The 144,179-nt window shown below is 37.6% G+C and overlaps 2 protein-coding genes across 2 annotated transcripts; both read left to right on the plus strand.

The window, feature by feature from the left end:
* Positions 1–609: 609 nt before the first annotated feature.
* NPVF (neuropeptide VF precursor) lies at positions 610–3,935 on the plus strand. The gene is made up of 4 exons (XM_077162960.1): positions 610–747; positions 1,995–2,401; position 2,761; positions 3,885–3,935. Exons 1-4 carry the CDS (start codon positions 610–612, stop codon positions 3,933–3,935), a joined length of 597 nt encoding a protein of 198 aa, XP_077019075.1.
* A 19,940-nt stretch (positions 3,936–23,875) lies between these two features.
* SPMIP4 (sperm microtubule inner protein 4) lies at positions 23,876–117,692 on the plus strand. Its single transcript, XM_077121413.1, has 10 exons — positions 23,876–24,067; positions 24,746–24,903; positions 49,584–49,760; positions 92,026–92,097; positions 94,170–94,199; positions 98,058–98,239; positions 106,950–107,038; positions 113,158–113,332; positions 113,615–113,706; positions 116,640–117,692. The coding sequence occupies exons 2-10, from the start codon at positions 24,770–24,772 to the stop codon at positions 117,456–117,458; spliced, it is 1,770 nt and encodes a 589-aa protein (XP_076977528.1). The 5' UTR covers positions 23,876–24,067; positions 24,746–24,769; the 3' UTR covers positions 117,459–117,692.
* The last annotated feature ends 26,487 nt before the right edge of the window (positions 117,693–144,179 follow it).

Genomic DNA, 144,179 nt, shown 5'->3' on the forward strand with positions numbered 1-144,179 from the left:
GAATGGTCTTACCTTCACATTAGAGCTGACATTTACTCCTGAAGCTTTTTAATAACCAAACAGCATTTTACAAAAAGTTAATTAATGGCATTTTGTTTTGGCATTATGTGATTTAGAATTCTTTTCACATTCTCAATTTTGTGACATTTTGAAAATACTATGCCTAACTCTTCTGTGCTGATTAAAAAACAAAACATTATACTGAATACCTTTTTGTTTCCTTCTCCCAAGAATTGACACAGACACCAAAAACAAAATACTTTTTGGTTAGGCTCAGAGAAATGATGCATTCTATTTCTTTGGAATCTTAATTACCAGCACCCCAAACTTACCTAATTAGAAACTCATTCATTAAAAGGAAAATTATTTTCAAAGTTAATGAATCGGCAAACAGAAACATTATAGTCATCCCAGAATAAATTATACAACATTCCATACATGCATATTTTAGTTACACACTCTAATTAATATTAGTACTTAAAACACATGGGCTTGATTTCCTTGTTAAAGGATACTTTCCTTTGTTTTTAGACAGTATAAAACGACCATGATTTCCCTTACTGTAGACACTGAGTAGCACATATAAACTTAATTTCAGATTTTCAGAAAATGGAAATTTTTTCATCAAAGAGATACATTTTATTGATTTTAGCCACTTCAAGCTTTTTAACATCAAACGTCCTTTGTGCAGATGAATTAATGATGTCCAATTTTCACAGTAAAGAAACTTCTGATAAGTATTATGAGGTAAGTTTTTAAAAGCTATCTAACATGAACAGCATTAACTACATAATATTTGTGTTGAGTCTAATGAATTTGTAAAGTTCATTAGTTATTTTGAATAAGTTATTTTTTGTTTTGCTTTTTGTCAAAATTCAGCCTTGCTATAGCAGTGTATTATTGTGACTTTTCTATTTAGCACAACAACAAGCAGCCTGACCATTCTGATAAGAATTTAAGTGGATAGGACATACTATGATACCTAGCAAGCATAAGGTGCACTAATAGTTTTCAATTGACTCAGAAGTAATAAACGTAATAAACAGTTGATGAAATAAGATCTTCTGGATATATTTCAGCTGGACATGATTTGAATTGTCTTAAACTAAAAACAAAAATACAGAACAGTTATGTTTTCTACTTAGCAATTATAAGCTAGTAAGTTTGTGATAAATCTTTAAGTAAAATGTTTATCCCTAGATGGAGGCATTACAAGTTACTTTTATTTCTTCTTCGTGCTTTTCTATATTTTCCATATTTGCTGAAAGGAGTATATATTACCTTTGCAATCAGAAAACAATCACTTAAAAATCTTTATATGGACAAACTTTCATGGTAAAATCAAATCTAATTAAATATTCACTATATTTTAAATAGCTTTTATGGAGTTGGTGTAGTAACCCATAAACCAGTGGGTTATTCACTGAAGATTTAATTTATATTCTAATAACAATACAATTAGTTTCTTGAGGAATGCTTTTATAGTAGAACTCAGAGTATGAGGGGGTAAAAGAAAATTGAGTGGAGCTGCCCACAACTTGTAGCCCAAAACCTGACTAGCATCTGTTTCCATACATACACCACTTTGTCTGATCTAGATAAGAAACGTGGAGCGGGAATATATAAAGAGATACAAAATATTTCAAAACAACATGAATCAAAAAACTGAAAGAGAATAACTTCAGTAAAATAAAAAGTTTCCTCATTTCAATAATTCATTATATTCCTGCTGCCTTAACACATTGCTGTATTCACTATATATATTTTATTAATATTTTATCATTGTCTTACAGTAGCCTGGGGACAGAGAAACTAGATTGCTTTGAGAAGCTTAATACAAATTATTTATTTAAAAATTCTGCATATGAGAACACAAACTTTGTTTATTGCCTTAACAATTTTGCATATAATAGTATGAATTTAAGTTAATTTGGGACTGAAAGCAGTTGCTTTTAATAATAAAGAAGTATTTTAATGGTCATTTCTAATTACAGCCTAGAGGAGAGTCCAAAGAGGAAAAGGAAGGAAGCCTCAATTTTGAAGAATTGAAGGATTGGGGGCCAAAAAATGTCATTAAGATAAGCACATCTGCCATCAACAAAATGCCACACTCGACAGCCAATTTGCCACTGAGATTTGGAAGGGCCACGGAAGAAAAAAGGTGCACCGGGACCATAGCTAACATACCTCTGAGATTTGGAAGAAATTCAGAGGGGAGCTTCTCCAGATGGGTTCCTTATCTGCCCCAAAGGTTTAGAAGAATGACATCAGCCAAAAGTGTCTCTAAGACACTGAGTGATTTCCTCCAAGAATCCACAAATTCACCATCTGCCAATGAGTTACTTTACTGCATGACCTGCCAGCCCCACGAAATTCAGAATCCTGATCAAAATCACCCAAGGTAAATCCCTGAAAACATGCCAAATTGCACGGGCAGTTACATAAAGATGATCCTGAGACTTAAAATGTTACATCTTTTCAAAGTGAATTTCTAAGAAAATAAATTTCTTAGAAGTGGAAAGGCAAGGACACGGGGAATATATACCTGTAAATTGGGGAATGTTGAAGGCCAGGTACAAGCATGGTTATAGATAGAAAGTAATGAGATGGCTTCCCCCAAACCACACATGGACAGTCATCTCATGGCTCTAGAGCCACACATGAAGAGCCCATGTGGTGTTTGAATTTAAACCCCTGACATATTACCTGGCGTTTGACCTCCCAACATTGAAGTTCCCACATGAGAGAGAAATCCACAAGGGTCAAGGCAGCAGTCACACTCAACTAGGTTTTCCCCAAAATCTAACCAAGTTATCTTCTTTCTCCTGCCTCTCATTTTACAAATCTATCTGGATACAATCATTCTTTGCATTGATTCATTATGTAAAATAATGAATTTTATAACCACTATGTAAAAATCAGAATGCAAGGTACTATAAGAGATTCCAAAGAATTAATAAGCTACCTACGTATTATTTTCTAGTAGAGACTAAATTTAAAAAGACATTTTGATACAAAATAGAAAGTGACAGTTTAAGACCTAGATGAAGTAAGATGGCAGGCTGTGTCATCTTATCAACAAGACCTTCTGGGACCGCCCCAGCTCTCCTTTTACTGCTTTATTTCTCTCCATGGTACTTATCCCTATCTGACATACTATGCATCCTCTCTACTAGAATTTCAGCTCTATTAATCCCATAACCTTTGTTCATTGCCATATCATTGTTGCCTAGAGCTGTGCCAGACACATAGCAGGCACTCAATATTTGGTAGAATGAATGAAATGATACTAAGAGAAAGAGTGATAAAGTTCCACTGAGGTCCAGAAAGGAAAAAAAAAAAAAAAAGCTTGTATCTGCATGTGGGAAACTGGGGAGGTTTTGTGAGCTGAGCTTTGAAGGGTGGCTCTATTTTGAACAGAGACCAGAGGGAAAAGAGAGAAAAGGAAAGAGTATGAGCAAAAGCACAAAGCAAAGTGAGCCAAGAACACTGGGGTTCAGTTTGGGTAACAGGAAAGGAGAGACTGGTAGAAGAGAAAGTGAGGGCAGGGAGGGCAGAAAGGGCCAGGACAAGGACTTGGAACATTATTCACCAGGGAAAGGAGAAACACTGAAGTTTCTGCTGAGGTCCTGAAATAGAGGTAAAGTTGGCAACAAGTCAGATGTTGGGAGTGGAGTAGTGGTGAGGGGAGAGATAAGTAAGCAGCAAATTTTTTAGTTGGAGTGGCCATTAGAATTTCAGGAATCCATCAATATCTCAGGTGTGTCAAGTGCAACACAATTCAACTCAAGTATAATTAGGCAATTAAAACCCTGTTATCTCTATATGCTCTCACATGCTATCATTCTGATGGATGAAAACGTTTTGTCCTGCTTACATCTTAGAGACTGGGATTCAAGCAAATAGATGATGCAGAATTGGAACAAGAAAAATAAGAAACCTGGAGCCTACTTCGGAAGAGGATGTAAAGTTAAAGTCCTGCAAGCTGCAAACAGCTCTGTGGTTAAGACAGCAATGAATGAAGAGTCATTGCCCTCATTTGGTGTATCACTCATAGGAATAATTGTAACGTAATCTTGAAATAATTTTTGTCTAAATAAAAAAGAGCATTGCAAATACTTAAAAAGCCTCTGGTGATGGAGAGGGAGAGAAAGACTGAAACCATGTAAAAATCATGGACACATTGAAAAAATTAAATAGAAGTAAAAGAGAAGTCTGACAAATATGATAAAAAATAAACAATCTAATAGCATGATATGGTTGGCAGATAAGTGACATAGATCATAAAATCACTTATAAACATGTTGTTATGCACCCATTTTTTCCATTACATCAACTGTTAGTAAATCTATGACAAAATGAAGCTTAAAGCCTGATATCGTTCTGTCTAAAATTACAAAATAAAGAAAACTCTTAGATTTAGAGTGAGAAAAAGAAAATGGCAACTATTAGTTTCCTCTTTGATTGTCTTCTCTATATCTGGAAATTTGCCTTTTGGTGTGTCTCTTTTCTCCTCATTTAAAGTTGAAATTTTTGATTCATAGAAAATAATCTGGTCACTCTTTAACAGTTTATAAGTACAGCACACCATAATACAAATGCACAATGATTCATTTTAGCCATAAGAATATGAAGCCCTTAATCAGATATAACTGGTTTATTGAACAGTCTCAACTCCCACAGAGTACAAACAGGAAATGGTTTTATTTTTTCTCCCATCCTGCCCCCAGCTGTGCTGTACTGAATCTCCTTCCCCTGCTGGGTAGAGGTTCCTTAATAATACCCTGCGCAGATTCTGTAAAATTCCTCGGTCACTTTTTGATATTGAAAAACTCAGTTAAGTCCAGTCAAACAGGCCAACCTCATATCCAGTGCAGTTTCCCCTCCCTATCACTGGCTAGGCTGGTGGCTGGAGAGACCTGAAATGGGCAGGGCCAAGGTCTGCTCTTTCCCCTCCTCCTGTTCTCACCTCAGAGGTGGGGAGGTGGGCCTCTGGGAAACAGTCTCCCCTCCTATCTTTACCAGGGCGTTCAGGAGGGCTAGAGAGGGATGAAGATGGCGGATGAGGAGTTGCTATCTAATCCTCTCTAGATAATGTTGCTGCTTCCACAGGTGAGTTATTTGCAAAACCCTGTGGGCACCTCCACAATGCCCCAGTTAGTGACCTGGGAGACCAGGATGAGGTCTATCTCTTCCAACCATCCTCATCTCTACTCCCCAGAGTCTCTTCCTGCCAGGAAGACAGGCAAAACTACCTTCCTGGTGTCCGCTTGATCCACAGAAAATGCAGCTATCCTTGCCATACCAAGGGGACCCCTTGGCTGACCCACTCCTGCCCTCCATCCGTTTGCAACCCCTCTTTGTCCCTGTTAGGAAGGGAAAAGACAGCTTGCTAAGTCCACTGCCTAAGCAAACAGCCAGCATGGATATGACATGCCAGTCTCCCTTTCTGACAGGTACCCCACTCTCGGAGTGATTTTCTAGGAAGTTTGCTTACCTTTCAGCAGGCCCCCTCCAGGCCAAACTCCCACAGTGACACAGCTAGGAGGGACTCAAACTGAGACAGGGGATGGTGTGGTTCTGCCACCTTTTAATATACCCAAAAGGGGTGTCTGTCCTCCCCACAATTCCCAATTGTAGTTTTCATTGTCAGGTATTTAGCTTCTCTGTATCTCCAGACTTGGTGCCCAGTCCCCAATTCGGGGCAACAGAGACACTGTCATGTAGCATCCTACTACCCTAATAAACAAATAAAAGGCCATTGGTGGGTGGGCCATGATGGCTCACTGGCAGAGTTCTCACCTGTCATTACCTGGAGCCTGCTCATATATATATAAAGGCCAATGGTCCCTTGATATTATGTGATGGGAGAAATTTCTAGTCATAGAACATGGGTTCTTTCCCTAAATCCACTCCCCCACCAAAAAAAAAAAATTTAGTGAATAGCAAGGTATCAATTGACCCTTATCTGTTTGGGCCTACTCTGTTTTAGCCCCTCTCCAGCTCCTTCACCAGCCTCCACAAGAAATCCATTCACAAAGCATCTGCAGAGTTTGTAATTTGCTGAAGTTTTGTGGGGTTGAGAGAAGGATCACATTGCACAGAATTTCACTGATAAAGTCTCAGTGAGCCTCTTCTCCCAAGTCTCTCTAAGTGGAGCACTAGCAGGGTCCCTACTGTCTGGCTGCCTTTTTGGACTCCACCAGGATGGAAGTTGGGGAAGAGAGGGAAGGGGATAGGACAGAGCTTACTTCACTCCCAGGACCCAGTGGATGATAATGTTCACTATTGCTGGTGCCTCTCCCTGCAAACACTCTGTCTCCTGTGATGCCCTCCACCCCCGGAACTGGTCTTGGTGCTTGACCACAGGACACAGGCTCCCACTCCATTCATGCCCAGTTCTATCCTCAGGGTCCTCTTGAGTAGAGATTAGCTCCAGCAAATCTCTGCTTCCTGCAGCTGATACCTGGTCATGCATGGCTTGATCATGAGAGCAGATCCAAGGAAACCGCGCTCGCTGTCTTACTGCCCAGTCTTCTTTCGCTTTTTTAACCTGGAGTTGGCACCAGTTCTCTGTTTCAAGCAAACACATGGAATGTATTTTCTCATCATATAGACGTCCCTTCCTGATGAAAGAATAAGGAACACAGTAACCCTAACCTGGATATAGGTAGAACCTGAGTATTTACAGCAAAAGAACAACTCTCTCCAAAGTTCTTTCTCCATGTGGTAGTTAGGTTCAGGTGTCAACTTGGCTAGGTGAAGGTGCCTAGTTCTATTGCTGTGGGCATGAGCCAATGGCATGTGACCCTCATCTGTTGCTGATTACATCTGCAGTTGGCTAGGAGGCGTGCCTCCTGCAATGAATGATATTTGGTTTAATTGGCTGGTGCTTAAATGAGAGAACTCAATGTAGCACAGCCTGAGCAGCTCAGCATGCCTTATCTCAGCACTCACAGCTCAGCCCAGGCCTTTGCAGATGCAAAAAGGAATCATCCCTAGGAAAGTTGTTGAAACCCAGAGGCCTGGAGAGAAGGCCAGTAGAGATCACCCTGTGCCTTTCCACATAAGAAAGAACCTCAGTTGAGTTAGCTGCCTTTCCTCTGAAGAGGTAACAAAATAAATTCCCTTTTATTGAAAGCCAATCTGTCTCTGGTGTGTTGCATTCCAGCAGCTAGCAAACTAGAACACTCCACAAGCCCAAATCCTACCCTTTTATGGTCTCTTCATGGGTGAGGGAATTGAGGAACAATGTAACTAGTTTCCAACCACTTCCTTCAAAAAGTCTGCAAATGGTTATCTGGATTTGGAATTTCATAACTATCAGACTTTGGTGTTTTAATTAAATCTTCACTTTTGAGAGTCTTTGCAAAAGGATGGCTCTCACCTTATCAGGAATTCTTGCAGCATCGAAAAATGATACTTTCTATGAATCATCACTTATATATGCATTTTTCTAGAGAGAAAGTTGATAGTGCTTGGGCAGATTCTCAAAGAGATTGTAATCCCATAAAATTGAACAATCATTGCAATAGAAGCATTTTGTTTCCATAATTATTTTAAATCATATCTGATTCTATTTATAAATGAATATTGTTTCTGATTAGCCATGTTAGAGTTGAGAGCATAATGCCAAAACACTAAAAATCAAAATCACTCAAGTGATTTCACCCTACCTTCCTGGAAATAGTGACTTTCAGTGGCATAAAAAGAAAGTGAGATGGTAATTAAGCTTTTCTGTTCAACGTGCTTTCTCAGGCATGTCACCAAAAAAGAGTCCATTCTCTCTACCCCTCCTCCTCTCTTCCAACACATCCCTTCCCCAAGGATATTCAGTTTGGGTTAGTCTTAACCTCAACCTCACTTTTCACTTACTTGTGAGAAAGTAAGTGGAGGGCTGGGGCCTCCAGGGAAGCTGGTGATCTGACACACCTTTTATGGCAGCAATTGTCATGAAAGGTGACTTCCATGTGATCCTAGGGCCATGTTTCATACGTCATACTATGACAGTGACCTTGAGAAGTACCAGAAGGAAAACAAAATGCACTGACTCTGGGACAAATTTCCCCATGAAATAATGAAAGGTGGGTGTTCACCTAACTATGACTGACTAAATGAAACAGGCAAGAAAGGTGAGGGCACTGGTGTCCAACTAGATGCGGTCTTTCTTTCTTTGTCTCTTTCCTTCTTTTTCTTTCTTTTTTCTTCCTTCCTTTTTTTGGTTTTTCTCTCCTTCTTTCCTTCCTTCCCTTTATTTCTTTCTTTCACATTATATGACTTTCTTTGGAAGGCCTATTATTTCATGAATGTATAAAATCACATTATCCCCTGGAAAAATGGACTTGCACATTTGTATTAGCTCAGGCTATTTTCTTCACCTAACAGGCACATTTTCTACCTATCAATATCCTTTGAGGCCCAGGGTAAATATGGAGGCAACTGCACATAACAGAAAACCGCAACGATATTGTTTTAACCAAGAGAGAAGTTTACTGTTTTTCTCATGTAAGAATGTCTGGAAGCAGTAAAACAGGCTTGAGGGGGAGGGAGGAGTGATGAATAGGTGGAGCCCAGGGCACTTTTAGGGCAGTGAAATATTGTGGATTGTACTGTAATGGCGGATGTGTGACATTCTACATTTGTCAAAACCCATAGAGCTAAATAAACCAAAGAATGAACCCTAATGTAAACTATGGGACTTCAGTTCATAACAATATATCAATATTGATTCATCAATTGTAGCAAATGCAAGATGTTTATAAGGAAAACAGAAAAAGGACCAAAACATACGTTTCTAGCCAGCTCTAACCTAGTAGTTTTTTAAGTATCTTAATGAAGAGTAGGCAAGTGGACCACTTAATTTAACACTTGAAAAGAGGAACTAATATAGTTGTTGTTGCTGTTTTTCCCCATAGCAGACAAATGCTGTTGGTGACAAAATTCACCTATCAGTTTCTGCTTCAGTGGGAGAAGCTGAACTGGTCAAGACAGCAACTGAAAAATGCAATCACTGGCAAGTGCAGCAGGGAAATTCAGTAGGTAAACTTCTGCCTGTACGTGCCTTTCACTCCCTAGGCTCTTTGCAATCTGTTAAAGATATTGTTCATGAATTGTAGCCTCTTCTTGCCTCTCCCCCAGATTTGTGTTTGGTACTAAATTGCTTCTTGGAATCAGCCTTGAATTAGAAAAATAATATCTGATGAATATTTGCTCCCCATTATATTCAGTGTTTATTTGAGCTTACTATTTATTAAGTGGCCCTGAGTTCCTGAAATGTTTGTTAGATGTTGCATATTTTATTCACTTTTTAAGACGTAGTAAAAACTTGGGGATATTTCACTTGTCTTTTTACATAGTCTGGCACTATTCACAAACTGTCAATACCTACATAACCACACCCAAAGTATGGTATTATTCCTATGAAATAAATTTCAAAAACATTCCTATGAAAACAACAACAGTGATGCTTTTTAGAGATGCCTCTGACTCTTATAAACTCATATTATTCAGGAATGTTTCTTTTATCCCAAGACATTTAAAATGTCCCATATCTCCTTTAAGCTTATTTTGAAAGAGGGTAATTGTTGCTAATCTTTTTTTTCCCTTGAGCTATTTTATCATCTTGCCAACTCACAACATATTGGATTCACCTGGGGTCAGAGTTAGTGTTTCTTTGGAAACACCTGGGATAATAAAGTTTTTCAGTAGCAGTCAGATATGGGGAGACATTTATATCAGACAGTAATGAAGTTACTTTAAGTAATGAAGAGGAGTTTGATTAGTTTAACTATATTGAGAATTGAAGAATGGTCAATCATCATTCATATGCTACTTTCCTTTTGAACTTCAGTGTTCCATCAACATTCTTCCTAATAGCCTATTCCTGCTTTGCTTCTTGTCTGTTTCTCTGGTCTTTTTATGTTGCAGTTAATAAAATGTAGATGACTTACACATAAGTTCTTAGAATATGTAATAACAATAATTAGTCAAAATGGATGCCCCAAAATAACTAAGAAACAATAATTTCTCTTAAAACAAATCATGAGGCGGGCCGCGGTGGCTCAGCGGGCAAAGTGCTTGCCTGCTATGCCGGAGGACCTCGGTTCGATTCCCGGCCCCAGCCCATGTAACAAAAACGGAGAAACAGAATACAATAAAACAAGAAAATGTTTAAAAATGTTTCCCTTTCTTCCTTCCTTCCTTCCTTCTATCCTTCCTTCCTTCTCTCTGTCTTTCCTTTAAAAAAAAAAAAACAAATCATGACATTTCCCCTTCATTATAAAACATCTAATAAATACATCTATTCCTATGTGCAAATTAGGAAATGGGAAGTGTTATTATCATCTTTCTCTTTCTAAATACAGGAAATAAATATACGAAAAGAGTCAAGCAAGAAAATCAATAGTAGAATCAGGAATAGAATTAAATTATAGCTAGATAACTGTCTGAATTAATACTTTCTTTGTAGAAGTAGAGAAATGTTATTTTAATCCTAAAGAAAAATTATCTCAAAATTTATTTTACTTCCAACAGATTGGCAGGCTTTGGTATATTATGGTTAATAAAACTCAGAACTATTGCTTTTCTTTCTTAAAATATGCAACTATACTAATTAACTACAACAACGCAACAACATAATTTTCAAAGAGCTTTTAAAATATCATGTAGCTTCTCCCTGTAATTTGAAGCACTGAAATGTAGCCAATATTGCAAGATTACTCTTAACCACTAGAGGGCATAATATGCTCCACACTTGTACATAGCTAATTTTTAATTCTTGTATCAAAAAATCACCACCACCACAACACAAACAACAAAATATTTTAAGATATTCTTGTTTTATTCTGTACAATATACTGTACATTTAACATGGCTAAGTTAACAACATTCAATTTTTAAACTAAAATACAGTCCCCTCATTTCAACAGTTTATAGGAGACAAAACTATATTTTTAGCAGCCTGAGTATAGCTATGAGCTAAAGAACACATCAGTATCAGGGAGTCAGTACATAACCAAGGAAAAGCAAAGTACCTATATGCAAAATATGCAAAGAAATGAACCTTTAATTTCTGCATGTACCTTCTTTTATTACAAACCAAGGGTAAATCCAATTGTGGCAGAAATGTTTTAGTTTCCTCTTAATTTATCTTTTTTACCTAATTAACTTTTCTTCCCCCCCCCATTAAATGATTTGCATCTCAATAGCTATAGCATTACTTTGATTAGAAAACAAAACCTCTTCACTTTTTCACTCTCAATAATTAAAATGCATCATAGTAAATGAAACCATTTGGATTTCGGGCTGGGAGGGTGACATTTTCTTTACTGCCCCTTCAACCTTCTCCCTCTGTCAATCTTGGCCATGTCCTACATCACTGGACAGCAGGAGGGCAATGGCAGCAGGCTGATGAAGGGATGGAAGCAGGCATGAAGCCAGGGGATATCTATCATCAGTGAGTCTGTGACTTCTCCGACGCAGGACTTGTTCACTTGCCAATCAAACCTGACAAGGCTTTTACCTTGAGGGTTGTGCATGACTTTCCCCAAAACACTAAATCATTTCTGAAGTCTTAACCTAAGCAAACCTGTTCCTCCCACTTTTCAGGTCTGTGAGCTGTGTTTATTCTGATACTAATAAACACAGTGCAGTGACACAGAAAAGTGGGGGTGTGGGACTCAGCAGGGGGTGCCACTTCTTTTGGACAAATGAAAGCAATGCAGTTCTAAAATGAGGGCTAGTCACAGAAGAGAAAGGCCTCGATTATTACCTATTGGTAGAAGTTACAAATGGGCAAATTTGAAAGGAGCTTCTAACAATAGTAGCTGCCCCAAAATAAATATGACCAATAGGAGCCATAGACTTTTCTGTATGAGCAAAGACTGCATGTTTATACATCAGGAATATCACAGATGGCGTTTCTGCATTGAGCGTGACATTGTACTAATTGACTTCTAAAACTTTGTAACTTTTCTTTTATGAATGATTTCACTTTTAACAAAAAAATACATGCTTAGTTTAAAATGCTCTGTTTAAAAATGCATAGTTTAACATGTCAAAAGAATTCTACAAGGCCTATAATTAGGGTAACTATATATCCCAGTTTTCTAGGGACAGTTACAATTTATGCCTATTATCCTAGTGTAATTATTATGAGTGCCCCCATTTTCATTCTCAAAAGGGTCCCAGCTGGATGAAAAATTACAGATTCAAGCCCCAATCTCATCCATCCCCAATTTCTATTCCCCAAAATAATTTAACCTGTTTAGGATTTCTTCTCTTTGGCTCCAAATACCAAAAACAAAAACAAAACAAAACAAAAAACCCCACAAACCATGATTATACTACTTGCATCAGCTAAAACTAGCTTATGAATACTAGTTTCGAGAGGAGGGGGGTATATCATTAACTTAAATAGAAAGAGATACTTTGTAGGTCCATTTTTTTGAATACTTATTCATTTGAAAATGACTTTTTCTATATCTACACCTGGTTGGAATTTTATAGCTATCCAATTTCTCAACAAAGTGTAGGGGGTAGGAAAAGTAACATCATTGTTGGGACATGCTACCTAGATCTCCTTTCACAGTAGGACTTGTGGTCCATGCTGTCACCTATTTTAGGGGATGCCTCACTGAGAGAACTACCTGGCCTACAGTAACACCTTTCTGGTCCACACCATCCATAGCTGATGGAGCCAGAGGCATAAAGGCCATTTCCACCGCCCCGGGACTGCTCTGACAGGCCCTATGTACTCCAGAACTCCTTAGAGCATTGACCAAGTTTCTGCCAGGCCTGAAGCACAAACGGACTTCTCCCCCTGCCTGATCCTGCTTCTTCCTCTCCTTTCCGCAGGTGTTGAATCTGAATCAAGTCCTGTACCCTCAAACTCCATCTTAGAACCGACTTCCAAAAATCCCAATCTGTGAAAATTGGTAATGTGGTTCAAAACTCAAAAAGTGCAAAATGGAATATCAAGAAACATCTCCCCTCCTCCACTGAGCTCCAATTACCGGTTCCCCTTCCCACAGGCAATGAATGTGGCCAGGACTTCGTGCACATTTCCAGAAATATTCTATGCATATATGAGAAATTATGTATATACTTTTTTTTTTACTTTCTAAACAAATGGTAGCATACCTTACAACTGTTCTGTACCTTGATTGTTTTCCCCTTAAGATATCTCTTGGAAATTGCTTCAAGTTAATACATTAAAAGTATCATAATGCTTTTTAATGGCTGCACAGTATTCCATTGCATAGATGTAATAATTTATTTGGTGGGCGTTTAGGTAATACCAAATCTTTTCCTATTACATGCAATGCTGTAATGAATACTCTTGTGTCTGAGTGTTGTGTGTATGCATAGGAAAAATTCCTAGAAATTACTGGGACAAAATATAATACATTTATAATTTTGATAGAGATTGATAAATTGTCCTCCATTGATATTACGTCAATTTATACACCCTTGAAAAAATGTATGCGAGTCTCTTTGCTCATCCCCTTTGTTTAAGTGGCTTCAATTCCCAGCTGTGAAAGCAAATACCAAACAACAAATGGCCTAAATAATGGGAATCAATTGGCTCATGGTTTTGAGCTAGGAGAAGGCCAAAATCAAGGTGTCAGGAAGGTAATGCTTTTCCTAAAAAAATTGTGGCATTCTGGGAATGGCTACCTAGGATCCTCGGATCCTAGGCTTTTCTGGCACATGGCAATGTCCTTTCCCTTGTCTTCCAGGTTCTGTTGACTTCCAGCTTTTCCTTCTCCCTGGTGGCCTTCTCCCTGTGGGCTTCTCTGCAAGGAATCTTGTAATAAGAGCAAGGCCTTCGTAATAAGGTGTGATTCAGTTGGGCCACACCGTAACTAAAAATAACATCTTCAAAAGTTTCTATTTACTATGGATTCACACCCACAGGAGTTAAGAACATATTTTTCTTGGGTACAAAATTCGACCTACAACAATGTGTATCACGGAATTAATATAGTACAATATAAAAATATAAACAAAATGGAATTTAAAATGTTGGGATAAAAGATATATGTTATAATACCTTCTTTCTATGTTCTCTTGGATCATCTGGTGCCGCCATGGTGAGGCACCCCCACTGGAAGTCAATAATTTACTCAATTGGGGAGTTTTCTGAGAGCAAGGTTCGGATCTTCTCTACTTTGAGTAGCCTCTGTCAGACATACAGTAGTAGTTCAATTAACATTTGTGAAATGAATGATTTAATGGGGAGAAAGGGAATAAAGTGGTAAGCAGTAAATATAAATATATAAAACTGCTTATTTTATCACCAATATGTGTAAGAATTTTTCCCTCTCAAACTAAACTAATATTATGTATGTAAAGACGTGTGTGTGAATAAAGCACATATGCAGAAAGTTAATGCTCAAATTATTTTATTAATGGAGTATGTAATCAAAGCATTTTAGATATCTCTTTAATGAATACTTAACAATTTTCCTTGTTAGGAGTCAAAATCTATGTTATGCCTCTTTAAATTAATACATTTTTATAAAACCCTTCACTATTCTGCCCACAGATGCTCATCTTTGGCATATTCCACTAGAAGAGATAACACCTTGGCATCTACAGTTCACATATGTCCATTCCATTTCTATTTAACAAAGATTTATTGAACCCCTACTCAACAAATAAAAGATGTATTGACCTTGCATAGTTTGAATGCTGTTGAACTGATCACATTCAGTACTTCTGTATTGATTGCTATCTTGATATTAGATTATGTGATAATGTAAAGTGATGACACTCAAATTTTCATAAGTTATAAAATACACTGTTTGGGTTTGCTAAAGCTGCCAAAATGCAGTATACTGAAAATGGGTTGACTTTTGCAATGGGGATTTATTAACTTAAACTTTACAGTACATAGGCTGTGAAAATGTCTAACTCAAAGCATCAAGAGGATGATACCTGTCAGATAGGCTGCTGGCATCAGGACACCACTGTCAGACAGTTTTCTAGTTTGCAAGCTGTTGGAATGGGATATACAAGAAACAGAATGGCTTTTAAAAAGGGGAATTTATTAAGTTCCAAGTTTATAGTTCTAAAGCCATGAAAACATTCAATATTAAAGCAAGGCTATAGAAAGTCCAATCTAAGGCATCCAGGGAAAGATACCTTGGTTCAAAAAGGCCGATGATGACATTCAGGGTTTCTCTCTCAACTGGAAAGGCACATGGCGAACATAGTGACAACTGCTAGCTTTTTCTCCAGGCTTCTAGTTTCATGAAGCTCCCTTGGGGGCATTTTCATTCTTTATCTCCAAAGGTCTCTGGCTGTGTGGGCTTTCGAGGTTCTCATGGCTGTAATAGCTGTAAAGCTTTTTCCAAAATGATCCTTTTAAAGGATTCCAGTAAACTAATCAAGATCAACCTGGAATGGGTAGAGTAACATCTCCCTCTAATCAAAGGTCAATACCCACAATTGGCATGCCACATTTCTGTGCAGATAATCTAATCAAGTTGCCAATCTACAGTGCTGAATAGAGATTAAAAGAAAGGGCTGCCTCCATGAGATGGAACAGGATCACAACATGGCTTTTCTTGGGCACATAATCCTTTCAAACCAGCACAGACAGCAAGCCACATGGCTGGCTTCTGTTGATCTTTCACTCCTGGGTTTCATTGCTTTCAGCTTCTGGATCCAGTGGCTTCTTCTCTGATCTTCTCTGGGTCCTCTTTTTGCTTCTCCAGGGCTTTTCTCTAAGAGTTTCTCTTAATTTCATCTCTTATAAAGGATTCCAGCAAGAGGATCAAGACCCACCCTGAATGAGGCAGGTAGAAATAAACTAATCAAAGGGTCCCACTCATGATAGGTCTATACCCAAAAGAATGGAGTAAAAGACCATGGCCTTTTCTGGGGTACATAATAGCTTCAAACTACTACATATATTGCCCAATCTCACCAATCTTCCTCCTTGCCTTCTCCCTTCTTTATTCACTTTGTGGCATCAATGGATTGGTCCTGCAAAACTGTGTAAAGGACTAATACTTAAAGATAGTAATTTACATATTTCTCTCTCAGCATTTTTTCTTTTCTCTGTGCTTTACACCTTAAGGAACATTTCTTCCATCCTCTGCAGGATGGGAAGCAGAGGAGCAGTTTTCTGGCTTTTTTTTCCAAAGGCATGCACACTCAGTAAACACTATTTGTGAGAAGCAGCAGAGAGGCCTGCAAAAGAAAGCAGGGAGACCAGGGGCCTCTCCAAGACTAATGTTAAGATTCCTTCAGGTTGGAAGGAGGAGAGAGAAGTCTGAGTCCTGAAGAAGACCCAGGATACTGAGATGAGTTCCCAGCCAGAAGGGTTCCCAGTGTGACCCAGATGCTGCAGAGGGCTGCTGGTAGTGATAGAGAATACATATAGAAATCTGACAGGACAGTGGCAATTGTATGTGGGCAGCCAACTTGAAGAACAGAATGCTCCTCTGGTCACTGCGAAATACCCTCCACAATCTTCACAAGATCCATATAGGGAGAAAATACCTGAGAATTACTGATGTAAAATTTCCCTAATAGCTTGCATGATGATAGCTGAGAAACAAAGTTAAATTTATTTATAGAAAATGGATTTTTTTTTTCAAACTCATGATTCTCTGGCCTAAAAGTCATACTCACTACAGTGCGAAAACCGAATTGCTCTAAAAACATAGAAGGTGATGATTGTTCATCATAGAGATATTGACATTATGCTCTAAGGCATGGGACACAGTGCAAATCATCCTGTACTGGAACTAAGCAATGGGTAATTAGATTTGTATTTCCCATATCAGAGAATCCCTAAATATTTCCTTTCCAGTTAATCCGTGACTGTGTGTTATATAAGATGCATTTGTTATGGTTTTTCATATTAGTCAGATTTGCTGGTGATGCTGATAAATTGCCTATTTACTTTTAAACTTGCCAGTTTTCTTACTAGAACACCTAGTCATGAAAGGTAGTTAGCATAATAGTTAATGACCTGTTCTTAACCCTGATATGGACTCTCATTTATCTTTTAGAGTACTTTAAATGTTTTGAGATAAGAGTTTTCTTTTAGTTTTCTGACACCTAATCTTTCTCCTTCTTATAGGGAATTGCCTTTCCAAAAAGACAAATCACCCTAACATCTGTCAGAACAATCGTACATTTTGTTGTTATTATTTTGTTGTTTTCTTTCTGCTACCTTGTGCTTGCACAAAGTTAAATTAAGAGTTCTCCTGAATTCAGGAATGCTATTATATATCTCTTTTTGTAAGGCCCCCTCTCATGTTACTTTTTCCACTTGACCACTAATCTCCACTCCCATTTCCTCTTTCCCCAATAAGCATCAAATATAAATATATTTAATACATTTTGACCTGTGCAGAAAACAGATGGATCTTGGAAGGTGACAGGGGGTGACTCCAACTGCAGCTGCTGTTCAGATGTGGTGTCGTTGCTTGAGCAAATCAACACATCCCCTGGTACCTAGCATGCAGCTATTGCTCTGACAATGATGTTTTCTCAATAACTTTTAGTAAAAACCATGAGAGACAGTTTGTTTTCAGCTGGCAAGGCCACAAATACACTTCTACTGTCCTACCTCAGAAGTATATCAGTTCTTCAGGGAACTTGATCACCTTCCCTTCCACAAGACATCACACTGGTCCCTTAACTTGATGTCATTATGCTAAGCATGAATCACAGTGAGCAAGAAGAAGCAACTACTCTATACTTATTGGTAAGGCATTTGTGTGTCAGAGGGTAGGAGATAAATCCAACAAAAATGCAGGGACCTTCCATTTCAGGAAAATTTCTAGGTGTCCAGCGGTATGAGGCATGTCAAGATATCCCTTTTAAGGTGAAGGATAAGCTGTTGTATCTGGCCCCTCCTATAACCAAAAAGACCCAAATGGCTACCTGGCCTCTTTGGATTTTGGAGATAACATTTTCCTCATTTGGGTATGCTACCTCAGCCCATTTTCTGAGTGACCCAAAAAGTTACTACTTTTGTGCAGAGACTAGAACAAGAGGAGGTTCTGCAACAGGTTCAGGCTGTTGTACAACCTGCTCTGCCACTTGGGCCATATGATCCAGCAGATCCAATGCTGCTGGAAGTTTCAGTGGCAAATAGATGCTGTTTGGAGTCGTTGGTAAGCCCATATGGAGAATCACAGCACAGATTCTTAGAATTTTGCAGAAAAGCCTTGCCATCCTCTGCAGATAACTACTGTCGAGAAACAGCTTTTGCCTTACTATTGGGCCTTAATAGAAAACAAACACTTGACCATTAGACCTGAGTTACCCATTGTGAATTAGGTGTTGTCTGACCCACAAGCCATAAAGTTGGGAATGTACAGCAGCACCTCATCATCAAATAGAAGTGGTATATACAATATTGGGATTGAGCTGGCTTTGACCACACAATTTACAAGGAAGTGGTCCAAATGCCTATGGCCACCACTCCTGCCACATTATGTTCTCTTTCCCAGCCCGCAGCCAAGGCCTCTTGGGGAGTTCCTGACAATCCAGTTGACTGAGGAAGAGAAAACTTAGGCCTCGTTTATATGTAGTTCTGCCCTATACACAGAAACTACCAGAAAACGGACAGCTACAGCACTATAGCCTCTTTCTGAGACATCCCTGAAGGACAGTGGTAAAGAGAAATCCTTCTAGTGTGTGGAACTTTGAGCAGTGCGCCTGCTGCTCATCTTGCTTAGGAGAGAGCTGGAGGTGTCTTTGTATACTGATTCAGGTCTGTCTCCAATGGTTTCTCTGGATGGTCAGGGACTTGGAAGGAAGATGATTGGAAAATTGGTGATAAAAAGGTCTGGAGTAAGGTATGTGGATAGACCTTTATGAATGGGTGAAAAATATGCAGATGTTTGTGTCCTATGTGAATGCTTACCAGAGGATGATTTCAGCAGAGGAGGATTTTAATAGTCAAGTGGATAGGATGAACTATTCTATAGATACCAGTTGGCCAGTTTCCCCAGTCATTCCTGTCATTGCCTAATGGACTCATGAATAAAGTGGCTATAGTTGAAGGGAAGTAGGTTATACATGGGCTCTGCAACATGGACTTCCACTCACTAAGGTCAACCTGATTACACCCACTACTGAGTGCCCAATCTGCCAGCATTAGAGACCCATACTCAGTCCCTGATATGACACCATTGCCCCAAGGTGATCAGCCTGGTACCTGGTAGCAGGTTGACTACACTGGACCAATTCCATCATGGAAGGAGAAGAATTTTGTTCTTATTAAAATAGACATGTACTCAGAATATGGATTTGCTTTCTTTGCATGTAATATTTCTGCCAAAACCACCATCTGTGGACTTATGGAATGCCTTATCCACCATCATGGTATTTCACACAGCTTTGCTTCTGATCAAGGAACTCATTTCATAGCAAATGAAGTATAGGAATGGGCACCTACGTATGGAATTTACTGGTGCTTCCATGTTCCCTATTACCCTGAAGCATCTGGATTTATAGAATGACAGAATGGCCAATTATGGTGCCAACTGAAGGGCAAGACCTTTCAAGCTGGGGCAGTATCCCCCAGGAGGCTGTATATGCTCTAAATCAGTGCCCACTCTATGGTGCTTTTTTCTCCCATAGCCAGGATTCACAGGTCCAGGAATCAAAGGGTAGAAATGGGAGTGGCATCAATGACTATTAGCCCTCATGACCCATTAGAAAAATGTTGGCTTCCTGTTTCAAAAGGAGTGCTTTCACCAGGAGACACAACAATGATTCCATTGAACTGGAAGTTAAGACTCCTACCTGACCACTTTGTGCTCCTCATACCTCTAAATCTACAGGCAAAGAAAGGAATTACTGAACCGGCTGTGGTGACTGATCCTGATTATCAAGGAGAAATAGGACTGCCACCACACAATGGAGGCAAAGAAGAGTTTGTCTGGAATAAAGGAGATACCTTAGGGTGTGTCTTCATACTACTATGGCCTGTGATTAAAGTCAATGGAAAACTGCAACAACCCAATCTGGGCAGGACTACTAATGGCCCAGAAACTTTAGGAATGAAGGTTTGGGTCACCCCAACAGGCAAGAACAAAGACCAGCAGAGGTGATTGCTGGGGATAAAGGGAGTATGAATATAGATTGAAGCTACATCCACATGACCAGTCATAAAAACAAAGATTGTAATGGCTATATTTCTTTTCCTTATTTTGTAATGACTATACTATATATATATATAATGTAATGACTATGTTATATATATATTTATATACATATATATATAAAGCAGATATCTTTTGTTTTCATCCCTATTTTATTCCCTTAACATATAAAATAATTTGTATTAACTTTATGTCACAGTATTTAAGTTGAAGGATATCAAATTTAAGAGTGACTATTATCCAATTCTCTTCTGAGGAAAGGGTGAGTGTGTTTCTGTTTCTATCCAGGACAGTTGAATTATGTTAAGTGAAAGTTTGTTATTGATTTTATTTAGAGATTAAATATGGTTTAAGGAGATTGTGATGGTTAAGTTTATGTGTCAACTTGGCTAGGTTATGGTGTCTAGTTGTTTGGTCAAGCAAGCATTAGCCTGATTGTTATTGTGAGGGTATTATTTGGATTTAAATCATTAGTCAATCAATTGCATCTATGGTTGACTAAATCTACAATCAAAAAAGGAGACTGCCTTCAAGCAATGAGAGAAGTCTCATCCGATCAGTTGAAGGCCTTCAAGGGAGAACTGATGATTTTAGCAGGGTTAGAAAGAAGAATTTCTATCTCTACTTCAGCCAGCCAGCTTCTCCTGGGGAAGTTATCAAACCATTTCCCCAACTTGTGGCCTTCCCTATGGAATTCAGATTTGCCAATCCCCACAGCCACCTGAGCCAATTCCTATAATAAATCTGGCAGTTCTCTTTCTCTGGAGAACCCTGACTAATGAAAGAATTGAAAACAGTACTTGAACAGATACCTACACACTGATGTTCATAGAGGCATTAGTAATAATTGCCAAAAGAGAGACTCAACCCAGGTGTCCATCAACAGATGAAAGAAATAAACAAAATGTGCTATAATACATACAATGGAATATTATTCAGCCATATAAAAAGAATGATGTTCTGATACATGCTACAACAGGATTAACCTTGAAGACATCATATTGAGTGAAATAAACCAGACACAAAAGGACAGATATTGTATGGTCTCATTGATGAAATAATTAGAATAATCAAGTTCAAAGAGTTATAAACTAGAAAACAGGTTACCAAGGGCAGTGGATAGGAAAAATATGGAGCTATGGCTTAATGGATACAGAATTTCTGTTTGAGAGGTGAAAAGCTTAGATAATAATGTTGGTGAATGTAACACAATACTGTGAATGTAATTAATGCCACTTAATTATACACCTCAAAGTGGTTAATATAAGACATTTACAGTTGTATAGATGTTACAATAAAAATTCAATAAAAAATACTAGTATCTGTCAAGAAGCCTTGAATCCTGCAAAGATTTACTTCATTTTCAAACACCACTTGCTTAAAGGTCTCTATTACACAGACTTGAAAGGTTACAGATTATAATTCATGCTTTACAATCTAATATCTTCCTGCATATTCTTTACTAAAAGGTTAAAAGCCTAGCTGTGGTTTAAATTTTGGTCATCCTAGATGGTATTCTATGCATACATTTTTTCTCATTCCCAAATTTCATCTTTCCTACTCGAAGGATTAGTAGTGATACAGAAAGTAAATAAGGGATGCATTAAGTTAAAAGAGACCACAGTGCCAGGAGAGGTAGAAAGGTTATCTGAGGCTATGGACCTCATGATATACTGAAGTCATTGTCTGGGTTTTCCCAAGCTGCTATCATAAATACCACAAACCAGATTTGGTTTAACCAATAGGAAAGTATTATCTCCATGGTTTTGGAGGCTATAAGGCTCACTTTCTCCTGGGGTATATAGTGTTCTGGTGCCAGCTGCCAGCAATCCTTGGGGTTCCTTGGCTTGACTCCCTGTATCACACCACGTGTCTATGTCTGCTCCTTTCTCCTAGCCTCTGTGACTTCAAGGTCCTCTTTATAAATTCTCCAGTGATCAAATTAAGACAACCCCCTCATTCAGTTTGGCCACACTTTTATAATAACACCTTCAAGAGGTCTATTTATAATGGGCTCACACTCACAGGAATGCAGATTAAGATTGAGACCATGTCTAAATTGGGAATACATAACTCAATCTACCACAGTAATTTTGAGCATCGCTGAGTAGGAGGCTACTCTGAATTGTTGAAATGAGTTAAATCACAGGAGTTAAGGATAAAGAATGTTGGTCAAATAAATTCACTCAATTCTAACATACCTGAGAGCCTTTCAGAAATTTTCCAAGGAGAAAAAATGGTTTACAAATATCTGACACATTTTTCTCTTATCTATAAATTTTACTTGAAAAATGACAAAGGTAAAAATATTTATATTTTCCTGCCCCATACATTCATTTGACCTGAAATAAAATTTCAAAGATACTAAGAGCTGGAAGATATCACCACACATCTGGTAAATTAACCCTGAGTTGCTACATCTTCCCCTGGTGTCATCACCATCCACAAACATCCTAACACGTGACTATAGATGTATCTTCATCAGATGCCTTGGATTAAATCAATTTTGCTCATTTGTAACCTCCCAGAAAGAATGAAGCCATGAGAAAATGGCAGTCAAGTTGTTCATGGGGGATAAGTAGAGTATGAAAAGTAGTGAAAGGCTGGGGTCATTAAGTGGGCTAGGCTGGCAGGGAATTTAATGGGAGATCCTAAACCCCAGAAGTAGAAAAAGGACAAAAAGGTTAGGGTGGACTTCTAAGGGAAATTGATTTGTAAAATGCATGAAGGTATCAAAGATAAAGATAAACTTCATATTAATTTACAAGTCTGTCTCCAGCAGGATCTACTCTGCTCAGGCTTAGTGGGGTGATAACCGCCAGAGAATGGAGAGGGGTGAGGCCTCGGAAATAGACCCTAAAGTACAAAATTACCACCTTACCTACTCCCATGCACCTTTCTTCCCTCCAGGCTGGCTAGCATTCAACTAGAAAGTACAGAACACAACAAATACCCATTGATTGGTTGGCCAAAGGTAAACCAGACAGAGACTGTCCAGCACATGGTTGCATCTCCCTTCCCAGGGGTGGTCACTCTACCCCCATCTTCCTGTGTTCCTGGGCCTCAGTTCTAGCCTTTCACTCAGAAAACCTGACCTTCCCACTTGTCCTTCCTTCTCAGGGGCCCTGTTCTCAGACATGAGAGAAATTTCTGACCCTTAACGTGGTTCCCAGTTGTGTCTTTGGGGGGGACGGATCTGAAGTAATCAAGGTAGGCTTTTGTCCCTGGGGACTGGGAAGAGAAAGGACTGCACCCGCAGGTCTGCCTGTGGGTTTGCATCGTCCGCGCCTGCCCAAGGCTTGGGGAGCGGGTGCGCTTGCCGAGTCCCTCAGGCCCCAGATCTCCTCTTTGTGGCCGCCATTCCCACGAGGCGATCCCGCCTCACTAAGGACTCCCCTCTCCCTCCCCTAAGCCTTCCCCCTGCTCGGTCCACCGGAGGCTAACAACCCCGCCTCGGCCGGGTCCTAACGCCGCCCCTGGTTGCCTAGAGGTGGGGCGGGTGAGGCGAGGCCGCCCAGGGTGGCGGAAGACCTCGTTTCGCCCCGCTCTCCTCACTTCCGGTCGCGCGTCTGATTCTTGCCAGGCCTGAAGCTTTAGGGCTTCCTCGGAGTCCTCGAGGGACGGCCCGCCGCTCGCCTGCCCGTCACTGCGGAGCTCGCCGCCGCACCAGGATGCATTACCTAGTGCCGCGGTCACCGTCGCCGTCACAAGCACCTTCAACCCGCGCCGCGGCCCCCCGCGCGCCCTCTCTCTCTCTCTCTCTCTCACTCTCTCTCTCTCCTCTCTCACCCTCACCCGCACCTGCCCGCCAGCTCCCCGGGGCCGCAGGTGCGAAGGCCGGCCGAATTCCACGCCCCGCGGAGGCCCGCCAGCCCTAGGGAGGAGCAGTGGAGGCGCGGTCGCCTGCCGCTCCCAGGTTGATGTCCCAGGTGTGTCCAAACTCCCGCGGCACGGCTGAGAGGGCGACGAGGGGTCGGAAGCCTCGGCCTGGGCTCATCATGGAGCCTCCTGGGGTTTCCCACGAAGTCGGAGGGAGGAGTGGGATCCTGACCGCACGGCCAGGAAACAGCAATCCGGCTTTGGAGTCCCCCTGGATCTTTGCTGATTCACTCGGCACTGGGATTCTTGTCCAGAAACCCCAAAGCCGTAGCTACTGCCCTTGATTCTGTTGGATGGCGAGATTCCCTGATTTTTAGAGAGACCATGAAATGGGGAGTGGGGGGTGGGGAGGCGGAGGAGGATCCGCTGTCTTCTCCTGAATCATTTACGGTTAAATTTGAGGCGGGCATTGAATTTCCATCGATGTCTGTGAAATGGCGCCCTTGTATGGACCAAGTGCCTAGTTAGAAACATCGTGCACTTTTTGGATTGTTTCCATTGAAATTCATTTCCATAGAATTTATTTAAATTGCTGTTTATTACTGAAGTTACCTGGGCGTCCGTCCCACAGATGGGCTGTCCGTCAGAAAGCAAGCCCCTTATTTCTATGCAGCATTGGGTTGAAGAATTAGTACAAAGTATGTTTCCCGCCTGCCCTGAGAGCCTGTGTGGTAGTAACCAAGTTAGTTTACTCCCGAACCAAGTGTGCCCTCCGATTTCTCTTCCAGATTGTGCCTTTTTAGCCAAGAAGCATGGAGATAATTCACGGCAGGCCCTACTGTTGCAGGGAGCTTGAAGGAGCTGACATACTGTCAAACACCTTTTGCTCTAATGAATTGCACACTCCACTGCAAACAACTGTTCGCCCAACTGCCTCAGATGACAGGTACAACAAATACTAGAGAAAGCAAACAAGAAAAAAGTATTTGAATGCATCAGTGTATTTTTTGATATAAGAAAAACGATTTATCTTTTGGGGGCTCCTCTGTTTTTCACATCATAAAGACAAAACATGACAATTAACTAAACTTTAAAGGGCCCACATCTGTTGGGAACTTGATGAGAAGTAGGTTGATGCAGACTATCAAAAGACATAAAATTCATCCACTACATTCTATAACTGTAGAATACTTGGTTCCTTCATTTGGAAATAAATCTGTTTTAATCAGATATGTATTTTTTAATGTTATAAAGGGGAAAACAATGTACATGGTTCCCTAATACCATCTGCTCAAAAATACTCCCAGAATTTATTGCTTACAGCTGCTGTCTAAATTTGTGCGATTCCAGATTTCCTATAGTACACTGATTATTGGTTATTGATTATGGTTACAACTGCATCTAACCTATACTGAGTGATGGCACTGCACCAAGCCTTTGAATGTAGTAATTATTTTAATCATTAATAACAATCCTATTAAATACTATTATCCTCAATTTACATGTGAAGTAACAGGTTCAGACTTGTAATTGGTTCTTGGTGCTAGCTTTTTTGTATTGTGTTTACATGAATCATTAAAAAAAAACCAACAACTCTAAACACCTGAACAGTGAAAAATAACCTCTGTGGTTGTTTCTTGTTTTGTTTTTTTTTAAATTATTTCACTTAGTCAACTCTCTCACTCAAGAATTCTTTTTTTTAAGAAATCAGACAGGAAGTCACCTAGCCTCAGTTTAAATACCTCCGAAGTGGGGCATCACTTACCACACAGGCAGTCCATTCCATTTTTGAATGCCTCTGATTGTTGGTTTTCTAATGAGAGCATTTCTCCTCCTTATAATTTCTACCTACTGGTCCTGCCTGTTCCTCTGAAGTCTCGCAAAGTAAGAATAATTCACCATTCCATGATAGTAGTTCTTAAAGATTCTTTTGGCCTCTCTAAGACTTCTTCTCCCTGTCAGATAGCACTGATTCTCACAACCTTTGTGATGGGTTTTTTGTTTGTTTAATATCTGAAAAGAATGCATATACAGAGACTTGAGACACGGAAAAGTATTGGTTCAACACTAATGAATCTACCAGAATTAGGATTTGGGGAAGGTGGGAAAGATTACCTAAACATTTAAAACATTTGGAATCTGTAATCATCCATGCTAAGCATATTAGACAATGACAGGGAAAAGAAGTTTTTAGTTACAAACTCCATCTATTTGATGTATTTCTGAAGGTGCAGTACTTTTCATTTACTAGAAAAAGAAGTTAGCAATTAACTTAAAAAAAAAAAAAAAAAAGAACAAATGGCAAATAAATTTCCTTGAAAGTCATTCACATATGTAGTGCATCCTAGAAAAGATGAAGGGCTAGGCAGGGTTTACTCACTCATGAGTTTCATTAAGTAGTGGACCTTACTCCTTCCTCAGAGTACCATGTGAGGAACATGTTTTCTAAACTAAGATCTAGGAAGTAGAATGTAGAATCAATTCATCCCCCTCCTCTCAATGGCCATCCACTTGGATACTGAATTTAAAAATAAGACTAAATTAAAATAATATTCCGCCTACCCCCACTCACACACAACACAGTTGCCAAAAAAAGAAAAGTAAAACACTAAGATGTTCTGAATTACTCTCCAGAATAGAAACAGGGAGCAGCTTCAACAATTCAAATTAGTCTGTTACAGAGTTATCACAAGCATGCCTAGCCTTTAAATTAAAAAATTAACAAAAAGTGGAAACAGACTTCCTGGAAGATGGCGGCTTAGTAAGACGCGCGGATCTTAGTTTCTTCTCCAGGACACCTACTAGGGGAGTAGAAACGATACAGAAAGCGCCCAAAGCCACAACAGAGATAAAAAAGACAGCGTACCCCATCCTGGAACGGCTGGCTGGCTGAGAGAAGCAGCTCGGGTGAGATCGCCGAGGCGCGCGGGCCTTACCGGGCGGGGTGGCAAGCGGCCGGAGTTACTCCCTTCCCCCTTCCCGGGCCGGCTGGGAGAATTGGAGAGGCGGTCCCCTGAAACCAAGGCGACTGGCGCCCACACCACGCGCAGCCCCCGGACCAACTGAGAGAATTGGATCGGAAATCCCCAGCCCGCGGAGAACGGTGACGGGTGGGGGAGGCCCCTTCCAAACCCGTGACTCCCGGGGAACGTGCACTCTCCCGGGCGGGCTGCTGCCGCTGGCGCCCTCCCGCCACGCTTGTTGCCCAGGGCCGACTAGGAAATTCGGACGGGCTCTTTCCCTGGCTGCGGCGACCAGCAACCCTCCCTGCGTTCGGACCGAGGGCCGGCTCAAGCCGCTTCGGCTAGCGAACCCCCAGGACGGCGAGAGTTTTCCAAAGTTTAAGGTCCCACAGCACCTTTTACTGGTGGGACCCGCAGGCAAACGTGTGCCACGAGCGCCACCTACTGGGCAGGATAAGAAAAACAGAACCCAGAGATTTCACAGAAAAATATCACAACCTTGCTGGGTCCAACACCAAGAGAAATCTGAATAAATGCCCAGACGCCAGCAGCAGAAGATAACTGTCCACGCTCAAAAGATTGAGAATATGGCCCAGTCAAAGGAACAAACCAATAGCTCAAATGAGACACAAGAGCTGAGACAACTAATGCTGAATATACGAACAGAAATGGAAAACCTCTTCAAAAATGAAATCGATAAATTGAGGGAGGACATGAAGAGGACATGGGCTGAACATAAAGAAGAAATAGAAAAACTGAAAAAACAAATCGCAGAACTTATGGAAGTGAAGGATAAAGTAGCAAACATAGAAAAAATAATGGATAGCTACAATGATAGATTTAAAGAGACAGAAGATAGAATTAGTGATTTGGAGGATGGAACATCTGAATTCCAAAAAGAAACAGAAACTATAGGGAAAAGAATGGAAAAATTTGAACAGGGTATCAGGGAACTCAAGGACAATATGAACCGCACAAATATACGTGTTGTGGGTGTCCCAGAAGGAGAAGAGAAGGGAAAAGGAGGAGAAAAACTAATGGAAGAAATTATCACTGAAAATTTCCCAACTCTTATGAAAGACCTAAAATTACAGATCCAAGAAGTGCAGCGCACCCCAAAGAGATTAGACCCAAATAGGCATTCTCCAAGACACTTACTAGTTAGAATGTCAGAGGTCAAAGAGAAAGAGAAGATCTTGAAAGCAGCAAGAGAAAAACAATCCATTACATACAAGGGAAACCCAATAAGACTTTGTGTAGATTTCTCAGCAGAAACCATGGAAGCTAGAAGACAGTGGGATGATATATTTAAAATACTAAAAGAGAAAAACTGCCAACCAAGACTCCTATATCCAGCAAAATTATCCTTCAAAAATGAGGGAGAAATTAAAACATTCTCAGACAAAAAGTCACTGAAAGAATTTGTGACCAAGAGACCAGCTCTGCAAGAAATACTAAAGGGAGCACTAGAGTCAGATACAAAAAGACAGAAGAGAGAGATATGGAAAAGAGTGTAGAAAGAAGGAAAATCAGATATGATATATATAATACAAAAGGCAAAATGTTAGAGGAAAATATTATCCAAACAGTAATAACACTAAATGTCAATGGACTGAATTCCCCAATCAAAAGACATATATTGGCAGAATGGATTAAAAAACAGGATCCTTCTATATGCTGTCTACAGGAAACACATCTTAGACCCAAAGATAAACATAGGTTGAAAGTGAAAGGTTGGGAAAAGATATTTCATGCAAATAACAACCAGAAAAGAGCAGGAGTAGCTATACTAATATCCAACAAATTAGACTTCAAATGTAAAACAGTTAAAAGAGACAAAGAAGGACACTATATACTAATAAAAGGAACAATTAAACAAGAAGACATAACAATCATAAATATTTACGCACCGAATCAGAATGCCCCAAAATACGTGAGGAATATACTGCAAACACTGAAAAGGGAAATAGACTCATATACCATAATAGTTGGAGACTTCAACTCACCACTCTCATCAAGGGACAGAACATCTAGACAGAGGATCAACAAAGAAATAGAGAATCTGAATATTACTATAAATGAACTAGACTTAATAGACATTTATAGGACATTACATCCCACAACAGCAGGATACACCTTTTTCTCAAGTGCTCATGGATCATTCTCAAAGATAGACCATATGCTGGGTCACAAAGCAAGTCTTAACAAATTTAAAAAGATTGAAATCTTACACAACACTTTCTCGGACCATAAAGGAATGATGTTGGAAATCAATAATAGGCAGAGTGCCAGAAAATTCACAAATATGTGGAGGCTCAACAACACACTCCTAAACAACGACTGGGTCAAAGAAGAAATTGCAAGGGAAATTAGCAAATACCTCGAGGCGAATGAAAATGAAAACACAACATATCAAAACTTATGGGACGCAGCAAAGGCAGTGCTAAGAGGGAAATTTATTGCTCTAAATGCCTATATCAGAAAAGAAGAAAAGGCAAAAATTCAGGAATTAACTATCCATTTGGAAGAACTGGAGAAAGAACAGCAAGCTAACCCCAAAGCAAGCAAAAGGAAAGAAATAACAAAGATTAGAGCACAAATAAATGAAATTGAAAACATGAAAACAATAGAGAAAATCAATAAGGCCAGAAGTTGGTTCTATGAGAAAATCAATAAGATTGATGGGCCCTTAGCAAGATTGACAAAAAGAAGAAGAGAGAGGATGCAAATAAATAAGATCAGAAATGGAAGAGGAGACATAACTACTGACCTCACAGAAATAAAGGAGGTAATAACAGGATACTATGAACAACTTTACGCTAATAAATACAACAATTTAGAGGAAATGGACGGGTTCCTGGAAAGACATGAACAACCAACTTTGACTCAAGAAGACATAGATGACCTCAACAAACCAATCACAAGTAAAGAAATTGAATTAGTCATTCAAAAGCTTCCTAAAAAGAAAAGTCCAGGACCAGATGGCTTCACATGTGAATTCTACCAAACATTCCAGAAAGAATTAGTACCAATTCTCTTCAAACTCTTCAAAAAAATCGAAGTGGAGGGAAAACTACCTAATTCATTCTATGAAGCCAACATCACCCTCATACCAAAACCAGGCAAAGATATCACAAAAAAAGAAAACTACAGACCAATCTCTCTAATGAATACAGATGGAAAAATCCTCAATAAAATTCTAGCAAATCGTATCCAACAACACATTAAAAGAATTATACATCATGACCAAGTAGGATTCATCCCAGGTATGCAAGGATGGTTCAACATAAGAAAATCAATTAATGTAATACACCATATCAACAAATCAAAGCAGAAAAATCACATGATCATCTCAATTGATGCAGAGAAGGCATTCGACAAGATTCAACATCCTTTCCTGTTGAAAACACTTCAAAAGATAGGAATACAAGGGAACTTCCTTAAAATGATAGAGGGAATATATGAAAAACCCACAGCTAATATCATCCTCAATGGGGAAAAATTGAAAACTTTCCCCCTAAGATCAGGAACAAGACAAGGATGTCCACTATCACCACTATTATTCAACATTGTGTTGGAGGTTCTAGCCAGAGCAATTAGACAAGAAAAAAGAAATACAAGGCATCAAAATTGGAAAGGAAGAAGTAAAACTATCACTGCTTGCAGACGATATGATACTATACGTCGAAAACCCGGAAAAATCCACAACAAAACTACTAGAGCTAATAAATGAGTACAGCAAAGTAGCAGGTTACAAGATCAACATTCAAAAATCTGTAGCATTTCTATACACTAGTAATGAACAAGCTGAGGGGGAAATCAAGAAACGAATCCCATTTACAATTGCAACTAAAAGAATAAAACACCTAGGAATAAATTTAACTAAAGAGACAAAAAACCTATATAAAGAAAACTACAAAAAACTGCTAAAAGAAATCACAGAAGACCTAAACAGATGGAAGGGCATACCGTGTTCATGGATTGGAAGACTAAATATAGTTAAGATGTCAATCCTACCTAAATTGATTTACAGATTCAATGCAATACCAATCAAAATCCCAACAACGTATTTTTCAGAAATAGAAAAACCAATAAGCAAATTTATCTGGAAGGGCAGGGTGCCCCGAATTGCTAAAAACATCTTGAGGAAAAAAAACGAAGCTGGAGGTCTCGCGCTGCCTGACTTTAAGGCATATTATGAAGCCACAGTGGTCAAAACAGCATGGTATTGGCATAAAGATAGATATATCGACCAATGGAATTGAATAGAGTGCTCAGATATAGACCCTCTCATCTATGGACATTTGATCTTTGATAAGGCAGTCAAGCCAACTCACCTGGGACAGAGCAGTCTCTTCAATAAATGGTGCCTAGAGAACTGGATATCCATATGCAAAAGAATGAAAGAAGACCCATCTCTCACACCCTATACAAAAGTTAACTCAAAATGGATCAAAGATCTAAACATTAGGTCTAAGACCATAAAACAGTTAGAGGAAAATGTTGGGAGATATCTTATGGATCTTACAACTGGAGGCAGTTTTATGGACCTTAAACCTAAAGCAAGAGCACTGAAGAAGGAAATAAATAAATGGGAACTCCTCAAAATTAAACACTTTTGTGCATCAAAGAACTTCATCAAGAAAGTAGAAAGACAGCCTTCACAATGGGAGACAATATTTGGAAATGATATATCAGATAAAGGTCTAGTATCCAGAATTTATAAAGAGATTGTTCATCTCAACAACAAAAAGACAGCCAACCCAATTACAAAATGGGAAAAAGACTTGAACAGACACCTCTCAGAAGAGGAAATACGGATGGCCAAGAGGCACATGAAGAGATGCTCAATGTCCCTGGCCATTAGAGAAATGCAAATCAAAACCACAATGAGATATCATCTCACACCCACCAGAATGGCCATTATCAACAAAACAGAAAATGACAAGTGCTGGAGAGGATGTGGAGAAAGAGGCACACTTATCCACTGTTGGTGGGAATGTCAAAGGGTGCAACCACTGTGGAAGGCAGTTTGGCGGTTCCTCAAAAAGCTGAATATAGAATTGCCATACGACCCAGCAATACCATTGCTAGGTATCTACTCAAAGGACTTAAGGGCAAAGACACAAACGGACATTTGCACACCAATGTTTATAGCAGCATTATTTACAATTGCAAAGAGATGGAAACAGCCAAAATCTCCATCAACAGAAGAGTGGCTAAACAAACTGTGGTATATACATACGATGGAATATTATGCAGCTTTAAGACAAGATAAACTTATGAACCATGTAATAACATGGATGGACCTAGAGAATATTATGCTGAGTGAATCCAGCCAAAAACTAAAGGACAAATACTGTATGGTCCCACTGATGTGAACGGACATTCGAGAATAAACTTGAAATATGTCATTGGTAACAGAGTTCAGCAGGAGTTAGAAACAGGGTAAGACAATGGGTAATTGAAGCTGAAGGGATACAGACTGTGCAACAGGACTAGATACAAAAACTCAAAAATGGACAGCACAATAATACCTAATTGTAAAGTAATCATGTTAAAACACTGAATGAAGCGCATCTGAGCTATAGGTTTTTGTTTTGTTTTGTTTTGTTTTGTTTTGATTTTACTATTATTACTTTTATTTTTTTCTCTATATTAACATTCTATATCTTTTTCGGTTATGTTGCTAGTTCTTCTAAACCAATGCAAATGTACTAAGAAATGATGATCATGCATCTATGTGATGATGTTAAGAATTAATGATTGCATGTGTAGAATGGTATGATCTCTAAATGTTGGGTTAATTTCTTTTTTCCCGTTAATTAAAAAAAAAAAAAAAAAAGAGAAGGGATAATTGGAGATGAAGGGATACAGACTGTACAACGGGACTGGATATAAAAACTCAGAAATGGACAGCACAATACTACCCAATTGTAATGCAATTATGTTAAAACACTGAATGAAGCTGCATGTGAGGTATAGGTTTTTTGTTTTTGTTTTTTTTGTTTTTTTTTCTTTCTATTATTGTTTTAATTCTTATTCTGTTGTCTTTTTATTTCTTTTTCTAAATTGATGCAAATGTACTAAGAAATGATGAATATGCAACTATGTGATGTTATTAAGAATTACTGATTGTACATGTAGATTGGAATGATTTCTAATTGTTTTGTTAATTCTTTTTTTAATTAATAAAAAAAAAAGTGGAAACATCAAAACAAAAACTTGTACTAATCACTTTTCTGACAAAAACACAAATACTCAAAATTAACTAGACAGCAAAGGAGCAAGAGACCTTGTCTCATAAGTGCATGTGGGTAGGTGCAGGGCATTTGTCATTATTGGAGGCATGACTTTAATTTTTAATCTTTGGTTTAAATTGCTTCAAGTTTGATGTTGACATCTACTGTGCAGAAAGGGTTCTGGAGAGATGCGCATTGCTGCAGACACCTATAGCTCTTATTTGGTTCTGGAGGCTACAAGGCAGCCAATATTGCTTCATCAAATACATTCTTTAGCCTTTCTGTGTGAGTACAGAACATTCCACATATTTGACAGCCTTCAGGTCACTGGCCAGCTCTTCAGCAGTCTCTGAAGTAGTAGGCCTCTGTTGTTGGGACATTCCTCAGTAGTAGAGGAGTTATCTCTGAGATCAATATGGATCCAAAAAAAAAAAAGGAGTCTTAGGACAGAATTAAGTTAACTCAGTTACCCATTTTTCTAGTACATTCTCAAATGAGGATGGACAAGGTTCTGAAAAACTAACTAGAAAATACATGTTGATGGATAACTCAGTGGTGGTAATCTGTCATAAGCCTTTTGCTTTAACAGATCCAGATACAGTTCTTCACCAGTCGTAACTGTGACTGCCTAGTTGTGAAGAACAGTCAATACATATTCAGATGGAAGTTTGTTCATTGTGCAGGCCATGAGGAGACATGTTTTACCAAGGACACCAGTACCCACACCAATGCACTTAATTGTCAGCATTGCTGGAATTATTTTCTCACCACTTTCAGTACTTCAAATTCAGATTGACCTTAGCTTCTCCACCCAGGCACTGGAAACACTGGGCAGTCTCCTTGGCTGCAGAACAGAGGCACACATCTCTCACAAACTTTACTCTTCTTTCCTGTTGCATCCATGCTTTCACCATCGTGATCAAATTTCATAGTTTTATTCCACTTTTTAAGTGTGTTGTTTGTATTTTAAAAGTTTTATTTCCTAATTATAAATTTATAATTATAATTATATTAAATTTAATATATTTAATATATATATTAAATTATATAATTATAAATTAGGAAATAATTATAAAACTAACACATGTTCCTTATAGTTTAGAAACCATAGACATCCATAAAGAAAACAAATTCTGCATTTTTTCAACAGAAAGAAGAAAAAAAAAACTAAACCACAAGGTTTAAAAAATCTCTGTTCTTTTTATCCTGAAATAATAGCCACTATGTTGATATTTCAATATGTATCTTCTATGTTTTTTTATTTAATTTGAAGATCATAGTATACATATTTTTTGTGAACTATTTTCACTTCATGAAATGGAATATTTTTATATCGATAGAAAAGAGGACTCTGCTCACTTCTACTTCTGAATCAGTCCTTGCTGTACCTGATTTCTCAAAAGTGGCTGTCAGCCCTGAATTCCTGCTCAGATCCAAGAGCCATCATATTAGGCAGGGCTTCCCCTGAGTCAAAGGAAACCCTACTAAGTGTGATCAGGGCAATTGTCCCTGGCTCAAAAGCAGTGATGTGTAATACATATTTTAGATTTGGCCAAAAGGCTGGGTTTAACTGCTAGTTAGAGCCGCTACCCACCTTTTTTTCACCTGCAGGGTCAGAGCACACTGCTAATCATCTGGCCTAGTTTGAAAGTAGCCCTGTCTACCTGAAGATGGTTCTAGCCTTTCTGTCCCCTGCCTGCAGGATCTGGGCTCTGTCATTTGAACCTAATGTTTCACATTATTAGGGCAGCTCCTGTCTGTGAAATGGCACACTGCACCCAAACCTGAAACACCCAGACATGAAACAGTATTCTTCCTTTATTCTGCACCGTGATAACAATCTGACCACAGTTGACTTTAAATGTTTTTCAGCAGTGTTATACTGAGTTCACAGTAAGCTTAGGGTCTACTGAAATCTAAAGGCCTTTTTCTTAAAGAGCAGCTAAGCTATTTCTCTAATACTTTAGTCTACCATTAACATTTATTAACATTACATTTAGGACCTTGATTTGAGACTTCTAGTTAACAGCTAATCTTATAGTTGAATATCTTAAGATTTTGGTCTCTAATGTTAATAATGATGAAATTTTAAAAAAATCATATACACAGCATTTCAGCTTCTTTTTGGATATAAACTCCATGAAAAAATAGAGGAGAAAGTATTTTTACATCTTTATATAATAAAGTAAATACATGATTCCCAATTATAATTTAAAGTTATCTCTAAAAAATTAATCTGATTGTTCCCTCATGGAAGATCATTAGCAAATATTTTGCTTTTTTATTTTATTTGTTTAACATTTATACAAAAACTTGCACAGATCATAAGTGTACAGCTTAAAGAGTTTTCACAAACTGAACACATCTGCCTCACAAGCACCCAGAATAAACTAAAAATTCAGCGTCTCAGATGTAACCCTTGTGCCCCATTCCAGGTACTATCTCACCAACATAACCAGTGGCTCTGACATATATAGAGCACAAATTAATTTAGCTTGGTTTTAGAATTCCATATGAATAGAAGCATGCAGTTTATAGTCATTGGCCCATATTCTTTAGCACAGCATAATGTTTTTAGGATCCATCCCTAATATTGTATGTATCAGTGGTTTGTTCCTTTTTTTTGCCAAATAGATTTCTGTTGTCTGAATAATCCATAATTCATTTATCCCTTTTCCTATTGAGTTGTTTCCATTTTTTGGCTTTTTTCCTCCCAGTTTTTTTTTTTGCTTATACATACAAAGTTTCTCTGAGTATTTTTGTACAAGAATTACTGTGGATATATATTTTTGTTTTTCTTGAGTAAACACTAGAGGTGGAATTACAAAATCATGGGGTTGGTGTATGTCAAATTTTGTAGGAATAAAGTTGTTCATAATATTCCCTTATCATCCTGTGAATGTTTGTAAGATCTATATTGAAGTTTGTAGTGGATTGAAAGGTATCCCAAAAATGATATATCCACGTCCTAATCTCAGAACCTGTGAGTGTCACCTTATTTGGATTAAGGGTCTTTGAAGATATAGATTATTTAAAGATATTGCAATGAGGAGATCATCCAGAATTACCTGGGTGGGCCCTAAATCCAATGACAAGTGTCCTTATAAGAGATGTACAGAGGAGAAAACATACACAGAAGAAAAGACAATGTGAAGCCTGAGACAGAGATTGGAGTGATGCAATCACAAGCCCAGGAATACCTGAACAACCACCAGAACTTGCAAGAGTTGAGGAGCAGATTCTCCCCCCAAGAACCTCTGAAGAAAGTGCAGACCTGCTGGCAGCTTAATTTTAGACTTCTGGCATCCAAAACTAGAGAAAAAAATTCTGTTATTTTAGCCACCACATTGATTGTAACTTGTTACAATGGCCCTAGAAAACTAATATATATTTTAGTACTGAGAATGGATGCTGCTCTAACAAATACCCAAAAATGTCATCATTGCTTTGGAATTGAGTGATGTGTAGAGACTAGAAATTTTTTGAGGAGCTTGAAAGAAAAAGCCCAAATTGCCATGAAGAGATTGTTGGGAGAGATATGAATGTTAAAGTCAGTTGCAGTGATGGCATAAAGGCATGTGAGGACAGCACAGAAGAGAAAGCTTCATTTGTCTTAGAAAATACATATATTGTCACAAACAGAATGTTCATGATGGGTTGATTGCTTTTTATTTCATTTAATCTTCTGTATTGGCTTTTTACCCATACCTCATTGTATTGTTATTTTTAGTGGTTTCTCTAAAGATTATAATATGCAACTTTGACTCATCATTTCTGCCTTGAATTAATTCTTACTACTTCATGTATAGTATAAGAACCATACAACAATTTAATTCCATTTTCTGCCTACTGTCATTTGTCTAACATTATCAAGTATTTGACTTCTGCACATTATAAATCATGGATTGTATTTTTTGTTGCTATAGGCATTCAATTGTCTGTTAAAGAAATTAATAAATAAAAATTAATCTTTCATATTTACCATTTCTGGTGCTTGTTCTGTTCCTTCCTGTAGATGTGAATTTTCATCATGCCATTTTCCTAGACTAGAGCTTCCTTCAGCATTTCTTTTAGCATCAGTCTGCTGCCAACCAATTCTCTCAGCTTTAGTATTTCTGAAAATGTCTTTATCTCACTTTTATTTTAGACTATTTTACCTTGTTATAGAAGTCCATGCTGACAATTTTTTCTTTTGTCAAACTTAAAGATATGGTTCCATTGTCTCCTGACTTGCATAATTTCTGACAAGAAGTCTTCTTCAATTCTTATCTTTATTCCTCTGCATCTAATGCTGTTTTCACCCCCGTCTGACTGCTTTTAAGATTTCTCTTTGTTGTTGGTTTTCAAAAGTTTTATTATGGTGTGTCCAGATGTGCTTTTCTTTGCATTTATCCTGCTTAGGGCTTGTTCTAGTTTGCTAGCTGCCGGAATGCAACATACCAGAGACGGATTGGCTTTTAATAAAAGGGGATTTATTTTGTTGGTTCTTCAGAGGAAAGGCAGCTAACTTTCCACTGAGGTTCTTTCTTACGTGGAAGGCACAAGATGGTCTCTGCTGGTCTTCTCTCCAGGCCCCTGGGTTCCAACAACTTTCCCCTGGGTGACTTCTCCAAAGGCCTGGGCTGAGCTGCAAGTGCTGAGATGAGGAATGCTGAGCTGCTAGACTGTGTTACATTGCGTTCTCTCATTTAAGCACAAGCCAATTAAGTTAAACGTCACTCATTGCAGCAGACACACCTCCTAGCCGACTGCAGATGTAATTAGCAACAGATGAGATTCACCTACCATTGGCTCATGTCCACAGCAACAGAACTAGGTGCTTTCACCTGGCCAAGTTGACAACTAAATCTAACTACCACAGGGCTCACTGAGTTTCTTGGATCCCATGGGTTGTCGTTTTAGCAAGTTTGACAAAACTTTGTCCGTTCTATATATTCAGTTATATTTTCTCTTCCATTCCCGCTCTGTACTCTCTTTTTGAGACTTCAATTGAGACTAGTTACATACTTGATACTATCACATAGGCCATTAAAGCTTTCTTTTTTACTGGGATCATTTTTGTCTCTATGCTTGAGTATGGGTCATTTCTATCAATCCATCTTCAAAGTCACTGATTCTTTGTTCTTAAGTGCCCAACTTTCTGTTAAGCCTTTGCAATGAATTTTTTATTTTTAGATATTTTATTTTTCTAAGCCTAGGATTGCCATCTGGATCTTTTTAAGAGTTTCCATATCCTCTTGACATCCCTCATGTTGTCATTAGATCCATTTTTCCTGCAAATTGCTTACCGTGCTTATCATAATTATATTAAAATTTTTGTTAATTTTAATTATACAAATTATTATATAATTAAAATTTATTATTTTAATTTACTGTATAAATAAAATTTATTGTATAATGGGCTGTCTTTCAGTAGGCTATTGATTTTTTTATTTCTTGATTATTGATTACATTCTTCTGGTTCTTAACATCTTAAAATATTTTGTTGTGTACTAGATATTTTGAATGATACATTATAGAGATTCTGGATTATGTGATCTTCTTCTAGAGAATGTTGAATTTGTTCTAGTGGTCAGATAAATGACTGGTTTCAAGTTTTTACTAAAATAGGTCAGTTTTCCCCAGTTGTTCCAGGTTATAGCTCTTAGTCCTGGAATGACTTACTTTTAGGTGTGACTTTTCTAGGGTTTTTTTTTTAAGTTGTATAATAAGCCCTTATAACCTGGCAGGACTCTATCTTCAGACTTTGTTTCCCCAAAACTAGGAAGCTGTTGAAATCTCTGATCAGCTATTTAGCCATCCATCTGTTGCTTTCCATTGTTTTTTTTTTCTTTTTTTAGAGTACTGTCCATTAATGTACAGTGTAAGCCAAGAATTTAAGCGGAATTTGAATGCATGTGTATTTTGGGATTCTTTCTACGGCTCTTACCTTTCTAGAATTCCACTCTTAATTCTCACCCCTCTGTCAACCTGAATGTCAACTTCTAACACCTCATCCCAGTAATCCTGCCTCTTTCAGCTTGATCTGTGTTCCCCATGTGTCATGAACTGGGGATTGCCCTTCGGAGAATACTGAGTTAAATGTGGATCTTATTTAGTGTACTTTTCTAGGTCATATAACCCCTTGCTTGGGGATTTTCCTCCAGTGTCTTCAAACAGTATTTTAAAAATATTTTCTTAAGAGTTTATTATTGTTACAAGCAGGAGAGTTAGTCCAATACAAGCTACTCTGGAATAAGCCATTGTTAGAACTGAGCTTTTTATAAATAACTTTTTTGAGTGAATTCAGAGTAAGTTTTTATTTTTTTTTTGTTATTGAGATAACTAGTGATAACCTTCAAAAATTGTTTTTATAAAGCAGGCTATCTATACCAGAAATAGATAGATGCTTATCAAAAATGAGGCTACTGAGCCTTACCCCTTCCTTCTGAAACAGAATCCCTGAGGTAACAGTTTTTAATCAGTTCAATGTTTTATCACTCTGACTATTCCATATTCCTAGCCCCAGTCACTTATACATACCTACAATCCTGTAACAGTCTGATTCATTTGCATGATATCTCTGCTAGGCTTGTAGCAAAAAGAGTTATTTTCTCCCTTTTGCAGATAGAAGCTGAACCAAACAGAAATGAAATTGCATATATTCAGTCTGAAAGTGAGATTAGGTATACTAGAAATAGAATCCAAGCTTGAAGATCTCTAGTTTGAATTGTTGGCCAATTAATTTCTGCTGGTGGCTTCCTTATTTGTGAAATAGAGAGTTGGACCAGATTACTAAAATATCTTTCACCTCTGCTATCTATCTACATATGTATCATAGGATTTAAAGTAGTTCCAATTAAAAGTCATTAAAGCAAGCATTTAAACAACTTCCCCCACTTTTCTAGGATAGCTGTGTAGGATTTCCAGGTTTTATTTTCTTGGCAGAACATATTTGGCCACTACCGCTTATTTATGAGTGAAGACTACTAATAGAGCAGCAATTCTTTAACTTTTTTTACTTTGACACCCTGTTCTAGTTTGCTATCTACCAGAATGCAATATACAAGAAATGAAATGGCTTTTAAAAAGGGGAATTTAGTAAGTTGCAAGTTAACAGTTTTTAGGCTGTGGAAATGTCCCAGTTAAAGCAAGTCTATTGAAATGTCCAATCTAAGGCATCCAGGGAAAGATAACTTGATTCAAGAAGGCCAGTGAAGTTCAGGGTTTCTCTCTTAAGTGGAAAGGCACATGGGGAATATGGTCAGAGTTTCTCTCTCATCTGGAAAGGCACATGGTGAACATGGTCAGGGTTTCTCTTTCGGCTGGAAAGGCACATGGCAAACACAGCATCATCTGCTAGCTTCCTCTCTAGCTCCCCGGGAGGCATTTTCCTTCTTCGTCTCCAAAAGTCGCTGTCTGGTAGACTCTCTGCTTCATGGTGCTGTGGCATTCTTTGCTCTCTCAGATTCTCAAGCTTTCTCCAAAATGGTTCCTTTTTTATAGGATTTCAGGAAAGTAATCAAGACCCACTTAGAATGGATGGAGACACATCTCCACCTAATCCAGTTTAACACCACTCTTGATTGAGTCACATCTCCAGGGAGATAATCTAATTATGTTTCAAACATATAGTTCTGAATAGGGATTAGAAGAAACAGCTGCCTTTGCAAAATGGGATTAGGATTAAAACATGGATTTTCTAGGGCACATACATCCTTTCAAACCAGCACACACCCCAAATGATAAATGTTTACCTGTGATTCTTAGTGATTATTGTAGCTACTAAATAAAATAGATTTTGTACAGTTCATGAGATGTCTATGACTCCATCCATTCCTCTCTGAGATCTATCTATGACACCTTGTTTGAGAATTACTGCCCTAGAGAAGAGTTCTATGCTTCCCCTATAATTTGTTCATATTCTATGCCAGTATATATGAAACCATGTTATATCTTTCTCAATTACATGTCTGTTTCTTTCACCAAAGTAATGTTCTACACATCATTTATTAAACATGCAGATTCTTTGGTCCACACCAAACCATTGAATTAGAGTCTTGGGCATGAGGCCCAAGAGTCTTCATTTTAACAAGTTGACCAAGCAATTCATATATGCACGAAATGTGATAACCACCACTCTAAACATAAACTTCTTCAGTGCAGGGACTTTCATCTTTGTTTCTAAAACATCTAGATGAATGTTCTTTGCTCCTTTCCAGGGCACCCTAACAGGCATGTAGGATCACATCTTTATCATCTACTCTTTTCACCTAACTTACTCAAGTCCTTCCAATCTTCCAAATCTCTATTCAGTTGTTAATTTTCATATCACTGACCAGGAATTCATTATTATGATGTTCACTTTGGAAACCTTCTGGTTTTATTAGGACTTTTTTATTGTCAGAAGTAACAGCAATGCAAGTCAAACTGGATGAGCAAAATGGTCCTTTGTTAGCTTGTGTAAGTATGATGGCATTGGGACTGTCTTCAGCTTGGCTTTCCTCTATGTTGGCTTTGTTGTTGGGCAGTCTCTTCCCAATAGGTGACAGAAACAACTGCTAGCAGTTCCAAACTTACATTTGGTAGTTTTCTAAGTCCAGGAGAAAAGGAAAATGGCAGAAAGATGTCTAGAAAGGACTTTAATTAGCTTATCTTAGGACATTTGCCCATCCTTGAACCATTCACTGTGGCCAGGAGATGAATGGTCTATGGCCTGGGCCATAGGTCCATCCTGGAGATTTTACCCTACCCAAACCATATGGAATGAAGATAGGGCAGGGTGGTTCTTCAAGAGGAAGACTGGGCTTTGTTATCAGTAAAGGGGGTTCCATTTAGAACTAACAGATGTCTACCTTGCCTACCATATTGATGTCATCTGATTATTTTAATTTATTTGGACTTTTGAATTGCTGTATATGATTGAACTCACTCTGCCCTTAAAAGCATTGTCTAAAGCTTTTCACTGAAATTTGGGTTCTTTGTACTTAACTTGTCCTATTGTTAGTGATTGTCCCCAAAACTCTAATTGATATGAAATTTAAAAGAAGCTCCTTTGAGAAAATATTCTTTCTCATTAACTGTCTGTAAAAACTAAATATGTATGGAAACAGCCAAAATGTCCATCAACAGACGAGTGGCTAAACAAACTGTGGTATATACATACGATGGAATATTATGCAGCTTTAAGGCAGGATAAACTTATGAAGCATGTAATAACATGGATGGACCTAGAGAACATTATGCTGAGTGAGTCTAGCCAAAAACTAAAAGACAATACTGTATGGTCCCAGTGATGTGAATCGACACTCGAGAATAAACTTGGAATATGTCATTGGTAACAGAGTTCAGCAGGAGTTAGAAACAGGGTAAGATAATGGGTAATTGGAGCTGATGGGATACAGACTGTGCAATAGGACTAGATACAAAAACTCAAAAATGGACAGCACAATAATACCTAAGTGTAAAGTAATCATGTTAAAACACTGAATGAAGCTGCATCTGAGCTATAGGTTTTTGTTTTGTTTTGTTTTGTTCTTACTATTATTACTTCTATTTTTTTTTCTCTATATTAACATTCTATATCTTTTTCGGTTGTATTGCTAGTTCTTCTAAACCGATGCAAATGTACTAAGAAACGATGATCATGCATCTATGTGATGATGTTAAGAATTACTGATTGCATATGTAGAATGGTATGATTTCTAAAAAAAAAAAAAAAAAAAAGGACAGCGCATACTACCTAATTGTAATGTAATTATGTTAAAACACTGCTGAATGAAGCTGCATCTGAGCTATAGTTTTTTTTCTTATATATTTTTGTATTTTTTATTTTTATTTTTTCTCTATATTATCATTTTATTTCTTTTTCTGTTGTCTTGCTATTTCTTTTTCTAAATCGATGCATATGTACTAAGAAATGATGATCATACATCTATGTGATGATATTAAGAATTACTGATTGCATATGTAGAATGGAATGATTTCTAAATGTTGTGTTAGTTAATTTTTTTTAATTAATAAAAAATGTAAAAAAAAAAACTAAGTATGTGTTCAACAACCTATAAATTACCAGAAGACATCATGTGAAACAATATCTAGCTACAATCAGGTTCCTGGCTCCTAATAACTAAAACTTGCTTTTGCTTTTATTCCATATGAATTCTTTCCTTTCACAGCCCTAGACTGGAAAAGCCGGGATGATCATGTATTCTCAAAACCCCTCCTCTTAACTCCCAGTTCACTTCATAGACAGCAGTTGACAGCTACAGGAATAGAAGATTCTCTATCCTCTCAATTTTATTCTTCTGAACTACTCTGAAAAGTGTCATTAAGATAATGGCAGTATCTACTCTATTGTTGAGGCTGGCTACTTCAGACCAGGTTGAGCAACTGTGACTCTCAACTCCTACTTCAGGATTTCTCAAAAACAGAACAAAACAAACAAAAAACTCCTGAATTTTAGAAATTACTTCCACAATTGTAAGGATGATCATGGGTCCTACTATATGTTAGCTCTCAGCAGCTTAATTTTCTAAACATGGATTTCCTTAAAGGGACAACTTTTTTAAGAAACTACTATAATGTGTTTTAAACTAATTTGATAACTTTTAAAGATGATGCAAAATGATTCCCTTACATCAACCTACCTTTTTTACCCACCCACCCCCCCCCCCCCCAGAATAGGCAACACAGTGTAGGTCCATTGTTACCCAGCACTGGTCACAGGCAAAAATCACCTGAGCTTTCTAAAAATAAAGATTCCCAGACCCTGTGTCTAGACATCCTAGCTGGTTAGATCTGGGGTCAGGTGAGGGAATCTGCATTTTCAAAAAGTTTTCCAGCTTATTTTGGGAACCATTGTGCTAATAGATAACAGGAAGCTGTTACAGCAGAAAACAGGAAGAAAATCAGAATTATGGTTCTGGCCTACCCACTGATTAAGGACAAGTTAACTTTTATACCTCACTTTATTTCACTTGTATATTTTGAAACACTATTTTATGTCGGTGGGTGGTATCCTCTTGGATGATATTCTTTTGTGATTTTCGCTTTAAAAATTTAAACATGGCAGGAATGGCTATTCAAAATTATCACATAACCCTGTCCCCTTTTCTCTTTCAGCTGTCTCCTTCTCCAGCTCATTAGGCAAACAAAGTTATCAATTAAAGAAATGCTTTGAGAATTGCTTACAATTTCATTGCACGTTCCCATTTTGTTTCTTGATTTACTCCATTGCTTTCTGATTCTTGAACATTTTTCTTGAATGTTAGTTCTCTGCCAACTAAAAATTGAGAGTGTTTTTGTTTTGAGCTTTCCTTTAATCATGTCTTCCAGTAATTATTGGCTAAATTCAGCCCTCTGAGCTTAGGATCTGGTGCTTGCAATTCTATAAACTGATTTTTAAAACAAGATATTGGTTCATCAGAGGGAATGTTATTTTTCTCAAAAACAAATAAATACTTAATTTTCAGTGGTTATAGATAGATTGCAGTACTGATAATTTGATTATTATTCTCTTTGTTATAGAGATGTGTTTTATTTTAGCTTTTAAAATATTTAATCCTAACACTTCAATATCTACTTATTTGGCTCTTCTATAAGATGTTAGTATTAAAGCTGGGGGCAGGGCAGGCATGAGGCCCTAAAGTAAAAAGAAATATGACTTATTTATGCTTTCCTTTTATTTTAAATGGTTTCCTGCAACTTACCAGCTTTAGGTGGATGCCAACCCAAATGATTGATTAACATTTTCTACTGGCTTATCTTCCTGGGAGAATGTAATATATGGGGGTCAGATGTTGAGAAATGGACTCATTTATGATTTAAATGTAACTTTTACAAACTTAAATATTAAAGCTTGGGTTGTCATTAATCAAATGTGTTTAAATACTTTTCACTTGTCACATCCCCCAAACCATGTCTATTGATCATAGTCATATAGCTGGTCGGAGTCTCAGGTGTCTGAGAACTGAATGCTATCATCCCTCTATTGCACTCCAAATCAATGATCACCCAGACTCCCCATGACTAGCTAGTGCAAAGGTTGGCGAACTTTTTCTGTAAAAGGCCAGTTAGTACATATTTTAGGCTTTACTGTCTGTCGTAACTACTGAACTCTCCCTTTGTATAATGAAAGCAGCCATAGACAGGACATAAATGTATGGTCTCTGCCCTACAATGTGGGTAATTCAGCTCAAATCTTTATTTCATGCCTGTGGAAGTCCAAAGCCTTTCCCCACATTTATCCAGGATGGCATTTTAAAGTTTCAAGGTTACTTCCGACTACATTCCTGGTTCTAATAGGCTGTTTCTGTTCAACATCACATTGACCAAGATGTAAAACTCAGTCATTCCTTTGTTTCCTCCAAAGATTTTGTCTACATGGTGCATTTTTGAGCATGGTAGAATTCAGTGAACAGTTGGGGTTCAGGAAGAGAAGTCCACATCATATCATACTACATATATCTTAAAACTCCTATTAGCCATAGTTTCTGTTCTCAAAGTTCTTTTCATTGGCCTGTTACCTGGGCTCACACTAATTTTCACCTAAGGCAGTCCTTAGCCTCCTACAATCCTACTTGTTCATTTCTTCTCCCTGTCCCTTTGTTCCCCTCTTTTTTTCTTCATATCTCAGAGACAAGAAAGCCAAATCATTTCCACTGCAGAGCAGCTTAATTTATTTTTAGATTGGCCTCCTACCAAGCCCTATACCTGCAGGGTCTCTGGTTCTACTGCAAATGGCTTAACTAGATGTTTTGTCAAATGAAAGTAGTTCCTTTCCTGAGAGATTCTGGAGCTAATATTGTCAGGATTTTTTAATTTCATAATCTTTCTCACCTGTAGTAGTAGATTAAGCTGTCAGTTTGGTCAGGTAATTGTGTTACTGTGGCCTTAAATCATCAGCATGTGAATTTCATCTATGGCTGATTACATCTGTGGTCTGTTAAGGGGAGTGACTTCCACAATGAGTGAGGCTTAAAAGGAGAAGTCAGAAAAGAAAGGCAGCTCAATAGAGCTCAGTAGAGCTCTGCCCAGCCCAGCATAATGCAGCTTAGAGCTCAGAGCTCACAGCTGGCTGAGATCCAGACATTTGGAGATTCAGAAAGGAACCACCCCAGGAAAAGCCATTTGAACCCAGAATCTAGGAGAGAATCCCAGCAGACATGACTGTGTACTTTCCCAAATTAGTAAATTTGTAACTAAATAAATCCCCTATATAAAAGCCAATCCATTGGGCCGGCCATGGTGGCACAGCAGGCAGAGTTCTTGCCTGCCATGCCAGAGACCCGGGTTTGATTCCCAGTGCCTGCCCATGCCAAAAAAAAAAAAAGAAAAGAAAAAAGCCAATCCATCTCCAGTATATTGCTTTCTGGCAGCCTTAAACCAAAATACCACACCAAGCCTTTTTACATTGTTGTTCTTTGTCTAGAATGCTTTTCCCTCTCTTTCACCTAGATGACACATCTTAGATAGTGAGTCCTCCAAACGTCTTCTTCCACAGAGGATTCCTGTTTGTCCTGCCAGATGCCTGGGAGTATATTGTCAATCAAGGACCACCTAAATACAAAGTCAAGTATTGGACAAATGTAAACCTGGATAAAAGACCAAGAGAGAGCTGGTTTACCTCTGACTCATCTCTAAGTGAGACTGTTTCCTTGCAGGGGCCCAGCTTATTGTGGAGATAGTCTCCCTTAAATTCTCCAACTGGCCCTGACCTTGATTTCTATTTCTATATGCAAAGCCCTTAAAACAAAAGTGTAAATTTGCCAAAATTCACACTGTCCTGATGGCAAAGGTTGTGTCTTGTTTATCACTCAGGGTTCCTATTTTCCCTAAAAGGCTAGCATCCCTTTGTCTTGTCAACAATTAATTGCTTTTAAGAAGATGTTTTTCATAAATTTTCAGCATTTTAATTTGTTTTCAGTGAGAAAATTAGTCCAAATAACATAGCCTAACGTTACTGGAAAACAAATGTCATTAAATCCTTCCCAATTAGAAAAGAGATCACTTGCCAGATTTATTCTTAAGTGTTTTTGTGAAGCCTTCTCCCTAGCCAGAGGCTTTATTCATATATTGTAAACTGCAATCCAGGAAACAAATCCATCCCTTTGGCCTCATTCATTCACTCATGCATGCATTCAACAGATATTCATAACTGCCTATATACCCAGCACTGGGATAAAGCACAGTTACAACAACTCACAAAAGTCCCTGCCCTTCACTCCCTTATTAAGAAAAGCAGAGAAAATCCTCTGAGCTAACAGTTTTCAAGATCCAAACTAAGCCCTACCAGGCAATTCAGGAAATGCCCCTGTGTCCAGATACTAGAGACATACTGAATAATACTGAATGGTATTATCATAAGGGGTGGGACTATTGGACACCTGCTTCCTATGGGAGATAACTGTTAATAGGAGAGTGCTTCTAAAATTTTAGCATGCCTAAAAAGTACTTGGTAGGCTTGCTAAAACAGATTACTGGGTCTTACTCCTCAAGATTTTGTTTTCATTAGAGAAGTTGTAGGTTTACAGAAAAATCATGCAGAAAATACAAAACTCCTGTATAAACTCCTCAAATACAGTTTTCCCTATTATTGGTGCTTTGCATTAGTGTGGTACCTGTTACAATTGTTGAAACTATGTTATAATATTGCTATTAACTGTAGTCCATAGTTTGCATTAGGGCTCAGTTTGTGTTGCATAGTTCTATGAATTTCTTAAAATAATTCATTCTAGAAACATATAAACACCTAAAATTTCCAACTTTTAACCACATTCAAATGTATAATTCAGTGCTGTTAATTACATTCACAATGTTGTGCTACCATCATCATCATCCATTACCCAAACTTTTCCATCACCTGAAGGAGAAACTCTATACCAATAAATCCTTAACACTGCATTCTGTACCCTAACCCAGACCCCTGATAACCTGTATTCTAGTTACTGACTCTATGAATTTACTTATTCTAATTATTTCATATCAGTGAGATCATATAATATTTGCCCTTTTGTGTCAGGCTTATTTCATTCAACAATGGTATCTTCAAGGTTCATCCATGTTGTCATATGTTTTAGAACTTCATTCCTTTTTACAGCTGAATAATATTCCATTGTATGTATATACCATATTTTATTTATCCATTCATCAGTTGAATGACACCTCAATTGATTATTTTTTGGCAATTGTGAATTGCCAAACTATGAACATCAATGGACAATCTATTTGAGTCCCTCCTTTGGGGCATATAGCTAGAAGTGGATTGCTGGGTGTTCTAGTCTGTTAGCTGCCAGAATGCAATATACCAGGAACAGAATGGCTTTCAAAAGGGGGAGTTTAATAAGTTGCTAGTTTACAGTTCTAAGACCAAGAAAATGTCCCAATTAAAGCAAGTCTATAGAAATGTCCAATCTAAGGTATCCAAGGAAAGATACCTTGGTTCAAGAAGGCCGATGAAATTCAGGGTTTCTCCCACAAGTGGGATGGCAATGGTGAACACGGTCAGAGTTTCTCTCATGTGGAAAGGCACATGGTGAACATGGTCAGGGTTCTTCTCTCATCTGGAAGGACACATGGCGAACACAGCATCATCTGCTAGCTTATTCTCCTGGCTTCCTGTTTCATGAAGCTCCCTGGGAGGCATTTTCCTTCTTCATCTTCAAAGGTCGCTGGCTCATGGACTCTCTGCTTCGTGGTGCTGCAGCATTCTCTGCTGTTCTGAATCTCTCATTCTCCAAAATGTTTCCTCTTTTATAGGACTCCAGTAAACTTATCAAGACCCACCCAATGGGTGGAGACATGCCATCACCTAATTCAGTTTAACAACCACTGTTGATTAAATCACATCTCCAGGGAGATGATCTGATTACAGTTTCAAACATACAGTTTTGAATAGATTATTCTACCTTTATGAAATGGGATCTTCATTAAAACATGGATTTTCTAGGGTCCATACATCCTTTCAAACCAGCACACTGGGTAATATGGTAATTGTATACAGACATATCTTGGAGATATTGTGGTTCAGTTCCAGACCACCACAATAAAGTGACTATCGCAATAAAGCAAGCTACACCAATTTTTTTGTTTCCTAGTTCATATAAAAGTTATATTTTACTATACAGTAGTCTATTAAGTGTGCAATATATGTCTAAAAACAATAAAAATACCTTAATTAATAAATACTTTATTGCTAAAAAATGCTACCCATCATCAGAGCCTATACCCTTCCATCCCCTCATCTTTTCGTTGTACTTGTTACAAATTATGTCTTTATACTTTGCATATCCACAGTCATTTTTGATGCCTAAAAAATCATTATCTATATAATGACCTGGTATTGAGGGTCTTGTCTGTGTTCTGAAAATGTAAGATAATTATGACACTATAGGAATTTTAGTTTTGCTTAAATTATTTCAAATGTCTCTCTTTTTCCACAGGTATCAGGAATTAAGGGAGTCATTCCAACAATATAGACTTCCGTGGGGTGCTGAAAGGGAATATGGTGGAATGATGCCAATTTCACTCCCCAAGGAACACAGGCCAAAATGTGAACCTCCTCGTGTCATGGGCAAGGGACATCAGCATTATGGGTTTGGTGGAGAGATCTGGCCAAGGTATATAATCTTTCTACTCTTTACATAGAGGTTTTTATTATTTATTTTTCTTTTTTTTCTGTTGTGAGTTCTTTGTTAACTTAAATCTAAGATTTAAGTTTCTTTCAGTAAAAGAAAAACCTTATTTCTTTTACTATTTTATGAAAAGACAGAAAAACAAATGAGATAGTTTCTAATTATGACATCAGCTGAAAATTTGATTCTGTGAATGTCTTTTTTTTTTTAGTATTTTTATTGAGAAATCTTCACACATTTACATTCCATTCATGGTGTACAATCACTGGCTCACAATATAATCACATAGCTGTGTATTTATCACTGATCATTTTTTAGAATATTTATATCACTCCAGAAAAAGAAATAAAAAGAAAAAAGAAAAAACTCACACATACCATAAACCTTACTCTTCCCTCTCATTGGCCACTAGTATTTCCATCTACCCAATTCATTTTACCCTTTCTCCCCCCTATTATTTATTTATTTTTATCCATATTTTTTTACTCATCTGTCCATACCCTGGATAAAAGGAACATGAGACACAAGGTTTTCACAATCACACAGTTAATATTGTAAAAGTTATATCTTTATACAATCATCATCAAGAATCAAGGCTACTGGAACACAGTTCTACAGTTTCAGGTACTTCCCTCCAGCCACTCTAATAAACCATAAACTAAAAAGGGATATCTGTATAATGCATAAGAATGACTCAAGGAAAACCTCTCAACTGTTTGAAATCTCTCAGCCACTGAAACTTTATTTTGTCTCATTTCTCTCTTCCTCCTTTTGGTCAAGAAGACATTCTCAATCCCTTGATGCTGGGTCCCAGCTCATCCTGGGATTTCTGTTCCACATTGCCATGGAGATTTACACCTCTGGGATTCATGTCCCACATAGGAGGGAGGGCAAGGAAGTTCACCTGCCAAGTTGGCTTAGAGAGAGAGGCAACATCTGAGCAACAAAACGGGTTCTCTGGGAGTGTGACTCTTAGGCCTAATTTTAAGTAGGCTTAGCCTATCCCTTGCAGGAATGTTTCATAGGGGCAAACCCCAAGATTGAGGGCTTGGTCTATTGATTTGGTTGTCCCCACTGCTTGCGAGAATATCAGAAATTCTACCAGTGGGGAAGTTGAATATTTCCTCCTTTCTCCCCAGTCCCTCAAGGAGACTTTGTAAATACTTCTTTATTCACTGTCCAAATTACTCTGGGATATATCAGGGCATCACACTACTCTGGACAAACCAATAAAATCTCACACACTATTCAAGATTCCGTGTACTTATAGTGCTCAATTAAACTGACCATTCAAATTAAATTAGGAAATGCACTACCCAAAATATAAATTTTGCACCCAATAACTATCTCTCACTTTAGTCTCACACAGCAGTTGAAGTTTTAAAATAGAGGCGATATCATCCTTTATCCTGTACTCTGATATACCTTAGTCCTATCCAGATCAGCTTCATTCATATCTCTACTCAAAGTCTGATCCCTTTTTCAACTTTCTAAAAAGTTCCTATTTAAAGTACTGTTGGCTTTCATAGCTTCAGAGCTCTAACTCTGAGTCTCAGGTGTCACATAAATACCTGAAGTTTCTGGGAACAATCAGGTTGTATACATACAGCTCAGTATCTCAGAATTTAGAATTAACAGTTACACCTCCTAAATGTATGTGACTGCTGTAAGAGCTTACAATCTAGGACCCTTTACAATAGGATGCAACCTGATAACCAATGCTCTCAACTTTAGTTCACCAAGTTTTTATATTATAGTTAGTCTTTATAGCCGCGCTGTCCTTGGAAATGGTAAAGTATTGTGATAAAACATCTTTTATGAATTTAATTCCCTTGCTTATTCTATCTTATCTAAAACTAATTGGAAAGAGTCCTAAGAGATATATTAAATAAAAATGTTTTTGCTTGAGTATATAGCTAGCCTAATTTGTACATATGTTCTTGGTTTTTGAAACTTTGCTTTATAATCTGTTCAACCTTTATTATAGTCATTAGAATCTACTGCGCATTATATTCAGGTGTTAAATTATTTCACTTATAATTTATATATCAAATATATATTTGATATATAAGTATATTCAAAATACAGGTTTAAAGCAAAGAGAAAGCAACAACAACAAAATTTGAACAGCAAATTAAATGTCACACTAGTTGTTTATTAAAGATTATGAAATTTACTAAGAGCAGAATCCATCAGACCTTCACATGGAGCCTATTTACTCCTGCTTTCTCTAATATTCTTGGTTACCTGGTTTACTAGCAATCTAGTTACCAGTTTTTTTGGTGTGGGTTTCTTTTTATTTTAAAGCAGTTAAAAGAAATAAATTAGGAAGAACACTTGCAGAGATAGAAACTTTTTAACAAAATGGACATGTGGCAGCTGGCAACCTTATTGGTAACCTCAGCAAAGCAATACAAAGGACATGAATGGAAAGGCCTAGAAGGCTATGTCTTGTTGCAAAGATTTAAATACCCAACACATGACAGAGGGTGAGGACCTCAAATTTGTTTATTCATTTAACAGATTTTTTAAATTTTCTGAATAGAAATTACTTTCTAAATATTCTTTGAGGTATATATGTAGATCTTTGGGGTATATACATAGAAGTGGGATTTCTGGGTCCTATACTAATACTATACTTTCTAAGGCGCAGCAAAACTGTTTATCACAGTGGCTACACTGTTATATGTTTCCACCAATAATGAGTTAGTGTTCTTATTTCTCAAATCCTCTTTGACACCTGTTATTTTGCTTTTTAATAGTAGCCATTCCAGTGGGTGTACAATAGTATCTATTGTGGATTTGATTTGTATGTCCCAAATCACTAATGATGAGTGCTTTTCATGTATTTATTGGCCATTTGTGTATTTTCTTGGGGGAAATGTCTATTCAAGTCTCTTACCCATTTTTAAATCGGGTTGTCATTTTATTGTTGAGTTGTAGGAGTTCCTTATATATTCTGGATATTAAACACTTATCAGATCACAAATATATATATAATTTGTAATGTCTTTGTAAAGTGCATGTTGTTTTCCAGGGTTTTACATATGACTAAACCTAGACCTCAAGAGATTCAATATCTTACCTTGGGTCAGACAATTATAATGTTGTGGAACAGAGATTTACCTCCGAGTCTGTTTGACTCTAAGAAACAAGATTTTTCATCTACCCCTTCATTCATTTACTCTCCTCCCTTCCATCCATTTATCTATTCAGCAGTTGAGGTATAACAAACATTGTTCTATAGCCTGGGGAATAGTTCCTTATGGAGTTTGCAGCGAGTCCCCAAAATTTGTGTTAAAAATACGCAATATTCGTGTGGAATTGCAACCTATACCAAATTTTGAAATCTGTTCTACAACTAATTGTTGCAATATGCTTTGAAAGTTATTGCTTTTTTGTATATATGTTATTTTTGACACATGCAAAAAAAGTACATTGTGATAATAAATGCACAGCTGTGTGATGCAACTGTAAAGCATTAATGGTACACTTTGGATGATTACATGGTATGTGAATATATGTCAATAAAAATTTTTTTAAATATACAATATCCAGAAGAATTAGAAAATGCAAAAATACAGTGTAAAAAGAAAGCTAAAGAGTAATTTCTTAAGGAAAATCCAGCCAGAAATGAGAAGTAAATGTTTGGTCTCTTATTGAACACAACTCTAGGGCATGGAAGAGAAAATATTTGTACCAATTAGAATGCCAGTCAGCCCTGTATAAAAAGTGCAGGTTAATATGTTCTGTTCTGTGCATGTACTTATATGTCAAAAATTATCATTTTGCCATATTTATCTCTTAAAAATATATTTAGGGCAAGGCCCTATTTTGTGAAAGAGTATAAATCACTTGACAACTTTAAAATAGATTTATCTTGTTCCCTAAGTGGGAATGCCTTCAATCACAATATTTTTCTTTCTCTCTGAAAAGAGCTGTTTAAACAAAATAGCAGAATATTTTACAACTCTGATTAAACCTCATCTAGTCCATATAAAAATTCACACCCTCCCACTTTTCCTGGAGAGGATTTTCCTTTGGGGCGCTGTGGTACCTTATGCACATCCTACTCCTTGAGGGAACAGGCATCACCAATGCTTTAATCATATGACTTTGAAAATTAAAAATACCTACTTCTCAGGAAAATGTCTTGGTGAGATGTCCTACAGTATGTCAGGTCTAGGAAAGCACAAAAGCATGGCTTTTACTAATAAAAATGTAATTCCCTATATTTCTATATGTATGTTCCAGTGCAATGTCAGTGTTATTCCTGTGAGGCATCATTGCCTCCTGATTCTTCCTCACAAAATATATCTAAGTGAAACTCTTCTAAAGGGATGTTGGTAATTTAACTTACTCATAATGTGAAAGATTCAAAAATTCTAAATGAGGACAATCATCACTTAATTCAGCATCTGTTTACTAGAAGAATGAGGTCACAAAGTAATGAAAATTTGTAACTTTGTTTTCACTTCCATAAACACCCATTTCTGCAAGTTTGGTCAAACAACATAATTTTCACTTTTGTCTAAGAAAAGAACTCTCCTCTAAGATATTGTTAAATGCTAAAATGCTGTTAGATTGATAATGCTCTGTGAACTAAAAATGCTTTGAAATTCCTCATAACTAGTGCTTAATAATAATAATACCAATAATATAATACCTGTAGGTTAATATGAAGCAAAATCACAAAATATACCTCTCATGATACCTAAAAAATGAAACAAATACAAAAATTTACAAGCAACAACCAAACAACAAAAACCTTATGCCACTAACTTTAATAAGTAGCAGCCAAGGAAAGAAGCAAAATTCTCTTCAGTTTATCCATATCCTAACTGAATGTTTCCTTGGGGGTCATTTGGGATAAGATAGTTCTTTGTACCACATATTAAGGAGGTTTAGTTTTTCTGCACCTTACATATAAATATCAGTATTATCTACATTTATTGTGACAACCAAATAAAACTATTCACACATATTTCCAAAATCCTCCTGGAAGTGTTGGGGGTGGAGAAAGAAACTCCTCTATTTGTTGAGGTGTTGTGCCTCATCCCATCCCCATATTAAGGCAAAGCAAGTCTACAAAATCTTGATAATTCTCTAATTTGAAGAGAAGATTGAAAGAGTAAATAGGTAACCCTATTAATAAAGAAGAGCTCTCCAGAGTAGACGCTCTTATCTTAACACAGTAAGATCTCAGGAGGAATGAAGTTCTGCAGAATTGTACTCTTCCAGAATACTGGGTTGACTTCAGGGAATGAGCAAATATCCATGAGTATGAGATACTTCCCTTACTGGGATTGGGCCCAGTACAGAACATTTAATGGGATCTTAGAAGAGACAGCAGTGCCAAGATCCCAGGGCACCATGTGTCACTCCCTGAGCACCTCCTCTCAGCCACCTCTATTTCACTAGGCTAAAGAAAAGTGGATAGAACAGTATTCAGTCATCAAGCTTGTAGCAAGGACAGAAAAGGCAAACGAGTTCCAGATGACTGTATCAAGGAGAATTCACCCACACTTTATCATTGTAAATAGCTTGGTTTGGACAGAGCTACCCAATTAAATGCATGTAATATGAGAATAAATGGCAAGGCAATTCTGCAAACAGGAAGAGAAAGAGAAAAATATATGGCATACAAAAAAACACCTGAAGAAACCAATCTGGGGAAAAAAAAACATAGCTCAGAAATTAAAAGCAGTTTCCCTATGAAATGATGAAAAATATGCAAATCTAATAAAACAAGACCTCAAAGGCAAGATAATTAAACAATAGAATATTATGAAAGAGAAGACCACAGGGCTAAGAAAAAAGTGAGAGAAAAAATCACTAGTATTAATCTACTTTAAAAAAGAAATAGCAGCAGAAGAAGCAAGAAATAGACTAAATGTAGCTTAAAAATGAGTTACTGGTATAATGACACTGAAGCAGAGAAAAGGGTAAGGTCACTAATGCAAATAAAAAGAAAAAACAGACAGTGGTTATGAAGGACAAAGGTAGAGTATACACCATAAGGAAAATTGATGGCCCAAATGTAGAGCATTTAATAAATGGAACAGAAAAAAATGTGCTAAGATACACCTAGAAATTTTCCATGAAATTAAGGAAGAACTGAATCTGAAGATCAAAAGGACATATCATGGAATGGGGAAGACTGGTATAGAACTATTGATATTGAGCTATAACCTGGTTATATTATTCAATTCATAAAGGAAAGTTCTTCAGGCATTCAGGCAGGAAAAGCAAGTCGCATACAGGAAGGAAAAATGCGATTGGCTTCAAGCTTCCACAGCATTGGTAGAATCTCAAAAACCATAGACTATTGTCAGTGGTTTTGAGGAAAAGAAAGTATAGACCAAAGATATTATTGCAGCAATATATTATCTCGACCATGAGAGAATTTAGGTATATAGTACCCAATAAGCCCGTCTTTAAAAACAAAACAAACAAACAAACAAAAAACCCTGGCAATAAAATTTAGCAAACCAAAAAAAGTCAACTAAAATAAAGAACTCAAGAACAGCGAAGCTGTGATAAAGGCCTGGTGGTGAACATTAAATCCATTTGAATATGAAATGTATGAGCACTGTAAAATGAACATTGAATCCATTCAAATGATTAGGGAAGTTAATTGTTGTAGGACAGTGTAAATGTTATAAACCTTGGCAAAGTACAAATTATCTGAAAGACTAAAATGGAGTGATCAGGGAGAGGAAGCAGAAGCAAGCGTAGCAGAGCTTATTATCTTTCACACCTGAGAGTCAATGTTATCTGAGAAATAATGACTCTAACATCTTAAATGTTGCAAACTTTTCTTAATTTTACACAGCTCTTTTAGAAATGTACATCTATATAGTGAAGAGATACATATCTATAGTTCAGAAATTCCTTGTTTCACTTTTTTTAATCTGTTGAATGCTAATAGAAAAGTTAATTTTTTTTTCTTTTAAAAAGACCATGAACTTTTATTCTATTCTTGAAACTTTAGTTCTAGCTATATTTGTTCATCTCTCCATACTTACTTCCTTACATTGATTTCTAGAGAAACATATCAAGAATCATATTCTACATGTTGGTATGTGCATGTACTTTTCTGTAATTACCCGAACTTTTATAATGAGAATGTGCAATTTCCATAAAAATAATAAAACACGCTTTTAAAAACAGCAGCATTTATCAAGTACTTCCAAATGCCATACATTGTGCTAAATGCTTTATAGACATTATCTCATTGAAATTAAATTACATTTGTTTTATTTAAAGTTCATTTTCAAATAAACTATGCTCTTTTAAAATTAAAATTTAATTACAGAGATTATTCATTTGTTGTGAATTGTTATGATTATCATAAGCATAGGTTATGATTTTCATTGCAAACAACAGAATCCACTCTGGCTAGTTTAAGAGGATTTACTAGAGAATATTGTTAGCTCATGAAACTGTGGATAGACCTAGAGAAAAAAACTAATTGTTAAACTTCTAGGAATAGTATCCAAACTCACTCTCAGGATTGGTCTCTGCAAGAAAAGCGGTTTTCAGAAAATAAAAAAGTACTTGCAAAGTTCCCTTGGGAGACTGAGGAGAAAGGAGAAAGGAAAAAATAGTCAACTTCTCCATCTCGGAAATTCCTGATATTCTCCCAAGCAGTGGGGACAACCAATTCAGTAAGGCTGAGCCCTCAATATTGGGGCTCACCCCTATGAAGTTTATTCCTGCAGAGGAGAGGTTAAGCCTGCTAGTAATTATGCCTAAGAGTCACCTCTAGAGAACCTATTTCATTGCTTAGATGTGGCCTCTCTCCCTAAGCCAACTTAGTAGGTGAACTCACTGCCCTTCCCCCAACATGGGACATGACTCCCAGGAATGTAAATCTCCCTGGCAACTTGGGTCTCCTGGAGATTGGGACCTGGCATCATCGAAACAGGAAAGCCTTCTTTGCCAAAAGAGAAATAGAGAAATTAGACAAAATAAAGTCTTAGTAGCTGAAAGATTTCAAACAGAGTTAGGAGGTTATCCTAAAGGTTATTCTTAACCATTAAATAGATATCACTTTTTAGTTTATGGTGTAATGGAGTGGCTAGAGGAAAGTACCTGAAACTGTTGAACTGTGTTCCAGTAGACTTGATTTTTGAAGAATTCTGTATAACTATATAGCTTTTACAGAGTGACTGTGTGATTGTGAAAACCTTCTATCCAACGTTTCTTTTATCCAGGGTATGGACAGTTCAGTTAAAAAATATTAATAATAAGGATAAAGAATAAATAATAGGGGGAGATGAAGAGTAAAAAGTGGGTAGATTAAAATACCATGGGTTAATGAGAGGGTGGGGTAAGAGGTATGGGATGTATGAGTTCTTATTTTTTCTTTTTATTTCTTTTTCTGGGTTGATGCAGCTGTTATAAAAATGATCGTGGTGAAAAATACACAAGTATGTGATGATATTGTGAGCCATTGATTATATGATATGGTTGGACTTCTACATGTATAGATGCTTCTCAATAAAAAATATTTTTTTTAAAAAATGGGGGGCCTTGCTAATAATACTTGACACCTCTTTTACTACCAAATTAATAATGAAAATGGTCCACAGGCATTCAAATCAAATCAAAGTCTACTGCATATGTGGATAATTCACAGAATTTAGGGTACACATTTGCACCCTGACTGCTAGGGAGTCTGGGAAGTGGATTTTCTGGATTCTTCTTGGGGAAGTGGTATGTTCAAAATGTGGGAAACTAACAAAATATAGGGAGGGTATTATTAGATGTTAGATAGTCATGAATGACAATTGCTTGTCACTGTAAAAAGCAACAGCAACGACATGTGTTTCTATTCAACATTTTTCCGTGGACCAGCAGCATCAGCATTACCTGGGAAATGGTGAATGCAAAATCTTAGACCCCACCCCAGATTTACTGAAACAGATCTGCATTTTTAACTTTTTTTTTTATTGTGAAATATAACATATCTATACAAAGAAGTAATAAATTTCCAACTACATTTTAACAAGTAGTTATACAACAGATTTTAAAGTTTGGTATGGGTTGCCATTCCCTGTTTTTTCATTTTTCCTTCTACCTACACCAAGACACTGGAGATCAAAAGAAATATCAATATACTGATTCAGCAGTCATTTGTTAAATCCTGTCTTCTCTAATATTCTCTTCCTTCTCTTTTTTCTTTTTGTGAAAAAAATAGCATGTCCAAAAAAAGCAATAAATTTCAAAGTACATTGCAACATTAGTTGTAGGACAGATTTCAGAGTTTGATACAGGTTACAGTTCCACAATTGTAGGTTTTTATTTCTAGCTGCTCTAAAGTACTGGATACTAAAAGAAATATCAATATAATGATTCAGCAGTCATACTCATTTGTTAAACCTGCCCTTCTCTGTATAATTCCACAATCAACTTTGATCTTTCTTTCATTCTTTAGGGGTATTTGCACTATGTCCATTCTAACTTTTTCATGTCGGAAGGGGCTGTTGATAATACGGGATGGGGGATGGAACTAGTTGATGTTATAGAAAGGCTGGCGCCTCTGCATTTCTAGGACTTATCTGGTCTAAGAGCCCATCTGGAGGTTGTAGGTTTCTGGAAAGTTACCCTAATGCATGGAACCTTTGTAGAATCTTATATAATGCCCCAGGTATTCTTTAGGATTGGCAGGAATGGTTTTGGTTAGGGTTTGACAAATTATGATAGTAGCTATGTCTAACTGAAGCTTGCATAACAGTGACCTCCAGAGTAGCCTCTTGACTCTATTTGAACTCTCTCAGCCACTAATACCTTATTTGTTACACTTCTTTTCCCCCTTTTGGTCAGGATGGCATTGTTGGTCCTGTGGTGCCAGGGCCAGGCTCATCCCTGAGTGTCTCAAGGGAGATTTTCACCCCTGGACGTCATGCCCCGCATAGTGGGGAGGGCAGTGATTTCATTTGCAAAGTTGGGCTTAGAGAGAGAAAGGCCTCATCTGAGCATCAAAAGAGGTTCTCTGGAGATGACTCTTAGGCATACCTATAGGTAGGCTAAGCTTCTCTGCTACCTACATAAGCTTCAAAAGAGCAAGCCTCAAGATCAAGGGCTTGGCCTCTTGATTTGGGTGTCCCTAATGTTTGATACAGTATCTGGGGTTTCCTCGGTGATAAAGTTTAATAGATCCATATTGTTTCTCTCATCCCTCAAGGTGCTTTGCCAATTCTTTTTGGTTATCTGCTTAATATATCTGGGATGTATCCAGGCATTATATTAAACTATACAGGATTAAAGGCTCTCTTTCTTATTCTGGGCTCCCTGTGTTTGGATTGTTTAAATAATCTATCCGACAAATTGAGTTAGATTATGTGCTACTGAAAATTTAGGTTCTGGACAAAATAAACTTTTCTTCCTGTGGTCTCAAAGAGTAGGTGAAGTTTAAACATACAAGCTATGTCATCCTCACCCCTGTATTCTGAATTACCTTAGTCCTCACCTGATCAACTTTGTTCTTATCTCTAAATATCTGGTTATACATATATAAAACTGCCTCTCAAAATCCAGAAATAACAATTACCACTCTAGACTAAATGAGATTGCTATAAGAGTTTACAGTCTAGGATCCTTGTTTTCTTATAAGTATTTTCTAAATGAGATCATACAGTTTTACTCTTCTGTTTCTGGCTTATTTTGCCTCACCAAATGTTCCACATGTTCATTCACATCATTGCATGCCTCACAACGTTGTTTCTTTTTGTAGCAACACAATGTTTGAGCATATATATACACCATCATTTTCCAATCTACTTCTCAGTCATGGCATCTTTCAGCCACTTCCATCTGCTGAGCCTCATGTATAAGGTCCATATTCAACAGTCCATCAATTTTAGATAATTTCATTGTTCCCAAGAGAAAGATAGCCAATAAACACATCCTCACCAAATAGAAAATCCGAACCTCCCCCTAACTCTTGTCCCTCCCCCCATTATTTACCCCTGGTCTTGCTGCAGTACTATTGATGTTTTCCTGTTAAACATAGCCCAGAGCATGCAATAGCATTTTTCCCACAATACCCTGAAATTATACAATCTTTGTACAAGATTCATACCTTTGCAGAGGTTCATGCAAGAGCTTATTTATATTTGTAGTGTTAATCAGTGGGACACATGAGTCTGTACAACACCTTTCAACCATGTTCACCTTCAATATGGCAATGTTACTTATAGATCCACTAGTGAACCGCCTTTACTTCTATGTATTCCCTTAAAGTTAAGTTCAACTTCATTAGCTAACTGTTCACCTATCTCAAGCTTCTGTGTATCTCTAGGTCTCCTATATTCTGTATTATAAGCCTTTGATTTTATCTTTACCATGGTCATAAAAGTGGAATTATACAGTATCTATCCTTTTGTGTCTGGCTTATTTCACTGAGTATTATGTCAGTTTATCCATCTTGTCATGTGATTTAGGACGTCATTTGGTCTTACTGCTGCGTTAAATTCCATCGTATGTACATACCAAATTTTGTTAATCCACTCGTCTGTTGATGTGCACTTGGACTGTTTCCATTTTTTGGCAATTGTGAATAGTGCTATGAACACCAGTGTACAAATCTCTGTGTCACTGCTTTTAGCTCTTCTGGATATATACCAAGTAGTAGCAGTGTTGCTGCATCATAGGGTAACTCAATATTTAGTTTTCTGAAAACTGCCAGACATGTCTTCCATAGCAGCTGACCATTATATATTCCCACCAACAGTGCATAAGTGTCCCAGTTTCTCCACATCCTCTCCAACACCTGTAGTTTCCTGTTTGTTTAATAGCAGCCATTCTTATAGGTGTGAGGTGGTATCTCACTGTAGTTTTGATCTGCATTTCCCTTGTAGCTAATGAGAATGATCTTCTCTTCATGGCCTTTTGAACCATCTATATTTGCTCTTCAGAAAAATGTCTATTCATATCTTTAGGCATTTTTTAATTGGGTTGCTTGTTCTTTTGGAGTTATATGATTTCTGTATGTATACAGATATCAAACCTTTATCCAATGTGTGGTTTCCAAGTCTTTATTCCTATTGTGTTGACTGCCTCTTCACCATTTTGAAAAAGTCTTTAGAGGCACAAAAACATTTCATTTTGAGGAGTTCCCATTTATCTATTTTTTTCTTTTGTTGCTTGTGCTTTGGATGTAAGTTTAGGAAGCCACCTTCTATTACTAAATATTGAAGCTGTTTCCCTACATTTTATTCTAGGAGCTTTATGATACTGGTTCTTATTTTAGATGTTTGATCCACTTTGAGTTAATTTTTATATAGGGTTTAAAGTAAGGGTTTCTTTCATTCTTCTGGCAAATTGAATTCCAATTCTCCTATGCCCATTTGTTGAAAAGACTGTTTTGTCCCTGTTCAGTGGACTTGGAGGCCTTGTCAAAGATCAATTGCCCATAGATTTGGTGGTCTATTTCTGCGCTCTTGATTCGATTCCATTGGTCAATGCTTCTATGTTGTTTTGACCACTGTGGCTTTTTAGTAAGTTTTAAAATCAGGGAATGTTAATCCTCCCACCTCATATTTCTGTTTAGGATGCTTTTAGCTATTCAGGGTCTCTTTCTCTTCCAGATGAATTTAGTAACTAGTGTTTCCAAGTCTTCAAAGTAGGTTGTTGGAATTTGGATTGATACTGCAATGAATCTGTAGATCAATTTGGGTAGAATTGACATCTTAACTATATTTAACCTTCCTATCCATGAGCAGGGAATGTCTTTCCACCTATTTAGATCTTCTTTGATCTTTTAGCAATGTTATATAGTTTTCTGTGGACAAGTTCTTTACATCCCTAGTTTTAAGTTCATTCATAGATACTTTATTCTTTTAGTCACTATTTTTAGTGGAATGTTTTCCTTAATTGACTCCTCAGTTAGGTCATTGCTTGAATATAGAAACATTACTGATTTTTGCACACTAGTTTAATATCCTGCCACCTTGCTGAATTTGTTTATTAGCTCAAATAACTTTGTTGTAGATTTCTCAGGATTTTTAAAGTATAGTATCATGTCATCTGCAAATAGTGAAAGTTTTACTTCTTCCTTTCCAATTTGGATGCCTTTTATTTCTTTGTCCTTCTTGATTGCTGTAGCTAGAACTTCTATTTCAATGTTGAATAACAGTGGTTATAGAGGGCATCCTTGTCTTGTTCCAGATCTTAGTGGGAAAGCTTCCAGTCTCTCTCCAGTCTCTCTTCATTGAGTACAATGCTGGCTATGGGTTTTCATATATGTTCTTTATCATATTGAGGAAGTTTCCTTTTATTCCTACCTTTTGTAGTGTTTTTGTAAAAAAAAAAAAAAAGGATGTTAAATTTTGTCACATGCTTTTTCAGCATCAATTGGGATGATCATGTGATTTTTCCCTTTCATTTTGTTAATGTGCTGTATTATATTAATTGATTTTCTTGTGTTGAACCATCCTTGCATTCCTGCTATAAACATCACTTGGTCATGGTGTATAATTCTTTTAATGTGTTATTGGATTTGACTTGCTAATATTTTGTTGAGAATTTTTGCATCCGTGTTCATCAGGGAGGTTGGCCTATAGTTGTCCTTTCTTATAGCATCTTTACCCAGTTTTAGTATTAAAGTGATGTTAGCTTCATAAAATGAGTTAGGTAGTGTTCCTTTTTCCTCAATTTTTGGAAAAGTTTGAGCAGGATTGGTGTTAGTTCTTTTTGGAATGTTTGCTAAAATTCCCCTGTGAAGCCATCTGGCCCTGGGCTTTTCTTTGTGGGAAGATTTTTGATGGCAGACTGAATCTCTTTACTTGTGACTGATTTGTTGACATCTATTTTTTCTTGAGTCAGTGTAGCTTGTTCATGTGTTTTCAGGGATTTGTCCATTTCATCCTAGTTATCTAGTTGGTGCATAGTTGTTCATGGTATCCTCTTTATGATTTTTTAATTTCTTTAGGGTCTGTGGTAATGACCCCCCCCCCCATTTCAGATTTTGTTTATTTGCATCCCCTCTCTTTTTTCCTATGTCAACCTTGCTAATGGCCAATTGATTTTCTTGGTTTTCTCAATGAACCAACTTTTGGTTTTATTGATTCTTTCTATTGTTCTTTTGTTCTCCCATTCATTTAACTCTGCTTTAGTCTTTGTTATTTCTCTTCTTCTGTTTGCTTTGGGGTGAGTTTGCTGTTCTTTCTCAAGTTTCTCCAGGTAAGCAGTTAAGTCTTTGATTTTTGCTCTTTCTTTTTTTTTAATATAGGCATTTAGGGCAATAACTTTCTCTCTCAGAACAGCCTTTGCCACATCGGATAAGTTCTGATATGTTGTATTCTCATTTTCATTCGTCTCCAAATAGCTACCAATTTCTCTAGCAATTTCTTCTTTGACCTGCTGGTTGTTTAAGAGTGTTACTTAATCTCCATGTATTTGTGAAAGTTTTCGTTCATTGGTGGTTATTGATTTCCAGCTTCATTCCATTGTGATCAGAGAAATTGTTTTGAATAATTTCAATGTTTTTAAATTTATAAAGACTGTTTTGTGTCCCAGCATATGATCTACCCTGGAGAATGTTCTGTGAGCACTAGAGAAGAATGTTTATCCTGGTGTTTGGGGGTGTAACGACCTATATATGTCTGTTAGGTCTATTTCATTTATCAGATTAAGTTCTCTATTTTCTTGCTGTCTCTCTGTCTGGTTGTTCTATCTACAGAGGAGAGTGGTGCATTGAAATCTCCAATATTGTTGTTGAAATGTCTGTTGCTCCCTTCAGTTTTGCCAGTGTTTGTCTCATGTACTTTGAAACTCCTTGAATGGTAGCATAAACATTAATGATTGTTATTTCTTCTTGGAGCATTGTCCCTTTTATTATTATATAGTGTCCTTCTTTGTCTCTTATGATGTCTTTACATTTAAAGTCTATTTTGTCTGATATTAGTGTAGCAACTACTGCTTTATTTTGGTTACAGCTTGCATGGAACATCTTTTTCCATCCTTTCACTTTCAATCTATTTGTATCCTTGTTTCTAAGATGAGTCTCTTACAAGCAGCATATAGCTGGATTATATTTCTTAATCCATTCTGCCAATCTGTATCTTTTAAGTGGTAAATTTAGTCCATTAACATGCAAATTTATTACAGTAAAACATTTCTTGAATCCACCATCTTATTCTTTGGATTTTACTTGTCAGATCTATATATTCTTTTCCCTCTTTCTCTTTTTATCCTTTAAGTTACCCTCTGGTGCTATTCAATTCTGTGCCCTCCTCCAGACCTCCCTCTTCTGTCTTTTATTCAGCAGGCAGAACTCCCTTTAGTATATCTTATAGGCTGCTCTCTTGTTGGCAAATTCTTTTAGCATTTGTTTGTCTGTGAAAATTTTAATCTCTCCCTCAGTTTTCAAGGACAATTTGACTGGGTACAGAATTCTTGGCTGGAAGTCTTTCTCTTGCAAGATCTTAAATATATCATACCCACAGCCTCCTTACCTCCATAGTGCCAGTTGAGTAGTCTGAACTCAGTCTTATGTGGTTTTCCTTGTACATAGTAGATTGTTTTTCTCTTGCCACTTTCAGGATTTTCTGCTTCTGTTCAACTTTTGACAGACTGATTAGTATGTATCTTGGGGACGCCTATTTGGATTTATTCTATTTGGAGTTCATTGGGCTTCATTGATTTGCATGTTTATGTCCTTTATAAGGGTTCGGAAGTTTTCCCACATTATATCCTCAACTAATCTTCCTAGCCTTTTACTCTTCTCTTCTCATTCTGAGACATTGATGATTCTTATATTTGTGCACTTTGTTTTGTCCATCATTTCCTTGAGGTCCAATTCAAATTTTTCCATCTTTTTTGCCATTTGCTCTTTTGTGTGTTTGAAATCCATTTCCCTGACCTCCAGTTCACTTACTCTTTCTTCTGCCTCTTCATATCTGCTGTTGTGTGTCTCTAGTGTATTTTTTTATTTGGTCTACTGAATCTTTAATCTCTGTGATATCTGCTATTTTTCTATTTATTCTTTCAAATTCCTCTTTATGGGCAGGCAACAGTGGCTTAGTGGCAGAGTTCTCACCTGCCATGCCATAGACCTGGGTTCATTTCCTGGTGCCTGCCCATGTAAAAAAAAAATCCTCTTTATGCTCTTCTAGTGTCTTCTTGATCTCCTTTATGACATTCGCCATCCCAGTGATTTTATTTAGTATAGTTATATGAGCATCTTTGATTAGTTTTTCTAAACACTGTGTCTCCAGTGTTTTAACTTGGTCATTAGACTGGGCTATAGCTGTCTGCATCGTGATATGATTAGTGATCTTCCTTTCCTTTGAGTCATGTAAATATTTTGATAGGGTTACTTTGGAAGTTGATTTCCTTTAGTAGACTAAAGCTTTGTATTTGCAAGATGGATGTGGAGCAGGATGCAGAGCACAGCAGTGCAGTGACAGGTTGCAGCACAGGTATCAGCATGGGTCAGGGATACCACATTAGCACCTGTGAGCCTGGGGTGCAAGCACAGGGTTGTGGAGGTGCAGTGCAGGGGCTGTGCAGGTGGGGTGCAGCTTAGGCAGGTGGGGAGGAAGGTTCAGGGTTGGAGTACTTGGACCATGGTAGGGGGCTGGATGACTGTGTTCAGGTACATGGGATATGGGGGGAGTCACGGGGCCAGGGCAGCCAGCGCATGATGTCATGCATCAAGGAATATGGCTAAGCTTACTTCCTAATCCCTGTCTGTCCGTGCACTCCTAATGGCTCCGGGCCTCCATATGGAAAGGGACGAATTCAACTGTTTGCACTGGCTGGACGGTCTCAGGTTCTCTATGACTCAATTCTTCAACTTTTGTAACCAGAGCTTCCCTGATGGTGTAGAAAACCCTTCTAGGTCCCCTACACCCTGGAATTGCTATCCCAGTCACCTTCCTGTCCCTTCTCTAGCTGTTCCATGGGGCAGGGGTGAACTCGACCTATCATATTCCGCCATCTTCCTGGAACTCCCAGAATCTGCATTTTTAACAAGATCCCCCAGGTAATTCTAACATGCAGCAGAGTTTGAGAACTACTACTCTAATGTAAGAAACTGTGACAGTTTTTCTACAAATGAAAATGCTCTCACCTGCCCAAAGCAGAGACCCAAAGTCCCACCATTTCCTATATCTAGCTCTAAGGATCTCCAGTGATGTTCACTCCTCTAGTTCAGCCATAATCTTATTCTGATTGTCTAAACTTATACACTTTAATAAATGTGCTGGTTTGAAAGGATATATTTACCCTAGAAAAGCCATGTTTTCATCCTAATCCTGTTTTATAAATCCAGCCATTTCTTCTAATCCCTATTCAATACTGTATGTTTGAAACTGTAATTATATCATCTACCTGGAGATTTGACTCAATCAAGAGTGGTTGTTAAGCTTGATTAGGTAGAGACATGTCTCCACCCATTCGAGTGGGTCTTGATTAGTTTACTGGAATGCTATAAAAGAGGAAGCATTATGGAGGAAGCAGGAGATTCAGAGAGAACAGAGAAGAATGATATAGCCGCAGGAAGCAGAGAGTCCACCAGCCAATGACCTTTGGAGATGAAGAAGGAAAATGCCTCCCAGGGAGCTTCATGAAACAGGAAGCTAGGAGAGAAAGCTAGCAGATGAAGCTGTGTTCACCATGTGGCCTCTGAGCCAAGAGAGAAACCCTGACTGTGTTCACCATGTGCCTTCTCACTTGAGAGAGAAACCCTGAACTTCATCGGCCTTCTTGAACCAAGGTATCTTTGCCTGGATGCCTTTGATTGGACATTTCTATAGACTTGTTTTAATTGGGACATTTTCTCGGCCTTAGAACTGTAAACTTGCAACTTATTAAATTCCCCTTTTTTAAAAGCTGTTCTGTTTCTGGCATTCCAGCAGCTAGCAAACTAGAACAATAAAGTTAACCATCACCAGCCCACCCTATATGAAATAATAAGGAAAAAGGAGAGGAAAATAATAAACTTAATATAAATGCACTTTTACATAATAAGTATATACATATATATACATGCATCTATATGTGTGCAAGACACAACAATGAAGAAAATATGGGAAACAATTACAGTCCTTATTTCTACAACCAGTCATAGGGTTTTTATTGATGCTAGAGTTTCCTTCTTCCACTACCCATTCCAAAATCCTTTCTCCCTTAGCTAGTACCTCAAATGGTAAAAGTTCATTACCTGCTGGAATGACCCAGTATTTTGTTCCTGAGATCTAAGTCCTCATTGGTTCTGCGTGTTTGAGCCCATCACAGTTTTCTATTAACTCTATACCACTGGAGGAAATACTAAGAAGTATCCAAAAGATTCCTTAAGTTCCAGAAATATGCCTTTACCTCATCATTTTGTAGCAGTGGTCATCTTTCCCTTGGTAATAAGGATCAGTTTTTCAAGCCTGCTGTTATAATCCTTTCTTGGCAATTTTGTTCAGTCATAAAGAGTCCAAAATTGCTAATCGTCAGTTCAACTTCTGGTTCAATTGGACCCCCAGTAGAAGCATTTCTCCCTCGACCTCTAAACCAGCAGAATCCTTCTTGCTAGGGAAGAAGAAATATTTCTTAAGTGTAACAGTAAATACAACAGTGGTAGTCATCACTCTCACTTCCACCCTTTGGATTTTATACCCATGCATTCTCCCTATGGGAAAAACTCTATTTACACTGGTTCAGAGCATTGCCCTCTTTTTTAGGACAGCCATAACTGTCCTAAAAGCTATAACTTAAAAAAGCCATAACTGAATCTTCAATAGGCCATCTTTCCCTCCTGCAGATATGAGAAGAAAGACCAGTGAATCCTTCAATTCAACCCTTGCCTATTTCTTTTATGGTAAATTGAGTTTTTTAGTCAAAAGTAATATTGTTCAAGATGGCACAACAGTTACTAAAACATTCTGTAAGCCCACTGATGATGTTGCTGGCAGAATTGTTTTGAGAAGAGAATGGAAGTCCATATTTAGAAAAGTCTAGTCCTTTGAGAATAAATCATCTCTTTCATGATGGAAAGTGTTCGATGTAATCGTCCTACCACCAGGTGGCTGACTAGTAAACACAGAATATATGAACCTCTTAAGTGCCCCAGGTTGGTCACTTCTGCTGACAGATTCATATGTAGCCAGGTCAGCTTTGGTGCAGAAAAGTTCATGTTGCTGAATCCACTAATAAGTTCTGCCTCTGCCCCATGATGACTTTGTTTATGAAGCACTGAAGTGACTGAAGAAAGCCTGACTGACATTCATAGAGATGATCATCTATCTTCCTAAGTTGAATAGCCTCAATAGTAGGATTCTTCTGGTGAGCATCCTTGTGGGGTACAGATAGCCCTCAGATTCCGGGGTGTTCTCAGTGGCTGGGAAAGCAAGTTTTTTTGAATCTATATTAAGTAGATGAGATTCACGTTGCAGATCATTATAAAAATGAAGAATGAGTATTCAAAATACATTGGGCACTATATTGGGTTTTGTAGGGAAACAAAGCCAACAGGAGATATATATTTATATCATAAGTAAACATTATGAAATTTTTTTTTAGGACTTGGCTCACAACTGTGGAGATAGGTAAAACCAGGTTCCCTAGGGCAGGCGACAAGCTGGAAACTCCAGTAAAGGTTTTCAATAAAATCCCCAGGAGAAGCTGGCTGGCTGAAATAGAGATGGAAAGTCTCCCTTCTGACTGCTGAAATCATCAGTTCTCCTTTTAAGGCCTTCCACTAATGGGATGAGACTTCTCTCGTTATTGAAGGCAGTCTCCATAGTTGATTGCAGATATAATCATCCATAGATGCATCAATTTATGGATGAATCCATGAAATATCCTCAGTAATATTCCTCTCATTACTGCCTTTACTGCAGTCCATAAGTTTTGCTATGTTGTTTTCATTTGCCTAAGGATATGTCCTAATTTCCCTCATGATTTCTCCTTTGAGCCAATAGTTGTTTAAAAGTGTGGTGTTTTAATTTCCACATATTTGTAAATTTTTCAGTTTTCCTTCTATTATTGATTCTAGCTTTATTCTGTTGTGGCTGGAGATGATACGTTGTATGATTTAAGTATTTTTTAATTTATTGAGATTTGTTTGTGACCTAACATATATTGGTCAACCTGGAGAATGATCCATGTGCTCTGGAAAAGACAGGGTATTCTGCTGCTTTTGGGTGAAGTGTTGTATATGTAAATCTATTAGGTCTAGCTCATTTCAAATATCATTCAAGTCTTCTATTTCTTTATTGATCTTCAGTCTAGTTGTTCAACCATTTTTGAGAGTGATGTATTGAAATTTATTAATGTAGAACCATCTATTTCTCCCTTCAAATTCTCAACATTTGCTTCATATATTTTAGACCTCTGTCGTTAGGTGCATATATATTTATAATTGTAAGGTCTTCTTGGTGAATTGAACCCTTTATCAATATATAGTGACCTTCTTTGTCCCTTGTAAAGTAATTGCTTAACGTCTACTATATCTGATTTTCATGTCGCTACCCAGCTCTCTTTTAGTTACTATCTGCATATTATATTTTTCCCTTCTTTCACTTTCACCCCACTGTGTGTAAATGTAATGTGAGTCTGTTGTAAATAGCATATGGTGAGTCATGCTTTTTTTTTCCATATGGAAAAAATGTTATGTTATATTATATGTTGCTTACCCAAAACATAGTAATCAATTTCAAGTAGTTAGAAAACCTAAATGTGAAAGGCAAAAAATTTAAAACTTGTAGAGCATATAGGAAACTGTCTTTATGATCTTGGGATATAGAAGGTTTTCTTTAAAAAAAGTTTTTTTATTGTGAAATATATATACAAGGATGGACTTCCAGAAAGATGGCCGAATAGAGTGACTCGAGATTAGCCCTGCTCCACGGAAAAGTTAGAGAAGAGACAGGAGGGCAACTGAGGTGGTGATTCGGGAGTGCAGCCGACCCGGGAGAGCCTTCTCTACCACATGGGGCAGCCCTGGTTACAGAGCCCGAGGAATTGAGAGGCAGAAAGCTGGAGCCTGGCACGGCATCCTGGAGCCACGGAGCCTACAGGAATGCACAGATGGGAGCCCAGGACCAGGAAGTAAGCCAGGCCATGTTCCTTGGGCATGCTACCACACCAGCACAGCCCCGTGACTGACAACTCACCCCACACCCCACACATCTGAACCCTATCACCCGTTCCTATTCCCCATGCTCCAGGCACCCACACCCCACCAGCCCCCAGGGCACGTACCTGCCCCACACCTCCACCCCAAATGCGGCCAATCCACCTCTCCTGCACCCTTCCCAAGCACTACCTCTTCCTCCCTGTTCCCTGCAGCCTGTTGCTGGTGCATAAAGGCTGATGGTACTAACCTCCATACCTAGGCTACCCCTGCCCCCCCCACCACCACTGGCTATAGGGTCACAGCCTCATTCCACCCCGCCTGAGCTCTGCATATCTGTTTATGGTACTCCCAGGCCCACGCATTTGCACAGGCCCCTAATCACGCCATTCAGTTTTGGGAACAGCACTTTACAGCAGTCCTAGACCACACATATGCGTGGCCCTCAGCCACATTTTCCAGCTCTGAGAAAGTGTTGACCTGCACAGCTGGGTCACATCTGCCTCCAATCCACAAAGGCATAATGCTGATCTGCTGCCACAGCCACACACATGCACACAAAGGGCCCCATGCTTTAGACCAGTGCACACCAGGGTTCTGCCTCCCAGACTGATGTACCACACAGTTACATCCTCCCTGGCCACTGTGCACCCACATTCACAAGCATCAGTGTAACATCCCCAACCTGCACCTGTACCTGCCCTGAAGCAAATCACCACACTGAGTGCCCCACCCCATGCCCTGCTCCCTACTGTACAACCATCCCGCAAACACAAGGCCTTAGACTACTAAAAGAAATCAACTCCCAAAGTAAATCAACCAAGATATTTACATGCCACGAAGACAGCAGAAGTTCACTAAGCTTATCACAATGCAGATAGATATAGTCCTGACTAATGACCAAATTAAAACACCAGAGGAGCCACAGACATTGGAACAACTAATCAAAGATGTTCATACAACTCTACTTAATAAAATAATTGGGATAGCAAATGACATGAAGGAGATCAAGAAGACAGTAGAAGAGCATAAAGAGGAATTTGAAAGAATAAATAGAAAAATAGCAGATATAACAGAGAGTAAAGACTCTGTTGACCAAATAAAAAACATACTAGAGGCACACTACACCAGATTTGAAGAAACAGAAGAAAGAATAAGAGATATAGAAGACCAGATAATTGACTTTGAAGACTCAAAACAGCAAATGGCAAAAAAGATGGGAGAAAATTTAATGGGAACTCAGGGAAATGATAGACAAAACAAAGCACACAAATATAAGAATCATTGGTGTCCCAGAAGGAAAAGAGAGGAATAAAAAGGGCTAGGAAGAGTAGTTGAGAATATAATGGGGGAAAACTTCCCAACCCTCATAAAGGACATAAATATACAATTCAAAGCCCAACAAACTCCAAACAGAATAAATCCAAATAGGCCTTCCCCAAGGCACATACTAATCAGTCTGTCAAATGTTGAAGAGGATCAGAAAATCCTGAAAGCAGCAAGAGAAAAGCAATCTACTACATACAAAGGAAATCAAATAAGACTGAGTTCAGACTACTCAACTAGTACCCTGAAGGCGAGAAGGTAGTGGTATGATATACTCAAGATCCTAAAAGAGAAAGACTTCCAGCCAAGAATTCTGTTCCCAGCCAAATTGTCCTTCAAAACTGAGGGAGAGATTAAAGTTTCCACAGACAAAGAAGTCCTGAAAGCATTTGTCAAGAAGAGACTGGCCCTACAAGAAATAATAAAAGGAGCTCTGCCAGTTGAAAAAAAAAAAGCAGGAGAGGAAGGTTCTGAAGGACAGCACAGAATACAAAGAGAAATAGGGGAAAGAATGATCTGACAAATAAAATTAAAAAGATAAGATGGTAGAATCAAGAAATGCATTTTCAGTAATAACTTTGAATGTAAATGGACTAAACTTACCAATTAAAAGATAAAGATTGGCAGAATGGATTAAAAAAACATAATCCAGCTATATGCTGCTTACAAGAGACTCATCTTTGACAAAAGGATACAAATAGAGTGAAAGTGAAAGGATGGAAAAAGATTTTCCATGCAAGTTGTAACCAAAAGAAAGCAGGAGTAGCTATACTAATATCGGACAAAATAGATTTTATGTAAAGACATCATAAGAGACAAAGAGGGACACTATATACTAATCAAAGAGTCAATTCACCAAGAAGATATAACAATCATAATTGTTTATGCTCCCAATCAAGGAGCTCCAAAGTACATGAGACAAACACTGGCAAAACTGAAGGGAGTAATAGATGTTTCTACAATAATAGTAGGAGACTTCAATACACCTCTCCTCTATAGATAGAACAACCAGACAGAAGATCAACAAGGAAATAGAGAAGTTAAACAACTTGATAAATGAATTAGACCTAACAGACATATATAGGTCATTGCACCTCAGAGCACAAGGTTATACATTCTTCTATAGTGCTCATGGAACATTCTCCAGGATAGATCATATGCTGGGGCACAAAACTGGTCTTTATAAATTTAAAAACATTGAAATTCTTTAAAGCATTTTCTCTGATCACAATGGGATGAAGCTGGATCTCAATAACCACCAAAGTATGAGAACATTCACAAGTATATGGAGATTAAGTAACAAACTCTTAAACAACCAGTGGGTCAAAGAGAAATTGATAGAGAAATCAGTAGCTATCTGAAGATGAATGAAAATGAGAATACAACTTATCAGAACATATGGGATGGGCAAAGGCTGTGTTGAGAGAGAAATTTGTTGCCCTAAATGCCTATATTAAAAAAACAAGAAAGGACAGGCCACCATGCTCAGCAGCTAGAGTTATTGCCTACCATGTTGGAGACCCGGGTTCAATTCCTGGTGCCTGCCCATGCAAAAAAAAAAAAAAAAAAAAAAAAAACAAGAAAGCAAAACTCGAGGACTTAACAGCACACCAGAAGGAACTTGAGAAAGAACAGCAAAGTAACCCCAAAGCATATAGAAGAAGAGAAATAGCAAAGACTAAAGCAGAGTTAAATGAGTGGGAGAACAAAAGAACAGTAGAAAGAATCAATAAAATCAAAAGTTGGTTCTTTGAGAAAATCAATAAAATTGATGGGCCTCTAGTAAGACTGACAAAGAAAAAAAGAGAGAGGATGCAAATAAACAAATTCAGAAATGAGAAGGGATGTGTTACCACAGACCCTGAAGAAATAAAGAAATCATAAGAGGATACTATGAACAACCATATGCCAACAAACAAGACAACTTAGATGAAATGGACAAATTCCTGGAAACACACAAACAAGCTACACTGACTCAGGAAGAAATAGATCTCAACAAACCAATCACAAGTAGAGAGTCAATCAGTCATCAAAAATCTTCCTACAAAGAAAAACCTAAGACCAGATGGTTTCACAGGGGAATTTTATCAAACATTACATAAAGAATAACACCAATCCTGCTCAAACTTTTCTAAAAAATTGAGGAAAAAGGAACTCTTCATAACTCATTTTATAAAGCCAATATCATTTTAATACCAAAACTGGGTAAAGATGCTATAAGAAAGGAGAACTACAGGCCAATCTTTCTAATGAACATAGATGCAAAAATTCTCAATAAAATATTAGCATATCAAATCCAACAGCACATTAAAAGAATTATACACCATGACCAAGAAGGGTTTATAACAGGAATGCAAGGATGGTTCAACACAAGAAAATCAGTTAATGTAAGACAACACACTAACAAATCAAAAGGGAAAAATCACATGATCATCTCGATTGATATTGAAAATGCATTCAACAAAATTCAGCATCCTTTTCTGATAAAAATACTCCAAAAGACAGGATTCAAAGTTAACTACCTCAATATGATAAAGGAAATATATTTTAAAAGCTGATAGCCAGCATTGTACCCAATGGAGAAAGACTGAAAGCTTTCCCCCTAAAATCAGGTACTAGACAGGATGCCCTTTATAACCACTGTTATTTAACATTGTACTAGAAGTTCTACCTAGAGCAATCAGGCAGGACAAAGAAATAAAAGGCATCCAGATTGGAAAGGAAGAAGTAAAACTCTCATTATTTACAGATGATGTGATACTGTACTTGGAAGATCCTGAGAAAACTGCAGCAAAGTTACTTGAGCTAATAAAAAAATTCAGCAAGGTGGCAGGATATAAAATTAATGTGCAAAAATCAGTAACATTTCTATACACAAGCGATGACCTAGCTGAGGAGTCAGTTAAGGAAAAAATTCCATTCAAAATCACAACTAAATGAATCAAATACTTAGGAATGAACTTAACTAGGGACATAAAGTCTTGTACACAGAAAACTGCATAATATTGCTAAAAGAAATCAATGGATCTCAATAGGTGGAAAGACATTCCCTGCTCATTGATAGGAAGGCTAAATAGAGTTAAGATGTCAGTTCTCCCCAAATTGATCTACAGATTAAACATTGTACCAATAAATATTCCAACAACCTACTTTGAAGATTTGGGAAAGCTAACTACCACATTCATCTGGAAGAGAAAGAGACCCCAAATAGCTAAAAGCATCCTAAAAACAGATGAACGAAGTGGGAGGATTAACGCTCCCTGACTTTGAAATCTATTATAAAGCCACAGTGGTCAAATCAGCATGGTACTGGCACAAAGACAGAAGCATTGGCCAATGGAATTGAATCGAGAGTACATAAATAGACCACCAAATCTTTGGTCAACTGATTTTTGACAAGGCCCCCAAATCCTCTGAACTGGGACAAAATAGTCTTTTCAATAATTGGGCATGGAAGAACTGGATATCAATAGCCAAGAGAATGAAAGAGCACCCCTCTCTTACACCCTACACAAAAATTAACTCAAAGAGGATCAAACACCTAAATATAAGAATTAGCACCAGAAATCTTCTAGAAGAAAATGTACAGAAACACCTTCAAGACCTAGTAATAGGAGGTAGCTTCCTAAACTTTACACCCAAAGCACAAGCAACAAAAGAAAAAATAGATAAATGGGAACTCCTCAAAATCAAATGCTTGTGCACCTCAAAAGACTTTGTCAAAAAGGTGACAAGGCAGCCAGCTCAATGGGAGAAAATATTTGGAAATCACATATCAGACAAAGACTTGATTTCCTGTATATACAAAGAAATTATACAACTCAACAACAAAAGAGCAAACAACCCAGTTATAAAATTGGCTTAGGATACAAATAGGCATTTTTCTGAAGAGCAAATACTGATGGCTCAGAAGCACATGAAGAGATGCTCATTTTCATTGGCTATAAGGGAAATGCAGATCGGGACTACAATGAGATACCACCCCATACCTATAAGAATAGCTGCTATTAAACAAATAGGGAACTATAAATGTTGGAGAGGATGTGGAGAAACTGGGACACTTATGCAGTGCTGGTGGGAATATATAATGATGCAGCCACTATGGACGAGTGTTTGGCAGTTCCTCAGGAAACTAAATATCAAGTTGCTGTATGACCCAGCAATAGCACTACTTGGTATATACCCAGAAGAGCTGAAAACAATGGCACAAACAGACATTTGCACACTGATGTTCATAGCAGCATTATTCACAATTGCCAAAAGATGGAAACAAACCAAATGCCCATCAACAGATGAGTGGATCAACAAAATGTGGTTTGTATATACTATGGAATATTATGCAGCAATAAGAAAAAAATGACATCCTGAAGCACATGATAATATGGATGAGTCTTGAGAACATAACGCTGAACGAAATTAGACAGACACAAAAGGATAGATTCTGTATGATTCCACTTTTATGACCAGCATAAAGGTATAATCAGAGGCTTATCATACAGAATATCAGTGACTCAGAGATACGTAGAAGCTAGATATGGGTGAACCATCAGTTAATGAGGTTGAACTCCAATGTAAGGGAATAGATAGGAGCAAAGGTGATTCTCTAGTGGGTATAAAAGTAATATTACTATATTGAAGATGAACAAGATTGAAAGGGGCTGTATAGACCTATGTGTCCCACTGATTCACACTAGAAATATGAATAAGTTCTTGCAAGAATTACTTCAAAGATATGATTCTTGTATAAAGAGTGCTTAAGTCCAGGGTGCGAGGGCAATAACATTACATGCTATGAGCTATGTTCAAAAGGAAACCATCAACACTACCACAGCAACAGCAGAGGTAAATAATGGGGGGAGGGACAAGAGTTAAGAGGAGGTTTAGATTTCCTATTTGGTGAGGGTGCGTTTCTTGGTTTTCTTTCTCTTGGGAACAATGAAATTATCTAAAATTGAGAATGTTGATGGACTGCGGACTTTGGGCCTTCTACATGGTGCCCGATGAATACAGGTGGTTGAAGGATGCACTGACAGAGTAGATTGGCGAATGATGGTGTATGAACAAAGGTTGTGCTGCTACAAAAAGGAACAAAGTTGTGAGGTATGCAACGATGTGAATGAACATGTGGGATATTTGGTGAGACAAAATAAGCCAAAAACAAAAGAACAACAATGATATGGTCACAGTTAGAAACTGCTTATTAGAAAACAGGAGCCTAGATTGTAAGCTTTTAGAGCAGACACATTAAGTCTGGAGTGGTGTTTATTATTTCTGGATTTTTTGAGGCTGTTTTATATATATAGCCTGATACTTAGAGATAAGACCAAAGCCAAACAGGTTGGAGTTAACGTAATTCAGAAAATAGGGGTAAGGAAGACAGGGTCTATATTTTAGAACCACACATACTCTTTGAGACCAATGGAAGAAAATTTTATTTGATCTGGAACTGAAATTTTCTGTAGTGGATAATCTAATTCAACCTATCTGTGTACTCATTTGAACAACTGAAACACAGGGCGCACATAATAAGAAAGTGGTCCTTTTATCCTGTGTAGATTATTGTGATGCCTGGAAGCATCTTTTTTTTTACATGGACAGGCACCAGGAATCGAACCCGGGTCCTCGGGCAAGCACTCTTACCTGCTGAGCCACCGTGGCCCGCCCTTTTTTTTTTTTTTTTTTTTTTTCTGGAAGCATCTTAAAGTATATTAAGCAGATAATCAAAAAGTATTGGCAAAGTTCCCTGAGGGAGGGGAGAAAGAATATGGAACTATTAAACCTTACCATCAGGGAATCCTCTGATACTGTGTCAAACTTTAGGGACACCCAAATCAATAGACCATGCCCTCGATCATGAAGCTTACTCTTGTGAAGCTTATGTAGGTAGTGGAGAAGCTTAAACTACCTATAGGCATGCCTAAGAGTTACTTCTGAAGGACCTCTTTTGTTGCTCAGATGTGGCCTCAGTCTCTCTAAGCCCAACTCTGCAAATGAAATCATTGCCCTCCCCTCTATATGGGATACGACATCCAGGAGTGAAAGTCTCCCTGGCGACATGGGAGATGACTCCCAGGGATAAATCCAGACCTGGCACCGTGGGATCAACCATTCCATCCTGACCAAAAGTGGGGAAAGAAGTATAATTAATAAAGTATCAGTGGAAGACAGAGTTCAAATAGAGTTGACAGGCTGCTGTGGGGATTGCTCTTATACAAGCTTTAGTTAGACCTTGCTACCTCTCCTAACCTGCCAACCCCAACCAGGACCATTCCAGTTAATCCTAAAGAACACCTAGGGCAGTATATAAGATTCCACAATGGTTCCAGGCACTAGAGTAACTTTCCAGAAACCTTCCACCTCCAGATGGGTCCCTGGTCCAGATAAGTCCTGAAACCTAGCCCAGCCTCTCCAGAACATCAGATAGTTCCATCTCCCTATCCCATATTAGTGACAGACCCTTCCAATATGAAAAATTCAGAATAGCCATAGCCCAGACACCCTTGAAGAGAGGGATGGAAAGATCAAAGGTGATGGAGGAGTTGACATAGAAGATAGGATTTAACAAATGAATATGAATGCTGAATCATTAAATTGATATCTCTTTTAGTCTCCAGTATTTTAGAGCAGCTAGAAGTAAAAACCTAAAATTGTGAAATTGTAACCCATGTCAAACTCTGAAATATGTTCTACAACCTATTGTGGTGCTGTGCTTTGAAATTTATAGTTTTTTGTATGTATGTTATTTTTCACAAAAATGGTCCATAATGATAAAGAACTGTCAAACAAGTCACCAACTATCAAATCAAAATTCCTTGACACTTGTCCTTCCCCACCCAGTTAGTTACCCCTGGTAGTGTAGTGGTTCTCTTAATGTCTTCCTGCTAACTATTGGCTGTAACATACAATTTTAGTTTTCTCCCTATATTGACTCTTTGTCCACTATCGAACCATTAAAATAGTTCATGCAAAAACTTTTTTATAATTGTAAATTCAATCAGTGGTATATGTGGTACTATGCATCCCCTCTCAATCATATTCACCTTCAATATGGCAATGTTACATATAGACCCACTAATTAGTTACTATCACTTCAATTCATTCCCTTGCATTTAGATTCAACCTTTTTGGGTGGCCTTTCCTCCATCTCTTGCTTTTGAGTACCTCTAGGTTTGCTATATTCTACAGAGTAACCTCTGAGATTACCTTCACCAGAGTCATAATAGTGAAATCATACAGTATCTGTCCTTTTGTGTCTGACTTATTTCACTCAGCATTATGTATCATTCACATTGTTATATGTTTGGGGACCTCATTTCATCTTATTGCTGCATAAAATTCCATCATATGTATATACCACATTTTGTTTATCCATTCATCTGTTGATGGGCATTTGGATTGTTTCCATCTTTTGGCAATTGTAAATAGTGCTGCTGTGAATATCGGTGTGCAAATGTCTGTTTGTGTCACTGCCCTCAGCTCTTCTGGTATTGCCAGGTAATAGGGCAACTCTATATTTAGTTTTCTGAGGAGTTGCCAAACTGTCTTCTATAGCAGCTGCACCATTATACATTGCCACCAACAGTGAATATATGTTCCTGTTTCTCCACATCCTTGCCAACATTTGTAGTTTTCTCTTTGTTTAATAGCAGCCATTCTTATAGGTGATATGATATCTCATTGTCTTAAATTGCATTTCCCTTATAGCTAATGAAAATGAACATCTCTTCATGTGCTTTTTGTCCATCTGTATTTGCTCTTCAGAAAAGTATCTATTCATATCCTCTGCCCATTTTATAATTGGGTTGTTTGTTCTTTTGTTGTTGAGTTATATAATTTCATTATGTTGCCAGGAAATCAAGCCTTTATCTGATATGTGGTTTCCAAATATTTTTCCCATTGAGTTGGCTGCTCTTTACCTTTTTAACAAGGACCTTTGAGGCACAGAAGCTCTTGATCTTAAGGAGTTCCCATATGTCTATTTTTAATTTCACTGCTTATGTTTTGCATGTTAAGTTTAGCAAATTACTTCCTATTACTAGATATTGAAGATGTTACCCTGTATTTTCTTCTAGACATTTTGTACTACTGGCTTTTACATTTAGGTCTTTAATCCATTTTGAATTTTTGTGTAGAGTGTAGGGCAGAGGTCCTCTTTCATTCTTTTCACCGATGTGCCATCCTCCAGACCTTCCACTCCTGTCTTTTTTTCAGTTGATAGGACTCCCTTTCGCATTTCTTGTAGGACAGGTCTCTTGTGAACAAGTTCTATCATTCTTGGTTTGTCTTTGAAGATTTTAATCTCTCCCTCAATAACTTGGCTGGATAAAGAAAGCCTTTCTCATTCAGGATCCTAAATATATTATACCACTGCCTTTTTGCTTCCATGGTGCCTATTGAGTAGTACGGAAGTCAGTCTTACCTGCTTTCCCTTGTATGTAATAGATCACTTTTTTCATGCTGCTTTCAGGACTTTCTATTTCTCTTCAGCATTTCACAGTTTGATTAGTATGTGTCTTGGAGTAGGCCTATTTGGATTTATTCTATTTGGAGTTAATTAGGCACCTTTGTTTTGCGTATTTATGTCTTTTATAAGGGTTGGGAGGTTTTCCTCAATTATATCTTCAACTGCCTGTCCTAGCCCTTTACCCTTCTTCTGGGACAGCAATGATTCTTATATCTGTGCACCTCTTGTTGCCTATCATTTTCCTAAGTTGCATTTTTTCCATCTTTCTTGCCATTTGTTCTTTTGTGTGCTTTAGTTCAATTTTTCTGTCCTCTAGCTTACTTATTCTTCCTTCTGCTTCTTTGAATCTGCTATTGTGTCTCTCTAATATATTTCTAATTTGGTCTACTGTATCATTCATTTCTGTGAGATCTACCATTTTTCTATTTAATCTTTCAAATTCTTCTTTGTGCTCTGCTAGTGTCTTCCTGAAATCCTTTATTTCTTTATAATATCCTTGAGTAGTTGTTCTATATTCTGTGTCCCCTCTGGAGTTTTGATTTGGTTGTCTAGTCCATTTCTGCTGGGATCTTCACGTGCTTTGTGATTATCTGTTACGTTCAGGGCATTTGATTATCTTAACATGATTATTTTGCAGGTTGGTTTCCTTCACTCATCTAAAGTTTTGTATTTACTTGATTTTGCATTGAAGGTTTCCTTTTGCACTTTGTCAGTTATTGTCTGCCAAACCAAGGTCCAGATCTCATATAGAGGATACAATTCAAATAGAAGGTCTATTAAAAACCAGGCTGGGGTGCATAGGTACTTCAGTGGTAGAGTGGCCACCCACCATGGGGGAGACCTGGGCTTGATCCTGGCCCATGAACCCCAAAAAAAGAAAAAAGAAAAAATAAGAAGAATCAAATAAAATAAGAATATAATAGAAAATATGAAAAAAACAATAAGAACAACAACAAAACACACTTCAGCAGACCCCAGAGAAAGAAGAAGACACCCCATGATATATTAGGAGTGAATCAGACTGGTTCCCACCAAAGGCAGAGAAAATTGAAGAAATAATAATAATAATAATAAATAAAATAGAATAAAAAATAACCAATAAAATATACAAAAATATAAATTAAAAGTAATTTTAAAGCAATTATACAACTAATCAAATATATATAAAAATATGTATTAAAAAAGAAGGGGAAAAAAAGTATTAAGGAACAAAACCCTAGATAAGGTTTAGCCACTTACCACTTCTCACCAGCAGGTGGCGATCCTGAGCCTCCTCCCCCTCAGGCCCTCCTCTCCTAGACCTCAGTGATTCAGAGACAATATTCACAGCATTTGGGGTGGAGAGGGAAGTGAGGGATGAGCTCTCCTGGACTGCGGTGGCCAGAAGTCCATTCCTACCCCTCAGGATTAGGAACCCAACCAGCTCCTGGAGAATCAGCCCACCCACAGCACCTGGTGGGTCTGCCAGAAACCATGCCTGCTGAGATGGCTATTTCAGGCACCCAGCTGAGCAATCGCTCCCAGCGCCTGGAGGCCCAGCCCCCCATAATGGACTGCTGAGTCCACCTCTGGGCTCCCTGCAGGCACTGTTGACTATAGACCAGCACAGGAAGGTTTCCCTAGCCAGAAGCTAGAGCAGGCTGGAGCAGAGGGACAATCAGTCCCCGCCAATTGCACCTCCCCTCATGCCATAGCCTGCCCCCGGTGGGGGTCATGATGGATCAACCCACCCCACGCTCCCCATGCAGATGCCCCCCACCTCTTTCCCCCTCAAAATACTGTAGAGACCCTGTTTACTCACATCCCGGGATCATAGTCCCTGTCATTTTCTCCCCATCCCCTATCTTGTTCCATGGAACAGAAGTGAACACAATCCACTGGGCTCCATCTTCCCAGAAGTTTATAGGTCGTGCTTTTTAATCCATTCTGCCAATTTCTGACTTTTTAAAATGTCAATCCATTTATATTTAAAGTAACTATTGATAATGGAGTGCTTTATTTTGCCATTTTTCTATTTAGTCTTTTCCTGTCTTATACCTTTGTTGTCTCTCAATTCTTCTGTTAATATCTACTATCATATTTATTTGATTTTTTGTAGTGTACCATTTTGAGTCTCTTCTCATTTCCTTCTGTATATATTTTTCAGATATTTTCTATGTGGTTTACCATGGGCTTAAATTTAACATCCTAAGTCTATAACAATCATCTTCAGTTTGATACCAATTTAATTTTAGTGGCATACATAAACACTGTTCCTGTACCTTTCTATCCCCTCGTCTTTTTTTTTTTTTTTTTTTTTTTTTTAAAGGAAAGACAGAGAGAAGGAAGGAAGGATAGAAGGAAGGAAGGAAGGAAGAAAGGGAAACATCTTTAAACATTTTCTTGTTTTATTGTATTTTGTTTCTTTGTTTTTGTTACATGGGCTGGGGCCGGGAATCGAACCGAGGTCCTCCGGCATAGCAGGCAAGCACTTTGCCCGCTGAGCCACCGCGGCCCTCTATCCCCTCGTCTTTTTGTTGTACATGTTACAAATTATATCTTTATTCATCATATCCAAACAATACATTTATGACTATTTTAATTCAATTTTATTGAGATATATTCATACACATATAATCCATCCAAAGTCTACAATCAATGGCTCACAGTATCATAATATAGTTGTGCATTCATCGCCACAATCAATTTTAGAACGTTTTCATTACTCCAAGAAAAAGAAAAAGAAAAAAGAACACCCAAAATATCCCATACCCTTTCTCTCTCCTCATTATTTATTTAATTTATTCATTTTTGTCTTTATTACTCATCTGCCCATACACTGGATAAAGGTAGTATCCGTCGAACAGTTTTCACAATCATATGGTCACGCCATAAAAGCTATATAGTTATACAATCATCATCAAGGCTACTGGATTACAGTTCAGCAGTTCCAAGTCTTTCCTTCTAGCTCTTCTACCACCCTAGAAACTAAAAAGGAATTTCTATATAATGCATAAAAATAGCCTGCAACCCTGTTATTAGGTATATATGTGTAAGAATTAAAGCAGGGACATGAATGGTCATTTTCATATGGGTGTTTATGGCTGCATTATTCATGATTTGCAGTGGGAAGAGGTGGCCTAAGGATACATTGATTGATGAACAGAAGGGTGAACTGTCGTGTATACATATGATGGAGCATTGATTGGCTACCAGAAGGAATGAACTTGTGAGGCATACAGCTTGGTGAATGAACTTTGAGGATATTTCTATATAATGCATAAAAATAACCTCCAGAAGGACCTCTCAACTTTATTTGAAATCTCTTAGCCACTGAAACTTTATTTTGTTTACCCCTTTTGGTCAAAAAGGCATTCTTAATTCCACAATGCCAGGGCCAACCTCATTCCCACGAGTCTTGTCCTATGTTGCCAGGGAGACATACCACAGGGAGTCATATCCCACATAGTGGGGAGGGTAGTGAGTTTATTTTCAGAGTTGGCTTGAGAGACAGTCCACATCTGAGCAACAAAACATGTCTGTGGGGGTGACTCTTAGGCATAATTATGAGTAGACTTAACTACTCCTTTGCAGGAATAAGTTTCATAAGGGCAAGCCCCCAGATTGAGGGCTTGGCTTATTAAGTTGGGAGTCCGTAATGCTTGAGAGAATATCAGGAATTCCCGGGGGGCTGCGGGCAGCTGAATGTATAATATTTCCACACTCTTCCCCAGTCCTCAAGGAGCATTTGCAAATACATTTTTATTTACTGCCCAAAATACTCTGGGATGTATTGGGATATTACATTAAACTGTACAAATAACAAGTTCTCATTCCCTATTCTAGGTTCTATGTAATTATGTTACTTAAATAAACTGACTATACAGGTTAAATTAGATAGTGTGCTACAGAAAATATAAATATAGTACCAAATAAACATCTCTTCCTTCTGTCTCACACAGAAGTTGAAGTTTTAAACTTCAGTCAGTGTCATCCACTACCCTGTATTCTGACTTAGCTTAGTCCTAACCAAGTCCATTTCATTCAGATCTCTAATTGAAATTTGATCTCTTTCAGCTTTTTTAACTGTTGCTGTATGGAGTAATGCTGATTTTCAGAACTGCAGAACTCTAACTCTAAGTCTCAGGTGTTATGCACCCAAAGTTCCAAGGAACTACCAAGTTATATACAAAGATCTCAGCACCTCAGAATTTAGAAATAACAGTTAAAACTCAGGAATAGATGTGACTGCTGTAAGAGCTTACAATCTAGGAACCTTTACAATAAGCCTTATAGAACAGATTTGTGCTCCTTAATTATTGGTAGCCCAATCTCTGTCAGTGTTCTATCCCTTGTTAATATGCTCTCAAAGTTCAGTTCTCAGAGATTGCTTATTATAGTTAATCCATATTAGTGAGGACTTATAATATTTGTCCTTTCTTTTCTGGCCCATTTCACTCAACATAATGTCCTCAAGTTTCATTCACCTAGTTGTATACCTCACAAGTTCATTCCTTCTGGCAGCTGTTCAATATTCCATCGTATGTATACACCACAGTTCGCCCTTCTGTTCATCAGTTGATGTACCCTTAGGCCACCTTTTTCCATTGCAGATCATGAATAATGAGGCCATAAACACCAGTATGAAAATGACCATTCATATCCCTGTTTTCAGTTCTTCCAAGAATATACCTAATAATAGCGTTGCAGGATCATATGACAGCCCTATACTTAGCCTTCTGTGGAACCACCACACTGCCCTCCAGAGGGGCTGCACTGATCTACTTCCCTGCCAACAGTGAATACTCAGCACATGTATTTTTCTGTTTATTTTTCAGCAGTTTTATTCACACAGCACACAATCCATCCTAGTAAATAATCAGTGGCTCCTGGAGTAATCACATACTTAGGCATTCACCATCACAATACATATGAGAACATTTCCATTTCTTCTGCAAAAAAGAAGAAAGAAAATTTTCAAAGAATAAAAACATAAAAAAAAATAACAACAACAACAAGAATCCCATACCCCTTTTATTACCATTTAGCTTTAGATATTGGCTTTGTTACAATTAAGGGAAGAATATTACAGTGTTACTGTTAACTATAGACCCTAGTTTGCACTGGTATTTTTTCCATATACCATCCCATTTTCAACACCTTACAATGATGATATTCATCTGTTCTCTCTCATATAAAAATTGTCTTATACTTGTACATTTAATCACCATCGTGGTCCACTCTAGGTTTTGCTGAGTTATACAGTCCCAGTTTTTATCCTCTATCTTTCCTTCTGGTGTCCCTAGCCTACCTCTTTCAACCGTACTCAACTCTTCTCTAAGCCTCTCTCCTGTCTATCCCTATCTGCCTGAGCCATTCCTTTTAGAATTTCTTGTAGAGCAGGTCTCTTGTTCCCAAACTCTTTCAGTGTCTGTCTGAAAATATTTTAAACTCTTCCTCACTTTTGAAGGACTGTTTTGTCCAATATGGAATTCTTGGTTGGCTGTTTTCTCTTTCAATATGTTAAATTTATCGTACCACTGTCTTCTCACCTCTATAGTTTCTGCTGAAACCTGTATAAAGCCTTATCAGCCTACACTTGTATGTGATGGATTGCTTTTCTCTTCCTGCTCTCAGAAGTCTCTCTTTGTCTTTGACATTTGACAATCTAATTAGTAAGTATTGTGGAGTAAGTTTATTCAGATATATTCTATTTGGGGTATGCTGCACTTCTTGGATCTGTAATTTTACGTCTTTCATAAGAGTTGGGACATTTTCACTGATTACTTCCTCCATTATTCTTTCTTCCCCTTTTCTCTTCTCTTCTTGTGGATATATAATATGTATATTCGTATGCTTCCTGTTGTCATTCAATCCCCTGAGACCCTGCTCCTATTTCTCCGTTCTTTTCCCTATCCTTTTGTGTGTAGGATTCCAGATATCCTGTCCTCTAGTTCACTAATCCTTTCTTCTGCCTTTTCAAAACTGCTGTTTATGTCTCCATTGTGTTTTTCAACTCTTCTCTTGTGCCTTTCATTCCTAAATTCTGCCATTTGTTTTTTCAAACTTTCAAGTTCTTTATGGTTACCCAGTGTCTTTAGGTCCTTCATCTCTTTTGCTATACTTTCCTTCAATTCACTGATTTGCTTTCAAATATTTGTTTGAAAATTTCTTATTGTTTCAACTCATCTCATTTGGAGTGTTTATTTCTTCCTTTGATTAGGCCATATCATCTTGCTTCCTAGTCTGACTCAATATTTTTTTGCTGGTGTCTAGGCAGCTAATTTCCTTGATTTGTTTATCCTGGACGTTATTTTTTCTCTTTTATCTAGGGTTTTCTTGTTGGCTGACTTAGTTCTTTATCTGTTCTTTGAAATTCAGTTCAACTTATTCTAGACTTCTAGCATAGCTTCTGTTTAACTGATTAGAATTTTTCAGCTGTTTTTCTGGCTCTAACCCTACCTGTATGGGAGTTTTTTGTGGAGGATCTCCCAGATATGATCAATCTCAATCAGATTTTCCCAGACAAGACAGGCCCAGGACTCAGTGAAGAGGGTGTAATCAGTATCAAAGTTTCCTGAGGATGAGACCCAGTGGGGTTCCAGTCTTTCCTGTAAAGCCTCTTGATTTTGTGTTTTTCCTATCCTACCAAACAGGTGTTGCTGGTGAGCCTGCAGGTCCCCACTGGCATAAAGTGATATGGTGCCTTTAATTCTCAGCAGACTCTGTTCCTGCCAGGGGTGTACTTGAAACAGAGGGTGAAGCAGAAGGCAGGTTTAAGCTGTTTCTGTTTTCCAGCCTTTGGGGTCTGAATTCTGTGAATGAGAGCCACCACTTGTGCTGGACCTTGCCCCACTGTCCCTTTTCTTGGGGAAGATATGCTCATTAGGGAATAATCCCTTCACCTGACTTGTTACTTTGTCTCTCAGACATTCCTTAACTACACCCTTGTCTGGGATAGTGCTGACAATTGAAATGCATGGGACTTTCTTTAATTAGCTGCTAAAAAGTTAAAAAAAAAAAAAAAAAAAAGGAAAAAAATCCTTTCAGAACCAGTCCCTAGCCCCCTAGGTTTGCAGTCAAGAGCAGAAGTTGGTACCCAGCTCTATGTGCCCCTTTTCTTTTTTTCTTTTTTTTAATATCTTTATTAGCAGATCTTTATACACATATATTTCATACATGGTATACAATCAGTGGCTCACAGTATCATGGCATAATTGTGTATTCATCACCATGATCATTGTTTAGAACATCTGCATCACTCCAGAATAAAAAATAAAAAGAAAAAAGAAAAACTCACACATACCATACACTTTACCCCTCCCTCTCATTGACCACTAGTATTTCCATCTACCCAATTTATTTTATCCTTTGTCCCTCCTATTATTTATTTATTTATTATCCATTTACTCATCTGTCCATACCCTGGATAAAAGGAGCATCAGACACAAGGTTTTCACAACCACACAGTCAGGTTATAAACGTTATATCTTTATACAGTCATCTTCAAGAATCAAGACTGCTGGAACACGGCTCAACAGTTTCAGGTACTTCCTTCCAGCTACCCTAATACACCATAAACTAAAAAGGGATATCTACATAATGCAATAAGAATAATCTCCAGGATAACCTGTCAACTCTGTTTGAAATCTTTCAGCCACTGAAACTCTACTTAGTTCATTTTCTCATCCCCCTTTTGAAGGCTTTCTCAATCCCTTGAAGCCACGCCCCATCTCATCCCGGTATTCTGTCCCATGTTGCCAGGGAGATTGACACCCCTGGCAGTTATGTCCCACATTGGGAATAAGGCGGTGAGTTCACCTGCCAAGTTGGCTTAAAGAGAGAGTCCACACCTGAGCAACAAAAGGGGTTCTCTGGGGTGACTCTTAGACCTAATTTTAAGTAGGCTTAGCCTATCCTTTGTAGAAATAACTATCACAGGGGCAAACCCCAAGATCAAAGGATTGGCTTATTGATTTAGTTGTCCCCACTGCTTGCAAGAATATCAGAAATTCTCCGAATGGGGAAGTTGAGTATTTCCTCCTTTCTCCCCAGTCACCCAAGGGGACTTTGCAATTACTTCTTTATTCATTGCTCAGATTACTCTGGGATATATTGGGGCATCCCACTAACCTGGACAAAACAACAAAATCTCACATCCTATTCAAGATTCCATGTTCTTATGGTGTTCAACTAAACTGAACATACAAGTTAAATTAGGAAATGCACTACCTAAAATATAAATTTTGTACCAAATAAACATCTCTCCCTTTGGTCTCATACAGAAGTTGAAGTTTTAAAATATGGACAATATCATCCTTTACACTGTATTCTGATTTACCTTAGTCCTATCCAGATCAGTTTCCTTCATATCTCTAGTTGAAGTCTGATCCCTTTTTCAACTTTTAAAGTAGTTCCTGTATGGGGTACTGCTGACTTTCATAGAGCTCTAACTCTGAGTCTCAGGTGTCACATAAATACCCAAAGTTTCTGTATGTGCCCCTTTTCTTGGGGCACAGCCATTTTCCAGTATTTTGAGCTTGGCCAACTCCAAAAGCCTCTGTTTGTTTTTGCTTTTATTTTCCATCAGCCCTGCCCTCTGGGTTCCTTTTATGTGTTCCAGGTTTATCTGTGCTCAGAGCTTGTATTCAGTGGGATGAATTTGTTAATTAAATACATAATTGGAGTTTGCTTGAGCTCTCCTTGCCTTACTCCTAGTAGAGACTGCTGCTTTTTCCCCCTGGGAAGTGACTCCAAAACAGCCTGCCATGCTGGTTGGGGAGGGTTGCCAGCCACCCAGTTTAGGAGACTTTACTTACATTTTGCACTGTTATTTTGGCCCTTGCACCCATTCCAGACTGGTATACAATGTGTGTCTGATCACCGAAGTCCTCTAAACGGTTGTTTCAGACAGCTCCTGGCTTTCTACTAGCTACCCTAAAAGACAAACTAAATTTCACACATCCCTATGCCACCATCTTGCCCCACCGCCCTATCATTACTTTTTATGCATTTGCATTTTAGAACCCCTAAGAAGTAAAAAGTGGAATTACATGCCAAAAAAATACAATAATACAGGCATTTTTAATTATCCATACAGTTACTTTTACCAGAGATATTTATTTATGCAGCTTCAATCCACTGTCTGATGTTCTTTTCAGTCTGATTACATGCTTTAGCATTGCTTGTAGGACAGGTCCAGTAGTGACAAACTCCCTTAGCTTTTGTTAATCTGGAAATATCTTAATCTTTCCCTGATTTTGAAAGAATCCTGCCAGATACAAAAATTGGAGCTTGACAATTGTTTTCTTTGAGCACTTTAAATGTTCCATCTCACAGCCTTCTTACCTCCATGGTTTCTAATGAGAAATTGGAACTTAATATTACTGGTGCTCTCTTGTATATAATACATTGCTTTTTTTTTTTTTTTTTTTTTTAACAGCTTTCAGAACTCTCTCCTTGTCCTTGGCATTCAGGCAGTTTGACTACTGTGCATTTTGCATTGGTTATCTTCGAGTTTATCCTGTTTGGGATTCACTGGGCTTCTGAATGTGCATATACATGTCTTTTGTTACATTTAGAAAGTTTTCTGCCATTATTTGTTTGAATATTCCTTCTTCCCCTTTTCTCTTTCTTTGCCTTCTGGGAGACCCAATGTGTATATTGGTACACTGATGGTGTTCCACAGGTCTCTTAAGGCTCTGATCACTGTATTTTATTCTTTTTTCTTTCTGTTCCTCAGCCTGAATCATTTCAAGTGACTTGTCTTCCACTGATTCTTTCATCAGCAAGCTCTAATCTGTTGCTTGAAACCCCTTAGGTAATTTTTCATTTCTGTTGTTGTGGTCTTCAATGCCAGTATTTCTGTTTGTTTCCTCAATAAAGAGATAGAAATTCTGATATTGCACATTCATCCCTTTCCTGATACCCTTTTGTTTGTCTCCATGTTTTCCTTTATCTCCTTGAGCATATGGAAGAACATTTTTTTTAAGTCTTTGTCCAGTATGTACAAAGGCTGGTTTTCTTCATTGATGGTTTCTGAATTTTTGTCTTGTTCCTTTGAATGGGGCATCATTTCCTATCTCTTTGTTTATCTTGTAATCTTTTATTGCACACTGTACATTTTAATATTTTAATGTGTTAACTGAGATTTAGTTCCTGTTGCATCTGTTTCTTAAATTTATATCCAACTAGAGATATGACAGAGATTTCCTTGAGTACCAGAATCTAATAAAAACAAACAAATGCATAAGACAGTTTTCCCAGGCTTTGAAAATTGGCTCTGCTCTGTCTGGTACTATCCTTCAAAGTTTAGCTCTCCTGTCAAGAAGATCAGCCTAAAGTGAAAGTGAAGTGTAGTGTCCTCTCTATCTTTTCTGAGCCTGGGTCTTATCTTGGGCTCAAGGAGTCTCCTTTTCACAGGAGTCTGAATGTTCCCTCTCTACTCCTTCTGAAATAGACTCTCTTGCACCCCTCCAGTGCTATATTGAAATCTTAAAGCCAGTAAACCTTTGCCCTAGGCCACTTTGACTTAATTGTTTTGTAAACTGCTTTAGCTATGTGCAAGCTGTTTCTCCTTGTAGGATAAGTTGTAGAAGGGTGAGCCAGAGAGGAGTGTACTGATTCAGTCTTTCAAGCTGCCAGCCCATAGATTGGCACCAACATAAAGGCACCCAGTATGCACAAAGGTTTACTCTTCTCCATCCAGAACATGGCCAGGACCTACTGGGAGTGCAGGCCAGCTCCATACCATGCTGGGGAAGGGACAGCAAGGGCGCATGAGCTTCTACCGTTTTAAAGCTGCATTTTCTTGATTGGCAATTGCCCATTTACTGCAACCCACTAATTTTAAGGAAGATGGCCTTGCCAGTTTTTGTCAGTCATTCAAAGATTCTGTGGGGGAACGGTATGCTGGAGCATTTTACACTGCTATCTTGGTCAAACAGAACTCCCCAGTCTTTGGGTTTTCTTTTTTTAAGCTTTGTCTCTGGTGTCCCTTCCCTTACAATTGTTTTTAAATTTGATATTATCAAATTTCTTTTTGACTTTTGACATTAAAAAAAAATCCTATTCAAAAGGTCTTCTCTACTAAAAAAAAAAAAAGAATCTGTACATTTTATTTTAATACTTTTATGAAATTTTTTATGAATATTTTCTCAATTTTAAGCTTTTGGCCCACCTAAAATTATCTTTGTGAATGGTATGAAATAGAGCTCTAACTTTTTCCCCAACAGTGAGTTTTTCCTACATTATATATTGTAAAGTACATCCTTTTCCACCAATTTAAAACTCCACCTTTTTATATACTGAATTTCCGTACATGGTTGTATTAATCTATTATTAGCTGACCACTTCACTATGTTAATTTAAAAAGATATTCAATTTAATTTTTTCTTTCTTTTCAGAAAGCTGCCTATTGAACAATTCTATTATTTGACACAGAACAAAAAAAGTGACATCTATGGAAATGATTCTTTGTAAGTTTGAGTGTTATTTTTCCTTATATGATATACAACACATTTTTAAATGGAAATGAGAAATAAAAAGCTCAAAATGAAAACTTTTAGGGCCACAAAATTGGTCATCCTTTTTCCAGAGTAAATCATTAATACTAGAAACCAAAATCAACAAAATGAAACAACCCCTGCCCCTCCCTCCAAAAAAGAGGAAATTTAGAATAGTAACTTTGGAAGAGATTTTACAGGTCATTGTGGCCCATTTCCCTGCCTTTAACCTACGTAACTCAAAGAGAACGTTTATTTTATTTTTTGAAAGGTTCATAGAAAATGCCACAAAAGCCCTCAGTAACATTTTAAATCAGAATATTAGGATAAGAGCAATTTCTTATTACCATCTACAAATAGCTAAGTGAAATTGCTCCATAAGTGTTCTCTTTTTTGCATTAAAAACACTGGGTGTTAGTTTATCCTTTGCTTAGAAGTGTTTTTTCCCCATATATCATTTTTTTTACTCTTTGAAGTAGTTTGTAACATATATTACAAATAAAAGCATAGTTTTTAATGTTCAGATAAAACACTAACAGTATTGAAGTAACAATGAAAATATCTAATAATTACTTTTAATTATTAAGACAGTTAGAAATCTGTTAATATTCAAGAAGTTAATATAGATTTCAGCCACTAGAGGGAGGCAAAAAGATAGGAAATTTCTGGTTGCCATGCCCTATCCCTTTGGGATTACTGCAGATGTGGAGTTTAACACCAGAATTAATGGACTAGTTCTGGCAAGGAAGTAGTATCTCTGAGCTTTTGTTATTTTTATTTTATCCCTTCAAATTTTGTGATTTTTCAAAAGCTTCCCTTTTTAAAAAAACTTATAAAAGATTTTTTCACTTTGGATGTCATCAATTTTAGGCATATACTTGTCAATATCATAGCTAAATTTATCATTTGAGAACAATTTTAGATGTCAGTTTAATGTTTTACACATAGTAGCCAAACTAGTAGCATTCATTCCTTGGATTTCTATCTTCATCATCCCTCACACACCTCCCATCTCAACCAGAAATATACCTGGAAGACAATACATGTGGGGTTTTGTTTTTGTTTTTTCATGTGTGTGTGTGGTCTTTTTAGTACTAAGCTCCCAAGCTTCAAGTCCAAATAAGAAAGATATAAATCATTTTATGGTTCATGTGAGTTGTGTGTTTATAATTTATCATGGGATAATAAAATTATTTGGCTTACATTGCACTTTATTGTGAATTTGTTCTACCATAAAGGAAAATATAATAAAACCAAACACTGTTTAATTTTACTGATCTTTGCTATCAAATTGATAACATCATGTTCCTTTTTCATAAGTAAAATCATTCAGAATCTTATTTGCACAGACTGAAAGTAATTATTGGAAACAAATATAAGTGGATGATTATCCTTCTCTAGCATGGACTTTGTTACAGGGCTGCTGTATAATTCCTGGGCAGGCAAGGCTCAGAGTGATTTGTAAACATAATCTTGGAATGAACTGCTTCAGAAAAGGCCTCCTTCTGGGAACTGGGTCCATTTTGTTCTAGGTTCTCTGTTGACTGGGCTTTACTCTCAGGAGTATGAGCAACCTGGGCAAAGAAAGAGCATGCATGGTCCTTGGGTGCCCTCTCCAACCAGGCCATGAGTTAGGTCATGCAGTTGGCACCGTGTGCCTTCTATAGGCTCCCTCCCAGCTATGTGGCTACTGCCAGATTGTGAGAAGAGCTGTCAGTAAGATCCAGAGCTCCAGGCTCATCAGAGGTAGTCAACCCCTGTTCCTTCCCTGCTAACGAAGAAATGAGAAAAGGGTGGGAAATGGGGCTAATGTTAGAATGAACGGAGTGGGAAAAAATGATCAATAGACAATTTAGATATGGAAATATGACATCTCTCTATCTTTTCAATGATCAGTATTCCAGAAAGTCAATCAAAAATATTATCTGAATACAGTATAGTTTGAAAATGGGACATATCTTGATTCTTAAGCAAATTTCTAATAAGATTGTAAGATTTAAAAGTCCTTCATACAAATTAGGATTTATTTCCTGTTTTTATTCCAGGATTCCCAAACCACCTAATTCAACAGTACAGTAAGTATACAAGTTATGTTTTCCTTCCCTGTTATAATCAAGAAAAATTATCGGAACTCCCCATGGCGTAGACAAGTTTAAGGACAAGTGAGACTTTTCATAAAAGTTCTATTTTGTTTTTGACAATTGTGAGAAAAGGCTAGAACAAGTCCAAGATGACAGTATTATTTATTCCTTCAATTATATCCCAGTACTCTTTTTTATAAACCTTTTATTTTAAAACAGCCCTAGATTTACAGAATTATTGCAAAGATAGTACAGAGTTCCCATATTCCCTACACCCAGTTTTCCCTGATATGAATATTTTATATTAGTATGGTACATTTTTCATAATTTAACCAATATTGATACATTATTAACTGAAGTCCATATTTTATTCACATTTCCTTACCTTCACCAACCTAGTACATTACATTTTGTTGTCATGTTTCTTTAGGTTCCTCTTAGTTATGACAGCTTCTCAGATTTTCCTCGTACTTTATGACCTAGACAATATTATTACTAGTCAGGTAATTTGCAGAATTCCCTTCAATTTTTTCCAATTGAGGAAATTTTTTCCTCATGATTAGACTGGGGGAATGTGTTTTGGGGAGAAGAACCACAAAGGTAAAGTGCTGTTCTCATCACCTCACAATAAGAGTATGTGCTGTCAACATGACTTATCACTGATGTTGCTGACCTTGATCACTGAGGCAGTGTTTCTCAGGTTTCTGCACCATTAAATTACTCTTTTTCCCCAATTTCCATATCTTACTCTTAGGAAGAAATCTGCAGCCCATACCTAAAGAGACCTCAATTATGCTTCACCTTCTTGAAGACAAACTATGTAAATTATTTAGAATTCTTCTGCATGGGAGATATCTCTATTCTCCCCCATTTATTGATTTAATCACTTGTTTATTTAATCACTTGTTTATTTATTTTGTACTTTGCTTTATAATCTGTCAATGCTTTTTCTGTGTGTTGCTTAAATTGGCCATTGGGAGATCTTTCCTTTGATTCTTGCAACCTTTTGACTCGTGATTGTAGTTGGTTGTTTTTTCGCTTTGTTTTGTTTCCTAAGCGTCTTCTTAGTTTCTAACACAAGATTCTTCAGGTTGATCTTGTGTATTTCCTTCCCCGGTCCTAGAATCAGCTGTTTCTCCATGATGTGGATGCGAGGTGCTGCTGAAGTCCCCTAAAGCCTTGTTTTGGGCTTTTCAAATTCTCTCCTTAGCAACATGAAAAGTAAAGCCCTTTCTGTTAGGCTATTTTTCTCAGATTCACCTTTGACCCAAACACCTCGAATATCCCCTTCAAAGAACTGGTGTAACACTTAACTGAACGATTCATAGAAGAAAAGCCTAATTCCTTTATCTAAATGTGTACCTGTTTAAGTGAATGTTTGCTACTCTGCCTTTTCCTTATTATTTCATCTGTATTAGCCCCTTTATTAAGGGGCTGGAGACAAAGTGAAAAGTAATCTTTATAAATAATTTAAAATAATAGGAACATAATTATTTTCTATAGTTGTAATTTAAAGGAATAATGTATATGTTGGTCATTTAAGACATACTCTTAATTTAAAGGAATAAATATAGATTTGGGGTCTTAGGATTGCAATTATGGGAGCACAGATTCAGTTAGCAATCCAAATTATGTTCCATCTTGGCATTTCCTGGAAGGGTTTTTGTTTGTTTGTTTTTTATGACATGCTCATATTGGCATTTTGTAAACATCACTGGCTTTGGTCTGGACATCTGGTTGAAGGGGCCACAGTGGATGGGGAGACACAGGAAGCTCTTGAAGTAGTCTGGGCTAAAAATGCTGGAAGATTGCACTAGAGTAGCAGTGAAGGTGAATATGACAAAAGAATGGATTTGAGGGCTATTTGGGAGGTAGAGTCAACAGGCTTTGAAATTGGATTGGATGTGAGAGTAAAGGGAAAGGGGTCAAGGGTGCTGCTCCATTTCTGGCTTGTATTAGTGCCTGGCTAGAAGCCACTGAGATTTAGAAGTACTTGAAGGTGTTTGGGGTGGTGAAGGCTGAGGTCAATGGAGAGAGTAGAGAGAAATGTGGTTCCTGATATGGTCTGTCTGAGATGCCAAGTAGGCAGTTATACAAATGAAGCTGACATTCAGTGGAAAGGTCTAGGCTGGAGATGAAAATTTTTGAATCTGTATCTATGTGGCACTTGAAGCAAGGGGCATACGAGAGCTCTAGTAAAAGAATGCAGAGGAAGGAGAGAAATCCTAAGGAGGAAGCTTTAGGTAACATAAACAGAGAGAGAAGGGAGGGAAGTCAGCAATATCAGACACTGCTGAGAAGCCAATTTAGAGGAAGGCTGAAAAGCATCTGCTCTCTAGTGAAATGGAAGCCACTGGTAACCTTATAGAAAGCTGCTTGCCTGAGTGTTGAAGCCATAAGCCAGACTGGAGTATGTGAAGAGTGAGTGGGGAGAGAAGAAATCATGGAGGAATGCAAATGTAGACAGTTTTTTCTAGATGACCAGGCAAGAGTTTTTAAAGAAAAAGATTAGACAAGTTGTTTGTGGTTGGTGGCTATTTGGGGTATTCCAGTTGTCCTTCAGGGTAGATAGTTAACTGAGTTCTTTATTTTATGGTTTGTTTTATGTTGTCTGATGTCCTTGGAGTTTTCAAGAACATTGTTGCTTGAGGCTTTGCATACTTTTGTAGTTTGTGATACCTGGCTGATATTTGCCTAAGAGTAATCTCCAGAATGACTTTCTTATTCCATTTTAAATCTTAGTTATGGTAACTGTATTTTGTTTGGGTTTTTTTTTTCTTTTTAGAGTACCATAGCTAATTTTGACTTTATTTCTAAACAGTATCATGTACAGAAACAGGCAGTTTATTGATTGATTACTTAAAGAAACAGTTGGCCTGGATTGAAAGTTCAATATGATACTGATATTCTCACAAGCAGTGGGGACAGCCAAACCAATAGGCTGAGCCATCAATCTGGGGGGTTGTTTATATGAAACTTAACCCCACAAAGGATAGGCTAAGCCTACTTAAAATTAGGCCTAAGAGTCACCCCCAGAGATCCTCTTTTGTTGCTCAGATGTGGCCTCTCTCTCAGCCAACACAACAAGCAAACTCACTGCCCTCCCCCTGTCTACGAGGGACATGACTCTCAGGGGTGTGGACCTTCCTGGCAACGTGGGACAGAAATCCTAGAATGAGCTGGAACTCAGCATTAAGGGACTGAGAAAACCTTCTCAACCAAAAGGGGGAAGAATGAAATGAGACAAAATAAAGTGTTGTTGGCTGAGAGATTCCAAACAGAGTCGAGAGGTTATCCTGGAGGTTATTCTTACACATTATATAGATATCACCTTTTTAGTTAAGGTGTTAAAAAGAAAGAAAGAAAGAAAGTTCAATATGAAATGGTTGGAGATCACTTTGCACTTCTGAAGCTGAATGCCCAAAACTGTTCCATAGGGTAGTCTATGAAACCCTTAAAACAAATTAGGAATTGAAACAACTAGAATTTCTTCCTAAAGCATTTGAAAACTACAAAATTCATCTATCTCTTCTTCATAGTTTTATGCCAATTATTAAACAGTTTTTTTTTTCACTGATAAAGTAGTCGGGTATGATTTATTTAGAAGTTATATTTATTTTTTATTTGTCCAGCAAAATTAGGAAAATTTCACGTTTTATGGTATACATGGAACTGACATCCCACCTGAATGCTAACTCCATGAGGATGGAGACTGGTTCACTGTCAAATCCCCGGGGATTAGAATAATAGCTGATACAAAGAAGGACCTCAATAAATACTTGATGATTCATTTTTTAACTGAGCTTTTTTCTATTCTGTTGTTTTTTGGTTGTTTGCACAACTAAATCTTAGAGAAATCTGCTACCCGTATCCAGTTGAACACCCCTACCACACCCACATCTCTCGTGGCGCCATGTTCCCGACCTTTACCTCACCTAAGGATTTATACACTGGAATTAAAGCTCGCAGCCAACAGCCATTCCCTCCAACTGTTCCGACAAAGGCTTATGATACAGTGATATTGAAGACGAGAGGTAAGATGTGATTTGCAGTCAGAACAATGTTATTATTGGAATTTCTTCAATAATAAAATTTTAAAAAGCAAGTAGCACAAAGGGCAGGTGACTCATTAGCAGATTAGGGAACTGCTTCTCAACACTGGCTGCTCTTTAGAATCCGCCGGGCCCTACAGCAAACCAATTAAATCAGATTCTCTACAACTGTTCTTGATCTTTCTCTGTTGTATACTGCCTCTCATGGCAGATTCAGAAATTAAAACTTCATAGAATTTGTTGTTTTCATTCTACTTGTATTTTTCGTATTTCCCTACTCTTCCCTCCTATGGCTTAACATTTGAAAATTCCATCCTAGGTCAGGTGGGCAGCACAAAGACAATATTTGGTTCAGATGATCAGAGACTGGTGCAGTTGTGATTAAATTGCAAGATCTCATTGAAATGAAACAGAAAATAATGGGAGCAGTTGGTTCCACTTCACACCCTGGAGAGAGTCCTCTCAAACATGCAAATTTTAGGGTCTCCTGTAATGTGTTTATTAAAGAGGACAATAATCGCATGTAACAGTCATCAAGTCTCTCCCATACTAGACACCTCAGTGTTTGTTCAGGAGACCTATGTTTGTATGAAAAAAAAGAAACCTCTGAAGAAAGACTGAAGATACTAGAGGGAGAGTTACTGAAGGTGACAGAAAAGATACATGGTAGGCAGAGATAATTTACTGACTAGATTTAGGCTGTGAAGTAGGTAAAACCCGAGAACTGTTCTATCATGTAGGTCCTCTGTATGTGAGTATCTGCATCAAATTTAAGGACAGAACATTCCATCATGAATATCAACCTCAGTACCTTATTTAGAGACAGTAACATTTTAAGAGATAGTGTTTAAGAGCAGAGAGTGTAGAGGCAGACTGCAAGGGTAGAATTCTGGCTCTGCCACTTACTTACTCTCGATCATGGGAAAATTTCATAACTTCTCTGTCTCTGTTTCCCAAACCTGCAAAATGGGAATAATAGTACATACTTAGTAGATAACAGAGTCATGTGTTAACAGGATTATGTTTATTACTCTCCCATCGTATAATGATTCCAGTATTTGTGAACCATGCACTTTCTGTTTAGCCCATTATCTACCAGTCCGGTCAGTGTAGGTAAAAGGTAGTGAAAGCTCTGTCAAATATATTGACTCTTTGGCATTGAGTGCCATGCCCTAGGTAAGATGGGAAGAGGGAGGTATAAAAGAACTGCAAGATATGATCCCTAAACAATTGAAAATTTTATAATCGTGTTGGATAACTGTCAATGTAGATTTCTTCTTTCTATCCCTGAATTAGATAATTTCTGAAATTATAATAAGTGCATATGGTTAGCAATAAATCACAGAAATGTGTGTTAGATTTATAAAACACTTTTCAGCTCAGTTGTAGATAAAAAAAAACTAAAGAAACAAGTTGCTGTTTTGATTTTCTGCTCCTCCAAGCATCTCTCACCCCCTGCCTACTCACTCTTAGAAGATTTTCTTTTAATAAGTATATTAAAAATAGCCCTTATAAACTATCTTTCCAGGAACTAGTACTACATTGTTTTCTACTCTTCCACTTATTTTAACTCTTCTTTATTAGAAATAATTAGTATATGGATTAAACATTCAGTCTCAAGAACCAAATTGTTTAAGTTTGAATTTCACTTAGTAGCTGTGTACTCTTGTGCGAATTGCTTATCCCCTCTGTGTCTCAATTTCCCCATTTGTTATAAAGGGAATAAGAGAACTTTGTCCATAGTAATGTTAGGAAAAATGCATGTGATGATGTATATGTAAAACACTGTGTATAGGCCCCGCAGCAGCCGAGCCGCCCGCCCTCCTCCTCCCCTCTCTTTCTCCGCCGGCCCGCCGCGCGGCGCCCACGCCCCGCAGCAGCCGAGCCGCCCGCCCTCCTCCTCCCCTCTCTTTCTCCGCCGGCCCGCCGCGCGGCGCCCACGCCCCGCAGCAGCCGAGCCGCCCGCCCTCCTCCTCCCCTCTCCTCCCCCTCCTGCTCTGGCTGCTCTCCAACCACCACGGTGCCCTCTTCCCCCGCCTTCACCGTGCTCCTCCGCCACCAGCCTCGATAGCCTTGCCGCCCTCACCTTTCCTCCTCCAGAACAGCTACTGGAGGAGTGAAGATAATACAGAGCAGCTCCCGGAACCACGAGGGAGATCAAAGGGACAGCGTACCCCATCCTGGAATGGCTGACTATCTGGGAGAACCAGCTCTGGTGAGATCACCAAGGGGCACGGGCTTTCCTGGGTGGGACGGCAAGCGACTGGAGTCCCTCCCTTCCACCTTCCTGTGCCAGCTGGTATAATTGGACAGGCGGTCCCCTTAGGCCGCGGCGGCTGGTGCCCCCACCACACGAGGCCCCCCGGAACAACTGAGATAGTCGTGTCGGAAATCCCCAGACTGCAGAGAACAGTGACCGGGGGATCCCTTCCAAACACGTGACTCCCCCGTCGGCTGGGAACAGTGTACTCTCCCGGGCTGCGACAGCTGGCGCCCTCCCGCCACGCTTGGTGCCCCGGGCCAACTGGCTAATTTGGCCGGACGCTCTCCTGTGCTGCGACGGCTGGCGACCCTCCCCGCGTTTGGAACCCTGGGCCGGCTGGCATTCTTCCAAGACGCTTCGGTTGCCGAACCTCCCCTACGGCGAGAGTTTTCCAGAGTTGAGGGACCCACAGCAACTTTCGCTGGTGGAACCCACAGACAGGCGTGTGCCACGAGCGCCACCTACTGGGCAGGATAGGAAGAACAGAACCCAGAGATTGCACAGAAAAATCTTTCAACCTGTGGGGTCGAACACCCGGGGAAATCTGACTAAATGCCCAGACGACAGCAGAAGATAACGGATCACGCTCAGAAAATTGAACATATGGCCCAGTCAAACGAAGAAACCAATAGTTCAAATGAGATACAGGAGCTGAAACAACTAATGCTGAATATACGAACAGAAATGGAAAACCTCTTCAAAAACGAAATCGATAAATTGAGGGAGGACATGAAGAAGACATGGGCTGAACATAAAGAAGAAATAGAAAAACTGAAAAAACAAATCACAGAACTTATGGAAGTGAAAGATAAAGTAGAAAAGATGGAAAAAACAATGGATACCTACAATGACAGATTTAAAGAAACAGAAGATAGAATTAGTGATTTGGAGGATGAAACATCTGAATTCCAAAAAGAAACAGAAACTATCCGGAAAAGAATGGAAAAATTTGAACAAGGTATCAGGGAACTCAAGGACAATGTGAACCGTACAAATATACGTGTAGTGGGTATCCCAGAAGGAGAAGAGAAGGGAAAAGGAGGAGAAAAACTAATGGAAGAAATTATCACTGAAAATTTCCCAACTCTTATGAAAGACCTAAAATTACAGATCCAAGAAGTGCAGCGCACCCCAAAGAGATTAGACACAAATAGGTGTTCCCCAAGACACTTACTAGTTAGAATGTCAGAGGTCAAAGAGAAAGAGAGGATCTTGAAGGCAGCGAGAGAAAAACAATCCGTCACATACAAGGGAAACCCAATAAGACTATGTGTAGATTTCTCAGCAGAAACCATGGAAGCTAGAAGACAGTGGGATGATATATTTAAGTTACTAAAAGAGAAAAACTGCCAGCCAAGTCTCCTATATCCAGCAAAATTGTCATTCAAAAATGAGAGAGAAATTAAAACATTCTCAGACAAAAAGTCACTAAGAGAATTTGTGACCAAGAGACCAGCTCTGCAAGAAATACTAAAGGAAGCACTAGAGTCAGATACAAAAAGACAGAAGAGAGAGACATGGAGAAAAGTGTAGAAAGAAGGAAAGTCAGATATGATATATATAATACAAAAGGCAAAATGGTAGAGGAAAATATTATCCAAACAGTAATAACTCTAAATGTCAATGGACTGAATTCCCCAATTAAAAGACATAGACTGGCAGAATGGATTAAAAAACAGGATCCTTCTATATGCTGTCTACAGGAAACACATCTTAGACCCAAAGATAAATATAGGTTGAAAGTGAAAGGTTGGGAAAAGATATTTCATGCAAACAACAACCAGAAAAGAGCAGGAGTGGCTATACTAATATCCAACAAATTAGACTTCAAATGTAAAACAGTTAAAAGAGACAAAGAAGGACACTATATACTATTAAAAGGAACAATTAAGCAAGAAGACATAACAATCATAAATATTTACGCACCGAACCAGAATGCCCCAAAATACGTGAGGAATACACTGCAAACACTGAAGAGGGAAATAGACACATATACCATAATAGTTGGAGACTTCAATTCACCACTCTCATCAATGGACAGAACATCTACACAGAGGATCAATAAAGAAATAGAGAACCTGAATATTACTATAAATGAACTTGACTTAACAGACATTTATAGGACATTACATCCCACAACAGCAGGATACACCTTTTTTTCAAGTGCTCATGGATCATTCTCAAAGATAGACCATATGCTGGGTCACAAAGCAAGTCTTAACAAATTTAAAAATATTGAAATCATACACAACACTTTCTCGGATCATAAAGGAATGAAGTTGGAAATCAATAATAGGCGGAGGGCCAGAAAATTCATAAATACATGGAGGCTCAACAACACACTCTTAAACAACAAGTGGGTCAAAAAAGAAATTGCAAGAGAAATTAGTAAATACCTAGAGGCAAATGAAAATGAAGACACAACATATCAAAACTTATGGGACGCAGCAAAGGCAGTGCTAAGAGGGAAATTTATTGCCCTAAATGCCTATATCAGAAAAGAAGAAAAGGCAAAAATGCAGGAATTAACTGTCCACTTGGAAGAACTGGAGAAAGAACAGCAAACTAATCCCAAAGCAAGCAAAAGGAAAGAAATAACAAAGATTAGAGCAGAAATAAATGAAATTGAAAACATGAAAACAATAGAGAAAATCAATAAGACCAGAAGTTGGTTCTATGAGAAAATCAACAAGATTGATGGGCCCTTAGCAAGATTGACAAAAAGAAGAAGAGAGAGGATGCAAATAAATAAGATTAGAAATGAAAGAGGAGACATAACTACTGACCTCACAGAAATAAAGGAGGTAATAACAGGATACTATGAACAACTTTACGCTAATAAATACAACAATTTAGAAGAAATGGACAGGTTCCTGGAAAGACATGAACAACCAACTTTGACTCAAGAAGAAATAGACGACCTCAACAAACCAATCACAAGTAAAGAGATTGAATTAGTTATTCAAAAGCTCCCTAAAAAGAAAAGTCCAGGACCAGACGGCTTCACATGTGAATTCTATCAAACATTCCAGAAAGAATTAGTACCTACTCTCCTCAAACTCACCAACATAATCGAAGTGGAGGGAAAACTACCTAATTCATTCTATGAAGCCAACATCACCCTCATACCAAAACCAGGCAAAGATATTACAAAAAAAGAAAACTACAGACCAATCTCTCTAATGAATACAGATGCAAAAATCCTCAATAAAATTCTAGCAAATCGTATCCAACAACACATTAAAAGAATTATACATCATGACCAAGTAGGATTCATCCCAGGTATGCAAGGATGGTTCAACATAAGAAAATCAATTAATGTAATACACCATATCAACAAATCAAAGCAGAAAAATCACATGATCATCTCAATTGATGCAGAGAAGGCATTTGACAAGACTCAACATCCTTTCCTGCTGAAAACACTTCAAAAGATAGGAATACAAGGGAACTTCCTTAAAATGATAGAGGGAATATATGAAAAACCCACAGCTAATATCATCCTCAATGGGGAAAAATTGAAAACTTTCCCCCTAAGATCAGGAACAAGACAAGGATGTCCACTATCACCACTATTATTCAACATTGTGTTGGAATTCTAGCCAGAGCAATTAGGCAAGAAAAAGAAATACAAGGCATCAAAATTGGAAAGGAAGAAGTAAAACTATCACTGTTTGCAGACGATATGATACTATATGTAGAAAACCCAGAAAAATCCACAACAAAATTACTACAGCTAATAAATGAGTACAGCAAAGTAGCAGGCTACAAGATCAACATTCAAAAATCTGTAGCTTTTCTATACACTAGTAATGAACAAGCTGAGGCGGAAATCAAGAAACGAATCCCATTTACAATCGCAACTAAAAGAATAAAATACCTAGGAATAAATTTAACCAAAGAGACAAAAAACCTATATAAAGAAAACTACAAAAAACTGTTAAAAGAAATCACAGAAGACCTAAATAGATGGAAGGGCATACCGTGTTCATGGATTGGAAGACTAAATATAGTTAAGATGTCAATCCTACCTAAATTGATTTACAGATTCAATGCAATACCAATCAAAATCCCAACAACTTATTTTTCAGAAATAGAAAAACCAATAAGCAAATTTATCTGGAAGGGCAGGGTGCCCCGATTGCTAAAAACATCTTGAGGAAAAAAAAACGAAGCTGGAGGTCTCGCGCTGCCTGACTTTAAGGCATATTATGAAGCCACAGTGGTCAAAACAGCATGGTATTGGCATAAAGATAGATATATCGACCAATGGAATCGAATAGAGTGCTCAGATATAGACCCTCTCATCTATGGACATTTGATCTTTGATAAGGCAGTCAAGCCAACTCACCTGGGACAGAGCAGTCTCTTCAATAAATGGTGCCTAGAGAACTGGATATCCATATGCAAAAGAATGAAAAAAGACCCATCTCTCACACCCTTTACAAAAGTTAACTCAAAATGGATCAAAGATCTAAACATTAGGTCTAAGACCATAAAACAGATAGAGGAAAATGTTGGGAGATATCTTATGGATCTTACAACTGGAGGTGGTTTTATGGACCTTAAACCTAAAGCAAGAACACTGAAGAAGGAAATAAATAAATGGGAGCTCCTCAAAATTAAACACTTTTGTGCATCAGAGAACTTCATCAAGAAAGTAGAAAGACAGCCTACACAATGGGAGACAATATTTGGAAACGACATATCAGATAAAGGTCTAGTATCCAGAATTTATAAAGAGATTATTCAACTCAACAACAAAAAGACAGCCAACCCAATTACAAAATGGGAAAAAGACTTAAACAGACACCTACCAGAAGAAGAAATACGGATGGCCAAGAGGCACATGAAGAGATGCTCAATGTCCCTGGCCATTAGAGAAATGCAAATCAAAACCACAATGAGATATCATCTCACACCCACCAGAATGGCCATTATCAACAAAACAGAAAATGACAAGTGCTGGAGAGGATGCGGAGAAAGAGGCACACTTATCCACTGTTGGTGGGAATGTCAAAGGGTGCAACCACTGTGGAAGGCAGTTTGGCGGTTCCTCAAAAAGCTGAATATAGAATTGCCATACGACCCAGCAATACCATTGCTAGGTATCTACTCAAAGGAATTAAGGGCAAAGACTCAAACGGACATTTGCACACCAATGTTTATAGCAGCGTTATTTACAATTGCAAAGAGATGGAAACAGCCAAAATCTCCATCAACAGAAGAGTGGCTAAACAAACTGTGGTATATACCTACGATGGAATATTATGCAGCTTTAAGACAAGATAAACTTATGAACCATGTAATAACATGGATGGACCTAGAGAATATTATGCTGAGTGAATCCAGCCAAAAACTAAAGGACAAATACTGTATGGTCCCACTGATGTGAACGGACATTCGAGAATAAACTTGAAATATGTCATTGGTAACAGAGTTCAGCAGGAGTTAGAAACAGGGTAAGACAATGGGTAATTGAAGGTGAAGGGATACAGACTGTGCAACAGGACTAGATACAAAAACTCAAAAATGGACAGCACAATAATACCTAATTGTAAAGTAATCATGTTAAAATACTGAATAAGCTGCATCTGAGCTATAGGGTTTTCTTTGTTTTTGTTTGCTTGTTGGTTTGTTTGTTGTTGTTGTTTTTTACTATTACTACTACTTTTATTTCTTTTCTTTATATTAACATTTTATATCTTTTTCTGTTGTGTTGCTAGTTCCTCTAAACCGATACAAATGTACTAAGAAACAATGATCATGCATCTATGTGATGATGTTAAGAATTACTGAGTGCATATGTAGAATGATATGATTTCTAAATGTTGTGTTAATTTCTTTTTTTTTTCTTTCCGTTAATAAAAAAAAAAACAAAAACACTGTGTATAATGACTGGCACAAACTAAGTATTCCATAAATGTCAGCCATTAATCTTGTTACATATGAGAATGGATGTGTGATGCTTGCTTTAACTTGGAACTTCTCATTGGACCAGAGGAAGCCATGCATTGTTTGGTAAAGCTTATCAAACTAAGAACCAATATTAAAGAAGCTGTATTCTTAAAAATGTCCTCTTTCACTCCAGTTCAGAAAATTCTTGATATTTAGGCAGGGAAAAGGTAAAATAGGTATTTATAGAAATATGTTTGTTGAGCCTTCAGAGACCAGATCAAGTATCCAAGGAAATTTATTATTTGCATAAGAATACTTAAGTTACTAACAAGAAAGATGAAGTGTCCCCTAATACTCTAAGAGTATTGGGTCTTGGACCAATTCTCAGCATCTCAGAAGTTAATCAATATTTAGCCATAACATGCATTCCTCTCTGTATTATTTGTTTCTATTTTTTCACCCATAAATCCCATTAGGTGGAAATCTATTCTTATTTATTCATTAAAACAGTGCTTTTCCTGAAATTTTCAGGTAATCCTTATAGATATGAACTGGTTGATTTTCCCTCGGATTCAAAGAAGAAAGCCTTGAATTGGCCAGGTCAGGGTGTATATTATGATGTAAGTATCTTTTTAAATGTGTGTTTAAAACAAAGTGAAAACTATTTTTATGCATTAAGTCTATAAACATACAAAGATGGATCATTTTTATTTTCTATCTGGATGAAAAAATTAAGATTTTTTGCTTAAACCATGCTTTAAAAAAAAATTCTTAGATGATTTCATATTTTTGACCATTATGTAACAACATTTTCTGCAATTACAAAAACTATAGATTCCCTCCAGAAAGATAGTGGAGGACTGTGTTTCCCCATGTGTTCCCCCAACCTTATTATGATTCATATCAAGTAACTCCAAATATGCATAGAGTAAATGGGAGATTTTCAGAAAGGTTTACAAGCTGTTACTGTCATTATTGTCCGAACCACTTAGTACATTGTTGTGAGTAAAAAATAAAACAATAACCTCCATTTGTTGGGTCAAGTCAAAACTAAAAGAAAACAATAGCCTCCACTTATTGAGAAATTGTTACATGCTAACCATTTTAGATACAGGATATCAGTTAACCCTTAAAATAACCTCTTAGGTTTAGTAAGACCATTCCCATTTTATAGATGAGGAAACTGAGGTTCGGTGAGTTGATGACTAACTCATGAATGATGAGACTCCAGTGTCTGCTTTTAACTTCCACCTGAATGAAAAGATAACATGTTAAAGCATGAAGGAAAATATCTGGACATTTGAAAATTATAATAGCTAACATTTATTGACCAGCTACTTTGTGAGAGGCAGTGCCAAAGTTTTCCAAATATTATCTATCTCCTTGCATCCAACAACCTATGAGGTGGGCCAGAAATAATTATTGAAAGTTGAAAACATTTGAATTTTACATGGAAAGACCATCATAGCAGGCCAGTATGTGGTTACTGCAATGCCATCTATGAATGGCATTGGGAAGAGTAAGCACTTTCCTGCTTCTTTAAAAAAATAAGTTACACATGAAGAATCTAGAGAATCATCACCTTTACTGGCTCTCTTTCCTTCCTTCAAGTAAATCTATATCTAAGCAACCCAGAATTATGAGGTTATTCTAGAGGCTTTCCATCATTACATATTCTTCTAACCAGTCTCCAGCTCTATAGTTCAGTTTCTTCTATTTCCCTTTTACCTACTCATTAAAATGCTGCTTTCCTCGTGTCACACCCCTTCTCAACAATTTTGAATAATTTCCCTTTGCCTAAGTGTAAATCCAAATGCTTTAATTGAGCTAGAAAGCCCCTTCATAATCTGACATTACCACCTCTTCTACAGTCTTGCTGCACTTGCTGGTCCATGAACACATGTTCCACCCTTTTTGGACTCTTTTCAACTAGAGTTTATGTCATGTCCCATTCTTGCAATGCCTTCCCCTCATGGCAGCTCTACCTATCTATGACTTACTTATTCATTCTGGCTCTGCTCAGCTCTCATTATTTGTGTAGTAGAGAGAGAACCAAGTCAGGAGATCTCAGTTCTAGTTAGTCCCATTTGCTTGCAATATTAGTTATATTGCTTCAGTTCTCTGAGTTTCATTGCTGTAGTTTATCTGGACTAGTTGAATTTTTTTTTTCTTTTTTTCTTGCATGGGCAGGCACCCGGAATCAAACCTGGGTCTCCAGCATGACAGGCGAGAACTCTGCCACTATGCCACCATTGCCTGCCCTATTTGAAATATTTTAACAAAACTATTTTCTAAGCCTAGCTGAGGCCATTTATTAACACAATGTTCATTACTTCCTCAAGCCTACATATTTGGGTAGACACTTGATTTCCCTTGGGAAGAGACTTTGCTTACTAAAAGGAGTAAGTGCAGTTTCTTTCTTGAATTGTCTGCCATCCATCCAACTTAACGATGCCCATCTCTCTTCTAGAGATACATTGGTCATTCCTGGTAGAATTCTGTTTCTTTAAGACAACACCTGCAATCTATACTCATTTTCAAATGACCATAATGAATTTGGCAAGCACACAGGCCTCTCCTTTAGAAAAGTGTCATCAAATCACTGGTCACTTACTGTTCACCTCTCCATCACTACCACCAAGCTGAGCCTCACCCTCTCACCTGCTCATCACCAACAACAACACAGGTATTCAGAATGGAAAACAGACTGGACTTCTCTTTCTTCCTTAATACCCAGGCTCCCCATGTCCTGTCTTGTACCTTCCCTGTTTCCTTCATTCTATCTCAGGCAGCCTTTTCTCCCTTTAATCATCTCTTCCTGACTACATACCAAAGAAAACTCTCTCTACCAGTTTCTTACTGGCTTTCTCTCTCTCTATTCATTCCATTTGTAAATGCACAAAGCTCCTAATCATGACTTCTAAAAGTAAAAATGATGCTAATGATACAACAGAATTCGGAGTGAAATATGACATGATAACTCAATGTCCCAAATGCTTAGGTCCCTCCAAAAGACAAAGTGGGCTCTACAATAAACTTCTCTAGTTTTTCCTATTAATCCTGGTAAGCCCCACCATTTAAAATTAAAACAAAACAAGCTATATTTAATTTTTTGTATTATTTAATGTATTACAATACAGTATTCATTTTATTGGCATTTTATGGAGTTTTGGTGCCTAGCACAAGGCCTCCAGAACCTTGCACATAGTTTTGCATGTAATAAGTGTTCCATAAATTTTTATTAAATAAGTTACTTAGTCTTTATGGGCTGTTCGGGGAGTGTAACCACAATTTATACAGCACTATTCCTCTACAAATGTATTGCAAATTCAAAACAACTGACATCACTCTTTGTAGATTGGAGTGTCTGCCTAGACACTAATATATCAGGAATAGGAATTCCCTCTTGCCTTATGCCTACCTTCCACATCTGATACAACTCTATCCTGAACATAATATATCTAACCAGTGAATACCTACTGAGTGAATGATCACCACAAGCCCCTCTCTTACTGTCCTCTCAGAATAATATCACCTTAACATAATAAAATTATTATGTTACTCCCCACTCTCAAATGTCTCCTGGCTCTTTAAATCCTCCTCATCACACCATAAATTGAAGTAAAATTTCACATGACTGTTCTCTCTCTTGGATCCATGGTTGTATTTCAGAAGGTCACTGATATTATTTTAGCCAGTTTAAGACACATGAGTAATCCAGCCTCTCAGAACAATATGTGAAAAAAGAAGTATTTCCATGTATGCTGGTTTTGCAAATGATGATAAAGATTAGGAGAACAAAGCTTTCTTAGTCCTGAATAAGCAGGTCACATATTTGATAAAGTTTTATGAGGATATTATTTAATATTTCTTGAGTTAGATTTCAACCCAGCATAGTCTACTTAAAATAGGGATCATTTCAATAGGGCTGCATTAGCAGCACTCTTAAGTGAGGGCCCCACATCTTAGAGGACACAGCTCTGACCCTTCTCTGGCTTCACTCCTCCCAATGAGTCAGGGGCTTGTGGGGGCCACGAGGATGTGTCCATCTGGAGCCAAATGGTTATAAGCCCACTTCTGAAGCCTTCATGGGGTCTTTTCCCCAGGTCCATCCTCCCAAAGCAGACAATGCCACCAAGACAGTGCATATCTCTAAGTCGTAGGGGTAGCAGGGGCAGCAGGTGATTGAACTTGAGGACTAGCATACTCTCATGTTTGTAAGGCACCTCATAGTTTGCTATGGAACTGAGGATAGCAGGAAGTGGCGGGTGAGAGTGCTGAGGCCAGAGGCCAGCAACTGGCTCAACCCAAGGTACCATGTTCCAGGACAGAACTTGGAGTAGTCCAAGAGTATAAATCTGTACCTGGTCTTCCAGGTATTTTCATGCCTTCTAGGTTTCATCAGAACCTAATCTGAGACATATTATTTTCACTAAAATCAAATCTATTTAACAGTGTATCTTTGTTTTAATGTTTCAAAGTTTTCTCTCATAGGTTTTGCTTAAGAGATATTTCCGTAAAGAATATTGCTGCTTGGAAATAACCCCTTACATATCTGTAGCTGAACTAAACACATGTGACAATACCATTATATGTTTTACAATCTTGGTCCTTAAAAGTGTGGGCCGCTGAATAGCAGCATCAGCATAAAAAAAAAAAAAAAAGGTATTTTGTTAAGGTTGGTGTATGGAACATATTTTATTTAACAGTTTATTTGCTATGTTTATAATTTTACTAGTTAGACAGATGGAATGGGACCTTCTATTTGTACTGTTACCCTGCAAATGTTAAATGTGGGCCTGACTATGAGGGCAACAAGTGGCACAGTGTTCAAGGAATGTTATTTCCATGCTTATCTCCACTACCCATATCTCTTTTCCGTCTGTGCCCTTGGCCTCCCCATCTCTGCAGGTAACTCAAGGCCCAGTTTCTGTGGTATGACATCTTGTCTCTTCCCTCTTTTCCACTCCCCATCTTCCTTTCCTGTTCAGCTGGAATAAATCTGTCCCTTCTCTGAGCTTCCAAATAATTTATCTTAACCTCTTTTATAACAAAAAGTTATTTTTCATTTCACCCTATAATCATTTGGGTTCATGCCTTAACTTCCTTACTGGATGGGAAGATTTGTTTCTGATCCATCCTTATTTCCTGCTACTATCTTCCACATAATAAGTGCTCAGTAAATATTTATTGAGTATTATCAGTCTGAGAAAAGATGAATTTCTAAGTAGCCAAAAGACTGTGATGAAACTCAGTCATTTATTCATGTTTGCATGTATACCTCTTTTGAAAATACAAAATAAAATACCACAGATTGCATGTCTGCAGAACAAAAAAATTTATTTGAATGTGAATGAATTAACCTTCATCAGAAATTCGTAAAAGATCTCAAATATTGCCATTTCAGGCAGGGAAGGGAAGGAGGAGGCAACAATTTTAGCTAAATGTAGCCAAAGATTCACCTTGGAGTTCTTTATATCTCTAATACAGTTTTACTGGAGGTAAACTGTTTCCAGGATCATTTCTCCATTGTACAATTATCAGACTCTCCACTAAGGCAAAAGACTTTTGGAAACAACCTTACCATTTTTTTTTTTAATTTTTATTGACCAAACAAAGCAACATACAAACACAAACATTCTTAACATATGAACATTCCATAGTTGGTGTACAATCAGTGCTTACAGTATCATCACATAGTTGTATATTCTTCATCATGATCATTTCTTAGAACATTTGCATCTCCAGAAAAAGAAATAAAGGGAGAAAAAATTCATACATACCATACTCCTTACCCCCCCCTCATTGACCATTAGTATTTTCATCTACCCAATATATATTAACCTTTGTTCCCCCTATTTTTTCTATACCCCTTACCACTCCCTTTCGTTGATCACTAGTATTTCAGTCTACTCAATTTATTTTAACATTTGTTCCTCCTATTGTTTATTTATTTTTAATCCATACTGTTTACTCATCTGTCCATACTGTAGATAAAAGGAGCATCAGACACAAGGTTTTCACAATCATACAGTCACACTGCAAAAGCTATATCATTATACAGTCATCTTCAAGAGCCATGGCTCCTGGGACACAGCTCTACAGTTTCAGGCACTTCCCTCTAGCCTCTCTAATACACCTTAAACTAAAAAGGGGATATCTGTATAATGTGTAAGAAGAACCTCCAGTATCATCTCTCGACTCTGTTCAAAATCTCTCAGCCAATGACACTTTCTTTTGTCTCATTTCTCTCTTCCCCCTTTCAGTCGAGAAGGTTTTCTCAGTCCCTTGATGCTGAGTCCCAGCTCATTCTAGGATTTCTGTCTCACATTGCCAGGGAGGTTTACACCCCTGGGAGTCATGTCCTGTATAGACAGGAGAAGGTTCCGTGAGTTTGCTTGCTGTGTTGGCTGAGAGATAGGTCACATCTGAGCAACTAAAGAGGTTCCCTGGGGGTGACTCTTAGGCCTAATTTTAAGTAGGTTCAGCCTATCTTTTGCAGGATTAAGTTTCATATGAACAAACCCCAAGATTGAATCTTACATTTTTTTAAATAAAATATTGAGTCTAACTCTAAATATGATTACAATAGGCAGAATATTAGTAATTATTGAAGAAAGAAATAGTATCTGATTTCAGCCTGGAATTTCCTTTGTTCCCCTTCCCTGCTGAGATAGTGAATAGGCACTTATTCTACTAGATGACATTAATAGCAATAATCTTTATGTTCATATTATAGTTTCCTAAATGTGTGGAGAAAAACAAGCCAGTATACTACCCAAAACCTCCTAAAACCTTTGCTCCTAACACTTCTTTAAATTCATGGGATCCTATTAACTCACTAAAGGAAGCCAACATACAAAGAAACCTTGAGAGGTCTCACTGGCTCACTTCATACGCTCATGATTATTCAGGTATGAGTTCGCTTTACTACAAGTAAAAAAAAAATTGGGAATATATGACGAATACTATTACAAGCTTTCATCTTCTAATAATTTTTGTTGTTTCTCAATGTAAGCACTGTTAGAAATTAAGGTGGGTGGTAAGCTTCTCTCCGTGGGTAACTGGAAAGTAGGGTGAGTTTTTATTTTATTGGTTTTAATTTATTACAAAGGGAAGGGTAAGGTTTCCTAGAAGAGGTAATTTAAGTGCCAGTCTTTTTTTATAAAATAATAAGACTCAATGTTTCCATTAAGGTCTGGGGCCCATGAACCCCCTTGAACTGGATGATTACCATGAAAAGGAGGTAGCAGAGTTAACTGGACAGATAGGATTTGACCCAGAATCTGTAAGTAGTTGCAGTCAACTCTCAGTTATTTTAAGGGGAATGTATCCAGGTGCTGGACTCCTACTTGCTTTGCTCACTTTTTACTTGCATCATGAATACTGATGACCAAGCTAGCAAAGGAAAAAAATTAACTCACTTTAGAAGTTAATGCTGAATGATTTCAGTTGGTTTGAGTACACTTGCTCTGTATTTGGAAGAACAAGAAAGGTGTCTTTTCCTCTTCACATTCTTGTTTTTGCAGATTCCCCCACTATATTACTGGTACTAAAATATTCACAAAGGAATTAGTTTCCAAAAGAATAGAAAACAACTAGTAATTTAATGAGATTCTTAATAAATTCCTTGAATCTTTGCATATCTGTATATCTTGAACATCATCATTGTTTCTGAAGAAATAAAGGCTTCCCCCTTCTCATAATAATTGAGAGTTGGCTGAATTACAACCAAAAACCAAAAGTTATCTGCATATATCAATAGATATACATTAATTTATCGTGTGAATATCCAGAAATAAATTATCAAGCCTTTTAGCCACAGAAGTTATAATCTGTTCATTTACTTATGTAAATGAATTGAAATGACCTAATAGTATGCACATATTATTTTATTTGCTGCCTAAAGTTTATTCTCTAAAACTACAAAGTTTTTAAAATAAAATTAATATTTTCAGGGACATAAATAGTGGAAAGACACTTAAAAAAACAATGTAAGATTACTTTTTTAGATTGAGCTTAATATATTCATTTTACATTAGACTCAGTATTTTCTAAGGTTATACAAAGTCATATAACCAGAAGTAGTTCCATAGACTGTGTTTTAACATTGACTGAAGGATTTTTACTTTTCTTTATTTTTGACTTGCAACAAGCATCACTAGGGCTAGAAAATATTATTTTGTATAATCTGACATTGACAGCTGTGTTCATCAAACTGTTCAGATTTCCACAGATTTGACCCCCTAGGGTATAGCACTCAAAAACAGCTTATCATTTTTACATGTGCAGTTACACAAAGCAAGATATGTACTGTTACACAAAGTATCCTTGCCAAATATGTTATAGGTAGAATTACTGCGCAAGTAAATCAACACTTAAATATTTATCAATGATAGGATTAAATCTACCTAAAATAGTTTAAAGTTTAAAAGAAAGTTGCAGTGAATCTTGCTGGTTTCTGATTAAAATATAAATAACAATCTTTTTTTTTCTCTGTTATTGTTTTATTTCTTTTTCTGTTGTCTTTTTATTTCTTTTTCTGAACTGATGCAAATGTTCTAAGAAATGATGAATATGCAACTATGTGATGATATTGAGAATTACTGATTATATATGTAGAACGGAATGATTTGTTAATGTTTTTGTTTGTTCTTATTTTTTAATTAATAAATAAATACATTTAAAAATTAAAAAATAGATAAATAAAATAAAATAAAAATAACAAACTCTGGAGAAACATATTATACTGGTAATAAAAATAGGTATGAAATATTTTGTTGTAATAGTAGAAAATATAAGTACAAAAATCTTGAATAAAGGAGGTACTGTCAAAGTAGGATATGATAAGCCTTATCCTTTTTTGTTTATGATTAATTTGACAAAGCATTTCAAAGAGTTGGGCCTTTTATTCTTTTCTTCATAGTATCTACCCAAACATGATTAGCTAAAGGTTAAGTCTTAATGATTCAGTCCCATGGAAATTCCTCCTACTTCAAACAGATTACATAAGAATGTTCATTTCTCTTTTTTTGTAAGTCTAAGCTACAATTATTATTTTCTCATCACTTTTATTTTTAATTATCTCTGCTGTCAATTCCATCATTGTCATATGTCCATTCTGTTCTATATATGTTTTTTCTTCAAAATATTAGTCTAAAAATTTTCAAATATACAGAAAAGTTAAACTAATTTTACAGTTAACGACCATTTACCCACCACCTGGATTCTGCCATAACCAACTGTACCTGTTTTATCAGATGATCTATCCATCTTTCTATCCCGCTATCCATCCACAAATTTAGTGTGTTTCAGAATAAATTGCAGACATTAGTTAATACTTCATGCCTAAACACTTCAGTATACATATCATTAATCAGAGTCTGCTTTCATTTGCAGTTTTTTTCTTTTAAGTTAAAATTTACAGTCACTGAAATTGTACAAATCTCAAGTGTACACCCACTGAGTATTGGCAGATGCATACACCTTTGTAACCCAAACCCCTATCAAAATGTAGAACATTACTATGATTCCAGAAAGTTCCCTCATGCCCCTTCCCAGTCAACTCTTCCCCTCTTCCCCCACTGAACATACATTAATTAACAGCACTAAGAATATATTTACTAAGTTTACAGTTATTTACCAGACATGATGAAGCTAACATTATTCATAAACCACCTCAAAAAGAAGCACAAATACAACAAATTCCCCTCAGACAGTGTTTCTCAAAACATAGTGAGCATATCAACTGCCTCAGCATTACCTAAAATGCTTGGTTAAAATGCAGATTTCTGAGTCCCACTGTAGACCTTCTGAATCACAGTCTTGGAGGGTCAGGACCAGAAATCTCATTTTCTGCTAGCTCTGAATTAGCCAAGGTCTCAGAAACCCTGTGTTGGCCTAATTAAGTCTTTGACATTTAAATAACTACACATAAGTGTAAATGCCATCTGTTGGTGATAGGCAGAAGTTGTGTTCCAATGATTATTTCATATCTTTGAAAGTTTTAAAACATTAAGTTCCTATGTAGAAGAGCTTCCCAATAGCCAAATTAAAATCATACCTTTTCTGTGTTAGCAACAGAGTAAAGGAGAAGAACATTGCAATGTGCACTCAGACAGTGAAACTGGGTATGAGTCATGACATCCCTATTGTGGAAACATCCTTAAAATGCCGATTTATAAATTCATTCATTTTCTTCTTCTTATCCCACCACTACAGCAAGAAAAGTTCCATCCTGTTCTCAAACCGTCCAGACCTTTGGAAGGTCGAATTGCCCGTTTGATTCAGGACCGACGTCCTCTGGAGGCTATAGTCCAGCAAAAAACACCTTCCTGTCCAGATTGCACCCCTAATGTTTTGTGTGCTTTTCATACCTTTATACCCAGTTCAACAGAAATGATGGCACTTAGTGATGACACACAGGCTGGTACAATCCATAAAAAACAGGAACTTGAAGGCAAGATTAAGGAAGAGCAAAGCTTACTGTCTACTTATACAATACCACCTTGTTACCCAACAAAAGATCTGACTAACATTTATGACATAAAACCATATCCAAAAATCACAGATACTAAAAAGATAGAAGATTTTTACTGGAGACAGCTCTCATTAAAACCTCAACCTATACCTTACTGTAAACCAAACAATTATTATGAGCATTTTAAATCTGCCTTGCATGATCCACATACTCTTTGTCAAAATCCTGTTAGCCTTAGTAAGCCTAGTATTTCACAAAATAAACACGACAAAGAAGATTTAACTTTCAAACATTTTTTCAGTAAGCCAGAAGAACATCAGTTAGCCTTAAATATGGAAAATGATGAAGAAATAAGACCTCTTCTTGGCTGGATTCCTAGAGCTGGAGTGGCCAAGCATCACACCAACCTACTGGAGCTTAAGAATAGTTTTTCAAAAACTGGTGCACAAAATCGTTTCCATAAATCCATTCTAGAAGACCATAAAGACCTCAGGGATAAGGAGCATTCAGGGATGAAACATCAATTCTATGGCCATAATTCCTATTACTTCTATAATTGAGATATTCATCCATCTTTTCAAAACCTAGCCTCTTGCAAGAAAAGAAAAAATATAACATAATTTCCTCTTATTGCTGGATTCTGTTTTCTAGGTTAAGCCATAATGACTTTGTTAATGAAGTTTATGTTTTCTGGAATTTAAGCTAGGATCTGGTCTAAAGAACACAGAAAAGGTGATGTTTTGACTTCTTGAAAAATTGAACCATTTGTCAATAAAATATTAGAACTACAAAAATGTATAGTCTTTAATCTGACCTTGAAATTCTACTCCAAGTCAAGAAAAGCAATGTGTTAAAGTTTACATAATTACTGTTTTACAAAAATGAAAACTTGAAAAAAAATCAAATGCCCAACAATTTAGGGATGACTGTACAAACTATAGTACTTAATAAAATAAATATGTGGACACCATCCATTTATGTAAATATTTGTGCAAAATAATATTAGGTGGAAAACAACACAAATGCCCATTTAATTGAGGGATGATACAACTATATTATCTTAATACAATAAATATGTGGACTCTGTCCCTTTCTATTAACATGTGGACAAAATAAATGGAAAAGACAAAACCCAAAATGTTCTGCTTCCAGAAAGCAGATATGTTACCTTCCCTTTAACCTTCTGATAGAGAAGAGAAACATAACCATTTCTTTTATGCAGATAAAATGATTTTATTATGAAGTTCTAAAAATGACTTCAATTAGTAACTGGTGAGTTCTAATTGTTGCAAGAAAAGGTACTTTTTTTGGAGGGGGGCTGGTGCATGGTCTGGGAACAAACCCGGGTCTCCCACATGGAAGGCAGGCATTCTACCACTGAACCACCCATGCACTCAAGAAAAGGTACTTTAATACCAATTATTCTAAAGCCAAAAATCATTTTTGGAAGTTGTCCACCAAGAGTTTACCTAAACCCCCATATGCAAGTCAACTCACTTAATGTGCCCAAAGTACATTTTAAATATCATGGAAAGTTCATGAAGAATTTCTATGACTGTTTTGTTGAGATTTCTTAAGCTTATTTCTGGTTTTTCTTGTTTTATGACTATGTTATTTGATTACATCTTCTTTGAAATTATCCTCAGTCATAATTATGTAATTTTCCCCAAACTTTATTCTGTACAACACTAGTTCCAAGAGATTTAAGTAGTATGGAGGTAAAAGGTTACATGGCAAAAAAAAAAAAATTAGCGAAAACAGGGGGCAACAGAGTCATCATATAACTTGATCACAGGGTTCTTCCTAGATCCCCCCACCACCCATTTTAATATGTAATATATATTGTGAATGTCGTAGGTGGCAAACAAATTTAACCTTTTTATCACAGAGCATATCATCAGACTATAAGTATAGTCTAATTGGGGGGTTAATTACACATTTTCCCTTTGGGTGCAGGGTCATGGAACTTCATTCTGACTGTGGGTGCTTGCTCTGTCCACCTCCATGCAAAGGCAACACAGCCTTCTCTTCACACATTTGTCTTAGTCATCCTCCTCAACTTTCATAAGAAAATGTTAGCCCTGCTCCTAGCACTGCTGGTTAGTTAAGGTGAGTCAATCCAGCCTTATTTGGTGACAGACTATTCACACTCCAAGTACTTGTATAAGTCATTAATTCTTTATCATTCAATATTCATCAAGAGCTCAATGTGGAAAACTGCTTTTGGAGCCTGCAAGTAAGATGATTGACTCCTTGCATCTTAATTTCATTCATTCCAAAAAGCACATTAAAACCATGGCAAATTTTCTTGTTTTGTGTTTTTGTTATTGTATTTTGGTTTGGTTTTGTCCTATACACAAAAGCATAAGCGAATCAGATCAAAAGAAATAGGCGGTGCGATATAAGGAACATTTTGAAAAGGGGATGGATGAAAAGTAGATCCTAACAGGCTGAAGACATTAAAACCCTAAACTGGAAGTGGGGAAAGCTTAAAAAAAACCTAATTTACACTCTAGAATCCTCCAAAGGCTCAGGAACTCAGTACCAGCTGCCTCTGGATCTGAGAATAAAGTGGGGGGACAGAGAACTTGCTAACTTAAACAGGATTGGATGGAAGCTGGGATTCTCTACCTGCTTCATAGTGCTAAGCAACTGTCCTCCCTCACCCTGGCAGAAGTCTAGAAGTCTGTTTTCTGAAGAAAGATAAATCAGGATTTCTAGCATGGAGGACACCAAACACGGCTGAGGACTGATTGCATTTCTGAAAACTAGAGGAATAAGTGATTGTGTCAATCCAAATCCCATCAGGAACCTCAGAGAAATTCACTGAGGAAAGTTTAGTGAAGAAACTATTTACAAGGGTGTGGGTGAGGTAAAGGGAACCTACAAGGGATAGCCGCACACCCAGGGACTAGCAACAGCAAGAAGCCTTGCTCCTATGCCTTCAGGAAACTGGAAGGGTCCAGGGTTACAGTGCTTTCCACTGGCCAAACCCAACAGGAAGCCAGACAGCAAGGGGTCCAGAGGGTGATACAATCCTTAGAGATCATGGACCTGAGGGACTATAGCAAAAGATCTAATATTTCTAACATTAGAGTCCTGAAAGAAGAGGAGAAGGAGGCAGGGCCAAAAGAGTACTCAAAAAAAATAATGGCTTTCATTACCTGGGCCATGCACCTCCCCCCAAAATAATAATAATGGCTGAAAGCTTCCCAAATTTGGCAAGAAAACAAAACCTACAGATTCAAGAAAAACAGGATAAACCCAAACAAATCCATATCAAACTTAAACTTCTGAAAACTAAAGGCAAAGAAAAAAATCTTGAAAGCAGAGAAAAAACACCTTATCTATAAAAGATAAAAACAGTTCAAATGAGAGTGGATTTGTCATTAAAAGAGAGAAACATGAAGGCCAGAAGGAAGTGGCACAATGTTTTTCAATTGCTGAAACAAAAGAAGTGTCAACCCAGAAAACTATAGCTAATGAAAATATCCTCTCACAAGAAAGGGAATATAATAATCAAATCTCCCACTTCAAGAACCTTGAATGCAAAGAGCAAAATAAGCCCAAGGCAAGCAGAAAGTAGGAAATAAAGATAAGACAGCAACAAATGAAATTGGAAGCAAAAGCAATGAAACAGAACTGGTTCTCTGAAAAGATTGATAAAAATTGACAAATCTCTAGCAAGACTGACATGGAAAAAAAGAGAAGACATAAATTATCAATATCAAGAATGAAACAGAAAATATCACCGAAGACCCTGCAGACATCAAAAGGACAGTAAAGGAGTATTTAAAACAACTACACCCATAAATTTGACATCTTATATGAAATGAACCACTTCTTTGAAAGCACAAACTGTGACAAACAATCCAATATGAAATAGATACTTTGAATAGTCCTATAAATATCAAAGAAATTGAATTCAAAATTTTAAAACTCAGAAAAAAAGAAATTTCCAGGCCCACATGGCTTCCTTACAAAATCCTACCAAAAATTTAAAGAATTAACATGAATTCTACACAATCTTTTCAGAAAATAGAACAGGAGGGAATAAATCCCAATTCATATTATGAATCTAGGATTACCCTTATACCAAAACCAGACAATGGCGGTATAAGAAAAGAAAACTAAAGACAATGCTCATGAATATAGACTTAAAAATCCTTAACAAAATAGTAGCAAATAGAATTTAGCAATATATAAAAATAATTATACACTATGACCAAGTGAGATTTATTTTAGGGATGCAAAGCTGGTTTAATATCTGAAAATCAATCCATATAATCTACCATATTAGCAGGCTAAGGAAGAAAATCACATGATCATATCAATTGATTCAGAAAAGGTATTCCATAAAGTTCAACATCCATCTATGATTTTAAAAACTCAGAAAAGTATGAATAGAAAGGAACTTCCTCAACTTTATAAAGAGTGCTACCAAAAAAAAAAAAAAAAACTATAGCTAACATTATACTTAATAGTGAAAGACTGAATCCTTTCCCCCTAATATCAGGAACCAGGCAAGAATGTCTGCTCTCACCACTCTTATTTAACCTAGTGCTGGAAGTTTTAGCCATTGTCATAAAGCAAGAAAAGAAATAAAAATCATACAGATCAGAAAGGAAGACATAAAACTGTTCCTATTTGCAGATGGCATTATTGTCTGCTTAGAAATCTCAAGGAATCTACAAAAACAACCTCTAATAACTAATAAGGGCAGAAAACTAGAGCCTAATATGGAAGTGTGGAACCCACAGGAGTGCACAGATAGGGAGATGGGGACCAGGAAGTAAGCCAATCCATGTTTCTTGAACTCACTACCCTCACCAGCACAGCCCCATGACCCGTGACTCACCCCACACCCCACACACCTGAACCCTGTCACCCGCCCCCACTCCCCACACTCCAAGTGTCCCTGCCCCACCAACCCCCAGCACATGTACCCGTCCCGCACCCCCATCCCAGGTGCAGTCCAACTCACTTCTCTTGCACTCCTTCTGAGCACTACCCCACCCCTCCCTGCTCCCTGCAGTCTGTCACCAGCACATAAAGGCTGCGGGCACTACCCTACATACCCAGGCTACACCCGCTCCCCCCCCACCCCACGCCCCCACCCTACCCAAAGTGTCGCACAACTTCACCCTGCTACCCCCATCCCCAAGCTCTGTGCATCACTTTACAGCACTCCTAGACCTGCACATGCGCTCAGCACCCAGTCATGCCCCTCAGCTCTAGGAACATCAATTAACAGCACTCCTAGACCCACACATGCTCACAGCCCTCAGTCACACTTCACAGCTCTGAGAAAGCACTGACCTGCCCAGTCAGGTTACATCTGCCCCCAGCCCACATAGGCATAGTGCCAACCGGCTGCCATAGCTCTAGGCATGCGCACAAAGGGCCCCACACCCTAGACCCATGTACACGAGGGTTATGCTCCCCAGACCTGTGCACCCGCACAGCTACATCCTCCCTGGCCTCTGGGCACCCAGGTTCACAAACACCAGCGTAACATTCCTAGCCTGCACCTATATCTGTGCTGCAATGAATCACCATGCTGTTGTGCCCGGCCCTGTACCCTACATCCTGCTACATCCCCACCCTGCAAACAAAGGCTTTAGACTACTGAAGGAAATCAACTCCCAAAGTAAATCAATCAAGATATTTACATGCGATGAAAACAACAGAAGATCACTAAGCATATCACAATGCAGACAGATATAGCCCAGCCTAATGACCAAAATAAAACACCAGAGGAGATACAGTTGCCATAACAGCTAATCAAAGATGTTCATATAATTCTACTTAATAAAATAAGCGGGATGGCTAATGACATAAAGGGGATCAAGAAGACTGTAGAAAAGCATAAAGAGGAATTTGAAAGAATAAATAGAAAAATAGTAGATATCACAGAGACTGAAGACTCTGTTGATGACATAAAAACATATTAGAGTCACACAACAGCAAATTTGAAGAGACAGAAGAAAGAATAAGCAATATAGAGGACAGTATAATTGATTTCAAACCCTCAAAACAGAAAATGGCAAAAGAGATAGAAAAATTTGAATTGGATCTCAGGGAAATGATGGAAAAACAAAGCTCACAAATATAAGAATCATTGGTGTCCCAGAAGAAGAAGAAGAGAGGAACAAAAGTCTACGAATAGTAGTTGAGGATGTAATGGGGGGAAACTTCCCATCCTTTATAAAGAACATAAATATACAAGTCAAAGAAGCCCAACAAACTCCAAACAGAATAAATCCAAATAGGCCTTCCCCAAGACACATACTAATCAGTCTGTCAAATGTTGAAGAAAAGCAGAAAAGTCTGAAGGCAGCAAGAGAAAAACAATCTACTGCATACAAGGGAAACCACATAAGACTGAGTTCAGATTACTCAACTGGCAACATGGAGGTGAGAAGACAGTGGTATGATACATTTAAGATCATACATATGATCATAAGATCATATGATACATTTGGCTGGAAAGAAAAGATTTCCAGCCAAAAATTCTGTATGCAGCCAAATTGTCCTTCATAACTGAGTGAGAGAAAAAAAAAACTGAGAGATTAAAATTTTCAGACCAACAAATCCTGAGAGAATTTGTTAACAAAAGACTAGCCCTACAAGAAATACTAAAGGAAGTTCTGCCAGTTGAAAAAAAAAAGACAGGAGAGGAAGGTCTGGAAGAGGGCACAGTATTGAAGAGTACCAATAAGGGTAACTTAAAGGATAAAAAGAGAAAGAGAGAAAATAATATATATATCTGACAAATAAAATAAAAAGGATAAGATGATGGATTCAAGAAATGCCTTTTCAGTAATAACTTTGAATGTTAATGAACTAAACATACCAATTAAAAGACACAGATTGGAAGAATTGATTAAGAAATATAATCCAACTATTTGCTGCTTAAAAGAGACTCATCATAGACACAAGGATACAAATAGATTGAAAGTGAAAGGATGGAAAAAGATTTCCCCACGCAAGTTGTAACCAAAAGAAAGCAGGAGTACCTATACTCATATTGGACAAAATAATCTTTAAATGTAAAGGCATCATAAGAGACAAAGAAGGACACTATATATGAATAAAAGGGACAATTTATCAAGAAGTTTAACAATCATTAATCTATATGCTCCCAATCAAGGAGCTACATGGGACAAACATTGGCAAAACTGAAGGGAGCTATAGATGTTTCTACAGTAATAGTAGGAGACTTCAATACACACTCTCCTCTATAGATAGAACAACCAGACAGAAGATCAACAAGGAAACAGAGAAGTTAAACAACTTGATAAATGAATTAGACCTAACAGACATATATAGGTCATTGCACCCCAGAGCACAAGGTTATACCTTCTTCTGTAGTGTTCATGGAACATTCTCCAGGATAGATCATATGCTGGGGCACAAAACAGGTCTTTATAAATTTAAAAACATTGAAATTATTCAAAAAATTTTCTCTGATCACAGTGGGATGAAGCTGGATCTCAATAACCACCAAAGAATGAGAACATTCACAAATATATGGAGATTAAATAACACACTCTTAAACAACCAGTGGGTCAAAGAAGAAATTGGTAGAGAAATCAGTAGCTATCTGGAGATGAATGAAAATGAGGATACTTTTTCATTCATACAGAGCTTATGGGATGCAGCACAGTCTGTGCTGACAGGGAAATTTATTGCCCTATAATGCTTATATTTAAAAACAAGAAAGAGCAAAAATTGAGGACTTAATTGCTCACCTGGAGGAACTTGAGAAAAAACAGCAAACTAACCCCAATGCAAATAGAAGAAGAGAAATAGCAAAGACTAAAGCAGAGTTAAATGAGTGGGAGAAAAAAAGAACAATAGAAAGAATCAATAAAACCAAAAGTTGGTTCTTTGAGAAAATCAATAAAATTGACAGGCCACTAGCAAGACTGACAAAGAAAAAAAAAGAGAGGATGCAAATAAACAAAATCAGAAATGAGAAGGGGTGTGTTACCACAGACCCTGAAGAAATAAAAGATATCATAAGAGGATACTATGAACAACCATATGCCAACTAGACAACTTAAATGAAGTGGAAAAATTCCTGGAAACACACAAAAAAGCTATACTGACTCAGGAAGAAATAGAAGATCTCAACAAACCAATCATAAGTAAAGAGATTCAATCAGTCAGGAAATACCTTCCTACAAAGAAAGCCCAGGACCAGATGGCCTCATATGGGAATTTTATCAAACATTACATAAAGAATAACCCCAATCCTGCTCACACTTTTCAAAAAAAATTGAGGAAAAAGGAACTCTACCTAACTCATTTTATGACCCTAATATCATTTTGTTTTTGTTTGTTTGTTTGTTTTGGTTTTTTTTTTTTTTTTGCATGGGCAGTCACCAGAAATCGAACCCAGGTCTCCAGCATGGCAGGCAAGAACTCTGCCTACTCAGCCACCATGGCCTACCTGCTAATATCATTTTAATACTAAACCAGGTAAAGATGCTATAAGAAAGGAAAACTACAGGCCAATCTCCCTAATGAACATAGATGCAAAAATTCTCAATAAAATATTAGCAAATCAAATCCAACAATGCATTAAAAGAATTATACACTATGACCAAGTGGGGTTTATATCAGGAATTCAAGGATGGTTCGATTCAAGAAAATCAATTAATGTAATACAGCCATTAACATATCAAAAGGTAAAAATCACATGATCATCTTGATTGATGCTGAAAAAGCATTTGGCAAAGTTCAACATCCTTTTCTGATAAAAACATTCCAAAAGATAAGAATCAAAGGTAACTACCTCAATATGATAAAGGGAATATATGAAAAACTGATAGCCAGCATCATACTCAATGGAGAGAGACTGAATGCTTCCCCCTAAGATCAGGAATGAGACAAGGATGCCCACTGTCACCACTATTATTCAACATTGTGTTATAAATTCTAGCTAGAGCAATCAGGCAGGACAAAGAAATAAAAGGCATCCAAATTGGAAAAGAAGAAGTAAAACTTTCATTATTTGCAGATGACATGATACTAAGCTTGGAAGATCCTGAGAAATCTACAGCAAAGTTACTTGAGCTAATAAACAAATTCAGCAAGGTGGCAGGATATGAAATTAATGTGCAAAAATCAGTAACATTTCAGATGAGATCGGGCACATTGAGGGTGGTATGGCCATTGCCTCGTTTTATTTCTTTTTCTGAATAGATGCAAATGTTCCAAGAAATGATCATGATGATGAATATGCAAATATGTGATGATATTATGAATTACTGATTATATATGTAGAATGGAATGATCAAAATAGGAATGTTTGCGTTTTGTTTGGTGGGGTTTTTTGGTATTTAAAAAAATAAAAAATCATTAAAAACAAAAACTGAAAAAAATTTTTTTTCTGTTTTCATTTTATTTCTTTTTCTGAATAGTTGCAAGTGTTCCAAGAAATGATCATGATGATCAATATGCAACTATGTGAATTACTGATTATATATGTAGAATGGAATAATCAAAATAGAAATGTTTGTGTTTGTTTGGTGTTTTTTTGGTAATTAAAAAAAATTTTAAATCAGTAACATTTCTATACACAAGCAATGACTGAGCTGAGGAGTCAGTTAAGAAAAATATTCCATTCAAAATAGCAACTAAAAGAATCAAGTATTTAGGAATGAACTGAACGAGGGATGTAAAGGACTTGTATTTAGAAAACTACATAACATTGCTAAAAGAAATCAAAGGAGATCTAAATAGGTGGAAAGACATTCCCTGTTCATGGATAGGACGGCTAAATAAAGTAAAGATGGCAATTCTCCCCAAATTGAATCTACAGATTCAAAATAGTAACAATAAAAATTCCAGCAACCTACTTTGAAGACTTGAAAAGCTAACTACCACATTCATCTGGAAGGGAAAGAGACCCCAAATAGCTAAAAGCATCCTAAAAAAGAAGAACTAAGGGGGGGATTAATACTCCCTGACTTTAAAACCTATTATAAAGCCACAGTGGTCAAAACAGCATGGTACTGGCACAAAGGTAGAAGCATTGGCCAATGGAATTGAATCAACAGTGCAGAAATACACCACCAAATCTATGATCAAATGATTTTTGACAAGACCCCCAAATCCTCTGAACTGGGACAAAATAGTCTTTTCAATAATTGGACATGGGAGAACTGGGTGTCAATAGCCAAAAGAATGAAAGAGGACCCCTATCTTATCCCTATACAAAAATTAACTCAAAATGGATCAAACACCTAAATATAAGAACTAGCACCATAAAGCTTCTGAATAAAATGTAGGGGTCTTCAAGACCTAGTAATAGGAGGTAGCTTCCTAAACTTTACACCCAAAGCACAGCAACAAAAGAAAAAATCGATAAATGGGAGCCCCTCAAAATCAAATGGTTCTGCACCTCAAAAGACTTTGTCAAAAAGGTGAAGAGGCAGCCAACTCAATGGGAGAAAATATTTGGATACCACATATTGGACAAAGGTTTGATCTGTATACACAAAGAAATCATACAACTCAACAACAAAACAAACAAACAAAAATGACATCCTGAAGTAAGATTAATAATATGTAAATAAGTAAGGAAATTACATCCTGAAGCACATGACAAGAGAGTTGAGCCTTAAGAAAATAATCCTGAGTGAAATAAGCCAGAAACAAAAGGATAGATAAATAGTATGATTCCACTTTTCTGACCATGGAAAAGGGAAAATCAGAGGCTTCTAATACAGAATATAGGGGATTTAGAGATGCATAGAAGCTAGAGATGGGTGAATGGTTAGCTAATGAGGTTGAACTCCAATGTAAGGGAACAGACAGAGGTGAAGGCAGCTCTCTTGTGGGTCTATAAATAATATTACCATATTGAAGATGAACAAGATTGAAAGGGGATGTATAGACCTATGTGTCCCACTGATTAACACTAGAAATATAAATTAGTTCTTGCAAGAACTACTTCAAAGGTATGATTTGTGTAGAAAGAGTGTTTAAGTCCAGGGTACGGTGGGGGTGGGGGGGGAGAGCTGTTATTGCATGCTATGGGCTATGTTTAAAAGGAAAACATCACATTACCACAGCAACAGCAGAGGTAAATATTGAGGGGAGGGATAAGAGTTGAGGAGGTTTAGATTTCCTATTGGTAAGGGTGTGTTTATTGATTTTATTTCTCTTGGGAACAATGGAATAATCTAAAATTGAGAGTGTTGATGGAATGCGGACTTTGGGCATTATACATGAACCCTGATGAATGCAGGTGGCTGAAGGATGCAGTCACTGAGAAGTAGATTGTCCTCGAACGATGATGTATACTTATGAATGAAGGTTGTGCTGCTACTAAAAAAGAACGAAGTCATGAGGCAAGCAATGATGTGAATGAATGTGTTGGACATTTGGTGAGGTAAAATAAGCCAGAAACAAAAGAACAACAATGGTATGATCTCCTTTAGAAAATGTTTAGAAGAAAACAGGGACCTAGATTGTAAACTTTTATAGCAGGCACATTTATTCTGGAGTTGTGATTATTATTCCTGGATTTTGAGAGGCTGTTATATATATATAGCCTGATATTTAGAGATAAGAATGAAGCTGATCAGGTTGGGGTTAAAGTAATTGAGAATACAGGGTTAAGGAAGACAATGTCTATATTTTAGAACTACACATACTTTTTGAAATCAAAGGAAGAAAGGTTTATTTGGTCTGAAACTGAAATTTTCTGTAGCACATAATCTAACTTAGCACAGCTGTATAGATCATTTGAGCAACTGAAACACAGGGAGCCCAGAATAAGAAAGAAATCTTTTAATCCTGTATAGTTTAATGGTATCCTAGAGTATGTTAAGCAGATAATCAAAAAAGTATTTGGCAAAGTCCCTTGAGTTATGGAAGAAAAAATCTGAAACTATTAAACTTTACCATCTGTGTCAAACATTAGGGACTGTGATACTATGTCAAACATTAGGGACACCCAAATCAATTGGCCATACCCTTGATCTTTAGGCTTACTCTTTTGAAGCTTAGGTAGGTAGCAGAGCTTAGCCTACCTATAGGTATGCCTAAGAGTTACTTCTAGAGGACCTCTATTGATGCTCAGATGTGGCCTCACTCTCTCTAAGCCCAACTTTGCAAGTGAAATCATTGCCCTCCCCCCCTATGTGGGACATGACATCCATAGGTGAAAGTCTCCCTGGCAATGTGGGAGATGACTCCCAGGGATAAATCTGGCCCTGGCAATGTGAGATCAACTATTCCATCCTGACCAAAAGGGGAGAAAGAAGTGTAACTAATAAAGTATCAGTGGCAGAGAGAGTTCAAATAGAGTCAAGAGGCTACTCTGGAGGGTGCTCTTAGGCAAGCTTTAGGTCGACCTTGCTACCTATCATAACCCTTCAAACCCCAACTAGGACCATTCCAGACAATCCTAAAGAACACCTGGGGCAATATATAAGATTCCACAAGTGTTCCAGGCAGTAGAGTAACTTTCCAGAAACATACACCCTCCAGACAGGTCCCTGGACCAAATAAGTCCTGAAACCTAGAGGGCCCAGCCTCTCCAGAACATCAGCTAGTTCCATCTCCTTACCCTATATTAGTGACAGATCCTTCTGTGGTCGTTAGATTCAGTTGTCAACTTGGCCAGGTGAAGGCACCTAGTTCTGTTGCTGTGGACATGAGCCAATGGTAGGTGAATCTCATCTGTTGCTAATTACATCTGCAGTCAGCTAAGAGGCGTGTCTGCTGCAATGAGTGACATTTGACTTAATTGGCTGGTGCTTAAATGAGAGAACGCAATGTAGCACAGCCAAGCAACTCAGCATTCCTCATCTCAGCACTTGCAGCTCAGCCCAGGCCTTTGGAGATGCAGAAAGAAGTCACCCTGCGGAAAGTTGTTGGAAACCAGGGGCCTGGAGAGAAGACCAGCAGAGACCATCCTGTGCCTTCCACGTAAGAAAGAACCTCAGTGGAAAGTTAGCTGCCTTTCCTCTGAAGAACCAACAAAATAAATCCCCTTTTAGTAAAAGCCAGTCCATCTCTGGTGTGTTGCATTCTGGCAGCTAGCAAACTAGAACACCTTCCAACATGAAAAAGTTAGAATGGCCATAGCCCAAATACCCCTAAAGAGAGGGCTAGAAAGATCAAAGGTGATGGTGGAGTTACAGAGAAGATAGGCTTTAATAAATGAATATGATTGCTGAATCATTAAATCGATATCTTTTAGTCTAGAGCCACTAGAAGCAAAAACCTAAAATTGTGGAGTTGTAACCTATGTCAAACTCTGAAATATGTTCTACAACTAATTGTAGTGCTGTGCTTTTAAATTTATTGCTTTTTTATATACATGTTATTTTTCACAAAAAAGGAAAAAAAAGTCAATTGGGGTGATAAGAAAATATTTAAGCCTTCTAGCCTCCTATATTCTGGAGCAGCTAGAAGGAAAAATCTGAGAGGATCATATGGTAGCCCATAACAAACTCTGGGATCTGTCCTGTAACTACTTGTTGAAGAGTGCTTTGAAAACTATTGCTTTCTTATTTCCTTGCTTTGGATATATGTTATACTATACAATAAAAAAGTTTTTAAAAAAACTAATAAGTGAATTCAGCAAGATCTACAGATACAAGATAAACATGCAACAATCAATTGGATTTTTATATACTAATGATGAACATTTGGGCACTGAAATTAAAAATACAATTCCATTTACAATCACTCAAAAAAACAAAAACCAGAAAACTTAGGTGTATGTTTTAGTTTCCTAGGCTGCTTAAAGCAATATCATGGACAGAGTTGGCTTAAACAATGGGCATTTACTCCCTTACAGTTGAGTCCAGCAAATCAAGGCATTATCAAGGCAATGCTTTTGTCCCAAAGATCAGCTGCTGGAGATCCTTGGCTCCTCTGCCTCATGCCAAGGCACATGGCAGCATCTGCTGATCTTTCCCTTCTATTCCAGGTTTCATTGTTTTCACCTTCTTACTTCGGTGGCTTTCTGTCTCTGTGTACTCATTCCATTTGTAAAGGACTCCAGTATTAGGATTAAGAACCATCCTGAATGAGATGGATCATACCTTAACTGAAGTAGCCTCATCAACAGGCCCTACATAAAATGTATCCACATCCATAAGAATGAATTAAATTTAAGAACATGTTTTTCTGGGGTTTATCTAGCTTCAAGCCAACATAGTAAAATAAAGCAAAATATGTACAGGACTTATACAGTGAAAACCACACAATGCTAATGGAAGAAATCAGAAAAGATATAAATAAATGAAGACACATTCCATATTCATGGATGAGAAAAATCAACAGAGTAAAGATGTCAACCCTTCCCAAATTGATATGGCATGTTTAACATAATTCCTATTAAAATCCTAGCAAGAGATTCACTTATTAGACAGGAAGACCGAAGCTCTGGCAGCCAGTAAGCAGACAAGGAGGCAGATTCTCACCATAGAGATACAAGGTTCCTAGATTCCTGATGACTTCATAGAACCACCATACCAGCCCTGGATATTCTGCCTCTCAGCTTCTTTTCTGCAAAATTTTCAGAGTTCTTTATGTGGAGACTTCCAGAGAAGATGGCGGCTTAGTAAGATGCGCGGATCTTAGTTTCTTCTCCAGAACAGCTACTACGGGAGTAGAAACAATACAGAACAGCTCCCAAAGCCATGACAGAGATAAAAAAGACAGCGTACCCCATCCTGGAACGGCTGGCTGGCTGAGAGAACCCGCTCTGGTGAGATCGCCGAGGGGCGCGGGCTTCACCGGGCAGGGCGGCAAGCGGCCAGAGTCACTCCCTTCCCCCTTCCTGGGCCGGCTAGGAGAATTGGACAGGCAGTCCCCTCAAACTGCAGCGGCTGGGGCCCACACCACGCGCGGCCCCCCGGACCAACTGAGAGAATTGGATCGGAAATCCCCAGGCCGCGGAGAACGGTGATGGGGGGCCCCTTCCAAACCCATGACTCCCCGGGAACGGTGCAGTCTCCCAGGCGGGCCACTGTGGCTGGCGCCCTCCCGCCATGCTTGGCGCCCCGGGCCGACTAGGAAATTCGGACGGGCGCTTTACCGGGCTGCAGCGGCCAGTGACCCTCCCCGCGTTCGGACCCCGGGCCGGCTGGCACTCTTCCAAGCCGCTTCGGCTAGCGAACCTCCCGGACGGCGAGAGTTTTCCAAAGTTAAAGGACCCACAGCACCTTTTACTGGTGGGACCTGCAGACAAACGTGTGCCACGAGCGCCACCTACTGGGCAGGATAAGAAAAACAGAACCCAGAGATTTCAAAGAAAAATCTTCCAAACTTTTGAATCCAGCACCCAGGGAAATCTGTCTAAATGCGCAGACGCCAGCAGAAGATAACGGATCACGCTCAAAAAATTGAAAATATGGCCCAGTCAAAGGAACAAACCAATAGTTCAAATGAGATACAGGAGCTGAGACAACTAATGGTGAATATACGAACAGAAATGGAAAACCTCTTCAAAAACGAAATCGATAAATTGAAGGAGGACATAAAGAAGACATGGGCTGAACATAAAGAAGAAATAGAAAAACTGAAAAACCAAATCACAGAACTTATGGAAGTGAAGGACAAAGTAGAAAAGATGGAAAAAACAATGGATACCTACAATGATAGATTCAATGAGACAGAAGATAGAATTAGTGATTTGGAGGATGGAACATCTGAATTCCAAAAACAAACAGAAACTATCGGGAAAAGAATGGAAAAATTTGAACAGGGTATCAGGGAACTCAAGGACAATATGAAGCACACAACTATACGTGTTGTGGGTGTCCCAGAAGGAGAAGAGAAGGGAAAAGGAGGAAAAAAACTAATGGAAGAAATTATCACTGAAAATTTCCCAACTCTTATGAAAGACCTGAAATTACAGATCCAAGAAGTGCAGCGCACCCCAAAGAGATTAGACCCAAATAGGCGTTCTCCAAGACACTTACTAGTTAGAATGTCAGAGGTCAAAGAGAAAAAGAGGATCTTGAAAGCAGCAAGAGAAAAACAATCCATCACATACAAGGGAAATCCAATAAGACTATGTGTAGATTTCTCAGCAGAAACCATGGAGGCTAGAAGACAGTGGGATGATATATTTAAATTACTAAAAGAGAAAAACTGCCAACCAAGAATCCTATATCCAGCAAAATTGTCCTTCAAAAATGAGGGAGAAATTAAAACATTCTCAGACAAAAAGTCACTGAGAGAATTTGTGACCAAGAGACCAGCTCTGCAAGAAATACTAAAGGGAGCACTAGAGTCAGAAATGAAAAGACAGAAGAGAGAGGTATGGAGTAAAGTGTAGAAAGAAGGAAAATCAGATATGATATATATAATACAAAAGGCAAAATGTTAGAGGAAAATATTATCCAAACAGTAATAACACTAAATGTTAATGGACTGAATTCCCCAATCAAAAGACATAGATTGGCAGAATGGATTAAAAAGCAGGATCCTTCTATATGCTGTCTTAGACCCAAAGATAAACATAGGTTGAAAGTGAAAGGTTGGGAAAAGATATTTCATGCAAATAACAACCAGAAAATAGCAGGAGTGGCTATACTAATATCCAACAAGTTAGACTTCAAATGTAAAACAGTTAAAAGAGACAAAGAAGGACACTATATACTAATAAAAGGAACAATTAAACAAGAAGACATAACAATCATAAATATTTATGCACCGAACCAGAATGCCCGAAAATACGTGAGGAATACACTGCAAACACTGAAAAGGGAAATAGACACAAATACCATAATAGTTGGAGACTTCAATTCCCCACTCTCATCAATGGACAGAACATCTAGACAGAGGATCAATAAAGAAATAGAGAATCTGAATATTACTATAAAGGAGCTAGACTTAACAGACATTTATAGGACATTACATCCCACAACAGCAGGGTACACCTTTTTCTCAAGTGCTCATGGATCATTCTCAAAGATAGACCATATGCTGGGTCACAAAGCAAGTCTTAACAAATTTAAAAATATTGAAATCATACACAACACTTTCTCGGATCATAAAGGAATGAAGTTGGAAATCAATAATAGGCGGAGTGCCAGAAACGAGTGGGTCAAAGAAGAAATTGCAAGAGAAATTAGTAAATACCTCGAGGCAAATGAAAATGAAAACCCAACATATCAAAACTTATGGGATGCAGCAAAGGCAGTGCTAAGAGGGAAATTTATTGCCCTAAATGCCTATATCAGAAAAGAAGAAAAGGCAAAAATGCAGGAATTAACTGTTCACTTGGAAGAACTGGAGAAAGAACAGCAAACTAATCCCAAAGCAAGCAAAAGGAAAGAAATAATAAAGATCAGAGCAGAAATAAATGAAATTGAAAACATGAAAACAATAGAGAAAATCAATAAGACCAGAAGTTGGTTCTATGAGAAAATCAATAAGATTGATGGGCCTTTATCAAGACTGACAAAAAGAAGAAGAGAGAGGATGCAAATAAATAAGATCAGAAATGGAAGAGGATACATAACTACTGACCTCACAGAAATAAAGGAGGTAATAACAGGATACTATGAACAACTTTACGCTAATAAATACAACAATTTAGATGAAATGGAAGGGTTCCTGGAAAGACATGAACAACCAACTTTGACTCAAGAAGAAATAGATGACCTCAACAAACCAATCACAAGTAAAGAAATTGAATTAGTCATTCAAAAGCTTCCTAAAAAGAAAAGTCCAGGACCAGACGGCTTCACATGTGAATTCTACCAAACATTTCAGAAAGAATTAGTACCAACTCTCCTCAAACTCTTCAAAAAAATTGAAGTGGAGGGAAAACTACCTAATTCATTCTATGAAGCCAACATCACCCTCATACCAAAACCAGGCAAAGATATTACAAAAAAAGAAAACTACAGACCAATCTCTCTAATGAATATAGATGCAAAAATCCTCAATAAAATTCTAGCAAATCGTATCCTACAAAACATTAAAAGAATTATACATCATGACCAAGTAGGATTCATCCCAGGTATGCAAGGATGGTTCAACATAAGAAAATCAATTAATGTAATACACCATATCAACAAATCAAAGCAGAAAAATCACATGATCATCTCAATTGATGCAGAGAAGGCATTTGACAAGATTCAACATCCTTTCCTGTTGAAAACACTTCAAAAGATAGGAATACAAGAGAACTTCCTTAAAATGATAGAGGGAATATATGAAAAACCCACAGCTAATATCATCCTCAATGGGGAAAAATTGAAAACTTTCCCCCTAAGATCAGGAACAAGACAAGGATGTCCACTATCACCACTATTATTCAACATTGTGCTGGAGGTTCTAGCCAGAGCAATTAGACAAGAAAAAGAAATACAAGGCATCAAAATTGGAAAGGAAGAAGTAAAACTATCACTGTTTGCAGACAATATGATACTATACGTCAAAAACCCGGAAAAATCCACAACAAAACTACTAGAGCTAATAAATGAGTACAGCAAAGTAGCAGGTTATAAGATCAACATTCAAAAATCTGTAGCATTTCTATACACTAGCAATGAACAAGCGGAGGGGGAAATCAAGAAACGAATCCCATTTACAATTGCAACTAAAAGAATAAAATACCTAGGAATAAATTTAACTAAAGAGACAAAAAAACCTATATAAAGAAAACTACAAAAAACTGTTAAAAGAAATCACAGAAGACCTAAATAGATGGAAGGGCATACTGTGTTCATGGATTGGAAGACTAAATATAGTTAAGATGTCAATCCTACCTAAATTGATTTACAGATTCAATGCAATACCAATCAAAATCCCAAAAACTTATTTTTCAGAAATAGAAAAACCAATAAGCAAATTTATCTGGAAGGGCAGGGTGCCCGAATTGCTAAAAACATCTTGAGGGAAAAAAAACGAAGCTGGAGGTCTCGCGCTGCCTGACTTTAAGGCATATTATGAAGCCACAGTGGTCAAAACAGCATGGTATTGGCATACAGATAGATATATCGACCAATGGAATTGAATAGAGTGCTCAGATATAGACCCTCTCATCTATGGACATTTGATCTTTGATAAGGCAGTCAAGCCAACTCACCTGGGACAGACAGTCTCTTCAATAAATGGTGCCTAGAGAACTGGATATCCATATGCAAAAGAATGAAAGAAGACCCATGTCTTACACCCTATACAAAAGTTAACTCAAAATGGATCAAAGATCTAAACATTAGGTCTAAGACCATAAAACAGTTAGAGGAAAATATTGGGAGATATCTTATGAATCTTACAACTGGAGGCGCTTTTATGGACCTTAAACCTAAAGTAAGAACACTGAAGAAGGAAATAAATAAATGGGAGCTCCTCAAAATTAAACACTTTTGTGCATCAAAGAACTTCATCAAGAAAGTAGAAAGACAGCCTACACAATGGGAGACAATATTTGGAAATGACATATCAGATAAAGGTCTAGTATCCAGAATTTATAAAGAGATTGTTCAACTCAACAACAAAAAGACAGCCAACCCAATTACAAAATGGGAAAAAGACTTGAACAGACACCTATCAGAAGAGGAAATACAAATGACCAAAAGGCACATGAAGAGATGCTCAATGTCCCTGGCCATTAGAGAAATGCAAATCAAAACCACAATGAGATATCATCTCACACCCACCAGAATGGCCATTATCAACAAAACAGAAAATGACAAGTGCTGGAGAGGATGCGGAGAAAGAGGCACACTTATCCACTGTTGGTGGGAATGTCAAATGGTGCAACCACTGTGGAAGGCAGTTTGGCAGTTCCTCAAAAAGCTGAATATAGAATTGCCATACGACCCAGCAATACCATTGCTGGGAATCTACTCAAAGGACTTAAGGGCAAAGACACAAACGGACATTTGCACACCAATGTTTATAGCAGCGTTATTTATAATTGCAAAGAGATGGAAACAGCCAAAATGTCCATCAACAGAAGAATGGCTAAACAAACTGTGGTATATACCTACGATGGAATATTATGCAGCTTTAAGACAGGATAAACTTATGAAGCATGTAATAACATGGATGGACCTAGAGAACATTATGCTGAGTGAGTCTAGCCAAAAACTTAAAGACAAATATTGTATGGTCCCACTGATGTGAACGGACATTCGAGAATAAATTTGGAATATGTCATTGGTAACAGAGTCCAGCAGGAGCTAGAAACAGGGTAAGATGATGGGCAATTGGAGCTGAAGGGATACAGACTGTGCAACAGGACTAGATACAAAAACTCAAAAATGGACAGCACAATAATACCTAATTGTAAAGTAATCATGTTAAAACACTGAATGAAGCTGCATCTGAGCTATAGGTTTTTGTTTTGTTTTGTTCTGTTTTGTTTTTACTATTATTACTTTTATTTTTTCTCTATATTAACATTCTATATCTTTTTCGGTTGTGTTGCTAGTTCTTCTAAACCGATGCAAATGTACTAAGAAACGATGATCATGCATCTATGTGATGATGTTAAGAATTACTGATTGCATATGTAGAATGGTATGATTTCTAAATGTTGGGTTAATTTCATTTTTTCCGTTAATTAAAAAAAAAAAAAGAGAAGGGGTAATTGGAGCTGAAGGGATACAGACTGTGCAACAGGACTGGATATAAAAACTCAGAAATGGACAGCACAATACTACCTAATTGTAATGCAATTATGTTAAAACATTGAATGAAGCTGCATGTGAGGTATAGGTTTTTTTTTTCTCTCTATTATCGTTTTAATTCTTATTCTGTTGTCTTTTTATTCCTTTTTCTAAATCGATGCAAATGTACTAAGAAATGATGAATATGCAGCTATATGATGATATTAAGAATTACTGATTGTACATGTAGAATGGAATGATTTCTAAATGTTTTGTTAATTTTTTTAATTAATAAAAAAAAAATCCTAGCAAGATCTTTTGTATATATAGACAAAATTATTCCAAAATTATGTAGAAAGGTAAAGAAACTAATATAGCTAAACCAATTTTGAAAAAGAAGAATCATGTGGGAGGAATCAGTCTATCTGATTTTAAGACTTAATATATAGATACAGTGATCAAAGATTGGAACTGGTGGAAGAATAGACACACTGGTGGAACAGAACCAACTACCCAGAAAGAAAGCCACAGGAATATGCTTAACTGATTTTTTCTTTTTTTTTTTGAGAAGTGTGGGTTTACAGAACAATCATGAATAAAATGCAGGATTCCCATATACCACCACACTACCAACACCTTGCATTATAAAAATGTGATTAACATTTTATTTTTTATAACTGTATTAACATTTTATTATGTTAATTTATTATGTTAATTTTATCAACATTTTAATTTTTAATAAATTAAAATTTATTAACATTTTAATTTATTAATAAATAAATTTAACATAATAAATTTATTTATTATGTTAATTTTATTATTAACATTTTAATTTTTATAACTGTATTATTAATTAAAGTTCATGGTTTAACTGAGGGTTCAATGTTTGTGTAGTGTAGTTCCATGGATTTTGTTTTTAATTTTTTATTGTCTCTATATACAATCTAACATTTCCCCTATTAATCATATTCAAATATTACAAAAACATTTCAATCATTTCAAATAGGAACCCTACAAATTTTAAGACCTAAATTCCCATTTCCTACCCCAACTCTGTCCCCTGGTAACCTATATTCTAGATTCTGACTCTATGAGTTTGCTTACTCTAATTGTTTCAAAACAGTGAAATCATACAATATTTGTCCTTTGTGTCTGACTTAATTCACTCAACATGATGTCTTTAGGGTTCATCCATGTTGTTGCATGTATAAGGACTTCATTTTTATGGTTGAATAATATTCCATTGCCTGTGTATACCATATTTTATTTTTCTATTCATTGGTTGATAGACACTTAGATTGCCTCCTCCTTTGGCAATTGTGAATAATGCCACTGTGAACCTCAGTGTGCAAATATCCATTTGAGTCCATGCTTTAAATTCTTTTGGGTATATACCTTGTAGTGAGATTGCTGGGTCATATGGTAATTCTATCCTTAACTATCTGAGGAACTGCCAGACTATCTTCCACAGCAGCTATGCCATTTTACATTGCCTCCAGCAGTGAATGGTGTTCCCATCTCTCCACATCATCTCCAAAACTTCTCCCTCTTTTTTTTTTTTACTAACAACCCTTCTAATGTGTGTGAAGTGTTATCTGATTATGGTTTTGATTTACATTTCCCTGATAGCTAATGCTTTTGAGCATCTTTTCATGTGGTGTTTTCTTTTCTATCTTTTTTTTTCTCTGGCCATTTGTTTATCTTTGGAGAAATGTCTGTTTGCGGCTTTTGCCTACTTTTTTGTTTAGGTTTTTTTAATTTTTTTGTTGTTAAGTTCAAAGATTTCTTTATATATTCTGGATATTAATATTTTATTGGATATGTGGTCTCCAAATATTTTCTCATGTTGTTTAAGTGGTCATTTTACTTTCATGATAAAGTTCTTCGAGGTGCAAAAGCTCTTAATTTTGATGAAGTTCCATTTATCTATTTTTTTCTTTTGTTGCTTGTGCATTGGGTGTAAAGTCCAAGAATCCATGGCTTAACACAGGGTCCCCAAAATGCTTACCTCTATTATCTCTTAGGAGTTTTTTGGGTTGCTTTGTTTTATTATTAATTTAAAATATATATTACAAGAAAGAAACAAAAACATTCCTAATATATGCTCATTCCGTTCTACATATATAATCAGTAATTCACAATAGCATCACATAGTTGCATATTCATCATCATGATCATTTCTTAGAACATTTGCATCAATTCAGAAAAAAATAAAAACACAACAGAAAAATAGAACAAAAACAGAAAAAAATAATTATACATACCATACCCCTTACCCCTCCCTTTCATTGATCACTAGCATTTCAAACAATTTATTTTAACATTTGTTCCCCCTATTATTTATGTTTATTCCATATGTTCTACTCGTCTGTTGACAAGGTAGATAAAAGGAGCATCAGACACAAGGTTTTCACAATCACACAATCACATTGTGAAAACTATATCATTATACAATCATCTTCAAGAGACATGGCTACTGGAACTCAGCTCTACATTTTCAGGAAGTGCCCTCCATCCTCCCCATTACATCTTGGATAACAAGGTGATATCTACTTAATGCGTAAGAATAACCTCCAGGATAAACTCTTGACTCTATTTGGAATCTCTCAGCCATTGACATTTTGTCTCATTTCACTCTTCCCCCTTTTGGTCGAGAAGGTTTTCTCAATCCTTTGATGCTGGGTCTCAGCTCATTCTAGAGTTTTTCTCAATCCCTTGAGGCCGAGTCTCAGCTCATTCCAGGATTTCTGTCCCACATTGCCAGGAAGGTCCACACCCCTGGGAGTCATGTCCCACATAGACAGGGGGAGGGTGGTGAGTTTGCTTGTTGTGTTGGCTGGAGAGAGAGGCCACATCTGAGCAACTAAAGAGGCTCGCTTGGGGGCGACTCTTAGGCCTAATTTTAAGTAGGCTTGACCTGTCCTTTTGGGGTTAAGTTTCATATGAACAAACCCAAAGACTGGGGGCTCAGCCTATAGTTTTGGTTGTCCACACTGCTTGTGAGAATATCAAGAATTCAACTTGGGGAGGTTGAATTTTCCCCCATTCCCACCATTCCCCAAAGGGGGCTTTGCAAATACTTTTGAACTCACTGATCAAATCACTCTGGGATTCATCGGGGCATCACTCTGGACAAACCAACAGAATCTCATGTCCTACCCAAGATTCCATGTACTTATGTTGTTCAACCAACTATCGACATAAATTATACTAGGAGATGCACTAGCCAAAACATAAATTTTGTACCAAATAAACATTTTTTGCTTCAGTCTCACACATAAGTTGAAATTTTAAAATATTAATTACCATCTATTTTCAGCACCCTGCAGTAATGACATTCCTTTGTTCTTCCTCATGCAAAAACATTTTTTTAATTTGTACATTTAGTCACTATCATTATACACTCTAGGCATTCCTCGATTATACCATCTCAATCTTTATCGTCTTTCTTTGTGCTTTCATTTATGCCCCCAGCCCTCCTCCATCATTCTCACATTCAGCTTCATTCAGTGTTTTAACAATTGTATTACAGTTAGGTAGTATTGTGCTGTCCATTTCTGAGTTTTTACAGTCAGTCCTGTTGCACAATCTGTATCCCTTCAGCTCCAATTACCCAATATCTTGCCCTATGATGCTCTCTGTTACCAACGAAATATTCCAAGTTTATTCACTAATGTCAGTTCATATTAGTGAGACCATACAATAGTTGTCTTTTTGTTTTTGGCTAATCTCACTCAGCATAATGTCCTTAAGGTCCATCCATGTTGTTACATCCTTCATAACTTTATTCTGTCTTACAGCTGCATAATATTCCATCATATGTGTATGCCACAGTTTGTTTAGCCACCCATCTGTTGATGGACATTTTGGCTGTTTCCATCTCTTGGTAATTGTAAATAATGCTGCTATAAACATTGGTGTGCAAATGTCCATTTGTGTCCTTGCCCTCATGTCCTTTGAGTAGAGACAGCATATAGATGGGTCCTGTTTTTTAATCCATTCTGCCAGTCTATGTCTTTTGATTGGGGGAGTTTAATCCATTAACATTTGGTGTTATTACTGCACGGGCAGTACGTTCTTCTACCATTTTGCCTTTTGGATTTTATATGTCATATCTAATTTTCCTTCTTTTTACCTTTACTCATAGTCTTCCTTTCTACACTCTTCTCCACACAGCTCTCTTCTGTCTTTTCATATCTGTCTCTAGTGCTCCCTTTAGTATTTCTTGCAGAGCTGGTCTCTTGGTCACAAATTCTCTCAGTGATTTTTTTGTCTGACAATGTATTAATTTATCCCTCATTTTTGAAGGACAATTTTGCTGGATATAGAATTCTTGGTTGGCAGTTTTTCTCTTTTAATAATTTAAATATATCATCCCACTGTCTTCTCGCCTCCATGGTTTCTGCTGAGTAATCTATGCATAGTCTTATTGGGCTTCCCTTGTATGTGATGGATTGCATTTCTCTTGCTGCTTTCAAGAGTCTCTCTTTCTCTTTGACTGCTGACATTCTGATTAGTAAGTGTCTTAGAGTATGGCTATTTGGATCTACTCTCTTTGGGGTATGCTGCACTTCTTGGATCTGTAATTTTAAGTCTTTTGTAAGAGTTGGGAAATTTTCAGTGATAATTTCCTCCATTAGTTTTTCTCCTCCTTTTCCCTTCTCTTCTCATTCCGGGACACCCACACACATATATTCATGTGCTTCATATTTTCAGACAATTTCCTGAGTCCCTCCTCATACTTTTCCAATTTTACCCCCATATTTTCTTTTTTTTTTGTCGGATTTCAGATGTTCTGTCCTCCAGTTCACTAATCCTATCTTCTGTCTCTCAAAATCTACCATTGTAGGTTTCCATTGTTTTTTTTCATCTCTTCTACCTTAAGTGCTGTGATTTGTTTTCTCAGACTTTCAATTTCTTCTTTTTGTTCGTTCTTTGCCTTCTTTATATCCTCCCTCAATTCATTGATTTGATTTTTGATGAGGTTTTCCATGTCTGTTCATATATTCTGAATTAATTGTTTCAGCTCCTGTATCTCATTTGAATTGTCAGTTTGTTCCTTTGATTGGGCCATATCTTCAATTTTCCTAGTGTGATTTGTTGATTTTGCTGGCATCTAGGCATTTAATTACCTTAATTAGTTTATTCTGGAGATTGCTTTCACTTCCTTTACCTAGGGTTTTCTTGCTGGATGAATTTGTTGTCTATCTGTTCTTTGACATTCAGTTCAGGTTTATCTGGACCTCTAGCTTAGGTTTTGTTTAACAGAGGAGAATTTTTCAGTTCTTGTTTTCTTGTTTCTTGCCCTGCCTGTATGGTGCCTTTCCCCCCCCCCCCAACCCTTAGGAGGGTCTACTTAGGTATTATAGACCCCGGCTGGGTTTTCCCAGACCAAACTGGCCTCCTATCAGGAGGAAAGAGTCACCTGTATCAGTTTTCCCTGAGGGTGAGAACCAGCAGGTTGAAAGACTTTCCTGTGAAATCTCTGGGTTCTGTTTTTCTTATCCTGCCCAGTATGTGGTGTTTGTTTGCCTGCAGGTCCCACCAGCATAAGATGATGCGATACCTTTAACTTTGGCAGACTCTCCCTGCTGATGGCATGGTGGAGACAGAGGACAGGTTGTAGACTGGTTTAAATGGCTTCAAATTACGAAGACCTGGTGTCTAAATTCCTTGAGGGAGGGATTCCACCAGAGTTGGGCTTCACCCCTCCCCTGGGGAAGGCACAGGCTCCAGACAAGCCCTCAAACGAGCTTGTTTCTACCTATGCCTGGGGCAGTTGCAGCCTGAGAAGTCCTGTCACTGTATCCAAAGGCAGTCAAGCCTTTGTAGAAACACAGCCACAAAAAACTCTGTTTCCTTTTTTTTTTTTCCTTTTTCTGTCAGCCCTGTCCCCCAGCACTGGGGCAAAAATTAGCAACCTCCACTTTGACCAGGTTCACCTGAGCTGGGGGCCTATTTTTAGTAGTCAGAATTTGTTAATTAATTCCAAAATTAACATTTGGTTGGGCTCAGCCCCTGCTGCTGGTAAAGTCTCTTTCCCCTCTGGGAAGCAGCCTGTGGGGGAGGGGCGCCAGCCACCACGTCTTGGGGAACTCACTGTTTTTGGGGGGCTCGCAGCCAGTCCACCTGGTCCAGACTGGGGTACGCTGTGTGTCTGATCACTAACATGGCCCCAGGAGCTGTTCTGTACTGTTTCTGGTTATTTAGTTGTCGTTCTGGAGGAAAAACTAAAACTCACATATTGCTAAGCTGCCATCTTGTCCCACCAACTTTCTTTTAGGAGTTTGATCACTCTAGCTTTTATCCATTTTGTGTTGATTTTTTGTACATGGTGTGAGGCAGGAATCCTCCTTTTTTTTATTTTTTATTTTTTATTTTTTGCAAATGGAGATCCAGTTTTCCCGGCACCATTTGTGAAAGAGGTACTCTTTCCCAATTGAGTGATTTTTGCCACATTGTCAACAATCAGTTGACCATAAATGTGAGGGTGGATTTTTGAGCTCTCTCAATTATTTTATTAGGTTATGTGTCTGTCCTTGTGCCAGTACCATGCTTGTGTTTGATTAGTGTGGCTTTGTAATAAGTTTTTAGATCAGGAGGTGTGAGTCTTCCAACTTCATTCTTTTTCAAGATGACTTAAGCTTTTGGGGGGCTCCTTACCCTTCCATA

Source organism: Tamandua tetradactyla, chromosome 1 (genome assembly GCF_023851605.1).
Source record: "Tamandua tetradactyla isolate mTamTet1 chromosome 1, mTamTet1.pri, whole genome shotgun sequence".
NCBI lineage: Eukaryota > Metazoa > Chordata > Mammalia > Pilosa > Myrmecophagidae > Tamandua > Tamandua tetradactyla.

Coding starts and splice junctions, on each gene's coding strand:
- NPVF (XM_077162960.1), top strand. CDS start 610: ATGGAAATTTTTTCATCAAAGAGATACATTTTATTGATTTTAGCCACT. Junction 748..1,994: donor CTTCTGATAAGTATTATGAG/GTAAGTTTTTAA, acceptor TTCTAATTACAG/CCTAGAGGAGAGTCCAAAGA.
- SPMIP4 (XM_077121413.1), top strand. CDS start 24,770: ATGGAGATAATTCACGGCAGGCCCTACTGTTGCAGGGAGCTTGAAGGA. Junction 24,904..49,583: donor CCAACTGCCTCAGATGACAG/GTACAACAAATA, acceptor CTTTTTCCACAG/GTATCAGGAATTAAGGGAGT. Junction 92,098..94,169: donor ATCTATGGAAATGATTCTTT/GTAAGTTTGAGT, acceptor TTTTTATTCCAG/GATTCCCAAACCACCTAATT.